Source organism: Manis pentadactyla, chromosome 12, assembly GCF_030020395.1.
Source record: "Manis pentadactyla isolate mManPen7 chromosome 12, mManPen7.hap1, whole genome shotgun sequence".
NCBI classification, from domain to species: domain Eukaryota; kingdom Metazoa; phylum Chordata; class Mammalia; order Pholidota; family Manidae; genus Manis; species Manis pentadactyla.
This window is the reverse complement of record NC_080030.1, coordinates 72,859,171-73,003,349: the sequence shown is the minus strand read 5'-3', so window position 1 is coordinate 73,003,349 and position 144,179 is coordinate 72,859,171. Positions and strand designations below refer to the sequence as shown.

General features: G+C 37.3%; 3 protein-coding genes and 1 pseudogene across 11 annotated transcripts; 3 read left to right on the top strand and 1 right to left on the bottom strand.

The window, feature by feature from the left end:
- Positions 1–34,384: 34,384 nt before the first annotated feature.
- RSPH4A (radial spoke head component 4A) lies at positions 34,385–50,489 on the top strand. 2 transcript variants are annotated; one of them, XM_036925020.2, is made up of 6 exons: positions 34,385–36,539; positions 39,968–40,202; positions 43,445–44,182; positions 45,260–45,401; positions 45,955–46,072; positions 47,818–50,489. In XM_036925020.2, exons 1-6 carry the CDS (start codon positions 35,860–35,862, stop codon positions 48,050–48,052), a joined length of 2,148 nt encoding a protein of 715 aa, XP_036780915.2. In that variant the 5' UTR covers positions 34,385–35,859; the 3' UTR covers positions 48,053–50,489. The 2 variants fall into 2 exon arrangements, with proteins under 2 accessions (XP_036780915.2, XP_036780917.2); XM_036925022.2 differs by lacking the exons at positions 45,260–45,401; positions 47,818–50,489 and having other exon boundaries at positions 45,955–47,482.
- On the bottom strand, positions 45,587–82,589 carry ZUP1 (zinc finger containing ubiquitin peptidase 1). Of its 8 annotated transcripts, none has more exons than XM_036925024.2 (11): positions 82,364–82,589; positions 80,608–81,178; positions 71,535–71,645; positions 63,015–63,136; positions 61,251–61,419; positions 56,726–56,914; positions 56,283–56,448; positions 54,822–54,973; positions 53,503–53,727; positions 50,785–50,884; positions 45,587–45,744 (listed from the first exon to the last, which is right to left on the bottom strand). In XM_036925024.2, the coding sequence occupies exons 2-10, from the start codon at positions 81,161–81,163 to the stop codon at positions 50,829–50,831; spliced, it is 1,746 nt and encodes a 581-aa protein (XP_036780919.2). In that variant the 5' UTR covers positions 81,164–81,178; positions 82,364–82,589; the 3' UTR covers positions 45,587–45,744; positions 50,785–50,828. The 8 variants fall into 8 exon arrangements, 7 of the variants coding, with proteins under 7 accessions (XP_036780919.2, XP_036780920.2, XP_036780918.2 ...); XR_005032575.2 differs by having other exon boundaries at positions 45,589–45,744; positions 53,507–53,727; XM_036925025.2 differs by lacking the exon at positions 45,587–45,744 and having other exon boundaries at positions 50,643–50,884; positions 82,329–82,589.
- Positions 71,850–74,221, top strand: LOC118932010 (eukaryotic peptide chain release factor subunit 1-like; annotated as a pseudogene).
- A 2,968-nt stretch (positions 82,590–85,557) lies between the features above and the next one.
- KPNA5 (karyopherin subunit alpha 5) lies at positions 85,558–140,179 on the top strand. The gene is given in 9 exon segments (XM_057489232.1): positions 85,558–86,228; positions 96,663–96,796; positions 98,157–98,249; positions 108,036–108,143; positions 125,013–125,091; positions 130,896–131,023; positions 133,668–133,737; positions 133,739–133,845; positions 137,242–140,179. Coding segments are annotated over 5 exon segments (561 nt in total). The 5' UTR covers positions 85,558–86,228; positions 96,663–96,796; positions 98,157–98,249; positions 108,036–108,143; positions 125,013–125,064; the 3' UTR covers positions 137,471–140,179.
- Positions 140,180–144,179: the final 4,000 nt, after the last annotated feature.

Below are 144,179 nucleotides of genomic sequence, written 5' to 3'. Positions count from 1 at the left end.
GCAGCCCTGCCTTCTTCCTAATCTTAGTGGAAAAATCTTTCAGTCTCTCACCATTAAGGATGTTGCTAACAGTAGGTATTTCATATATGGATTGTTTATGTTGAGGTAGTTTTGATCTTTTCAAACTATTCTTAGTTGTTGAATATTTTTCTCTTGAAAAGGTGTTAGATATTGTCAAATGCTTCTGCATCAATTGAGATGATCACACAGCTTATTTCCCTTTATTCTATAAATATGGTGCATTATATTGATTAATTTTCATATGTTGAACTATTTTTACATTTCAGGAGTAAATCCCACTTGATCATAGTGTATAATTTTTCTATGTGAACTCTTAACAAGCACAGATAGCATATTATTTTTCTCTTAAACTTTCCAGCACTTAGCACAGTTCTGAAACACAAAAGATAATCTAAAATTCTTTGTTCTATGAATGAATAAAGATAAGCTCTTCTTATAAAATCAAACCTTACCATTCACAGTTGCATCAAGAAGAATAAAATATCTAGGAATAAACCTAACCAAGAAAGTGAAAGACGTATACTGTGAAAACTACAAGCCACTCTTAAGAGAAATTAAAGAGAACACTAACAAATAGAAATTCAGCCAATGATCTTGGGTAGGGAGAATTGATATTGTCAAAATGGCCATCCTGCCTAAAGCAATCTATAGATTCAATCCCTATCAAAATACCGACAGCATTCTTCAATGAAATGGAACAAATCGTTCTAAAATTCACATGGAACCACAAAAGACCCCAAATAGTCAAAGCAATCCTGAGAAGGAAGAATAAAGCAGGGGGATCACGCTTCCTAACTTCAAGCTCTACCACAAAGCCACAGTAATCAAGACAATTTGGTACTGGCACAAGAACAGACTCACAGACCAGTGGAACAGAATATAGAGACCAGATATTAATCCAAATATATATGGTCAATTAATATACTACAAAGGAGCTATGTATATACAATGGGGAAATGACAGCCTCCTCAACAGCTGGTGTTGGCAAAACTGGACAGCTACATGTAGGAGAATGAAACTGGGTTATTATCTAACCCCATACACAAAAGTAAAGTCAAAATGGATTAAAGACCTGAATGTAAGTCATGAAACCGTAAAACTCTTAGAAAAAAATATAGGCAAAAATCTCTTGGACATAAACATGAGCAACTTCTTCATGAGCATATCTACCTAGGGAAGGGAAACAAAAGCAAAAATAAACAAGTGGGACTATATCAAGCTGAAAAGCTTCTGTACAGCAAAGGACACCATCAATAGAACAAAAAGGCATCCAACAATATGGGAGAATACAGATAAATGACATATCCAATAAAGGGTTGACATCCAAAATATATAAAGAGTTCACGCACCTCAACAAACAAAAAGCAAATAATCCAATTAAGAAATGGTAGAAGGGAGGGGCGGAAGATGGCGGCGTGAGTAGAGCAGCGGAAATCTCCTCCCAAAACAACATATATCTATGAAAATATAACAAAGACAACCCTTCCTAGAATAAAGACCAGAGGACACAGGACAATATCCAGACCACATCCACACATGAGAGAAACCAGCGCCTCACGAAGGGGGTAAGATACAAGCCCAGGCCCGGCGGGAGCCGAGCACCCATCCCCACAACTCACGGTGGGAGAAGAATAGGCAGAGCGGGAGGGAGACGGAGCACAGGACAGCCGAACACCCAGCCCCAGCCATCCGGGACAGAGTGCAGGGCCCTGGATACTAGGAAAACAGGACAGCAATAACAGTGAGCGGGCACCGGAGGCCGGGCGCCGGAGGACATAAGAAAAGTGAGCGACTACTTTTTTTTTTTTTTTTTCTGTTCTGTTTTGGCGAGCGCTTTTTGGAAGTCTTAAAGGGATAGGGACCACAATACCAGGGAAACAGGGCAGCAAGACCAGTGAGCAGATGCCTGAGGCTGGCGCCAGAGAATAAAGAAAAACCAGCGGCCACCTTTTTTTTTTTTTTAATTAAAAAAAACTTTTTTTTTTTATTTAAATTTTTTTTTTTTTTCCTGGTCATTGTTTTGTTTTGGTGGGTGTTTTTTGGAAATCTTAAAGGGGCAGAGCAGGACACTTAATCCAGAGGTAGGAAATCCAAGGATCTCTCGGCACCATAACCCCTGGGCTTCAGGGAGCAGGGAGGCCCCTTACGGAGATATTTAGCCTCCAGGCATCTCCCCCTAAAACGCCACTCCACCACGCTGGAGCAGAGGCCCGAACCAGGATATGCCCACAGCAACAGCGAAGATAAACTCCATAGAAGCCGGGCAGGAAGCAGAAACCCTGTCTGCGCGCAGCTGTCCAGCACAAGCCACGAGAGGTCACTGTTCTCCCAGGAGAGGAGGGCCACAAACCAACATGAAGGGAAGTTCTTCCAGCCATCAATCGTCCTAGCTCTGCAAACTATTCCTATCACCATGAAAAGGCAAAGCTACAGGCAGACAAAGATCACAGAGACAACACCAGAGAAGGAGACAGACCTAACTAATCTTCCTGACAAAGAATTCAAAATAAGAATCATAAACATGCTGACAGAGATGCAGAGAAATATGAAAGAGAAATGGGATGAAGTCCCGAGGGAGATCACAGATGCCAGAAAGGAGATTGCAGAAATAAAAAAATCTCTGGAAGGGTTTATAAGCAGAATGGATAGGATGCAAGAGGCCATTGATGGAATTGAAACCAGAGAACAGGAACGCATAGAAGCTGCAATAGAGAGAGACAAAAGGATCTCCACGAATGAAACAATATTAAGAGAACTGTGTGACCAATCTAAAAGGAGCAATATCCGTATTATAGGGGTCCCAGAAGAAGAAGAGAGAGGCAAAGAGATGGAAAGTATCTTAGAAGAAATAATTGCTGAAAACTTCCCCACACTGGGGGAGGAAGTAATCAAACAGACCACGGAAATACACAGAACCCCCAACAGAAAGGATCCAAGGAGGACAACACTAGACACATAATAATTGAAATGGCAAAGATCAAGGACAAAGAAAGAGTTTTAAAGGCAGCTAGAGAGAAAAAGGTCACCTATAAAGGAAAACCCATCAGGCTAACATCAGACTTCTCGACAGAAACCTTACAGGCCAGAAGAGAATGGCATGATATATTTAATACAATGAAACAGAAGGGCCTTGAACCAAGGATACTGTATCCAGCACGACTATCATTCAAATATGACGGTGAGATTAAACAATTCCCAGACAAACAAAAGCGGAGGGAATTTGCTACCCACAAACCACCTCTACAGGACATCTTACAGGGACTGCTCTAGATGGGAGCACTCCTAGAAAGAGCACAGCACAAAACACCCAACATATGAAGAATCGAGGAGGAGGAATAAGAAGGGAGAGAAGAAAAGAATCTCCAGACAGTGTATATAACAGCTCAATAAGTGAGCTAAGTTAGGCAGTAAGATACTAAAGAGGCTCACCTTGAACCTTTGGTAACCATGAATTTAAAGCCTGCAATGGCAATAAGTACATATCTTTCAATAGTCACCCTAAATGTGAATGGGCTGAATGCACCAATCAAAAGACATAGAGTAATAGAATGAATAGAAAAGCAAGACCCATCTATATGCTGCTTAAAAGAAACTCACCTCAAACCCAAAGACATGTACAGACTAAAAGTCAAGGGATGGAAAAACATATTTCAAGCAAACAACAGCAAGAAGAAAGCAGGGGTTGCAGTACTAATATCAGACAAAATAGACTTCAAAACAAAGAAAGTAAGAAGAGATAAAGAAGGACACTACATAATGATAAAGGGCTCAGTCAAACAAGAGGATATAACCATTCTAGATATATATGCACCCAACACAGGAGCACCAGCATATGTGAAACAAATACTAACAGAACTAAAGGGGGAAATAGACTGCAATGCATTCATTCCAGGAGACTTCAACACACCACTCACAGGAAAGGATAGATCTACTGGACAGAAAATAAGTAAGGACACGGAAGCACTGAACAACACAGTAGAGCAGATGGACCTAATAGACATCTATAGAACTCTACATCCAAAAGCAACAGGATACACATTCTTCTCAAGTGCACATGGAACATTCTCCAGAATAGACCACATACTAGGCCACAAAAAGAGCCTCAGAAAATTCCAAAAGATTGAAATCCTACCAACCAACTTTTCAGACCACAAAGGCATAAAACTAGAAATAAACTGTACAAAGAAAGCAAAGAGGCTCACAAACACATGGAGGCTTAATAACACGCTCCTAAAAAATCAATGGATCAATGACCAAATCAAAATGGAGATCCAGTAATATATGGAAACAAATGACAACAACAACACTAAGCCCCAACTTCTGTGGGACACAGCAAAAGCAGTCTTAAGAGGAAAGTATATAGCAATCCAAGCATATTTAAAAAAGGAAGAACAATCCCAAATGAATGGTCTAATGTCACAATTACCGAAATTGGAAAAAGAAGAACAAATGAGGCCTAAGGTCAGCAGAAGGAGGGACATAATAAAGATCAGAGAAGAAATAAATAAAATTGAGAAGAATAAAACAATAGCAAAAATCAATGAAACTAAGAGCTGGTTCTTCGAGAAAATCAACAAAATAAATAAGCCTCTATGCAGACTTATTAAGAAGAAAAGAGAGTCAACACAAATCAACAGTATCAGAAACGAGAAAGGAAAAATCACGACGGACCCCACAGAAATACAAAGAATTATTAGAGAATACTATGAGAACCTATATGCTAACAAGCTGGGAAACCTAGGAGAAATGGACAACTTCCTAGAAAAATACAACCTTCCAAGACTGACGCAGAAAGAAACAGAAAATCTAAACAGACCAATTACCAGCAACGAAATTGAAGCGGTAATCAAAAAACTACCAAAGAACAAAACCACCGGGCCAGATGGATTTACCTTGGAATTTTATCAAACATACAGAGAAGACATAATACCCATTCTCCTTAGAGTTTTCCAAAAAATAGAGGATGAGGGGATACTCCCAAACTCATTCTATGAAGCTAACATCACCCTAATACTAAAACCAGGCAAAGACACCAACAAAAAAGAAAACTACAGACAAAAATCCCTGATGAACGTAGATGCAAAAATACTCAACAAAATATTACCAAACCGAATTCAAAAATACATCAAAAGGATCATACAACATGACCAAGTGGGATTCATCCCAGGGATGCAAGGATGGTACGGTACAACATTCGAAAGTCCATCAACACCATCCACCACATCAACAAAAAGAAAGACAAAAACCACATGATCATCTCCATACATGCTGAAAAAGCATTTGACAAAGTTCAACATCCATTCAAGATAAAAACTCTCAGCAAAATGGGAATAGAGGGCAAGTACCTCAACATAATAAAGGCCATCTATGATAAACCCACCGCCAACATTATATTGAACAGCAAGAAGCTGAAAGCATTTCCTCTGAGATCGGGAAGTAGACAGGGATGCCCAATCTCTCCACTGTTATTTAACATATTACTGGAAGTCCTAGCCATGGCAATCAGACAAAACAAAGAAATACAAGGAATCCAGAATTGGTAAAGAAGAGGTTAAACTGTCACTATTTGCAGATGACATGATACTGTACATAAAAAACCCTAAAGACTCCACCCCAAAACTACTAGAACTGATATCGGAATGCAGCAAAGTTGCAGGATACAAAATCAACACACAGAAATCTGTGGCTTTCCTATACACTAACAATGAACCAACAGAAAGAGAAATCAGAAAAACAACTCCATTCACAATTGCATCAAAAAAAATAAAATACCTAGGAATAAACCTAACCAAGGAAGTGAAAGACTTATACTCTGAAAACTACAAGTCACTCTTAAGAGAAATTAAAGGGGACACTAACAGATGGAAACTCATCATATGCTCGTGGCTAGGAAGAATTAATATGGTCAAAATGGCCATCCTGCCCAAAGCAATATACAGATTTGATTCAATCCCTATGAAACTACCAGCAATATTCTTCAGGGAACTGGAAGAAATAATTCAAAAATTCATATGGAAACACCAAAGACCCCAAATAGCCAAAGCAATCCTGAGAAAGAAGAATAAAGTAGGGGGGATCTCACTCCCCAACTTCAAGCTCTACTATAAAGCCATAGTAATCAAGACAATTTGGTACTGGCACAAGAGCAGAGCCACAGACCAATGGAACAGACTAGAGAATCCAGACATTAACCCAGACATATATGGTCAATTAATATTTGATAAAGGAGCCATGGATATACAATGATGAAATGACAGTCTCTTCAACATATGGTGCTGGCAAAACTGGACAGCTGCATGTAGGAGAATGAAACTGGCCCATTGTCTAACCCCATATACAAAAGTAAACTCAAAATGGATCAAAGATCTGAATGTAAGTCATGAAACCATTAAACTCTTGGAAGAAAATATGGGCAAAAACCTCTTAGACATAAACATGAGTGACCTCTTCTTGAACATATCTCCCCGGGCAAGGAAAACAACAGTAAAAATGAATAAGTGGGTCTACATTAAGCTGAAAAGAATCTGTGCAGCAAAAGACACCATCAATAGAACAAAAAGGAACCCTACAGTATGGGAGAATATATTTGAAAATGACACATCCGATAAAGGCTTGACGTCCAGAATATATAAAGAGCTCATACAACTCAACAAACAAAAAACAAATAACCCAATTAAAAAATGGGCAGAGGAACTGAACAGACAGTTCTCCAAAAAAGAAATACAGATGGCCAACAGACACATGAAAAGATGCTCCACATCGCTAATTATCAGAGAAATACAAATTAAAACTACAATGAGGTATCACCTCACACCAGTAAGGATGGCTGCCATCCAAAAGACAAACAACAACAAATGTTGGCGAGGCTGTGGAGAAAGGGGAACCCTCCTACACTGCTGGTGGGAATGTAAGTTAGTTCAACCATTGTGGAAAGCAGTATGGAGGTACATCAAAATGCTCAAAACAGACCTAACATTTGACCCAGAAATTGCACTCCTAGGAAATTACCCTAAGAATGCAGCAATCAAGTATGAGAAAGATCAGTGCACCCCTATGTTTATCACAGCACTATTTCCAATAGCCAAGAATTGGAAGCAACCTTAATGTCCATCGATAGATGAATGGATAAAGAAGATGTGGTATATATACACAAAGGAATACTACTCAGCCATAAGAAAAGGGCAAATCCAACCATTTGCAGCAACATGGATGGAGCTGGAGGGTATTATCCTCAGTGAAACAAGCCAAGCAGAGAAAGAGAAATACCAAATGATTTCACTTATCTGTGGCATATAAGAAAAAAGGAAAAACTGAAGGAACTAAACAGCAGCAGAATCACAGAACTCAAGAATGGACTAACAGAGAATCAAAGCCTAATTGGGCTACCCCAAAAATGAACTAAGATACGATATGAAAAATAACTTCCAACATTAGCACTCTCTGGAAGACTCATGCCAGAAGATGATCATCAAAAAACCCCAAAAAAGATCCACGCACTGCTACAGCTGTAGATGCACTCATCCCACCAGTTCCTGGACTTGCCATGGGAATGAAGAAGGAGATATCTAAGCTGGCCTGTGCATACAGTAAAACAACAAATTTGACTGGATCTGTACTTTTGGAACTCAATCAAGAATTAGGAGAAGTGCAAATTGTAGCACTCCAAAATCTTAAAACTGCAGACTATTTACTGTTAAAAGAACATAAGGGATGGAACATTCCCCAGGAATGGGTTGTTTTAATTTGTCTGATTTCTCTCAGACTGTTCAAGTGCAGTTGGGCAATATCTACCATATCACAGATAAGTTTTCACAAATGCCTAAGGTGCCTAACTGGTTTTCTTGGTTTCACTGGAGATGGCTGGTAATTACAGGTATGCTTTGGTTATGTAACTATACTCCTATTATGTTAATGTGTGTGCACAATTTAAGTAGTAGCATAAAACCTGTACATGCTGAAGTTAATCTACAAGAAGATATGTCTAAGAAATAATCAATCTTCCCATGTTCTCTGCTGCCTGCTTCTTCTATAGCTTTTCTTCTTCCTTCCTAATTACAACCCTTAAATAGAATTCGTGCCTCATATCAAATTTACCGAGTATCATAATTCTTCCAAGTGGTAAAGATACCTCAAGACAAATACTGGGCATAGAAGCTACTGGCATAAATATGCAAAGAGGTAAAAAGCTAACCTTTTCAAACAATAAGGCTTCTCTCTCACTTACCAACTTAACATTTCCCTGTATGGCCCCGGAAGATGACTGGTTAGCCAGAGGCGGGTAAGATTCCTCAAGGGAGGAACAACCTAAGACAGGCACAGTCGCAGGGGGGTCATCAGGTGAGAAATTGGGGATCAACAGAGGTGAGGCTTAGAACCTCACCCCCCCTGTTCTGAGAGAAATCTTCTGCATCCGTGGATGTTTTATTGCCCTTGTCTAGCTTGGATTAACACATAGTCTACAGGCACACACCTGATCATCTACATTTGCTCTCTTACAACACTAAACTATGTTTTCTACCTTTATCGTGTATCTACCTACCACTTCAGCATTTTATTAAAAATAATAATAATAAAGAGAGAAATGTGGTATCCACATATAAATCAGTATAAAAATCAAATGAGTATTCATATTTGAACTAACTTTTTATAGTTCATAATGCATGAGCAAAACCGAAATTTTCTGTGATGACTGCCCTTGTACTGTTCACTATGTAACTTATTCACTATGTAAGAATTTGTTCTCCATGTAAGAACTTGTTTGTTATGCCTCAGAAGATTGGAGACTGATGAAAATTAGGCTTTGGGTGGATTAATGATTGTGCATTGAGCATTGACTCCCCTATACAGAATTTTATTGTTGTTAACAACCATTTGATCAATAAATATGAGAGATGCCCTCACAAAAAAAAAAAAAAAAAAATTACGCACTTCCAGTGGTAAAATAATAAGTAACCGGGATGTAATGAATATAGTCAAGATATTGTAACAGCTTGGTATGGTGATAGCTGGTACCTAGAATTGTCATGTATATAAATGTTGAATCACTATGTTGTACACCTGAAACTAATGTAATGTAATACTGTGTGTCAACTACCCTTCAATAAAAAATAATTATCTAAAAAATAAAAAATATATAATATAATAAAAATAAAAAATAAAAAAATAAATATATATGTATATATTAAAAAAATAAAATAAAATAAAATAAAATGTCACACACACAAAAAAAAGAAATGGGCAGAGGATCTGTACAGACACTTCTCCAAAGAATAAATTCAGATGGCCATCTGGCACATGAAAAGATGCTCCACATTGCTAATCATCAGAGAAATGTAAATTAAAACCACAATGAGATATCACCTCACACCAGTTAGGATGACCACCATTCAAAAGACAAACAACCACAAATGTTGATGAGGATGTGAAGAAAGGGGAACCCTCCTACACTGCTTGTGAGAATGTAAATTAGTTCAACCATTGTGGAAAGCAGTATGGAGGTTCCTCAAAAAATTCAAAGTAGAAATACCATTTGACCCAGGAATTCCACTTCTAGGAATTTTCTCTAAGAATGCAGGAGCCTAGTTTGAAAAAAACATATTCACCCCTTTGTTTATCACAGAACTATTTACAATAGCCAATAAATGGAAACAACCTAAGTGTCCATCAGTAGATGAATGGATAAAGAAGAGTTGGTACATATACACAATGTAATATTATTCAGCCATAAGAAAAAAACAAATCCTATCCTTTGCAACACATGGATAGAGCTAGAGTGTATTATGCTCAGTGAAATAAGCCAGGCAGAGAATGACAAGTATCAGATGATTTCACTCATCTGTGGAGTATAAGAACAAAGCAAAAACTGAAGGAACAAAACAGCAGCAGGCTCACAGAACCCAAGAATGGACTAATGGTTACCAAAGGGAAAGGGACTGGATAGGATGGGTGGGAAGGGAGGGGTAAGGGGGAAAAAGGGGCATTATGACTAGCACACATAGTGTTGGGGGGTGGCACGGAGAAGGCAGTACAACACAAAGAAAACAAGCAGTGATTCTAAAGCAACTTACTACACTGATGGACAGTGACTATAATGGGGTATGTGGTGGGGACTTGATAATTGGGGGAGTCTAGTAACCATAATGTTGCTCATGTAATTGTACATTAATGATACCAAAATAAAAATAAATACATAATTATTTTAAAAAATCAAACAGTAAAGAAGCTCTAATTAACTGACAAAGCACTCATTTTCATAGAAAGAATAAGAAAGTAGTACATTCTTGTCACATTTTATTCTTAGAATAAACCTAAGCACCTTCAGTTTTTCCAAAATGTGGTAATGATGTTGGGCTGTAATTAATGCATTACTTATAAGATGAAAAGGTTCTTATAATCACAATTCTTTCAGAATCTCAGATGCTCTGTGTTTAAAACCATCATTTTCTTGAGCACAAACTGAGTTAAAAGGATGTGGATGCTACTTTGAAACAAGCTACATTTCAGAACATGGAGTCTGATCCACAAGCAAATTGTAATAGTATTGTAAAATATCAGCTCCAAGCAAGAATATATGGACATTTCCTGAGCAAAGGTAATAACAGTAGTTAATAGAAGAAGTTTCCCTTGAGCTTAGGGGAGAGTTTCCAACATGTCTCTCCTAGTAGTCATTTGAGCCCTAAATAGAATCAAAGATCCTAACTGAAATGGCCCTGAACAGTACCCCAGAAAACCTAACATTTTTAGTACAGAGTTTGATACTTGAACCTGACTAATAAATATTAGGTTTTTTCATTCTATTTGACCCTACTCTTTAAAATTTGTTATCAAGTCTTACCTGAAGGCAATAGATATAGGTGACCAGGAGAGCTTCAATTCTTTTTTTCCTTTACTTCTCCTAAAACATTCCAGAAGTAAACTTAATACAAATCTTGTCATGTGTGGAGGTTTAGAATACTGTTATTAGCTCATATATCTGATTTCTTCACTGCAAAAAGACATTGATACCTCATTAACAACATCTGCTATGAATTTAATTGGGCAACAATATGCAATAATTTTTATTGTATTCCTGAAACATTCCAGGAGTTGTTAAAAATGAATTTTCTTCCTGATACATCTTATTTTAAAATTTTTAAATGTAATCTCTTTAATGTACATCAATCTAACATGAGATTTATACTTCTGTTTCATTCATCTTTAATTCTCTAATTTATCCATGAATAAGCATTATAATAATACACATTAATTCTTAATTACATAAAGATCTTATTGAAATTGCTCTAGATATTCCTGTTTTTTAGAAATTTTGTTTCTTTTGTCTTATTTATTACCAACTTTCACTTTTCAACGTTAATCACTACCAACATTCCCTTCTCATTCAACTTTCACATCTCAACTAGGTTAGATTATAGCAATTCTCATATCTGTGACAGCTTGCTAACTGTTCCAAATGCCAATAAAAATATTTTTACAAGAAAATCTGAAAGCTGAATATTCTAAATTACTAATCTTCAATAAAAGCTTGGCTTCGTGATGGTTACAAACTTCCATCAGGTAAGACTGCAGCAACGGATGCTCTGGATACCCTCTGTGATCTTAACTTCATCACTTCAATAACATTGGGTCTCATTTTTGTTCATTTTTGCAAATGAAGAAATACTTACTGTAAGTGTTAAGGAGGTTAAGAAGTATAGACATAATAGATGTAGTTTGCCAATGGTACCCAGAATTTAATAAAATATAAAAATTTTAATCTCTTTATATATTTTAGTCTTATTTTTCTTCTAAACAAAGAATATAATGTAATGGGAGTGGTTGGTAGAAGCCTAACAGGTAAGGGGGTGGACTATAACTATTCTCTCTGTTATTGCATTCCCAAGTGTGTTTCTTAGCTCATTCCTGTATAAAAAAAAGTGAATATCAAACCCCACAGAGAACTAACAGATATTCAGCTTGACTTGAGGCAGATATTAAAGTGGGTTGGCAGAAGCTTTTACCCTGATAATGCACTTCCTCACCTAGATGCTGTTCATATACTTATCCCACTAGGTAAGTATATGGAAGATAGGAAACATTCTTGGCTGTGGTGCAAAATGAAAGATTTGACAAAATATTCCAAAGGAAGAACTTCCCTTAAAGTTCATTTGGGGTATAAATAAGGAGTAAATCAGTGCAAAAGAATCATAAAAATCTAGTAACTGGAGAGCACATTTTAATACACATATTAATTTGTGCTTCTCATGTATATGTTAATTATAAAACTTTATTCATAAAAATATGAATACACTGTGCTTAGATTAATTGCCATGAGTCTGATGAACACTTTGAAATCTCAGAAATTAAAATGATTTGGGAGATAGTCTGCATTGGTAACCTGTGGGATAAAAAGAAAAACAGAAAGCATGCAACATGAATTATAAATGTCTTGGGAGAGCTTTCTACAATGTGTATATTTTCTTTATCTACAATTAAACTTAGGATCAAACATTAAAAATCCTCTATTTCTTGAAATTAAACTTTAATTCTTCAGTTTAAAATCAATGTAATTGATGAGATACACAAAAAACTCACATGCAAACACATGCATCTGTTTAATAATTTACCAGATCATAAAGTTTGTATTAAAGATCAAAGGATCAAAGATGGATTAATCATCTCATGACTCAACTATTTAACTATTTGGGTGAAAAAAATAGTTGCATCCAAAGTATATTTTTCACTCATTATCTATTTGTAATTCCCAAATGGAGAAATATTTTGAACCATAAATGCAATGGAATAAAATTAAAAGAAAAATTTAGTGAACTTACAACTGCAAACATCTCAAGCTACTACCATCTATAATAGTCATCGGGAAATGGAAAAAACCCAATGTCCATGTATAGTAAAATACATAATAAATTGTAACATTTCATATAAGAAAACTATACCTAAGTAAGGATGTGTAAGACCCAATGGCCTTATTCCGGTCTGCGCTTCCCCACAGTGAGGAGACGAAGGCCACAGCAGATCGATGCAACAAGCAAGAGGTTTATTGTAATTCCCGCTAGCTGGGGTCCAAGTGTCTGCCCGACACAGAGGGTTTCAACAAGGACCCCGAGCACTCAGAGCCAAGGGTTTATATAGCATTTTCAAAGCATTTAACTCATAGTAATTTTCCACAGCTATACATTATTCTTGCAAGACATACATCCTGGGGTTAGGCAAGAGCAAGATAAGACTATTCCTCAATTGTCAGGGCGGTTCCGCATGATAAGCTTGGTATGTAGGATTAACTGACCAAGGTTAGCTGACCAAGGGTCACCGCTGCCTTATTCCGGTGTTCATGATTGATTATCTTGTTTTTCTCGGCCTTACTCAGTTCCAGTTCACACACACTCAGGAAATGGCTTTTAGGCCCTTAAGATGGCTACTCTTATGCTAACCTATTTCTGTTCTTACATTTAACCTATTTCTATTCTTACAGATGCATGAATTAAAAGTACATAGAAAACTAACTGAATCTAAGAAACATAATATTCAGTGGAAAAATGTCATATACTTACTGTATGACTCATTGTATGAGATTTAAAAACAGGTAAAATTAACCTATGGTCTAAGTTAGAGAGTGATTACTGTTGGGGGAAGATGTAGTAACTAGAGTTAAGTGAGAGAATTTGTGGTGTGTTGATAATCTGTCTCTTAATCTTAGTGCTGGTTCCATAGATATGGTCACTTTGTGAATATTCCCAGAATATGCATGCACAATTTGTGGATTTTCTGGATTTTTGTCATATTTAAATAAAATGTGAGATAATTCATAAGTATAAAAACTTTCTATTAGATCAGGTAAAAAAAACTTCTTGTTTCATAGATGAAATACAATGTTAATTCATAAGTTTAAAAACTGGGAGATGCTCAGTGCTAGAGAGATTAGGGTGAAACAAATATTCTCATATATTTCCAGAAATGGAAATCAGTTCAAATCTTCTTTATAATGATTTTGAAACAGAATAAAAAATATTAAAAATACTCACAGCCTAATAATCCATAAAATAAAGATATGATAAATTAAACATGATCAAAAATAATTTTGCACTACAAAACACCTTGTTAGGAGATGAAAAGAAAAGCCACAAAACTGGGGAAAAATTTTGCAAATTGTGAGTCTGACAAAAGACTTAAATCCAGAGTATAATGTGTAAGATAAATTCTAGCCAGAATAAGCAGGCAAAGCGAGGCAACAAAAGGCCAGGTAATTTATGTAAATACCCCCGGGTGATGTTCTCGCAGCCTGGGTAGTCAAGCCAGAGAAGTCACACCCGGTTAGGGAGGTGGGGCACTTATAAGGGATTAAGAGTGGGAGGAGTGGGCAAACTATCTTAGGGGGGTGTTGAGAGGTATGATTGGCTAAAGGTGACATAATAGTCAAGTAGAAACTTTTTTCCTTCCAAGAGGTAGGAGGCTGACATCCGGGTCTTAGTTGGCACATCAGAATGGAATTCAGGGAGAGCTGTCCTCTTTCCTTATACGGCACTGACTTTGGGGTGTGGTCTGTTCTCCCCCTATGGCATCTCTCTGTTCTGTTTGCATGTCCTTGTTTTTCCTTTCTCCAGCCTAACATAATGAACTTTCTAAACTCAACAGTAAGAAAAGAAATGGTCAAATTAGAAAATGAACAAGAGACTTGAAAAACACTTTGTAACTTTGAGGTGAAAATGCTGGGCAAATACCTTTGAAACTGAAATCAGTCAAAGGGAGAAATAAAGTTTATTTCTTACAAACAGTTGTTCACTTCTTTTCCCCCATGTCTCTCACAACCAGGTTGCAGAAGAAGAGCCCCCACCCAACCTACCCAATCCAGAGAAGCCTCCCTCACCCTTTTAATTACCCATTCATATGCAGATGGACTACTCCTCTCAACCCCCTGGAAACACTTATTGTATGTAGATGCACTAAAGCCAGGTGAGAGATTCTGGAAATATTGCAATTTTACCCAGAGCCCACTCCTCCAGGAAACTCACCTTACAATCTACCCGTTCCCCATCTTCCACAATGCCCCTTGTATGAGAAAACTGAAGAACTGTAACCAGACTAATAATGTAAAATCATGATAATCCTCAAACCTGAGGATTCAGCTAAATTGAAAGTCCTGTGCAGATTAAGTCCATAACTCACCCATTCCATATGCAGTCTAAGTAGCTGAATAGGTAGGCAGTTCAGAGCAATTATCATGTGGCAGATGCAGTTAGGGGGTGGGTCCAGGCTACAGGGACTGTAGAAGAAAATAACCTTAAGGGCAATAAGATACATGTGTTAATGACACCAGAATAGGCAAATCTTGTCCATCAAGTAGGATACATGCAAGAGATTAGTCCTATGATAGGACAGTGGCAGGAATGGGATCACATCCTGGCCTAGTACACCAGACTTTCACCCCTCTCCCTGTGTGAATTACAGATGGGTCAATATATAGGGCTATGGGAGGTACATACACTGGCCATAAAGATAAATTGAAAGTTCCCTTTAGGATGCTTTAACGACCCAGACATTTTGGGTACACTACCATGAACTTTGGGGGCCACTCTACTGTTACTACAGGAATACACATGAGGCCAGCTTCCAGGCCTTTTCCCCAAGGTGCCAGAAGGGCCAACCATCGCTGGTCCATGTGTTGAAATGTCCAGGGTCACGTAACGCCATAGCACTGTCCATAAGTGAACAACCAGCCCTGTAGACTATTAGTATACAACTTCAGGCCACATTTCAACAAACCATTGTACTACTTTATTATGACTGCCCCAGTAGGATTATGTGGTACATGAGATTTCCACTTTATTCCTAATTGCTGCACCCATTCTTGTAATGCATGTCCAGGAAAGTGAGTGCCTTGATCGCTCTCAATCACCTGAAGACAGTCATAGGGTGCAGACAGATGCTCTAGGCCCCTTTTGGTGGTTTGCTAATCTGCATGACATGCAGGAAAAGCAACCAACAGTCCAGTAGCAGTGTCCACACAAATCATGGCATACCGATATCCTTCTGATATGGGTAGAGGCCCAATATAGTCTATCTGCCACTTGACAAGGAGTATCGGCCCCTTTACTATTGTCCCATGTCACTGGGGGACTCCGTGTAAGTCCCTCTTAGAAAACACAAGACACTCACTCCTTCTGGGTGCAGCTGGCTTCTTCAAAGGTCAACAGCAAGCCCCACTGATGAGCTACAGCCCACATTGTCTTTTGCCCCATGTGCAAAAAATGCTGATGTAATCATTGGGCTACATCAGAGGCAGGCTATCCTTTTAGCCAATGCACTTGAGCCACTGTGTCTGCTTCATCATTCTCTGGGGATGCCAAAGGCAAATGGCCAGTCACATAATATGCGGTAACTGTCTTAGTCTGACCAGAGGCCCATAGGTATTGCCACAACTCTTGCCCTCAGAGAGGTTGGTGATGAACCATCCAGTTGGCATGACATCATGTCAGTAGCCACTGGCTCAAGCCCTGATAGACAGCCCAGCTGTCAGTGCAGACAACCATGGCAGAAGGCTCCTGGGTGATCACAAGCCATATGATCTGTCTTCTCATTCCTACAGTGAACACTCTCCAGTAGCCCAAAGACCAAAAAATTTATAATACTGTCACAGTGGTAGAGGTAGAGAAAGCCTGGACCTTGTCTATGACTGTTTCAGGAATAACTCAGCCTGTTGGCTTTTCGTCCCCTCTCCATCCTCCATCCATATTGTCTCAGTCTTAGGATGGAAGTCCACAGCTCTCCACTTCAGGGGCTGCCCATGACTGGAGCCATCTGTATACCAAGCATCTTCAGGTATAGGGGCTTTTTCCTCCTGATAAGGACTCTCAGCTACCAATGACTCAAAATCAAATTCTTCCTGCTTTCCACTGGTATACGTCACTGGCCCCAATAAGCATTGGAGTGCTTCACTTAGGGGCTAGTAGAGAGGGTGCTGCACTGCTGTAAATATGTGCCCTATTTGAAAGTGTAGGCATCTGTGCCATGCCACACTGTGGCCTTTGGGTCCAGTCTCGCACCCACCCCACAGTGGGATAGGTGATTATTAATCTTGGTCAGAGCTGTTCCGGTGATGGGCTCTGTAGCCAGCAAGGTGTGGTACACAGCAGCCAGTTGTTTCTCTAACAAGGTGTACCAGACCTCTGCTCCTTTCAATATTTGTAACCAGAATCCAATAGTTTGGCATGTCTATTCAAGCCACTGCCAAAGGCCCCATCCACAACCATCTTTGGTTACATGAACATGTAGTTCACAGGGCCTTGATGAGTCCATTACACTCAAGGCCTGCATGGCCTTGACTGCTCACTTAGCAGCAGTAAAAGCAGCTGCACATGTCTCAACCCAGTCTCACCTGATGCCCTTTCATACCAACTGGTATAAGGGCTTCAGAATTTGTGCCAAGTATGGGATAAACACTGTCCAGTAGCCCAAAGGTCAATAAAATTTATAATACACTGGTAGGGGTAGGGAAAGCCTGGACCTTGTCTATGACTGTTTCAGGAATAACTTTAGTTTTACCCATCCAGACAACCCCCAAGAACTTTGCAGACAAACCAGGTCCCTGAACCTTGGTGCTGTTCACAGCCTGTCATTTCTCCCATAGGTGTTGCAGCAGTCTAGGAACTGCCCCTTCTAAATCTGCAAGAGAACCAGATGTGAGCATGATATCATCAATGTAGTGATACAGTGACAGCATTTGCGGATTCTTCCATGTGGCCAAGTCTTGGGCTACAAGTCTGTGACAAATGGTAGGACTGTGGAAGGATAGTGAATGTCCACTGCCAGTCTTACCACATGAAGGGAAACTGTTCCTGACTTTCCTGTGCTATGTCAATAGAGAAGAAAGCATTAGCAAGTTCCACAGCATAATGATACATCCCTAGTTCATGACTGAGGGTGTCCATAAGGGTTGATATAGTGGGGGCAGCAGCATGCAAAGGGGGTGTGACATTATGCAATTCCCTGTAATCCACAGTCATATGCCAAGAGCTGTCCAGCTTTTTCACTGGCCACACTGGGGAATTAAAAGGCCTATTAGTGGGCTTTATGATGCCCATCTTTTCCAACTCCTGTAGAGTTTCTCCAATTTCCTTGTGCCCCCCAGGCAATTTATGCTGCTTAGTATTTGTCACTCACCTAGGTACAAACAGAGCTACAGGTGAATGCTTATCATGTCCCTTTATGACTGCCTTTACCACTCACACCCTCAGTCTGAACTCACCTGCAGTGGTCTGTAACCACAGGCCCTGCAAGATATATACTGACAAAATATATTCAGGGATGGGAGAAATGTATACAATATACTCCTTTGGGGGGAAATGTCCTATCCCCAATGGGATTTGGGCTTTCTTCACTCTGATTGCCTTACCTCCATGGCCATCTATCACAGCAGGGGTCCCAGGAAAACACTCAGGGTTGCCATAAATCAGAGAACACTCAGCTCCTGTGTCCACCAGCGCCAGGACACATTGTACATTCACAGGGGACCAATGTACTCCTAATTCTACATGTGGCCTCTGGTCCCCACATGTTCCCCCAAGGTGGGGACCTTGAGATCCCCTAGTCAAACTGTGATGCCTAATTATCATCCTGTGGGGGTGAGGGCCCAGGTGGAGCCTGAGTACTGTCCCCGAGGAGGTCTTGCAAGGACAAAGGCAGGACATGGGGTTTTGCCTCCAGCTTCCATGTCCTGGACCTCAGCAGCTGGAACTGCTGCTCTGGCTTTAATTGGTGCCACAGTTCTAAGATCCTATTCAGCTGCCCATCAAGTTTTTCTTTCACTGCCCCAGCCTTTATCAAATCAATCCACATCTGGGTCCTCGAGATCTTCACAGGGCCCTTTGCACCTCTCCTTTCAGTCGTAGCCCGTACTTCCTTCTGTGCTCTTATTGTTTCAACCTCCCCCAAATCTGCCCAAGTACAAGTAGCCTCACTTATGGGTTGCCCTATGTGGGGGGCAAGAATAGTCACTAGGGACCCAAAGAGAGATGGAGGAGCTGTAAGGAGCACCAGATTTCTCATTTCTACAGTGAACACCTCCTCATCTGGGCCCTGGGGGTCCATATTACAGATGATACTTTCCATGCCAAATTCCCATAATATCTGCTAGAGCTCTGCATACATTTTCCAAGTAGTGGGTATGTATGGTAAATCACCATGATTAGGCCAAAGCACCCTGATGGCAACTGTCAGCCAATCAATAAGCACCTGATTCCCTGAGGTATAATGGGCTCTTTACAATTGCTGCTGGAGAGAAGGGTGAGTCATCAGGAAAGCCAGTCTATTCATTTCAGAACCCAACATAATACATCCATATCCCATATCCCAGAGACACAAAAGCCATGTAGGCAGAGGTTCCTATGGTTTCTGCCTATACCCGACACTCATGTCCACCAGCTCATCCTGGGTATAGGGGCAGAGCCTGGAGTGTTATACAACCTGGGGAGGGGGTGGCTCCTCCCTCTGAGGAGCCTGGGGTTGTTGCATTTTTACTTTTTTAATTACAAGTGGGTGGGCCTTTAATACAGGAGAGCCTGGTGCCTTAGGCAGTGGCCTTGGCAACAGATGGCTCTCAGCCCCACCCCTCATCCTCTCCTGACACCTCCTTTACAATCTCCAGTGTTGACCAGTGTTGAAGGCACGGCTCTTTCCACCCCCTCCCCTACAGCCTCCTGCAACATGGATTCTCTGCCTCCTTCCCAGCTGCTGCTAAGGAGTCTTCCAGGAGGGCAACCTATCTTCTCAATAACTGTCTCTCTCTTCCTCAAGGGCATCCCATAGGTCATCACCCAGCTCCTGTAAACGACACTCAAGTGTGTCTCTCTCCTGCCAAAGTCTCTCTCTCTCCTGGATAACATTTTCCACTGTCTCAAGGAAAAGAGATCCTACAATCCCAGCTGCTACACAACCACTCAGGGCCTCTAAGCAGTCTTCTATCTCATGGAGACCTAATTCTGCAGCTTCCAGTGTCTCCGCCCTTCCCCAATTCTGTGGAATGCCCCACCCGTGTAGGAGGTGCTTTACCCTAGACCAATTCCCCACTAGAGCTCCCCAACTGGAAGCCCCACAGATAGGGGGCTCATGGTGAAGTTGCATCCTCTACTGCTGCAGCCATTGGGGACTCCCCACTATCCATAGGGCATCTCCCCACTATCTTTAGCAGCAGCCCTCCCAAAGGTCTCACCCATGTAGACAGATTTTGGTTTCAGAGATCCTGCTGACTATGCCAGTTGTAACTCTGGGGGAAAAGTCCCAGGCAAATACCTTTGAAACCAAAATCAGTCAAAGGGAGAAATAAAGTTTATTTTTTAAAAGCAGTCGTCCACTTCTGCTTCCCTGTGTCTCTCTCATGACCAGGCTGCAGAAGAAGAGCCCCCCACCCAACCTGTCTGGTCCAGATAAGCCCTCGATCACCCTTGTAATTATCTATTGATATGGAGATGGACTACTCTCTCCACCCCCTGAAAACACCTCTTGTATGTAGATGTACTAAAGCCAGGTGAGAGATTCTGGAAATATTGCAATTTTTACCCACATACTTTATCAAAGAGGACAAAGGAATGGCAAAAAGCCCTAGACAAGATGTTTAATACCATTAGCCATTAAGGAAATAGAAATTAAAGCTACTATGATATACCACTACACACTTACTGGGTATATTTTTTAAATATTGTCAATAACATGCGTTGGCAAAGATGTGGAGCAAATGGATCTCTCTTACATTGCTGGTGAATATACAAAATTGTACAGCCACTTTGGAAGACAGGCAACTTCTTATAAAGTTAGACATATATTTAAAATAAGACTCAACAATCTGACTGCTGGATATTTATACTAGAGAATAAAAGCATATTTATATACAAACTTCTATATAAATGTCCATAGCATCTGTTCATCATAACCCAAAATTGGATGTATCTTAACTGTCCTTCAATAGGTGAATGGAGTTTTTAAAAAAACTATAGTATATCCATACCATGGAATTCCACTCATCAATAAAAAGGCATGAGCAAAGCATAGTAATTTGGATGGATTTCAAGGGAATCAAACTAAGTAAAGAAATCTAACTTCAAAAGGCTACATAATTTATAATTTATAGTTTCTATTTTTATGACTTTTTCAAAGTGATGAAATTACAGTGCTAGAGAATAGATCAGTGACATCCTGGTGTTAAAGTTGGAGGTGATGATGGGACAGTTTTGTACTCTGATTTTGCTGTTGGTTACATGAACCTACACACAATCAAGTTTCCCAGAACTATAATCACATCATACCCAACAAAACAAGTGTATGTAAAAACTGTGCAAATCCAAGTAATGCCTGTACTTGAGCTAAAAGTGTCTTGTTCCAATGTCAATTCCCTGCTTTTGGTAATGTATTGTGGTTATGTAAGATATCACTGGGAAAGCTTGGTGGAGGATTCTTTGTATTATTTTTGCACCTTCTTATAAATTTGATACTATTTCCAAATAAAAATTATAAAATAGGATAGCCATTAAGTGTAGAAGAGGAAGAAGAATAAAAAAGTAGTACTTACAGAATGTGTTCATAAATTGAGCAACGATCAAGTTAATATAGACTGTTACATATTTAGAAAACTATATCTGAACCTTGTGGTAACCACACACCTAAATTCTGTAATAGATACACAAAAAATTTTAAAAAGGAATCCAAGCATAACAATAAAGAAAACCATCAAATCACAAGGGTAAAAGAGAGGAAGAAAGGAACACAGAGGAACTCAAAAACAGCCAGAAAAGCAATTCATAAAATGGTAATGACATTATTCCTGGGAAAATTAAGAAGTATAAAAGCCTGCAAGATGAGGAAAACATGTTGCTTTTGTGAATTGCCAAAGAGTTTGGTGTGGCCAGAGGTCAGTGTGCACAAAGTAAAATATAGATAATGAACAGAAAAGGTAGATTTGAGGATAGGTTCCAGGAAAATTACCAATAAGATTATAGGATGAAAGGAAAGTGGTTACAGAAGTGAATAAACAAATGAGCTTGTCAGGTGATGGAAGTACTTCCTTTAAAGAGAAGGAAATACTAATATTTCCACCATCAGTTTAAAAATTATTTTCAAGTAAACAGCAGATTATGAAGAGTGTATGTGTGTATGAAGGAAGAGTAGTGTTAAAGTATTTCAAATCCAAGCAATTCCAGCAAAATTATTGATGTACAGAATTATATATGGTCTTCATAACAATTATTTCTAAGTGGTGCACATCTCACTAAATTTCTGCAAAATCTTGGACAAAGGAAGTGACTTTATCTGACTTTATTCTTTGCAGAACTATTTGTGTCCTAGCCTGTAGTTGGTTCTAGCTTAATTGTGTGTTTCTGGCCAGTAGTGGGTTCACTAATGTATGTGTTAAAGGGAAGGGTATGGGCAGCAGTGGGGAATGGGATGTGAGACGTTGGAGTTATCTGCAATAGTATTGCAAACAACCTAATTCAATTGAATCAGCTGTACTTGAATAAATAACCAGATCAAGTCCAATACAGATGCTTTAGCAATAGAGTCATTTAATTCAAGATTTTCCACAAGGAAGAAATAACCAGAGAAACTATTGTATAATAAGCTTAATGTGGAGTTATTGCAATAAAAAGGAAGTGAAAAAAAAAACTATAAAGAAATACAGTCCCTAGTATTCAAGGCCTTTGGATGATGGTAAACATAATTGGCTGATGGTTCCTGGTGTTACTTTGTTCTGACAATTCTTCCTTCCTCATAAAAAGAAGAGAACTAGAACTAAAAAGAAAAAGAAGCATTCTACGAGAGACAGATTGGACTGTATTTAAAAAAGGAATCCAAGCATAACAATAAAGAAAGCCATCAAATCACAAGCAGGTACAATCACAAAAGGGTGCTATGGAAACAGTCTTCCACTAGTTCCATATTTATATTATTTTCTCTCAGGAAACAGAGGCAGGAGAGTTTTAAAAAAAAATAGACTGTGAGTGAAGAAGTAGGACATAGGTCTTCTTTAAATAGCCAAGGCCAAAATTTATACCATCAAGTCAAATGAAAAATATGTACCTAAGATTTAATTCAAAGTTTGAAAGAAGCAAACACAAAGGAAAACATTTATTTAAAAAATTTTTTAAAGCATCTGCATTGTTTTACACATTTGTTGTAATTCTGATGCACAAATGTTGTGATTTTCTACTGCCGTGAATTAAAATTTCATTAATGTTCGAGATACATTTAATGGAAAGACTTTTCATCTTTCCTGAAAATAAAATCTGTCAAATCTCTCATTCTGTGACAAAACTATATGAATTTTTAAAAATCTCCAATTGTGTCTAGAAAGATCTTAGACAAGTACATTTATCAATGTATTACATGCACTAGAGTGAACAAAGACACACACACACATTACTGACAACAAGTCGGACACAGTTCTTTTAGTATATTTTAATTACTTCTAATGTGTTTGTTATACATGCTAAAGGGAGAGGCACTATGGTAAAACATGATTTTGTTGATTTCAGTTGTCAGTAATTGTATGTAATAAGAGGTACAAATGGGAGACAACAGAAAAGGTCAGTTACAAGTGAGTTTGGTTCAAATGAGATTTATTTTATTGAGAGTCTTCAGATCTCTGGATAATTTTACTGCATCTCTGACACTTTGAATTCAGGGAAGTGTGAGGTAGTTCCTGGGTTGGACCTACACAGCTCAGCATTTCCCTTAATGGTCCCAAGCAACAACTGGCCAAAGATCACATAACCTTAGTGAAAGCATGAACCCTAAACTATTTTAAATGACTACTGAGATAATTTCTATTTATTTTTTTAAATGAAAGATTATTTACTTACATGTAAATAAAATGAACTGCCTGCATTAGTTAAGTAAACAATATCATGGTATAAACTACTAACTATATTAACATGGTATAGACTATTCCAGTTCATAAAAGTAATATAATGAAACAGTATATTAGTGTTAAGCTATTTGAAATACATTTCTGGAATAAATTATCAAACTCCTCTGTACTCTAGTATGCCAATATTGTTTTACAGTTTATTCCCTGTTATTTATGGCTTTTTCTCTTATTTCCCAGCAGCACAACTCCCTCTGCAGACACAGGTCTTTGCAGCAGTAGGATCTCACTGTAAGTCTCTCTGAGATGAGCCCATTCAGAATAAGAAGGCCCTTCTCTGCCGGGGACCAAAAGGACCCCCCACCCACAAAATGGCGAACTCCCCGCTTCTCTTCCGGGTCCTCTGCTCCCGCCGGTGCCAGCCAAGGCCCAATCACCCCTCTACACTTTCCCGCCGGCGCCACCTAAGGTCCAATTATCTTCTGACCCACCCCTTCCTTGCTAACCTGTATAAATTGAGCCTGCAAACAATAAACTGTGCCAGCTTGATCAGACATCCTGTCTTGCTGGTCGTGCTTTGTGTCCCTTGCTTGTTTCATTTCTGCAGGTTTCTCGTTTTGGCCCTCGTTGATAGTCCCGTGGGACGGGACAACTGGCGCCCAACGTGGGGCTTGTGGATTGGCCAATGCCTTTGAGATGGGTTACAGTTGTACTACAGGGCCAACTAGGAGGCCACTGTTGGGCTGATATCACTGTAGCATCTGCTCCTGTATCAACTAATCCTTCAGAGGACTTGCCATCTAGTTGTAGGGTTAGCAATGGCCTTTCGGTGGTGATTTGTTGTACCCAATAAGCATCAGAGGAGCCAAAGGCAGCATTTAATCTGAAATTTTTATTATAACTTTATGTGTTGAATCTAACGGGAGTAGTAGGAGTTGGGCTATTCGTTTCCCTTTTGATATAGATATTGGACCCATAGGGGCAGAGGCTAGGAGAGTAATTTGTCCTGTATAATCATTGTCTATAACTCCTGGTATAATATGGAGGCCAGCTAATGCAGAGCTCCCTCGTCCTAAGATTAGACCAAAGGTGCCGGAAGGTAAGGGTCCATAAGTTTCTGTGGGGAGCAGCTGGACCCCTTGGTCAGGAATTAATATTGTGCTGGTGGCGGAACAGAGGTCCAATCCTGCACTTCCCGGGGTGGCACGGGAGAGGGAGTGGATGTCTGCGCAGGGAGAAACTGCTGCTGTTGAGCTGGGGGAACGAACCTGACAGCCCCTTGGTTCGCACTTGATGGTGGGGCCAGGGGCTGGCCCCTCTGGGAGTTTCCCTGAAATGGTTGAGGTTGAAGGGGTGTGCCTTCAACAGTTGTCTTAGAGCGGCACTCTTTAACCCAATGATAGCTGCGCCGACATCTAGGGCAAACAGTTTTTGGGGGACCCTGGGGCAGGGGAGCTCGAGGCGGGTGAAGTTTAATCTCTGCCTGACACTGGCGGGTGAAATGTCCTGGTTGATTGCAATTAAAGCAAGTTTTTTGTTTATTGCTATCTTTATTAATATTTTTTAGGGCCATCCCTATGGCCAGTCCAATTGTATGTGAAGTTCCTATCCCAGAACAGAGTTTAATATAATCAGAAAGACTCCCACAACGGTGGGGTCTTATGGTCTCTTGACAGGTCGGATTAGCATTTTCATAAGCCAGGTGTTTAACAAAGGCACTTTCTGTTTCTCCTCCCCCAACTAGTCGCTCGGCAGCATCTGTTAGACGACTAATGAAGTCGCTGTAAGGCTCGTCAGGCCCTTGGCGGATTTTTGCTAGGGAGGTAGTAGTGGAGCCTTTAGGGGGAAGGCGCCGCCAGGCTTTCAAGGCTGCGTTTTGGACCTGAGCCAAAAGACCAGGGGGAAAGGCTGCTTGGGCCTCATTTGTTTCATAAGGGCTTCACCCGAGTAATTTATCTCTCGTCCATGAGTGCGAGGTTTTACTTTCACTATTGCGCTGTGCAGTCTCACGGCAATTTTCTACAAAGTCAGTACGCCACAAGACATACTCTCCCCCGGACAAGGCAGCTCGCGCTAGAGAAAGCCAGTCATTAGGGGTCAGCCACCGATCGCTCAGGCTTTCAATTAAAGCTAGTGTGAAAGGAGCTGTGGGGCCGTAACTGGTAACAGCTGCTTTTAAATCTTTTAAGTGTTTAAGGTTTAGGCGGCGGTATTTTTGGGTTTTAGCGAGGTTTTCTTTGTTACTTTTAGGCTCTTCATTGTCTGAAGGCTCCCCCTCAGAATCCTGCTCTTGGTCTGGGGTATCTGGGTCTTGGGAGTCTGGGACGTTTTTGTCCTCACTCTCTTCTATGGCTTCTGGGGGTGTTTCTGGGCGGCGACCGCGGGTGAGCGGTCGGCCGCGGGTAACTGGAAAGGCAAGGACTGGGTCTTTTGGTTTTGCATTCTTTATGGGTTTTTTGGGGAGTGAGGGAGGTTGCGCGGGGCTCAACGATGTCAGCTCAGCCTCAAGGGCTTTGATCTCTTTAATGAGCTGAACATGCTCACGTTTTTGCAACAAAAGTTCTTTAAGGGAAGATACTTCTTTAGTTAGAGAAATTTTCGCTTGCCGGATGGGGTCAGATAAAAGGGGGGGGTGTAATAAGGAGGCTCTAGAGCAGGGATTTGAAGCATAGGGGCACATTGGGGGGGAATAGGTTTGTATGGGGGAGGCTTAAAGCGCTCATCAATGGCACCATAAAGGACTGGCGCTGTGAGACGCCAGGGGTTTTCATGTCCATGAGAATGAGCAGCTTGGTTTCTTAATGTCTCATTTTCTGGGCTTAAATGATTGTCTTGATGTCTTAAGGACGTGAGTGTGGGGTAAATGGAGGGGATTTGGGGGGAATGAGATTTGCCAGGTTTACTTTCAGGTTTATCTTGGGGATCTGGAGTATTTTGTTCAGATTGGGGCTTGGGAGTTTCCTCGAGAGAAACTGCGGGATCTTCAGGAATATCTACAGTTATTGAAGGACAAGTAGAGGGGGGTCGGGAGTTTTTTCTAAGGGCTATTTCTCCTGTTTCTATAACATTTTTGATATCAGGGTCTTGTGAATGAACTTTAAGGATATCATGAATGAGGTTCCAAAAGGAGAATGCTGAGACAGGGATCTTTTCAGGGCCAAAGGTCTGATAAAAATCTTCGAGGGCATCACCAACTCTTTCCCAGCGTTTACAACTGATAGTGCCCTCTAGGGGGAACCAAGGACAATTTTCATGTATGAAGGAAAAAAAGTGTCGAAGATCTTTTTTCTTAACCCTTACACCTCGTGTCCTGAGAGAATCCTTAACTCCGTTAAGAAATACTTCGTGGGAGTTCAGAGAATTGCCCATCGCTATGGTTACAACCTCCGCTCGGCCTAAATTTAAATCTCTCCAAGTCAGCCGCGATTACACCAATGTCCTGAGTCAGTGAAGCTACTCTCATCAGCTCAGACGAGCCCTTGCTTACGTAGGACAGCCGGCAGGTATAATCCGCCTGCTCGGACCCTCTAGGGCAGGGACTCCGTAGTCAGAGTCCCCTGGGTATGCCTTCGAGGTGAACGGCCGTTAGCCCAAAGTAAGCACAAGGTTTTCAGAGAGGGACAACCAGAGGGCAAAACAAGGGATAAATCGCGGCGAGAGACTGGAGGGAAGTGATAAAACCAATTAAATTACTACATCGAACTCACAAGAGGTATTTTGAAATGCTTGCTTGCGAATGCGTCTACTCACCTCTCACGGATCTGTATTACGGACGGGTGGGCCGCAGTGATCATCAATGCAGAGTCGGCGTCAGGCTCCTACCTGCGCGACGTCTCAAATGAGTGCCTGGCCAGGCCTACGAGTAGACGTTTCAGCAGGGCACGCGTCCCGTCGGGCCCCACGTTGGGCGCCAGTTGTCCCGTCCCGCGGGACTATCAACGAGGGCCAAAACGAGAAACCTGCAAACAATAAACTGTGCCAGCTTGATCAGACATCCTGTCTTGCTGGTCATGCTTTGTGTCCCTTGCTTGTTTCACTTCTCTGCCTCCATTCTACTCTCTTTTCTCAAACAGATCTTTCCTCACTGCTCTTCTTTTTCATGATGCAAAGGTTCAGGCTAAGCAACCCATAACTGACAGGTCTGAAACACTATTTTCAACATCTGGTTCATACCACAGGTGATCATATGTATATAACAGACTAAGTTGGAATGAAGTCAAAGTTCAACTCCGTTACAAATGACTTGCCTCTAGCTGTTGATGTTTGGGAGAATGTCTGCATACAACTCATTCCTAGCTTTAATATCAAAATTTAATATCAAAGTGTGACTTTGGGCTCAAATATACAAACCCAACTTTATACTTCTGAGATATGTCAGGGTGAAGAGACTGTACATTATGAAGTGCTATGTAAATAAAATAATAAAATTTAAATTTTAAAAGTTATAGGGAGAGTTATATTAAGTACTCATATGTTTGCATTTTGTAGTAACTTTAACCAACAAACACTGGATTTACAAAGGCAAAGCGCTCACTGCTAGGCTATCTGTGGTTAGGAGAATTTTGAAGAAATACCATTTCTTCCATACAGATATTTATATTCTAGATTGGATAATAACATAATTCCAAATATAAAAGGATGCAGTAAAAATATATATAACTGGTAAAACTTCACACTTTGAGGCCTCACTATCATCAGTCTCTCTAGTCCTGATCAATCAGCTATGACCAGGAGGGCAGATAAGAAAAACAGATGTGGCCACTGAGCAAAATCCTTTTAATATAGGCAACCATCACAAATCCTAATACAATGTCCTTTGAAATTGCAGCAGAACCTGAGTACAAAGTTTTATATAAATATGGTGTTCCTCACTTACTCATTAAACTACAGACAAAAATGTATGAGGCTAAAGAGAAGCTTTCATGGAAAGCAGATATTTCTGCAAAATGAGGCTTTGACAGAAGAAAACTAAAGGGGAAATGATGCTAACATTTCTCTGGCAGTTCTTTTCAGACTTAAAGACTTATTTTGCTTCCAAAAGTATTACGACTAGAATTATGTGTTCTGCGTGAGCCATTTAGGTTGAGATCGATGATGAAATCCACAAACCAGAGACAGGAACCATCATTAAAGAGAAATGGATTTAGGAAAAGAGGGTGGAAGTAGAAGAAAATGCTTCCATTCTAGAGCAGATCCAGATCACACGGTTAGATCTTCCAGGTCAATAATCAATGATTGGGAATTCTTGGGCTCCCAAAAGCTTCTATGCATACTAATGTTTTTGTTTGTATATTGGCCATTATCAGTTACAAAATACATTCAAAACATACCTTAGAAAAAAATACATAATTCTGATGAAAGAAATCAAAGAACTAAATAAGTGGAAACATTTGTCGAGAGACCACCTCAATAAATAAATAAATAAATAAATAAGTGGAAACAGCTATATACCATATAATTCCAACTATATGGCATTCTGGAAAAGGCAAGACCATGGAAACAGTATCAAGATTATTGGTTGTTAGGGGGTTAGAGGAGATGGAGGATTAAATAAAAGGAGCGTGGAAGGATTGTAGGGCAGGGAAACTACTCTGCATGCCACTGTAATAGTGAATACATCACCATAAATTTGTCCACACCAACAGAACGTACATCAAGAGTGAACCCTAAAGTAACCTGTGAACTCTGGGTGATAATGATGTGTGTCAGTGTAGGTTCCTCAACTGTAACAAATATACTATTCTGGAGGGATATTGATAATGGGAGAGGTTATGCACTGTGAAGGCAGGGGGTGTATGGGCTATCTCTACCTGCTGCTCAATTGTGCTGTGAGTCTAAAATCTATCTGAAAAGTTAAGTCTACTATAGAAAAAACAATTTTTGTTAACTTAAGACATTCTGACACAAAACCATTCTATATAAATTTTATGAAGAATTTATTTTCTAGTTGACTTCTGTCTAACTTTGCCCCCTGGGTGGTATTTGGCCCCATTTCAACCATTTGGCCACCTTTCTAACAGCATTCCCTCTCCCAACCTGCTCTTCTCCTTACAGAAATTTTGTGATAACTAAATATGAAGCACACAGCCTACTTCTGGTGAAGCAGTTCCCAAAATAGTACACAGAAGTTCTAATGTTTATTCACATGCCAATACCTGTATTTTAACAAAATTTGGTTGTGGAAATATATTTTCATGAAATGAACATAAATGAGGATCAATTAAGTTATTGATAGGTGAAGAGAGGCAGAAATCCTTAAAACATGTATATAAGTGATTGTTAGTTCTTCATATATTCTAACACTGCCCCATCCTATGCCCTCAACCATCCAGATTCTCTGCTCCTTTAGGCTTATGATTTCTTTGTTGTTCCAAAAGCAGTTATTGAGCAAGCTACTACCTCATTACAATTGCACATGATTCTCCTGATGTAAAACTCTAATTTTGCATCCGTTTTTATGAAGTGCTACAACTCAGTAATAGATTGTGTTAGAAAGGAGAAAAAAACATTCTCAGGCCTGAAATGTGAATCATTTTTTTCAGTAAATTTGCAAGGAAACATAGTTATCGCATTTCTGTTTGCTAAAATAATTTTGACTGATAGCTTTTCCCATATATTTGGTTATTTGTCCTTAGGATATACTGCTATGTTTGCCTTGCAGTTTCTTATTAATTTTTCACCATTATTCTCAACTATACTGCAATTCTTTTGACACATACAAACTCTATGATGTTCCTCTTCTCAATTTCTCATTTATTGAGTTTGAATTATAAGTCAGACACAGTGTTAAATGTTTTTGCATATGTATCATTTTTTATTTTCAATTTCCTAATTGTATTTATATGTTCTACTTGGTCTACTAAAACAAGTTTTCTCTCAGCTGTGATCAAATTCCCTCACATTGCAAATGCCAAACTAGTCATCTGCCTAAAACAATCTGCCTTTTTTTCATCTTTATTCTCAAACACCAGAAGGAACTATGAAGTCAAAAGTGACGAAACAAAACTTGTTAAATAATTAATTTCCACCAAGTGTGCATACAGACACACACACACACACACATAGAAGACAGTGGATTAATGCTCATTACTGGGATTGACAAAGTTCTTGTAGATTATCGTAAACCTTGGCAACTTTCATCTTTTAATATATTTTATTATCTCCCTGAAAATCAAAACCATATGTGAATTTTGAGAATTAACTCAAGCTCTTCAAGATATATTCTTTTAAATAATTCTGCTGAATATCACTTGCCAATATTTTATTTATGATTTTATATTTCTCTATTTGTAAGCATACTCTATAATTATTTTATGATTTGTCAGACTTTAAGTGACAATTATACTATATTTGTTAAAGAATTGAGGGACTTTGAATCATTTACTATGTTCTGGAGAGTTTAAATAAGAGATCATCTGATCCTCAAAAATTTGGACGACACTCTCTATCTAGATCTAGGGTATTTTGTGGATACTTTCCTGACGTGCTGGGTTGACTAGTATTCCCCAAGAGTTGATGTCCTTCCTGAACCTCAGAACACAACCTTACTTGAAAACAGGGTTATTGCAGATATAATTAGTTAACATGAGTTCATATTAGAGGGCAGGCTTTTAATTGAATATGAACTAGTGTCCTTATAAGAAGAAAAGAGATAGACACATGCACACACACACACACACACACACACACACACACACACACACACACACGAGAAGAGGAGGAGTCTCCCTCCAAGGCATCAGTGAGAGCATGGTGCTACCTACCAACATCTTCATTTCAGACTTCTAGCCTCCAGAGATATAGAGAATAATTTTTGGTCGTTTTAAGCCAACCATTTTGTGGTAATTTGTTATGGCAGCCTTAGGAAACTAATACACTTAGCAACATATATTTAATATCTTCTGTGGTTTTTGAGTAATTCCTGATCGTTTTTGTTTTATTTTATTTTTATTGGAATAAAGTGGATTCCTGATTCTTTTCTTTCATTAATTCATGTTTGGTCCTTTGTATTTTCTCAGAAAAAGTGCTAATGCCACCAATATTTTCCAGTTTATTAGCCAGGAATTGTAAAGAGTGGTCTCATTTAATCAACTCTTCAACAGTGATAGTATAATGTACTCTTTCTTGTTTGTGTTTCCCCTTTTAATTAGTCTGCCAGATTTTGCCATTCTTCTCTGCAGGAAAATAGAAAGATGAACATTTGTATTTATTTATTGATCCCACTGTTAGTCTATTTTCAAAATATTAGTTTCAGTTTTTATCTTTCTTAATGCTTTTTTTTTCCATTTTCTAGCTTCTTCAGCAAAATGATTAGTTTATTGCTTTCATGCCTGTGTTATAATAAAAACACCTACAGTTATGAATTTTCATTGAGACTACTCATCAGCTGACTTCCCTTCAAATTAGGGACAGAATAATCAGATAAAACCAGTCTTCTGCCTTCCAAAGGAGTTGTCTGCCTGGGTTTCTTGGAGACTTGTTATTAAGTAGGGTCTCAGGTTTGCAGGTTTCTGGCAGTAATCCTTTGCCATTACTTAGGAGCCCGTTGATGTAGTGGTAAGGTGCAGAGAGAGGGGAAGCATTCCAGAGCCCTAGGATTAGCTCTCGGCCTTTTTAAGTCTGTGCTCCTAGACTGGGACCTTTGCAAGTATTTCTCAGCTTCTTCTCCCTCCTCAATCTTAGGTAATACAGGAAGGCTAGAGGGGGCTAGTTTTTGGTATCTCCCCTTTAGTAAAAAGCCTAAGTCAACCTTAGTAAAATTTGGTTAGGCTCTGGTTACCTCAAGGTAACCCCTTGAGGGCAGGCCTAATTAAGAACAGAAAGGTCTGGGCACATTTCAAAATGGTTACTTTTCCCCTTCCCCTGTCAAAACAGGAGAGACTTTTACTCTCATCTTCACAGTGGGAGTTCAGTCACAGTGAGAGTCTTAGTTTTATCTGGAGGTAAAATTCACTAGTAATTAATTACAAAGACAAATTGTTAAGAATGAAAATTACAGGGTACTATGAAACATATAATAAGGGAAACTGAGATCATCTGTGGGATCAGGGAAAGTTTTCCTAAGGAAAAAACCTAAGTGAAAGAACAGGGGAAAACATTTCAAGCAGAAGCAAGTGCAATCTTTGCTGGGCAGCTGCGTCTGGGGGAGCCTCTCCCGCCACACTAGTTGAAGCACTGGGAGAAACCTCAGCCTGGGCGGACGAGGGGCTCTTGACTCTGACTGAGAAAGAATTCTCAAACAGGTCAGATGAGTGTAGGTAAGGAAGGAATTCATTAAAGCAAGAGCAGCAGGGAATGGCGGCTGCCTTGCAGGTAGCAGAGAACAGGAATGTGCAGAGGGAAAGAGGGAAAGTTCTTGGCCTAAGGCAGATTCCCTTGCCAACTCGTGAAGCCAAGGTCACCTGGCATCCTGTGTCTGCTTGGATGGACACAGCATGGGGACTAGCTCCTACCACTCCAGGATTTGAGGGGAGCATTGGAACACAGGATGGAGTGAGATTATGTTCTGAGAACTTCCCAAAAGCAAAGAAAGGAGATTTTCAGGTAGGCTACTAAGAGCAGATCGCACAGCGGCAGTTCCGTCCAGATCACCCAGGTGATGGAAACATGCAGGCCCAAATCTGAGATCTTAGCAGCCCCTTCCTACTTATTAGGAGTAAAGCAGAGACAGAGTGAAGACCCGGAAATAAAATGAAATAGCAAAGAGACAAACTGCAATAATTTGAGCAATGAGAAAGCTTTATTTGAAAGTATGCACTTAAAGAAAGGAAAGTATGGGCGTCCTCAGAGAGGAGGTACACTGAAAGCTTGGGGATTCTGTCTTTTAAGACTTTCAAGAATGGGGCAAAGGGCAGGGGGTGGGTTGTTAGGTGTAAGCTTGACATGGTCTCAAGATGCTCATCTCTGGCAAGACACCATGTCTCCTCTCCTCTATTTATCAGTCCTCCAGCTGATTCTGCTAAATAAACCCAAACACAAGGGATTTATTTATACTGTTCTTCTCCAAGATAGTGGTTACCCTCAAGCAGTGGGGACACAGCAGTTAGACTGCCTACCCTGCCTTAGGATAAGCTGTTGGATTATTATCTGATTACCAGAGAATATGTTAGGAATCTTACTTCTCAACTCTATTTTTGAAATGGAATCTTAGCCTTAAGATGGGGTCCCTCCTATTCATACTGTACTGTTTATATCTCAGCATTTTTCATCATAGGCAGGAAAAGTTAATCACGATGCTTGGCCCATGTCCCTGCCCTACCTCACAATTGTTCTGAAGTAGGAAGGAACATGGAACATATGAGTAAATGAAAGAAAAATCAGGGGGACTAGATTACAGAAAGAGAGAGGAGAGGGGCTTAAGATGAAGCTGTGAAGGTAAGTAGGCTAAAAGCTTTGATAATTATTCCAAAAACAATGAGAAGCAACTTTAGGTTTAGTAGAGTCAAAGTCTAGATAGACTTTTGGGCTGAAAATGAAGAAGGAATAATAGGTATTTTCTTAAATTGCTCCTTTTAGTTAGTTGCTCTTCTCTCCTGAAGTGGAGAGATAAGCAAATGCTGAGTTTGTTCCTTCACCCTTCCCTTCTCTTGGCCCTGCTACCCTGCTCTGCCTCTATCATATCTTGCCAGCTGCAAGGGAGGAGAGAAAAGGACCATGAAGGGGGCAATTTACTAATCTCTGCAACACTTGTATCAATCACAAAAAGTCCCCATCAGTAATTCTAGTTTATCTTTCATTTTGGTTTTGAATCTATTCCAAGGTTTCCAATCTGGGAAATCTGACTTCAAGGAGTCCTTGAACCAGTAGAAATTATGTGCAACATTTTGTGTGTGCACACCCATGTATTTTGGGGAAAGGTAAAGGCCCACAGCTTTATCAAGTTACTGAAGGGTTCTCGTAATTCCAAATTGGGAATGGGGGAGAGGTATTAAGTTTTCCCATGAAGTGAGAATTTGTGACCAATGTCTTGATAATGGGAAATCTTAACAATGAAAAAGGTAAAAATCAATTATCAATTAATGCAAAAGGGAGAGACACAAGATAATTTAACATTAAAGACTTTGTTTAATACTCCATTTATAGTCAAGGCCAGATATGGTCCCATCCTCTATACCTTCTTCATGCTAGAAGATTGAATAAAATGAATAGTTATAGTCATGATCTTAAATATTGCAAAATTATTAAATTACACTTGTATTATTGCAAAAATATTATACTATGCCAGTACAGTTTTAGGTTACTTTAAATTTCAATTATTAGAAAACAGCCCATGAACTATTTAAATAGAGTAAACTTCTGGATTGCCTTTTCCCTGAAGGTAATACTTTGCCTACTCACCTGGCAGATTCCGTAAGGGGGGGCGGGTACAAAAAATCAGGAACCCCTTGTTTATTTTCCAAAAGCCCCCTGTGTCTGGCTGGTCATTTCCTTCTGAATATGAGTCATCTCTCCTGGTCTGTGCACTGGAGTCTCATTGTCATCTGCACCTCAAGATTCCCAAGGTCTCTCTCTCAATCCCTTCCGCCTTCCGTCCCTCTGCACAACCCCCTCGACACACACACACACACACGCAAGCACACATGCACGCACAACCTCTGTAAATGCATTGTGTCCCCACTAATGCAGGACGGTCAGACCCTGAAAATCCCGCGGCAGGGTAGCAGCTCCTCTTCCTTTGTGCTCTCAGCGCCCTGCACGTTCTCAGGTTTCCAAGCAAGACTGCAGGTCGGATTGGCTGCGCTACGAAGAGGAGCAGAGGCTACACCAAATCACGAATCTAGGATTTCCATCTTATTTAGTCTCCTCCCTTAGAATCCTGGCAACAGGTTTGTGTAGTTGCTCTGAGGAACCCTTGCCTGGGGTTGCCACGGAGATAGGACGCAACTAACATACAGAAACGGCTTAGCAGACCTTAACAAAGCAACTGCCCTGTGTTGCTTCCTTCTGTATCTGCATGTCCCCTTCAGCCAGAACTTTGTTTTTTCTTGACTCCTTCCATGGAAGAGTTGACCTCTTTGAATCAAGAAAAAGAAAACCAAGAACCAGGGGAAGCAGGGCAGCTACGGGAAGAAATGACAGCAGCTTCTTTCCAAGATCCTGAGCCTGGGTTATCTGAGCCCCCAGAATCCCAGACGGGTCCAGAAACTGAACCCCAGCCCAACAGCAGCCCTCCTCAGAGTCCCCAGACTAAAGCCAGCATGCCACTGGGCGACCTCACAAGACCAGGTGCATCATCTCCGGCTTACCCTCCCCAGGAGGCCTCTTCTACTCCTTCTTCCCTGGCTCTTGCCAGACAGGACCTTGCAGCATCATGGCAGTCAGACAAGACCACTAGTGTGATTTCTGAAGCTGGGACACCTTACTCTGACCACCTGGAACAATCATCTGATAAAGGAGAATCACCTCCTCATCAGACATGCCAATCAGAGGGAAATGCCTTTCAACAGTCTCAGAAAGCCAAACATCACGTGTTTGGAGCAAAGGATGTGAGCTATACCAACGCTAAACCAAAAGAGCTGGAATTTGATATTTTTCAGGAGGAAGATTCAAACAGTAACTATGATCTGGATCAGACTGGGCCTAGGGCCTCTGAAATGGCCCCTGGCATGCTTGAGATTGCCATTCAGAATGCTAAGACTTACCTACTGAAGACCAGTAGCAAGTCCGGCTTAAATCTGTAAGTCTTGGAGGGAAAGAGAGAGAGAGAAAAGTTTGACAAGGAAAAGGGGTGTGAATATCTCTGTGTGAGAGTGTGTTTCTGTGGATGAATGGAAATATATTTGAAAAGTATTAATAAGAAAGAGTTAGTGATTTAATAAATCTTCGTATCCAGGACTCAAAATAGGCCCTTTGTGGGGATTTTTCTAGCTTCTGTAAAGACTTTGGCACACAGAAATAAAACCTAGGAATTACATAATCTTGGGTTTGAAAGAGCCCATAGAGATAGTGAAATCTAAGCATCTCTCCAAGGTGTTTAGAAAAAGTAACTGTCTACCAGTGGTAGGGAACTCATGGCTCTACTCTCAGCATGCCTCTAACCTAGTGATTGTATGGTTGGTTTTGAGTTTCCCACTCAGCCCAGTACAGGGATGACCAACTATCTCAGTTATCTTGGTACTGTCCTGATTTGAGCACTGGAAGTTCTGCATTCTGAGCAACCCCAGTCATGAGCAAACCAGGAGAACTGGTCATTGTAATCTTAAGGTCTGATGAATCTTAAAAAATAGTATTTAATGTGAAAAATCCTTCACAAAAGCTGAAATTGACAATTTAAATACTAATTCTAAATTACAGCTTTAAACTACCACTTGATTAAGCTTCAAGGATGTGATTTGCTACTCAGTGGTAGACTCTACTTAAATTCTAATATGAACTTTAGCCATAACACCCTAGGTGAAATAACAAGCATGAATGTATAAACTTTGTTAAAATTCCAAAAGAACTCATTATGAATTCTTGAGAGTTCACTAACAATTTAAAACTGAATTCAAAAACATAAAAATGTGGAAATTTCCTTTAGTGAATTATTTTCCAATGGACGTTACTTAAATATCTAAATTTTATTTCCAAATGCTAAGTCTCTGAAGATAATAAATGAGTATCTTCTATAACATTCACTATCATCTTCTAAGTACTTTAGATATACTGCAGTTAAACTGCTTAACAAGGGATAACTTCAACTCCATCTCTTACATGCAGATCTTATTTGATGGCCATGAAAAGTATTTCTTTTGCTGTAATTAAAACAATTTTTGATTAAAATATAGGATCTGATATTGGTTTTTAATCGTTGAATAAAAAGCCCACAGAAAAGAATTACTTCTTTTTCTGCCATTCTATTAAGACAATTAGTCCTCCCAAATTGAAAAAGCTGTAATTATGAATTAAAATTTAATAAACATATCTCATAATTTGACACAAAGGCATTTTCAGGAGTGCACTTCTTAAAAAACATTGATAAAATATCTTGCCTGAAGAACTTTTAAAAAAGCACATGGTATTAAAACCTGAAAAATAAAATGAAAATTTGTACTTAAAGTCCTTGATTTGATGGCATACATGGCCCCTGTTGGAGCAAACCAAAAACTCCAGTTAAAACCCCCAGGGACTGCCTAGCAAGCAACAAACAATATTTTTAGTCTGGAGACTTCCCCATGACTTTCAGTACTGAGCTAATATTAAGGAAGCTTGACAAAGCTCTAACAAACTCCTAGTCATAACATTTCTGTTCATTTACAAGAACATCAGTACCTGGGGAAAGAATGATATATTCTTCATATATAATATTTTTAAATTGCCCTTCACATAAAATGTACATATTTTTCTTTGACGTTCCTAAGATCCATTAGATAAATACAGATATTAAAGAAAAAATAATAGTAGCTATGATCAATTAACAAAGGCAATTATGAGCATCTATTTGGTTTCACTATAACAAGGGAGGAGATATGTTAAAACAACAACAAACAAAAACAAAAACCTAATCTGGGCCATGTGAAAACCTAATGCAGTTGCTGAATGGGAAAGATATAATGTACATGATCACACAGCTGCCTATCAGTGATTGCAGAAAGGCCCACTCTAAACTGAAGAAGAAGAGTTAAAAAAAATGACTTGAGTGGGTAAGGAAGAGGATGAAGTAGGTTTTAAATTATTTTTGAGACAAATTACATATATAGGACACACAAGCAAAGGCTCTCAGGTAGAACTTAGCAAAGCAACCACATGAAAGTCATTTTTAGTAAGATTTACTGCACTGGGGCAGAAGTTCCTATTGAACTAATTATTATGAATGAAATTGGAGATACAGTGCTTATCTAACAGAGAACAATGTTCTACGAGCTTCCACATTGGACAGAAGTGTTTCTATTTAAGAGCACTTTGACAGGTATTTTCGGCTCTTAAAGTACCATAAATTTACATTGTAATTCTGGTATTTGAAAAAGCACACCCTAGCAGTTATGTATAAAATGTAATGAATTAATGAAAGGTTAGAGACAATTTCCTTAATTTGGTTATGAAATAAAAAGCTAGTGTAACAGAGGAAAACTGGATTAAATCCCTGGGTTTAAAATTTAACACTAACATTAACTTGAATATGAATTAGGTACCCCCAAAACCTTGTAATAATTAACAGGTAACAGTTTCTTTTTGTTCTATTTTCTGAGTCTCAGGGTCAGAAATAATGCAGAAAGCTGATTTTGTAGAACCTAAGACATCCTGTCCCAGGATACTGAGGAGGAACCAATAAGAAAAAAAAGCAATTGAATCAGCACAAAAGTGTCTGCTCAGATCCTTGCAAATTCTACTTTGTGTCTGTGGTCAGGAACACAACAGCTTCTCTCCCATAATTTCCCCTTTAAAAGCCCTGCTTGTACTTCAAGGGGATGGTGGTTCTTTAAGGCATGAGCCTGCCACTTCTTCATCTGCTAGCAGATTAATAAACCATTCCTTTCCTTATGTCAAAACTTTGTCATTAAGTTTTGTAATTTGATTTCGGTGACAAGGACGTTTTTGGTAACACTAGGGCAGTGTTTTTAATAGAATAGAACAAAAATATTAGGGGGCATCTCATTTTAATAAAGGTGAGTGATATTTGATGACACTTTTCTTTCAGTTGTGTTGGGCAGGGGCTGCTATATGAAATGGGTTTCTCATAGGTCTGAAAAAACACTGAAGTAAATCACTGGCCTAGGAAATTGAAGAGCCAAAGGTTTTAGCAATCAAGTTGGATTTGGTGAAGGTAGGGGAAAGCGGATAGAAAAGTGTTAGGGTAAAAATATGAAAAGGTTAATCACTCAAATATATAACTAAGAGATTTCAGTCTCAAATAAAATGTGAATGTGTACCTGATATAGAATATGTCTCTTAGTATAATATGTTTTTCTTAAATAAGTCAAATGTTCATATCATACTGGAAGCATTTCCTAATGAAAATTTTAGGGCAGGTGCTTCATGGTAATGGTAGTTACTCTGTTTATCACTTAAAATTTCTGAAGGCTGCAAGTTGCTGTAGTTTCATAAAAAATCAACTAAGTCTAAATGAAATGCTCCTTCAAATGTTTTTTACAATAGCATTACCTGAAATTTTCTCTTTTTGGGTAGATATGATCATCTTTCTAATATGCTGACCAAGATCTTAGATGAGCGTCCTGAAAATGCTGTGGACATCATTGAAAATATTAGCCAAGATGTGAAGATGACACATTTTAGTAAAAAATTAGATACACTTCAAAATGAGAACGAGATGCTTCCAACATATGAAATAGCAGAGAAGCAAAAGGCTCTTTTTCTCCAGGGAAACTTGGAAGGAACTGACCAAGAACTGGAAGATGAAATAGTAAGTCACTGTTGTGGCTTGAGTAACTCGATCTTAGGTTTATTTGAGATGAATAGGGTATGGTTTTAAATTCTATCAACTGTCTTTTATAGCTTCCTAAATAGTATTTGCAACCTCATTCCACTCATCTCCTTATTCAGAGTTTTGTTTTTCCACATTGTGTATTAGTAGTTCACAGTCTTGTTTGCTGTTTGTGGAGTCGAGCTCCTTGCTCAATAGTACCCCCGTTTCCTATATGCCTGCATGCTTATAATTTATACTATTGAGTAATTCATACATCTACTGAGCTTCCATGTTCTGTTACCACTAGACTATTTAAAAATCTGCCTATATATTTTCAAATCTGATGTTTGGAGTAAGATATTTTCAGAGAAGGGTAGAGAATTCAGTCAGGGAAAAGACAGGTACAGTAGGGATCTAGATAATAGGTATGGCTTGCCTCTGGGGCTTGGCAACCTTGGTGGGGATACCCACCTGACACAGTGGGAACAGTGGGACTCAGAAGGATGTGAAGGAACTGACATCAGCTGTTTTTTTTTCTGAAAATATTTTATTCCAAGCATTTGATTATATACCAACATACAATGAAGAAGGGTCTGGGGGTAATCAGCATGTGGGAATCGAGCAGATAGGCAGACATACTCATGGAAGAGTATCAAAGGTCAGAAGTCACCAAAGAAAGGTTAGACTCCAGGATAAAAATAGGACATTGAGCCATGTGTAAGCGCATCATTACAAGGTAGGCATCTGTGTCCTAAAATTAGGGTGTGGGGTAAGAACACAAATAAGGTGTTTTAATCTTGCAACCTGAGGCCCTTGACTAAATTCCATAAATTCTTCCTAAGAGTAGGATTGGTTTTAGAGCCAGGAAGAGCTGAAGCATTAGATAAAGGTTAAAAGCTCTACCTCAAAGAATAGAAAGATGGAAGAACAGGAAGACAGGTAGGTCTTGAAGCAGTGAAATATGAAGTTTGGGACACATGTTTAGAGTAGTCATGTTTCTGTTCCTGTCTTGACCACAACAGAATTCCTGTTCTTAGTTTTCTGCATTCATTTATTCATTCACTCATTAACTCATAAACATTGTGACTATCTACTCCAAACCAGATACTGAGATAGACTCATGTCAAAGACTTTTCTGACTCTAAGTTATGCACAGTGTAGTGAAAGAGGCAAAAAAGCCTATAAAGCTCTCTGATAACTACAATAATAGAGATAGTCTCATATGGTAGAAAACACAGGAACTTTGTAGTTAAATTGAAAAAAACAATCCTAGCTCAATTACTTGCTTACTCTGTGACTATGAGTGACTAAACCTTTCCCAAGCCTCAGGGATCATCACATGGCGACAACTTAGAGTAGAGGTACCGTATATAAAGGGTCTGGCACATGCTGAGAACCTAATGAATAGCAGGAATTATTATTATATTGTTTTGGCAAGTTATGAAACAGAACGGAGCAACTAGGCTATTGGGAATTGGGCAAGGCTTTGTAATGGAGATGGTATTCCGTTTGGGTCACGAAGGATAAGTAAAAATTCACCAGATGAAGACTATAAGGAATAAAATCCTCAGCAAAAAGGAACCAGAAAAAGTTGGGAGGCGTTATTTAATGTTTAGGGAAGTGAAGTACGGGCTGGAGGGAGGGAGTGATGGAAAGGAAACAAACAAGGTGCTTAGTGCCACACTGCTCTTTGCACATGGATAAGAAATTTCTTTCTTGCATACAATGGGAGGTCAACAGTAGCTTTTAATATAGAATAGCATGGTCTGGCTTTTGATTTAGAAAGATAACTCTGGTAGTAATGTGGAGGAGAAAGAAGAAAGGTTAGAATAGAGGCAAGGAGGAGACCATTAGAATCCTGTGATAGGAGGTGAAGTCATGGTAGAGAAAAGTATGGTAGGAATTAATTAAAGGGGAGGCGATAATACTAACACCTTTTCAGCTCGTGGAATCAACAGGACTCCAAGTAAGAAAGTCAAGAGAGTCAGAGCAAGCAAGGATGACTGACTTTTCTAGTTCAGGAAACTGAATGAAAGATGTCACTGAGAAAGATAGGGTATACAGAAAAAAGAGAAGACTTTGACAGAAAAATGAATTCATTAACTTGAGGTATTTTAAACTTTTCACATATGCAATTTCTGATAGCTGGTTAGAAATACAAGTGTGAACATGGGAGAAAAGTCAGAGTAAAAGGGGTGGATTTTAAACAATCACATATCACTTGATGAGTGTGACAAGTCTTCCAAAACATAAAGTCCTGAGTGATTAGGTAACTGAAATTTTGAGGACAGCAATATTTATGGATCAGTTAAGAAAAAGGAACCAATTAGAGACAAAGAAGAAATAGCTACAGAGGGCAGAGTGGAATTTCCAATAGATGCCTAGGAGTCTCACAATCTGCCATCAAAACAATGAGGACTGAAAAAACATATTATTCTTATTTTGACACAAAGATCACACTGTAAATAAGAGATTATTTGTAACAGTAGCAAAGTGCTCTCAATTCTCCAACTTAAAAGTCTAAAATTGGTCTACTGCAAGTCATCCCTACCTCAGCTAAGGTAATTTTCTACTTTCTCACAAATGTTTTTCTAGAATCTACTTGAGACTTGCTTTTTCCTTTTTCTGTATTTCTCTTATAGTATTACTTCTGATTTCCTTATTTTAAATCCAAAATGATTTATTATAAGTAGGGACAAACATCTGACTAAATTGTTTTTAAATGTACTATGTACTTATTATCCTTTCATTTATACTGTATCTTACATACATATTACTCTAAAGTCTCATATTGTTATTTACCATATATTACAATATGTAGATAATATTTAGAAAAAAATGTAATATATAGATGAACATATATACAGGTTTTTTCCCCTAAATATACATGTGTAGGTAGGCTATACTGTATTTTATTATTTCAGGATAGTAAAGGTGTCACTTAAGTATTTTTTATAAAAACAGGGTGTTGAATTTTTATTATTCATAGTGATTACTAAATTATCTTTGCCTAAGGTACACACATATAACAAGATAACTATTATTTTGATAAGTATACAACATAATACTAGAGCTACAGTTATAAGCCATGAGAGAAGAATTGAAATTCAGGAATTATCAGTTTGTCTTGAAAGAAATGTCAAAAAAGTGATAAAGTAGAATATTAAGATGTTCAAAAAGAAAAAGGGAAGCAAGCAGTTCTCTTACACAGAAAATATTAACCATATTTCTATTCCCAGGCAGAAAACTCTCTTTCAAATGTAATGGAGTCAGCTTTTTATTTTGAACAAGCTGGAGTTGGTTTGGGTACAGATGAGACTTACCGCATATTTCTTGCCCTCAAACAGCTTACTGACACCCACCCAATCCAAAGATGCCATTTCTGGGGCAAAATCTTGGGTCTGGAAATGAATTATATTGTGGCTGAAGTAGAATTTCGTGAGGGAGAAGACGAAGAGGACATGGAAGAGGAAGATATAACTGAAGAGAGGGACAATGGAGATAGTGAAGCTGATGAAGATGAAGATGAATTACCAAGGGCCTTTTATAAGGCCCCACAGGCTATACCAAAAGAAGAAAGTAGAACTGGTACCAACAAATATGTCTATTTTGTTTGCAATGAACCAGGAAGACCATGGGTGAAGTTACCATCGGTTACACCTGCACAAATTGTTACTGCAAGAAAAATCAAGAAGTTTTTCACTGGGCGATTGGATACTCCCATCATAAGCTACCCACCTTTCCCAGGAAATGAGAGCAATTACTTACGAGCACAAATTGCCAGAATTTCAGCAGGGACCCACGTCAGCCCTCTAGGATTCTATCAGTTTAATGAAGAGGAAGGAGAGGAGGAAGAAGAAGTAGAAGGCAGGCGAGATAACTTTGAAGAAAACCCGGATTTCGAAGGCATTAGAGTGATTGATCTAGTGGAATCCCTATCCAACTGGGTTCATCATGTACAATATATTCTCCCTCAGGTATGTGCTCTCCGATTCTCAATCTATCAGCCAGCTAGCAAGTATTTATTAAATTCTCTCTACAATGTAAATATATAAACAAAGGCCTTCAGATTTTAGAGAAAGAGACTGTTACAAAAACCAAGTGAAAATACAGTGTTAATATAACTGCCAAGTAGTATAGACCTGGAATCTTTATATTTTTATTTCCAAATGGACATAGAATATTTCTATTGAGTATTTGAAAAGTCATATAAGGATTTAGATTTATGCATGTAATGAAATTATTTTTTATATATTAAATACAGATGACTAGATTTTGAGAAGTTATTTTATTCTATTTCTATAATGGGGATTTTTGCCAAGAAAAAATAAAAGGTTTTAACAAAAAACAAAACAAGCAGTGCTATATAGCAGTTACAGTACACCTATTTTGCCAGGTGCTCTGAATAGCATTTTATATGTATCATCTCATTTTAATTCTCACAACTGTATGAAAGACTAGTATTATACTTGTTTTAAGATGAGGGAATTGTGGCAGAAAGTTTAGACAATGTGACAAAGGGAATATAGCTAATAAGCAACAGGGTCAGATGTGAACAAGCTGAATAGATCCAGAGTCCATCTTCTATTATGCTGCCTCATTTGCAGGTAGAAAATCTTCATTAGACTTTGATCCACATAAGAGAGTCATATACCTCTAGATAAGAGTTAATTAAATGAGAAATTACAATCCCAAACTTCCATATCTATTATCACATTAAAATTTTTGTCAATAATAGTACTCTACCACTGTCATATAAATATTTATTACAAATTAGTAAAATGCAGTATTACCTTTTTCACTAAGGTGCTGCCAATTTTAAAACATAAACTTTCTGTAACTTAAAAGAAGTTGGCAAATTTCTAAAATAAATAGTACTATCTTTTGCTTGAAATAACTTAGATCAAAATAGTACTTGGTATGGTGAACAAATATTTATTGATTAAATTCCCACACAGTAGACCTTCATGCAGCTAAATGCTTCAATCCAAAAGAATATTCTAATATTTTAAGGTCCTCACTAGACTACTAAATCTTGCAATATCCAATCCTAGGGTCGCTCTAATTGGTTCAATCCCATACAAAAAAGTGAGGAGGAGGAGGAGGAAGATGAAGAAAAAGAAGAAAAAGAAGAACCTGACTACACAGAACAGGAAGTGGGGCCTCCTCTTCTGACACCAATTTCTGAAGATTTAGGTAATTCTATATACTATATACTATGTATTTTATACATATGTACATATACTATGTATATAAATAACATATATCTAAATATACTATATACTACAGATATTTTTTATATATGCTATATGGTATATATATATGGGAGCTGGAAACCGCTAAAAAATGGATAGGAATTAAGGTTTCATCCCCTTTCCCCTTTATGTGTTTTGGGATAGCAGGAGGTAAAGAATCTAGCTGGCTACAACATCATCTTTTTTTGACAGGGGTTGGAGTGAGGCAGGGGTGCAATGTAAGTCGACTGTAGCTCTTACTGGAAATGCTGACAGTTATCTTGTGCTCATTCTTGTCTTGAGTTCTGTAGACCATAAACATGTCTCTGTTACATAAATGGATACACACACACACAAATATTAAAATTTCATTGTTCCACAATGTTCACAAAGTACCCACCTGACTTTGTTAGACTGTGTCTTTGTCAAATCTATGTTAACATTGATAAAAATAGCTTCTTTGTTACACAGTTGACTATTTGGGGTTTTTTAAATTTCTCTTTGGTTTATTACAGAGTTCCAAAATACACCACCGTGGACAACACGGCTATCCTCAAATCTCACTCCTCAATATGCTATTGCAGTCCTTAGATCCAACCTTTGGCCTGGAGCATACGCCTTTTCCAATGGCAAGTAAGTATCTGACAACTTACAAAGCCATTATTGTGATTATTTAAGTTCTGGAAATAGTAAGCTATCATTGGAATGTTAAGTTACAGTCCAGGTTTTTTTTTCTTTTTTTTCTTCTCCAAAGTGTAATACAAACCTGCATTCCTAAATCAGAGAAACCTGTAATCTGTTAGCTGTTCAAGGCAGCCAATCACAGTGATTTGGGGGGAAGAGTCCCCAGGCCAGGATGGGGTAGGGCAAAGGGTGTGGGGCACTCCACCCAAAGTGGAGGCGGGGGGTGACACCCTGGAGGTCTAGGCTATGAGCTAGATGCCAGGCTCGGCACTTCTATCTTCCCTGTGAGCTTTAACCGCAGCTCTGGGAAGGGAAATGCTCCATGTCAAAAATTAGGAAATTGGGTCTGGATGAAGTGAGAGCAGGAGACTGGCAGCAGATAATAAAGCCCTGACTCTATAGTGGGTAAGTAAAGTGCCACTTCTCAGGAGGAACTTTATCCTGTTGCCATGATACCATTTCCCAGAGAGAGTGAACCACTGCAATCTGTTGAGCTACTTTCTCACTGGCTTCTGTTTCTGGGGCTAAGCCTGGTGCTAGCAATGCTCAACAGAGGGAGTTTACCACTGTTTTAACTTACTTTGGCATGTCCAGTGTGTATACTGTTAAGACTTTTTCAAATAACATCTGTATTTCACCATAAAGCATGAAATTTAGTATAATTCAAACTCTGCCCTTTTATTAGATTATCCAATTAATAAAAGTAAAATGTGTTTTTTATGCTTGAGTATTTGATTTATTCATTTTCCAAATAGATTAATAGAGGTAATTCTAAGCCATATTTGGTTTAAACCTCACATGATTCTTATTGGACATATTGATAAAAAATGATTAAAAATATGTATTATTCAGGCTACCACTGTCAACAGAATTAGGACCAAGAAGATACTGTCCTTTTATCCCTCACCCAAAACATACACTTCAGTTTGTCTTATCCTTCCATTTCTTACCTAATAACCCAATGTCAGAAACTCAGCTGAAGTGGAGAGAGCTGAGCTGCCAAATGTCAGAGCTGCTATTAAAGAAACAAGCCAATAATGAGAGCACTAAGCCTTTGATCACTCACTGTGAGGGTATAAGGAGAAAGCTGACTCCCCTGTCCCACTTTCTCCCATGGAATGGCACACTAATGGAGGTTAGGTGGACAGTGCAGCTTTTGGGGTTTACCTCATGAGGAAGTCCCTGTGCATCGGACCCCTGTAGTTTTACGGACCTGGGGCCACAGGGAATGAGAGGAGGGCTAGAAGTGGAGAAGTACGAAGTATTGAGTCAGAGTGGGGAGAACTATCACTAAGGTTCCTCTCTCCCCCATTAATCCCAAAAGGAGGTCTCGGCAGAGGCACCTGAAGAAGATCTCTGCTGAAGGTAAGATTTAGGAATAAAGCACGTAGATTAGGAATGAAATATATGAAGAGCATAACATGCCAGAGGGGCCAGAGTCCTTGTCCTCACCTCCCCTTAGAAACTGTACTTCACTGGCTCTAGGCCTAGTCTGGCATGGACAGGGCAGTTCTCGCGTGAGGCCTTTGTAACAGCCTATGATCTGGCCTGAAATAATCCCAAGTCCGAATCCTTTCCCAACCAAACGTTTGCTGGGCTGGCAAAGTTTTAATTCTTTTAATTCTAACTCTAAAGATCAACTTTTCTTGTTGAAAAATTATGTAATAGTCATCAACATCATTTTAACTTTATAGCAAGTTTGAAAATTTCTACATAGGCTGGGGTCATAAATATAGCCCAGAGAGCTATACACCCCCAGTTCTACCACCAGTTTACCAAGAATACCCCAGTGGAGCGGATGTTACAGAAATGGATGATCCTACTGTGGAGGAAGAACAGGCTTTCAAAGCTGCACAAGCAGCAGCTCTACTTCCAGCTGAGGAAAATGAAATAATCGAGGAAGAGGAAGATGAGGATGATTATGACTGAGAATAAAATTAGGACTGATGTGAGACTAATACATAACTAATGTAGGACCAATTTTACATGTTATATGTAATTTACATAATTATATAATCATGTGCAAAATATTCCTTGAAAATATCAAATTTGGAATTTCATATGTGTAGCTAATATGTGCTTATAGAAAGATGCTTAATGGACTTTCCAGAGGCTAAATGACATGTTCTTACACCACAGTTCTGATGGCTACAATTCATGGAATATTTTGGTACTGTCAATTGATACCAAGACCAAAAATATTGCTAATCACCGAATTAAAGCATGTGTTCTTAACCAGTGTGTGATACTGTGTGCAAATACTATGCATATTTGTGTTATTTTCACTTTTTGTTCTAGTTGCTGGGGGGAGAGTTTATGACTCTACCACCTGCTCAGACTGTGGGAACACTCAAATTTTTAACCTACTACATCTTAAATAACTTCCCCAATACCTTGTCATTCATCCTATAGAAACTGGTTTGACCTGACTGGATGAAAATTTGTAGACTGCTAGCTGGGATATCCAAAGACTTCAGACTGTTATTTTCTACCACTGCTTCTCTAAAACTGGTTATTATTTTCTTTCAATAAACACCTATTTTAAGTCCTCTATGTACCAGGCACCCTGAGAGTACCATTATAAACTAGACATTGTTTCTGAAATCTTAGAATTTACATTCAAAGTGGGGAATATTAAAAGGGTAATAGAAAACTAAAATAGATTGCAACTTAGCAGGTACTATGATACAAACATTCCAGGGTACCATAGAACAGTGCTTCACACTATGGAAAAGGACCAATTAAAAACAAATTCTAGTCTACTGCTATTATTTTTATAATATAAAGTAAAAATGTCACAGCAATTATAATTTCTGTATCTCATCACAGATAGGCAGTTCGCAGATCACTAATTTACACTTCGAGAAGCACTGCTATCAAACTCTTAGAAGGTGCATTTAACCCAGACTTGAGCAGTGCCAGAAGCACTTCTAGAAGGTGGAAAACTAAGTGGAGAAGGGTGCTAAGCACCACCTTCCATTTTGGCAAAGGACTTCAGGCTCAAAGTTGTGAAACTTTTGAGTGGTGAGAAATGAACCTGGTAGGGCCCAAATTGTGTGGAATGTCTAGAATTTATCCATAAGCAATGAAGAGGGCTCAACTAGGAAATCACAACTACTTTAGAGTATTTTGGCTTCAGTGTGGAAGATGAACTGACAGAGGATCTAGGTAAGGAGACCAGTTTGTAGATTATCACATTATCTAGGTAAGAGAGAATGATGACATGAAGAGAGGAAAATTACACGGCAGATATAAGTAAAACCTGGTTATGGTATGAATTACAGAATAACAGCAAGGATGGGATTTTATAATTGGCATTATTATTCATTCTCAGAGTAGAACTTTAAGTATTTGATGGAGTAGCTAATGTTTATAAAACTTCAAATACGTTCTTTACATTTTTTCATGGACTAGATACTTGTTGCTTTTTGTTGTTGCCATTTAATATCCATTTCCTCACCTACTCTGATATCCTTTTGTGAAACTGCCTCCATCCAATGGCATACAGTCTCATGCCAATCAGATACACCCTTTATAGAATCTGAATTTTGAGCAGGGACATTCTACCTTGGCTCCTAACCTGACTGTCATGCTATAAATTAGACCATATTCCAGCCTCTTGAGTTGCCTTGGTTCCAGCATAGTTCTCTAGTTACCTGTAGATTCTGTGAATTTCTGATAATATTTCAGTGAGTTCCCTTCTGCTCAAATTGGCCAAAGAAGGATTCTTGCTTACAACCTTACATGACACATCTAACATGAATCTGACAGTTTCTTCCCTAAAGGACACATTAAAACACAAGACTCTGAATTACATAAATTATGTAAGAGAAAGTAAATGTTTAACAAAAGCAAATCCATCACTAGTTATGCCTGTTAAATATTAAGGTTAGTCTATGAAGTAAGAAAGGAATTTCATTATACAGCTGACTCATGAACAATACTAGCGTACCAACCCCCTGCACAATCAAAACTCCACATATAACTTTTGACTCCCCAAAAACATAATTACTAGTAGCCTGTTGACTGGAAGTCACACAGATAACATAAACAACACGTATTTTGTGTATTAAATACTGTAGTCATATAATAAATAAAAGCTAGAGAAAAGAAAATGTTTTTTCAAATTGTCACAAATCTCCAAAAAATTTTCCAATATTTGTTGGAAAAAAACATTTTTGTATAAATGGACTTGTGCAGTTTAAACCCATGTCATTAAAGGATCAACTCTATGTTTTACAACAGAAAAAAAACAGAATACTATAATGGTAAGAGCCTGGAAGTAAGACAGCCTAGGTTCACACACTGGATTATGATAATTTTCTTGGGCAAATTACTAATCTCCCAGAGCTTCAGCTTCCTGACAGAGCTAATAATAGTACTGTCTCATAGAACTATTTTGAAGATTAATTAATACATGAAAAATACTAATACCTAACAGAAGAACCCAGTAATACTACATGACTATAATATAAAACCATTTCTGAAACATGAGTAAGAAAGGAATTAACAAAACTCATTATGCAAATAAGGAATTTTATTGAAATAATTACTAAAAAATGAAGTACTAAACATACAATTTAGATATTTTAGGAATTAAATAATAAATTGAGTATTTAGAGAATTCACAAATTCATAAATTGTATTATGGAGTTTAATACCTGAATTTGGAAAATAAAGTAAGATTCCACAATAACTGAAATGCTTAATTCTTCAAGGAATCTTCTCGGCTGTAAAGACTTGAGATGCTTGTCTCCTGGCCTTGAAAAAGAATTTTTTTAAATTGTTAATTTTAAGCAACAAGTCAAATAATAAGAATATATATATATTATATTCTAATAAAAAAATAAAACCTGGCAATTTTTCCAAGACAATAAAAATTCCTTAAGGAAACATCAAACTTAGATAATTAGGACTAAACATTTTCAAAGCCAGGCCATAAAAAAATTAAAGTTTTCTTTATCAGATAAAGACAAAAAAGAAAGAAGTAAAAAGAAAACAGCACTTTGTTATGGAATGAGTTAAAAGTAAAAAGGCTGGCTTTAAGTCAGAGAGAACAAGGAAAAACAGAGGAGAGAGAGAGAAAGAGACAGGGCTCTGAACAGATAACCTGTAAGAAAATTATCTCTTCTATTACCACCTTAAAAATGTCACTTTAAAAAACATTTAAACATCTGTGCTATTTTCTCAATTTGAGTTACAAACCAAGGCATATTATATCAAGCTATGATAAAACAAAGTTAAATCAAGAGTACAAAAATTACACAGTGTAAAACAAAGAATGCAGTGAAGTAATTTAACCACAGCATACCAAAATGTGAAAAGGATTGAGGGGAACATGGCTATTAACTAGATATGTATTTATTATTTAACTGAATTTCATTAGGAAGTGTTTTCTAAAATAAATCATTTCACTTAAGTGCTCCTACATCTAGAATAGTTTGGAAGTAGTAGAAACTCAAAACATACTTAGAGCAGAAATGTCTTATGATAATTATAAGACAGTTGCTAGGATGAAAAAAATTTCTTTGAAAACTAGTCTCCTTTAACAACAGCTGTATGATTAAAATGCAGTTAATTTAAGTGCAAATATGAAGAACAAAACATAAAATTAAGTTATAAATATATACATTTTGGAATACTTTCAAATACCAAATTTATTCTGAAATTCCTACAATTAAAACTGTTTTCACTAAGAAGGGAGAAGACATTTAAAAAATGAATTATAATAAGAAAGATGAAATAAAGCTGAACTTATTATTTTGTTCTTATTTAAACCTGCAGATTTCTGTCTGGTGATACACAGATCAAGCAGTACATCAGTATTTGCTGAATTGCTATAATATGCAATGCACCATAATTACTGTAAGAAGATATATTTTTTAAAAAGTCTTAAAAGTAACATGCAAAACCAATGTTATGTTAACTGGTAAGATTTTTCATTTTTCAAAATATAATATCCTATCTTTTCAATAATAAAAGTGAAACTGTTCATGCAAAAGCTTAGCAAACATGAAACTATAAAATTTTATATCCTCACAGAAGAAACATAGATCAGAGCTTTCAATGCAAATTGTCTGTTGGAATCTGGACTGTTACTTAGTAGTTGTGTGACTTGAGGAATAATACAACTTCTTTGAGCCTAGACATACTAATCTGTAAAATGGACTTATAATAGTGCCTACCTTTACAGAATGGATGTGTAGGTTAAATTAGTTAATATATACAAAGTGCTTAGGATAGTGCCTGAGACAAAGTAAGCATTATACAAGGTTTACTTTTATTAATATTACAATTATAGTCATATATATTATACTCAGTATTATTCCTTCTTTATATGGCACTGTTCTACACTGTCAGCCAAGTTCCAAGACACAGCTATTCTCCATGACTCCAAACAGAAAAAGGTCTTAGTTTCTAAAACCAGAAACAGCTAATTCATATAGACTCCATGATAATATTTAACATCCTCCATATGCTCTCAAAAGTTATCTGTACATTGATGAACAAGCATCTTGGTATTTTATAATATTAAAATTAACCTCTAACTTTAACCAGCCAAATTGATGTTAGGGTGAAACAAACTAATGCCATTTTGGTATTTAAGTCATTGCAAAGAAACCTTTAATGTATTGCAATTAAATTGAAAAATCTCTCTTAAGCAGTCCTTGCCTTTATATACCAAGTTGTGAAGCTATAAAGATTACTTCTCTCATTGCAAACAATTTTTGTCCTTTCCCCCATGATCCTGTGATTCTCCATAAATGTTCTTCTTTGGTCCTTTCTCTAACTTTAGAAGGAAACAAATCAATGAGAAGTACTCTACTAGGGAATTTTTTTTCTTTGAGATTCTGGGCACTATGCCACCATACAGCTTCAGTTTAGAACGTGTGAAGGTTTTCAATTCCTAGAATTTTTTCTATAATATACCACTCACCACTCAACTGCAAGAGATGAAAAGCCAACTGTAACTGAAGTTAAATTCTAAAACCATATATAACTAGGAACCAGGTACATAAATGAGGACCTCAAGAATCATATTCAATAATAAGACAAATATGAGTTAAGTCTCCTTGGATTAAGTTACAGGTTTTCTTACCATATATGTTACCATTTTTCACCACTCACCTGACATTAAAAATTAAATTATGTATTATAAAATTAAGTATTTTTATGAAGCTCTGAATAAAGTATTTGAAAGTCATTAGACACCATTTGAAATTTAAAGATGTCCAGTCCAGAAATTTAAATGCCATAAAAACAAAATATCTTTGTGATATAGAATGGCTGTCAAGAAATACAAAAGGATATCACTGAATTTTTAACTAAAAAATTTTAACTCTTAAATTCACTTTGGTCAAGCTTTATATAATAGATACTTACAACTTTCTCCTCTGAAGAAAGAACACCCTCTACTGCCACTATCTGGTATTGCTTATGTTTTAAATTTCCCACGAACTTCCGAAGTTGCTTTATACTGCTAGCCTCCATGTCTTGCTTTAATAGTTTCTGCATTTCTCGAGAAGGACATCCGGGATCAAATATTAGTAAACATAATGTTCGGTTTTTTCTCTCTTCAATTCCAACAACTGTTCGACTATGACCTAACAAAAATAAAATAACAGCTATAATGTGTGTGTGTGTGTGTGTGTGTGTGTGTGTCATATCTATAGCTATACAAATAAGTTATTACATAGATATACCCACAATAAACCAATAAACTTTCTTTCTGTATATAGTGTTTGTGCACATGTGTTTAGAATATAAATATAGTCATTCCCTCTGACATGTAAGTATCTGAATTCTCACTCACAAAACACAATAGTTTTAGTTCTACTTCTTAACCCTCAGTTTTCTTTTTCAATTTTAGTTTCTAAAAGCTTCACATAAAAATTCTACATCTACTATGCCATATATTTTACTAATTTTTCTTTCCCTAATGCCTTGATCCTTCTTATTTAAATTATCTCAAATGAAAGGATTTGAAATTTACCTACCACAAAATAAAAATTCTTATGGTTCCAAAAGATAAACAAAAGTAAATTTTTATATAATAGAATTTCAGTGGAAGGCTTAACTTTTATAGCTGGTATTCCTAAACAATGAAATTCATAACATTTACTTCTCCTTATTCCTGTCAATCCAAATCATCTATTCAATATAAGCACTCATTTGCCAAGCACTCTTCCAAGCAGTTAGTGATACAAACAAAACAAGCAAACAAAACAAACATTCCTGCCTTGATGGAGCTTATATTATAATAGGAAGAAGTACTCTATAAACAAGGTAAGTAAATGAAGTATATATTATGTTAGATAAAGAAAAATAAAGCAGGGACAAGAGACCGACAATGCCAGGGGTGGAGGATTAAGGTAACAAGATGAAATTTTAAATAAGGTGGTCAGGGAAGACCTCACTGAAGTGACATATAGGTAAAGACCTGAAAAAAGTAGGGATGAACAATAAACAAAGTGAGAACCAGGCAGACATGAAGATGCCAGGGATATCATACTTCATTACCCAGGAATATATTTTAATGACAATGTAGCTCTGAAAATCAGACAGACTAATGTCACAATTCTCCCCTCCTCCCCATTATCAGAATCTTAACCTATTGCAAAGCAAAAGTCAATTAGTTGCCTTATAAAGGTACTGTCTTATAAATTAATTACACTTATTATCTTTGACTTATACCAACCTTGGTGTTGAAGATAGATAGGAGGTTTAGAGGTACAGACTACTTTTGGACTCCCTTCCATCTCTGAAGAGTAATAGTTCAATATCCATTCAAATAAGCGGGGGTGTGTACCCAAAGGACCAGTTGACTTATGAAAATCAACAATATGGCACCTATAAAAAGTTGACAAAATGGATTTAGAGATATTTTTAAAACTATTTTCACCAATGGAGTTATCAGATACAAAAATTTCTAAGTTTAGAATTTTATATCATTACTTTCCTAAAAAGAAAATAAATACAAATTTTGTTATTTATCTCAAAAACTGTCTTTTTATGAGGAAATAACTGTTTAAATAGGTCAGGGGGAATTATTGGTGAGACTGTGGGTATCTTGATATAGGTAGGTTATGATTACATGAGTGTATACACATGTCAAAATTCATTGAACAATATACTACAATTTGTGTATCTTACTGTATGTACCTCAATAAAATAATTTTTTAAGATAAAAATACCTTCATAATAAGGTTGACTACTGATCTAAAGGTCATGAACATTTTCTGACATATTAAAATCTCCATGAATAGTAAATCAGAAGTATACTTTATTTTTAAAAGTCATCTATATTTTAAAAGCTGAGATACAGATTTAGAAAAGTCTGTAACACAGTGATCAATTAGAAGCCAACTTCTAACTTTAATTTCTTTAACAGCCATTTGCATGTATCAAAAACATCCTGAATGTTCTTCCTGTCAGCTCTCACAAATTCCAACAATAGACAAGAAAAGAATACCTGTAAAGATCATAGAAAAACCCATATATACCCCCAAGTTACATCTATCTCCTATTTGACCATACGATTATAGCTATGGAGCAGATCTACAAGACAAATAATCCAGACTGGAGCAAAGAGGACAGGCGGCTTCAAGGAAGTGTCCAAGAATGAGTGCCTCAGATTATGTTATAGACGGAGTGTTTAGAAAAACTTAAGACCATTATGCAAATAGTTACAGGTAAAAGGAAAGGGATTTCATAACTCAAGGAAAATGTTAAAAAGCTTTCCAGAAAGGAAATAAAATCAGTGATGAATGGTATTTTCATAGTCATGATGTAAACTCTGACTTTAACTTAATAAAAACTGAGAGCTAACCATATTAAAAGGATGAAAAGTGAGAAGGTTAAGAGATAGAAGGAAATATATCCCCTTACATATTGCAACAATGTCTAAAACAATAAACCAAGTAAAAGCCATGGAAACATATTATTCAGAAACAATGGAAGTGACAGCTCCCTCTGAGAAACAGAACCTGAGACCAGAGAGGAGCATGAGATAAGGAATGAGCTGCTAATTTTCATTACAAGCCTTTCAGTGCTATTTAAATTTTATTTTTTAACTAACTCTTTCATAAAAACACCACCAACAACAACAAAAGCCTCCCAGATGTGACAATAACAATAACTTGGATTTTCAGGTACATACTTTACCCTTAGGGAGGTCAGAAGTGTATATACTTCACATGCTCCAATCCAGGCCTTTGTTCCCTGTAACCTGTTATTAAGTTGAGAGGCACCCTGAGGATCAAAGCCTTCCTTCCATGCATCTTCAATCATAGATTGAATTTTTGGAATGCAAGGTACTGACATACCTAAAATTATACAAGCAAATACGTTACATGAGAGTAACTAAATATCACTGAACAGTGTATCATATTCTCTACAGGAATATACAACAGTTTTTTTAGAGTTATTCCTGACATCTATTGTATCCCCTTTCTCTCTCCAACAGGAATACAGGTTTTTAATGTAAATATCCACTAAAATACTTCCGCATTAAAGCTATTAATTGTACCTACTATATATTAATTTACTGCATATCATATGTATTTATCAGATGACAAGTTCAAAGTATTGTATTTCACATACCTTTCAAGCAATCAACATAAGCATCATTTTGTAGTAATGATGAAAGCAGCATTTGGAAATTTCTGTAACCACAACCCCAACCTTTGTCACCGTAAGATGAATGAAAGTGATCCACCACTGTAGAAAGCCACACATGCCTCACATCTGTGGTAGCATTCTGGTAATACCTATAAAGTGCTTCAATAATTCCTAAAGTTGAAAAGAGGGTTATGGGATTTAGAAGGATTAGTTATTATCTTTCTATAGGTGTCTCAAAACATTTTTAATACCTATCTCTCTCTCAAGTGCCATATCCAATTTCTACCAATTTCATCTTCTTTTTCTTTTTACTGATACACCCTCAGCTCTTGTGCTCCTTGTTATTACTATGCAAGTTTCCTACCACTAGCATACTATCATTACACTGAATTGACACTGTTTCTATCTTTCATCTGCAGGGACATAAAAGTACACTGTTGAATGACTGTTCTTCTTGACTGTCTGCTTTATTATACACACTGCTGGACATCGCTGTCTCTGAAGCTCAATCCTAACAAATTTGCTCCTAATTTTAAAACTTCAGTAGTTTCCTATCACTTATAAAATAGTTTTAATGCAAGACATATGAAGCCCAAAGAAGCTAGCCTCTAACTTACCTTTACTTCAAACCACTCTTCTTACTATAATTTGCCTGTGGCCTAACTGAACATATTAAACATGATTTTCCCCATGGAGTTTTCATTCCATTACCATATTTGCTAAGCATTTTTATATATCTAGTACTATGCTAATCACTGAGGATACAAAAGACCAGTATGACAATATTCCTTGAAATCTCACAGGCCTGGACTATATAGTAAGTGCTATAACATAGATAAACAAGGTGTTAGCACAGGGTACATCAACTCTGTCCTTTTCCTCCTTGTAGTATACTCCCCTTGTTTTGAAATCCTACAGATACTCCAAGGATCAAATGCTCCTGTCTTTATAATCGTTTTCCTGATTCTAAAGCCATAAACAAAAGGCCTTTCTTTAAACACTCACTACATTTACTTGTTGTGCCTCCTAGGTCCTAGCTATACCCTGTCATGGAAGATGACTACAGTTGGGTGCACTTTACTTATTTTACAGACTCTGCAAAGCTTATGGGCAGGAATGTCTTATCTGGATAGCCTATAATTTCTCATACAGCAAGTGGCACCAAAAAGACAATCACTAAATGCTTTTCACTTGAATGAAGCGTATCTATAGGAAAATGGGGTTTGGTCTTTAAGAAGTTAGTAAGAGTCAATAAATCAAAATGATTAAATGAATCAAGAGCTGTAGCTGTGCCTATCACCATGAAGGACAGAAATAAAGATCGATCATTACAACTATTTCAAAGGAACTTAGAAAGATAAGACTTACAATCAAGAAAAAGAACAATTAAAATGCTACGTAACTGAGTACTAAATGTTGTAACATGGGATGGATAATCTAGAAATTCAGATAAAATAAATGTGGAATTCAGTATCATAAACTTTGATGAAGAAATCAAGACTTGAGAGAGACCTTTAAAAATGAGATGGGAAACCCCCAAGAAAAACAGAGAAGAAAGTAATGTACATTCTAATATACTTTGGCATAGTTAGTAATAAGATTATAGTGCCTCACTGTCTAGGTGACAGTGTCCTAGCACCCACATCATGTAACTGCTTTAAGGAAAAATTTCCTCAAAAGAAAGCTTTTTATTCCTTAGTACCTAAATCTCTTTATATTTTCCAAGATGAATCTATCTTTTGTTAAATTATATTCTATTGTTAACATTACAACAAAAAAGGTCTTTAAATCACACACTGCTTCAATTAACATTTGCAGAATTAATAAAAAATAAAAATCTTTGCCACGAATCATTCACTTATAAATTTTAAAGCAGTATTTATTAAAAAGACATCGTGTATTATAGGGCAGTGTTCTTTAATCTTTTAGATATATTTATTTTAAATTATATATACATACTGTATTCTGTAGTAACTCTGAAACATATGCACAAATAGAAATTGAAGGATGACATAAATTAACAACAAAAAGAGTTCTAATTATTTTCTTTCTGTATACCTTAATGAGTCACATTACACATCTGTTGGGATATACTATGCCACATAGAAAACTTTTTACATACAGACTCTTGAAAAAGTATAAACACAGACTTCATAAAGAAACCTATGGATATGTGAAAATATATGACATATGGATACACATAAATAGGGAAAGTACAGTCACTAAATGGTACCAAGATAAATAAGCAATAAGAACTTGTAAGTATTGTTACAAAAAAGGGGAAAAAATTAGATTCATACTTTTCTCTTTCTCCCCCCCACCTCTCTCACACACACACACACACACACACACACAAATATCAAGTGGATAAAAGTCAAAATATAAGAAGCAAAAGCAAAAATAAATATTAAAAGAAAATATAAAGGAATATGTTCATGATCTCAAAAATAGGGGAGCTTCTTAAAGACTTAGGATACAAATAAAGAAAAAGATTGAGAAATTTGATTATTATATTCAAATTTAAAACTGTCTAATCAAAGACACAGAAAATTTAAAGGCAAATTATAGACCTGAAGAAGATATTTGCATCTTGAATAATCAACAAAGAATTAGAGTTATGAATACCTAAAGAACGCCCACAAACCAAGAAAAGAGAGAGAACCCAGTAGAATATGGACAAAGGAAAGCAACAGATTGTTTACTGAAGAAACTAACTCAGGAGTAATCAGGGAAATGCAAATTAAGGCCTGTATCATCTTATGTCCTATTAAATGGAAAAGATTAGAAAGTGGCACCATACAAAGTGTGAGTGAGAATACTGATGCAGTAGATTATGACCATTTTGGAAAACAATTCCGCAATAACCTTAACAAAGTTAAAGATGTATTGCCCTTTAACCTAGCATTTCCAGTTCTGGATGCAATACTAGAGAAACTCTTAAAGGAGACCTGTTTATAATCTGTAGGAGTAAAAAATAGAAACAACTAAATGTCTGTTAACATGCAAATAGGTAAATAAGTTGTTTATAATTCATATAAGGAAATACTGTAAGAATCAACATATTCAAGCAAACCAAACTAGAGCATATGTATTGTATACCAATTTGAATACACAGTTGAACTTTCAACAACATGGATTCGAACTGTGCAGATCCACTTATATGCAAACGTTTCAATTAATACTGTACAGTACTGTTAATGTACTTTCTCTTCCTTAAGAACTTTCTTAGCAACATTTTCTTTAACAAAATATACTGTAAGAATACAGTATACACTATATATAACATACAAATTATGTGTTAATCGATTGTTTATGTTATTGGTAAGGCCTCTGGTCAGCAGTAGGCTATTAGTAGTTCAGTTTCTGGAGAGCCAAAAGTCATATGTGAATTTTCACCTGTGTTGGGGAATCAACACCCCTAATGTCTGCATTGTTCAAGGGTCAACTGTAGTTTAAATACATAAAATATTATGTACTGTTTATGGAAACCTATATATATGACAAAAGTAGTAAAACATATATAAGGTTGATAAATACCAAATTCAGGATAATGATTCCTACTGTGGAGGAGGAGCAATTAGAATCAGAAAGGTATATAAAAGGGCTTTAAAATACATATGAAAGGTTCTAAAGCTTTAAGATTCAAAAAAGTTGGGTTGTAGGAACAAAGCTATTTCCGTATAAATTTTTTTTACTACCCTGATGGATTAAAACATAATTTCAATAATATCATGGAAAAAGCACAGTCTTTGCAGCATGGCAGACCTGACTGTGAATAATGGGCTATGCAGCTTTACCTTGAGAAAGTAATTTAACCTAAGTCACAACTGCCTCATCCAGAAAAATGGAACTACCTAAGAGAATGTTTGTTTAACAATAGTTAAATGATTCAATACATATAAAGGCCTTAACGTCTAAAACTGTACTGAATAATATGGTAGCGACCATCTTCATGTGGCTATTGCGTACTTGAAATACGGCTTGTCCAAATTGAGATGCTCTGTAAAGTATAAAATACACATTAGATTTTGAAGAATGTACCCAGATTGCAAAGTAAGTCATTAATAGTTTTTAATATTGATTATACCTTGAAATATTATTATGAACATACTGGGCTTAATATATTAAGGTTAATTTTACCTGAATTAATTAAAATTAATTTCCTTCTTTTTCTAATGTGACTGCTAGGAATTTAAATTATGCATTTGGCTCACTTACATTTTTATTAGACAGCATTCATCTAGAACACAGTAAGAACTCAATTAAAACTTTCCTAAAGGTTCATTTTCAAGTACCAAGTAAATTAAAATAACTTAAAAGTGAATTATTTACTGTAAAAACAGAAGTTCAGAAGTACAACCCATTTAAAAAAATCATTTGAAAACAGTGTCACCTAAAATTATCTAAACTATGAATTATGGAAAAGTCAGCAAAATCCAAGTAGTTCTAATTATAGCTTCAGTGATGTAGAATATCAAAAACATGATTTTGATATCTAAATACTCACCAGAAGTTTTTGTCTTTCCATCATCAATACCAATAGCTAGTGATTCCATCATATCAGCCTTTCTTCTGTGAAATTCAGATGGATGCATTCTTCCCCTATTTACTTCTATCTCCATATTTCGTAGCTGCTGTTGTTTATACCCTCCAGAATTATCTAAACCATATTGTCTCTATTGAACATAAACATGAATGACTTAATTTTATATTCCTTACCTCAGTGAGAATGTAAACTTAACACAACTTTACTTGGAAACTTACTTTGAAATATTCTGGCTTATAGACTTGAATACAAATCAACTTTTAAGATTTTTTAAGAAAAATCACACAAAAATAACTTTGTTAATAATACTCTTTTTCTCTATAAAAAACCACAGTGGCAAGAGACCTGCTTTCCTTGGAGTAGTGAAAGTAGAGATTCCTACCTTCCCACTAAAAATACTGTGAATGGCAGATGAGTTCTGGACATCCTACTGATTTTTTCAAGAAAACTTGTTGGTACTTGTTATTTAGTTTCCAAGTTAGCCTACAAAGGCCTACTTAATCCATAATTCATTTAGGTAACCATTCTACATAGTAAATGAACTACGTTTTTGCACACGGGACAGAATATCTCAACTCATATGTATAAGACAGCCTCTAGGGAAAAGGTTTCTCAGATCTAAACAATGAAACTGCAAAGTTACATAACAAAATCTCTTAAATACTGGAAACTTTTTGTATGGATAATGTTCAAGATTACATAAAGCAAAGAAGACTTAGGAAAAAACTAACTTTTTCTCTTCTGAATCCTGGTGGGAAATATTTTGCAAATACGAAAATCACCAATGAGAAAAATAGCCTAAGTTAGATAATCCAAAGGGAGAATTAAATATTCTCACACATGGCTACCTAGGAAAAAATCTGAGAAAAAAAAGTCAGAAGTCAAGTAAGTCAGAAAATTATGGTATGTACAATGCATATTAATATATTAAAGGCTTTGGTGAGTCCTGAAGTATACAAACCTGTTTAATGGAACACTTTCAAACCTATTTGATCATAAACCCTTTCTATCATATATTATTATACTAGCACATAGAAGGACATTTAAAAACTCTGAGCATTATTAGTATGGATGACAATATGGGCCACAATAAATTCGTACTGAAAAAGTAGAAAAACTTATTAAAATTTTAAATGCACTAAAATATAACAGATGCTCCCAGTTTAGTTCAACAAATACCCACTTAAGATAGGTAAGCCTCAAACATCATCAAACAGTATTTTCCATTACAAATGGTTCTTTCTAAATTCCAGAATTGCAATCACTGAAATAACTTAAGACTCAGACAGAAGACATTAATTCTAAGTTTCGCTATTAAGTATCTATATAAGCACTCAAATTCTGAGTCTTGGTTTCCTAATTTGCCCAAACAATTTAACACAGATTTGAATCCAGGCTTTACCACATAATATTGCCAGATCCTGAGCAAGTTAAGCTAATTATACACTCTTTGTCTCCATTTCTTCATCTGTTAAAAAATAAAAGTCTAAAATAACTTCTTCATGGACTAGTAGTGAAGATTTTGAGATGTTATTTACTAAGTACTTGCCCCGGTACATGATCACAATAAGTACTTATAAATGTTGACTACTTTGAACTATAAAATATATATGTAAAACAACATTTTGCATAATAACAAGAACAAAAATAATAGGCTAAAAGTCTTGACAGCATATTTGAGAAATAACCCTACCAAACTATTATAATTATTTTTAATCTTTGTACCTGAAGCTTCTGAAATTCTTCCATTTCTTGTCTTGATTCTTCAGATCTCCTCTTTCTGTCTTCTTCTTGTTGAAGCTGGTGAGCCAATTCTAGATCTCTAGAACACTGGACTCTATCCATGCCTATTAGATATTTTTAATGTGTAGAATAAAATAATTACTGAAATCAAAGCTTACTTATATGTTAATTAAATGAGCATAGATATTGAGAAGTGACTATGGTTATCATGGGGGAGGGAGTGGGTGAAACAGGTGAAGGGGATAAAGAGGCACAAAATCTCAATCGTAATATAAATTAGTCACAGGAATGAAAGCAAAGCATAGAGAATATAGTCAATAGTTCTGTAACATCATTCTATATTGATATATAGCAACTACACTACTTGGGGTGAGTAGTCAATAATATATATCATTGTTAAATCACTATGTTGTATACTTGAAACCAATGCAATATTGTATATCAACTATACTACATAAAAAAATGAAATAAATGCTATGATTTTGCTATTTGTTCATGACTCCAATGTCGTGGAAACACTTAAGTGCAAACCTAGCAGAACTTTAAGGGCTTCTTTAAGAGTACAACCCCCATTTAAATCATTGATATTCACTGAGCGTTTATGTTTAGGCTGTGACAAGTATTTTTCATTAATTTTATCTAATTTGATCTTCCTAACAATCTTGGGAAATTAGGTATTATTATCTACTAAAGAAATCAGAACTTAAGAGAAATTAAGTAACAACCTTTCATTGGTGTTCCTTATTATCACAAATAAGGCAGACTAGTTTTTAAAAGAAATTTGTGTGAAGGGTGGGCCAATAACATTAAAATATATGTTTGCAAAGTACAGGTATTAGATCATAACTTAATTACAGGCTGACCCAAAACAAATAGCACAACTTTGCAACATCTTGCCCTATTTCCTCTCTATGCAGTGTCCAGCAGATCCATTAATGCGTGGCTCTGGCCAGCATCTTGTCTTCTTAACTTCCCAATTTGATGGTTTAATTATGTATTTGAAGATTCTTGCTTTCCTTGCAAATCTCTCAGCCTCTGCTACATAGTCCTATTTGGTCCCCACTTCTGCTGTTGGAAAATGCAATAATTCACAATTGATTTTTACTTCTGAGGCCACCTACAGTGATTCACTCAGAAGATATCTTTCTTTCATATCCATAGTACGTTTACAGAATACTCTATGGACCCATACAAAGCCTATCATAAACAAAGAATTATCAGACATTCAGCTCCAGAGGATTTTTCTTCCATAGCAGTTACTATAGAACCACCAGACAGTAAGTGACCATTCCATGTTTGTTCCAGTAATTCTCACTGTGGGATTAGGCTTAATGAGCAAGTACTTTGGTTCCTGGAAATCCCTGACTGGTATTAGGATTATTGATACTGGACACTAAAGACCCCTGCATTAACAGGAGGTATCAATGTACCTGAAGAAACTTAAATCCAGTAGAACGCAATTGGTTTCTCTTAGTGTCTATTTTGTATCTTGTTTCAGTGGGATGGTGAAACTCATGTAGGCAATAATGATTACTTAATGCCATTATTAAAAAGATAGGGGACAGAGGAAAGGTTTTATAGAGTCACCTATAAAACTTGTAAGTGGTAATAAAAGAAGCTGGGCAAGCAGCTGGAAATGTACTTGAAAAATTTTTAAGTCACCCAGCTCACAGTCTTTTTTAAAGTTGTATGTGCCATACAGCAGCCTCTTAGCTCATCAATTTTTGCTGACCAGATATTAAATTCAGTTATTTGTAGCTGCTGAAAGAATGGCCTTAACTTACAAATCGAACAGATTTTTTAATTGCATAGTATTTCATAGTCTTCTATAAAATTATGCTATGGTGCAAAACCCTGGATGCACACCCCTATTTTACCTGTTCAACAGAACAGTTTTACAACTTTTCTGTGCAACAACTTCTAAACAAAGATGAAGCTAGATTAGAATTCTTTAAAGGGTTTTAAGAGACAGATTTATTTTTAACCAGTATGCTTTTCTCTATATTACTATTCTAACAATTAAATATGTGTCTAGAAAGCAGAAATTAAATCTAACATTCTTATTTTTAAACATACAAACAGACTGAGGGGAAGATGGCAGTGTGAGTAGTTCAGAGGAAATCTCCTCCCCAGAACATATATATTTATGAAAATACAATAAATACAACTATTCCTAAAAGAGACACCAGTGGATGCAGTACAACAGCCAGGATACATCTACATCTGTGAGAACTCAACATCACATGAAGGGGGTAAGATACAAGCCGCGGCCAGGCGGGACCTGAACGCTCCCCCACACCAGAACCCAGCAGGAAGAAAGGAGTTGGAACGGGGAGGGAGTGAAAGCCCAGGACTGCTAAACAACCAGCTCTAGAAATCCGCACCCAGAGCGCAGACACAAGGTGCATGGGGTGCTGGATATTAGAGAAATGGAAAAGCAAAACCAGTGGGCAGGTCCCCGCAACCGGCGCCCCCGAGACAAAAGAAAAGCGAGTGCTTTCTGCAAGTCTTAAAGAGACAGGGACCCCACAGCTGGAAATCGTCCCGGCACACTTAGCTAGCAGCTGGGAATCCCGGGGAACCTTAGGCGCCCTAAACCCCGGGGAGGCAGTGCAGCTCTGAAGCCCCTCACGGCACTAAGCAGCCTGCCAGTCGTTCCTCCAAATGGTGTGGACCCCGACACACCAGCCTAGTAAAGGTAGAGTGGCAGGGCGTACCGGGGGCAGCAGCGCCGGAAGGGACCGGGAGCAGATCGCATGCACCAACGGCACCAGGGGGGACCAGGAGAGGCTTGTGCGAGCCCGCAGCGGCGGCGACTGAAATTCCCAGGTGCGGCTTGCGTGCACCGGCGGCAGTGGAGCCAGAGAAGCCCAGTAGAGGCCCGTGTAAGAGAGTCCCGCGCGCCCCTGCAGCACAGCCAGAGGGAGCAGGAGCGCTCCCAGCAGCTGACCGGAATCCCAACCCAATGCACACCCGCCTGGGCCAGACCCAAAGGCCGCTGCTGGGACACAGCTGCCCAGCAGGTGTGCCGCTATCACGGAGAAGCACACCTGGGGTGCCTGCCACTCCCTGCAGGGCTCCACGCAGCTCTGATGGAGACCCCGCCCACAGCAGCTTAGGGGACTAACCCGGTGGCTGCTCCAGGAGTGCGGGTAACCGACACAAGCAGTGAAGAAGGGCAAGGCATCCAGCAAGCAGGAAAGGACTTTCTTCTCCCAGCTGACACACCCACAACCTGCCTACAGCCACCACTATCACCATGAAAAGGCAAAAAAATTTAGCCCAGTCCCAGATAGTTCAGACAACACCTGAGAGAGGATCTGCAGAGACAGAACTAACCAGTCTCCCTGAAAAAGATTTCAAAATAAAAATCAAAAACATGCTGACAGAGCTGCAGAGAAATATACAAGAGCTAAGGGATGACGTCCGGAGGGAGATTACAGAAGTGAAACAAACTCCAGAAGGATTTATAAGCAGAATGGATAAGATGCAAGAAGCCACTGATGGACTAAAAACCAGAAAATAGAAACGCACAGAAGCTGACGCAGAGAGAGATAAAAGGATCTCCAGGAATGAAACAATACTAAGAGAACTGGGTGACCAATCCAACAGAAACAATATCGGCATTATAGGGGTACCAGAAGAAGAAGAGAGAGAAAAAGGGATAGAAAGTGTCTTTGAAGAAATAATTGCTGAGAACATCCCCAAACTGAGGGAGGAAATAGTTGCTCAGACTACGGAGGCACACAGATCTCCCGAGAGACGGGACCCAAAGAGGACAACACAAAGACACATAATAATAAAAATGGTAAATATCAAGGACAAGGTCAGAGTATTAAAGGCAGCCAGAGAGAGAAAAAAGGTCACCTACAAAGGAAAACCCATCAGGCTATCATCAGACTTCTCAACAGAAACCTTACAGGCCAGAAGAGAATGGCATGATATATTTAATGCAATGAAACAGGAGGGCCTTGAACCAAGGATACTGTATCCAGCACGATTATCATTTAAATATGAAGGAGGGATTAAACAATTCCCAGACAAGCAAAAGTTGAGGGAATTTGCCTCCCACAAACCACCTCTACAGGGCATCTTACAGGGACTGCTCTAGATGGGAGCACTCCTAAAAAGAGCACAGAACAAAACAACCAACATATGAAGAATGGAGGAGGAGGAATAAGAAGGGAGAGAAATAATCATTAGACTGTGTTTATAACAGCCCAATAAGCGAGTTAAGTTAGACAGTAAGGTAGTAAAGAAGCTAACCTTGAACCTTTGGTAACCACGAATCTAAAGCCTGCAATAGCAATAAGTACATATCTTTCAATAATCACCCTAAATGTAAATGGACTGAATGCACCAATCAAAAGACACAGAGTAACAGAATGGATAAAAAAGCAAGACCCATCCATATGCTGCTTACAAGAGACTCACCTCAAACCCAAAGACATGCACAGATTAAAAGGCAAGGGATGGAGAAAGATATTTCATGCAAACAACAGAGAGCAAAAAGCAGGTGTTGCAATACTAGTATCAGAAAAAATGGACCTCAAAATAAAGAAAGTAACAAGAGATAAAGAAGGACATTACATAATGATAAAGGACTCAGTCCAACAAGAGGATATAACCATTATAAGCATATATGCACACAATACAGGAACACCAATATATGTGAAACAAATACTAACAGAATTAAAGGAGGAAATACAATGCAATGCATTCATTTTGGGAGACTTTAACACACCACTCACTCCAAAGGGACAGATCCACCAGACAGAAAATAAGTAAGGACACAGAGGCACTGAACAACACACTAGAACAGATGGACCTAATAGACATCTACAGAACTCTACATCCAAAAGCAACAGGATACACATTCTTCTCAAGTGCACATGGAACAGTCGCCAGAATAGACCACACACTAGGCCACAAAAAGAGCCTCAGTAAATTCCAAAAGATTGAAATCCTACCAACCAACTTTTCAGACCACAAAGGTATAAAACTAGAAAGAAATTGTACAAAGAAAGCAAAAACGATCACAAACACATGGAGGATTAACAACATGCTCCTAAATAATCAATGGATCAACGACCAAATTAAAATGGAGATCCAGCAATATATGGAAACAAATGACAACAACACAAAGCCCCAACTTCTGTGGGATGCAGCAAAAGCAGTCTTAAGAGGAAAGTATATAGCAATCCAGGCATATTTAAAGAAGGGAGAACAATCCCAAATGAATAGTCTAAAGTCACAATTATAGAAATAGGAAAAAGAAGAACAAATGAGGCCTAAGGTCAGCAGACGGAGGGACATAATAAAGAGCAGAGAAGAAATAAATAAAATTGAGAAGAATAAAACAACAGAAAAAAATCAATGAAACCAAGAGCTGGTTCTTCGAGAAAATGAACAAAATAGATAAGCCTCAAGCCAGACTTACTAAGAGAAAAAGAGAGTCAACATACATCAACAGAATCAGAAACGAGAAAAGAAAAAATCACAATGGACCCCACAGAAATACAAAGAATTATTAGAGAATACTATGAAAACCTATATCTAACAAGCTGAGAAACCTAGGAGAAATGGACAACTTCCTAGAAAAATACAACCTTCCAAGACTGACCCAGAAAGAAACAGAAAATCTAAACAGACCAATTACCAGCAACGAAATTGAATCAGTAATCAAAAAACTACCCAAGAACAAAATCCCCGGGCCAGATGGATTTACCTTGGAATTTTATCAGACATACAGAGAAGACATAATACCCATTCTCCTTAAAGTTTTCCAAAAAATTGAAGAGGAGGGAATACTCCCAAACTCATTCTATGAAGCGAACATTACCCTAATACCAAAACCAGGCAAAGACTCCACCAAAATAGACTACTACAGACCAATGCCCCTGATGAATGTAGATGCAAAAATACTCAACAAAATATTAGCAAACCGAATTCAAAAATACATCAAGAGGATCATACACCATGACCAAGTGTGATTCATCCCAGGGTTGCAAGGATGGTACAACATTCGAAAATCCATCAACATCATCCACCACATCAACAAAAAGGACAAAAACCACATGATCATCTCCATAGATGCTGAAAAAGCATTCGACAAAATTCAACATCCATTCATGATAAAAACTCTCAAGAAAATGGGCACAGAGGGCAAGTACATCAACATAATAAAGGCCATATATGATAAACCCAAAGCTAACATCATACTGAATAGCGAGAGGCTGAAAGCTATTCCTCTGAGATTGGGAAAAAGACAGGGATGCCCACTCTCCCCACTGTTATACAACATAGTACTGGAGGTCCTAGCCATGGCAATCAGACAAAACAAAGAAATACAAGAAATCCAGATTAGTAAAGAAGTCAAACTGTCACTATTTGCAGATGACATGATATTGTACATTAAAAACCCTAAAGACTCCACTGCAAAACTACTAGAACTAATATCGGAATTCAGCAAAGTTGCAGGATAGAAAATTAACACACAGAAATCTGTAGCTTTCCTATACACTAACAATGAACTAATAGAAAGAGAAATCAGGAAAACAATTCCATTCACAATAGCATCAAAACGAATAAAATACCTAGGAATAAACCTAACCAAAGAAGTGAAAGACCTATACCCTGAAAACTACAAGACACTCTTAAGAGAAATTAAAGAGGTCACTAACAAATGGAAACCCATCCCATGCTCCTGGCTAGGAAGAATTAATATCATCAAAATGGCCATCCTGCCCAAAGCAATATACAGATTCGATGCAATCTCTATCAAATTAACAACAGCATTCTTCAATGGACTGGAACAAATAGTTCAAAAATTCATATGGAACCGCCAAAGACCCTGAATAGCCAAAGCAATCCTGAGAAGGAAGAATAAAGTGGGGGGGATCTCGCTCCCCAACTTCAAGCTCTACTACAAAGCCACAGTAATCAAGACAATTTGGTACTGGCACAAGAACAGAGCCACAGACCAGTGGAACAGAATAGAGACTCCAGACATTAACCCAAACATATATGGCCAATTAATATACGATAAAGGAGCCATGGACATACAATGGGGAAATGACAGTCTCTTCAACAGATGGTGCTGGCAAAACTGGACAGCTACATGTAAGAGAATGAAACTGAATCACTGTCTAACCCCATACACAAAAGTAAATTTGAAATGGATCAAAGACCTGAATGTAAGTCATGAAACCATAAAACTCTTAGAAAAAAACATAGGCAAAAATCTCATGGACATAAACATGAGTGACTTCTTCATGAACATATCTCCCCAGGCAAGGGAAACAAAGGCAAAAATGAACAAGTGGGACTAAAAAGCTTTGTACAGCAAAGGACACCATCAATAGAACAAAAAGGTACCCTACAGTATGGGAGAATATATTCATAAATGACAGATCCGATAAGGGGTTGACATCCAAATTATATAAAGAGCTCACACACCTCAACAAACAAAAAGCAAATAATCCAATTAAAAAATGGGGAGAGGAGCTTAATAGACAGTTCTCTAAAGAAATCCAGATGGCCAACAGGCACATGGAAAGATGCTCCACATCACTAATCATCAGAGAAATGCAAATTAAAACCACCTCACACCAATAAGATATCACCTCACACCAGCAAGGATCACCATCATCGAAAAGACAAACAACAAATGTTGGCAAGGTTGTGGAGAAAGGGGAACCCTCCTGCACTGCTGGTGGGAATGTAAATTAGTTCAACCATTGTGGAAAGCAGTATGGAGGTTCCTCAGAATGCTCAAAATAGAAATGCCATTTGACCCAGGAATTCCACTTCTAGGAATTTACTCTAAGAATGCAGCACTCCAGTTTGAAAAAGACAGATGCACCCCTATGTTTATCTCTGCACTATCTACAATAGCCAAGATATGGAAGCAACCTAAATGTCCATCAGTAGATGAATGGATAAAGAAGATGTGGTACATATACACAATGGAATATTACTCAGCCATAAGAAAAAAACAGATCCTACCATTCGCAACAACATGGATGGAGCTAGAGGGTATTATGCTCAGTGAAATAAGCCAGGCGGAGAAAGACAAGTACCAAATGATTTCACTCATATGTGGAGTGTAAGAACAAAGGAAAACTGAAGGAACAAAACAGCAGCAGAATCACAGAACCCAAGAATGGACTAACAGTTACCAAAGGGAAAAGGACCGGGGAGGATGGGTGGGAAGGAAGGGATAAGGGCGGGGAAAAAGAAAGAGGGTATTACAATTAGCATGTATAGTGCGTGGGGGGCACGGGGAGGGCTGTGCAACACAGAGAAGACAAGTAGTGATTTTACAGCATCTTACTACACAGATGGACAGTGACTGTGAAGGGGTATGTGGTGGGGACTTGGTGAAGTGGGGAGCCTAGTAAACATAATTTTCTTCTTGTAATTGTAGATTAACGATATCAAAATAAAAAAAAAGAATAAACCACACAATGACTAAAAAAAAAAGAAAACATACAAACATACCTTGTCCAAAGCTGCTTTCTTCCAAATGCAAGTCAACATGTTCCTGGAGAATATGGTAATTTGTACAGATGAGCCCACACATAGGGCAGTCATATAGTGGTTGATCACAGTCTATGTTAGAAATATAATTCCATTAGTTTTACTTTTAAAACTTAGATTTTTTCACCCCAAGATAAAGATTGTCTACTAACCACTAACCTTATTAAATAAATTAAAGTTCTTTGTACTTAGATTTAAAGCTATTTTTCTACTTGTAGGGTCAGGATGAAAGACTGAGCAATAAGCACAAACCTCTTGCCACTACAATAAAAGAAAATGTTAATAATCGTATTCAAATCTGTAGTCAAAACAAGGAAAATAAAAATGGTAAGTAGGGGCCAGTTTAGATATGGACTTCAGGAGTTAAAGATCAGCACCTTCCAAACTAAGTGGTTAGGTGCAGATTTCAAACATTTAGCAAAAAGTTGAGAATTACAATCATACTGTCCAGTTGGGTGCAGGAGGTAGAAAATCTGCATCCATCAACTAGCCCTGCAGGCACATCAGTGCAGCCTGCCTAGGGCAGAAGAAGTGGTACCTCTGCAAGACCAAGTCCTGGCCAACACTGGTTACAAAGAAGGACCCAGATGTGCAGAATGAAAGCACTGAGCAATCTACACATACATAAGGCCTGGTTTGGAAGTAGAGTAACTATGTTGAGAAAGTAGCCAAGACTGCTGTGCAGCTGCTTATTTTCCCAACAAACTGAATGTAACTGATCTCATTTTAGCTAAGTCAACCAACTTTAAAACTGTGAGCAAATCTGGTATGTCTGATCAGTGGTTGTAATCAAATTATTTAAATTAGTTGATATATCCAGTGGTGATGAAAATGGAAACCAAGCTAATGAGTTATCTACTGCTGTCCTCTCTAAGGTGAAATTCACTTAAAAGAAGAAATAATTCAACAACGTTTTCATGAAATCAGCCAGGACACAGACAAGTACTATCTTGGAGGTGAAGACACACTAAAGGCTCTAGGAATGAAAGCTGTAGAGGATTATTAATAGTTCGTGAAAATCTGGATATAATGAAATATGCTCTTCATTACCAAGAAGAGAAGAAAATTTCCTAACTTCAGGACAAAAGAAAAATAAATCTCATTTCACAGACAGGACAGGAATATCAGCTAATTGAGAACATACCCTGGCTGGAATGCTTTGTTAACAACTATAAAAAATATAGTGCTACACTGAAAATTGGCACAGATAAATCATAAGGATCCCAGTTTGTGAAAGGATTTGGCAGAATTAGAGGTATCTTGCAATACCAAGCACACTTCCAGGGAATGGAATACCAATGAGGAGACAATGAAGTCTTGGACCTTGAGGACTACTAGGTAATTGACATAGGTCCTGCAAAATGTGCCTCACCCTCCAACACCCAACCCAAGGAGTAAACGCATGGTAGAATCCAAAGAGAACCTGCCATACATTGGACCATTTCCAGAATTTAATTCGTGAACATCAGGTAGTGAAAAGAAAACCCAAACAAAACCAGTTCCAACCCTACCTTTTGGTTTGTCATGGTGTCAGCATCCCAGCCTATAACTAAGTCCCTAAATGCCACTTCAGAGTAATGTTAGAAAGTAACCTAGTTTTTGCTTTTATTTGATGATAATGAAATTGGTTGCTCTTATATTTTTATGGAATACAAATACAAGCCTTCTACATACAAGCAAAAATATTCTGCTAAAGTAATATAAGTGACGTCATAAAATAAAAAAAAGAAAAATGCTAGGCATAAAAAAAAGCCACTTGGGCTCATTAGCAGATTAGACGTGGCTAAGGAAAGAATCTCTGGGCTTGAGCTGAAGGATGACAAGAGGAAATGTAAAGAGGAAAAAGACTAAAAAAAATAGAAGAAGAAAATATACAAAAACTGTGGGAAAGCTGTGACATACATGTAATGGGAATACCAGGAGAAAGAAAGAAAGGAACAAAAGTAGTATTTGAAGCTATAATGACTGCAAATTTCCCCAAATTAATGTTTAGGAATCTGAGAAAACACCAAATAGCATAAATGCCAAAAAACTACAAAGAATGTCATATTCAAACTGCAGAAAATCAAAGGTAAAAAATATTGAAGGAAGAGGAAAGAAACACTTCATGTACAGAGGAGCAAAGATAAGAATTACATCCAACTTCTTGGGAACCATGTAAGTAGTAAGAGAAGGGAGTGAGTATTGAAAGTTTCCAGAGGGCAAAAGACCCCACCAACCTAGAATTCTGAATTCTGTAGTCTTCAAAAGTGAAGGTGAAATAAAAAAAAAATTTCAAACAAAAAAATGAGATTTATTGCCAGTACACCTGCCTTGCAAGAAATATTTAAGGAAGTTCTTTGGAGAGAAGGAAAATGATATCGGTCAGAAACAATAATTTAAAAATATACATGCAGATAGTCCCTGGTCCAGGTGGTGGAGCTTAATTCTCCTTCCTTAATAGGCCTAATAACTTGCTTCTAACAAATATGAAAAGTGAAAGTTAGCAACTCTAGAGTGGAGAAAACTGTAAGGCACCATTTTAACCAAGTTATCAACCAGGTTATACAACCAGGTTATGGAAAGCAATTTATTCATAGTAAATATACAGAAAGACATAGAGAAGACATAAAGCAAGATCAACTTCAGTATCAGTGGGCCATGGCCAGTGGTTCTCTCCTAGCAGCTGATGCACACATCTCTTATTCCTTAATAAAGGATTTCATCCCCTTCCTGCAAGAGAGACAGACCAGTAAGGTTATGTAGGTGACTTAAGACACATTCGCTAAAGCAGAACAAAGGAGTACAAATTATTGTCTGAAACGTAAAGAAATTTCCACATGAGGGGAGCGTTCCAGGCCTATTCTTACACAGCCAAGTGAGAGTCAAAAGACTGCAATGCATGAACTGTCTTTTCCAAGAGCGAGAAAATTAAATAATATAAAATACTCAATTAAAACCATCAAAAGAAGAAAAAGAGAGAGACAACAACAAAAAGGAATGAAGAATAAGGACAATAAATAGAAATAGTGACAGATATAATAGATACTAATCCAACTATAAGAATAATCCAACTATAAGAATAATCACTTCATTCTATATAAGTGAATTAAATATATAAGAGGAATTGGATTCTATATAAGAAGAATCCAACTATAAGAATAATCACTTTAAACATGAGTGATCTAAATGCATCCATTAAAGATTTCAGAGTAGGTCAAAAAACAAGACCTGCCTATATGCTATCTGTAAGAAACCCACTTTAAATATAAGTACACATACAGATTAAAAGTACAAGTACGGAGAAAGATGTATGTCCACACTAAGTTTTTAAAAAGCATGAGTAGCTATATTATTTGAGAAGGAGCAGAATTCAGAACAAGAAATGTTATCAGGGATAAAATGTAACATTATGTAATGATAAACAATTCAATACTCCAAGAAGACATAACAATCTTTAATGTGTTATGTGCCTAACCACAGGGTGTCAAAATACATGATGCAAAAACTGACTGAATTACAAGGAGAAACAGTTAAGTCTGCTATTATGCAGTTAGAAAATTTTTAACACTTCTCAGTCAGAAATGGACAGATCCAGCAGGCAGAAAAAAGTGAGGATTTAGTTGAACTAACAGTGTCATCAATCAGCTCGATATAATCAACACCCTTACAGAACTACATCCAACAATAATATACGTTCTGCTCAAGTTTACATAAAACATTCACCAAAACAGACTAATTATATTTGAGGCCATTGAGCCTTAAGAAATTAAAGGAATATAAATTAAACATCTGCTCTCAGACCACACAGAAATTAAACTAGAAATCAAACAGGAAGATTGCTGGAAAATCCCAAAACACTTAGAGATTCACCAATTGCCTAAATTAAATGCCTCGATTGAACATTAAAATGCCTAAATAACAATGCATCAAAGAAATCTCTGGGGAAATTAAAAAACATATTGAACTAAATGAAGATTAAAATACAACTTAAAATTTGTGAATTTCAGTGAAAGCACTGTTTAGAAATTTGTAACATTGAATGCACGTATTAGGAGAAAAGAAAGATCAATCTGCTAAGCTTCCATTTCATGAAACTAGAAAAAGAACAAATTAAATTCAAGGTAAACAAAAGAATAGAAATAATAAAAATCAGAGCATAAATCAATGAAACATTAACAGAGAAAAACCAATGAAACCAAAACTGCTTCTATGAAAAGAACAATAAAATCAGTAAACCTCTAGCCAAGCTAAGAAAAAAAAGGGAACACAGATTGCTAATTATCAGAAATAAAAGAGGGGCCATCCCTACACAGTCTATAGACATTAAAAGGAAATAAAAAAACATTATGAACAATTATGCCCCAAAATTTGATAACCTAAATGAAATGGACCAATTCCTCAAAGACATAATCAGGAAAATTAAGACCAAAAAATGAAACACATAAGAATAAATCTACTTAAGAATAAATCTGACAATATATATACATGAGAAAAAATATAAAATTCTGATGAAAGAAATCAAAGAACTATAGAAATGGCTATTTCTTGTTCACTTACAAAGACTAGATATTGCTAATGTGTCCCTTCTTTCCAACTTGATCTACAGATTTAAAGCACCCCCAGTAAAAATCTCCATCAAGTTTTCTGTATAGTAACAAACTGATTCTAAGGTTTATATGGAGAGGCAAAAAATTCAGAAGAGCCAATGCAATACTGAAGAAGAACTAAGTCTGAGGACTGATGCTACCTGACTTAAAGACTTTTATTATAAAGCTACAGTATCAAAGACAACATGATACTGGAAAAAGAACAGATAAATAGATCAATGGAACAATACAGAGAACCCAGAAATTGACCAACACAAATACAGTCAACCAATCTTGAACAAAGAAGGAAAGGCAGAACAATGGAGCAAAGATAGTCTTTTCAACAAATACTGCTAGAACATTTGGACATCAACATGCAAAGAAAATGAATCTAGACACAGATCTTACAACATTCACAAAAATTAACTGAAAAGTGAATTATAGACCTAAATGTAAAATACAAAACTATAAAATTTCTAGACAATAACATCAGAGAAAATTTAGATGACCTTGGGTATGGTGATGACATTTAAGATACAATACTAAAGGTATAATCAATGTATGAAAAAACTGACAAAGTAGACTTCATTAAAATAAAAAACTGCTCTGCAAAAGACAATGTCAATAGAACAAGAAGACAACACAGAATGCGAGAAAATATTTGCAGAAGACATTTGATAAAAATGTGTTATCCAAAATACACAAAGAACTCTTAAAAATTAACAAGAAAACCACACTAGATTAAAAGTAAACCAATGACCTTCATAGACACTTCAACAAAGAAGACATACATATGGCATAGGCATATGAAAAGATTTCATCTTATGTCATTAGGAGGTTGCAAATTTTAAAAAAAGATGCCACTAGAAACATATTAGAGTGGCCAAAATCTGGAACACTGACAACACTAAATGCTGCCAAGGATATGTAACAACAGGAACTCTCATTCATTGCTGGTGGGAATGCAAAATGGCACAGATGCTTTGTAAGACTTCAGCAGTTCTTATAAAACTAAACACACTTCCTCATACAATCCAGTAACCACGTTCCTTGGTATTTGCCCAAATGAACTGAAAACCTGTCCAAATAAAAACCTGCACATGGATGTATTCATAACTGCCAAAACTTACAAACAACTAAGACGTCCTTCAGTAGATGAATGGATAAACTGTAGTGTATCCAGAAAATGGACTATTTTTGTGACTAAAAAGAAAAGAGCTATCAAGTTATGAAAAGACAAGGAAGAACCATAAACACATATTACTGAGTAAAAGACAACAATTTGAAAAGTCAAATTTACTATATGATTCCAAGTATACGACATTCTGGAAAAGGCAAAACTATGAAGACAGTAAAAGGACCAGTGGCTGTCAGGGGTTGGGAACTGAGGGGCGAACAGGTGGAGCACAGAAGACTTTTAGGGCAATGAAACTATTCTGTATTAACAACTACAGATTCTGTATAACATTTGTCAAACCTACAGAATATACACCACCAAGAGTGAATCCTAATGTAAACTATGGACATTGAGTGATATGTCAATGTACGTTCATCACCTGAAATGAATTTTCTACTTGGTATAGATGCTGATAGCGGAGGAGGTAGTAAATACAGCTGACAGTTGAACAACGCCCAGGGAGTTAGGGGCACAGTCAAAAATCCATATATAACTTTTCATTCCCCAAAAACTTAACTACTTACAGCCTCCTGTATATAAAATGGGTCAATTAACTTCAGATGCAACAGCCAGTAGAAGAGTAGAAAAGAAATTGGAAAATTGTAGAGTCCAACAGAGAAAAAAAAGCAAACAGAGGAATTAGCTCTCTACCAGTCCCTGCCAGGATGGATACCTGCAGGTGGATCAGGCCCTGGATGGGACGGTGCACTTCAAAGGGGCAAAGGTTTCCCAGCTCCTTTCTCTGAGTTGCCCAACCCAGGCCTTGGCTCCACTGCTCCTCTCAGATCCTTTTCCTCTGGTCCTGGTAACAGCCTGACTTTGAACTCCCCCTGGTTTCAACATCCCTTGTCATGGATTTGGGGAATCTTAGCTCTTTGTGATGGGGAGAGGTGCGAGGTTCTAGAGAGGGGCAGTCCCCACAGTCCTTTAACCCTGCAAAACCCAACCCCACACTCAGATGCCAAGTATCCCATAAGCAGCACTGAAGCTCCAGATCCATGACTTCTCCAGCACAGAGCCAGAGGCCCAAAACATGCAGCTACAGATTCAGGGTCACAGTGAACCTGGCCACACCATCTCGAGGCCAGGTGACAAGAAAGTGCAAATTTCCAGGTCCCAAGGCCTCCAGGTAGAGCTGACCTGCCTGAAATGGTCTCCAGGAGCAGAGAATCTGCACCCTGAACACAGACGCCAAATCCTCCAAGCCCTGCACTGTGGTGGCTCTGTGATCTGCTCATCGCCATGTCACACTTGGAGCAGCTTTGTGTTCGCTGGGCCTTCTCAGAGTACTTGGAAGGAAGCCCTAGTGGGGACATTTATCTGAATTTTCTCTGGTCATTTTGAAGACAGTTTTCCCAGGAAAAAGCATGGTGCATCTATGCCATCAGCTGGGACTTCTCTTTTCCCTTTCTTTATAGAAGAACAAACATTTCTTAATCCTCTATAAAGAAAAACACCAGTTGACTTCAGTTGAATATAAAATACAGACTTTAAAATACGTAAGTAAAGACCTTTCCCCAAGGCAGCTGATTTAGCTTAGTTGATTAGAGAGTGGTTGCTAACAACACCAAGGTTGTAGGTTTGATCCCGGTATGGCTGATGCATACAACATTTTCCTTTTCCGTTTTAGCACACACAACACCCTTAGAATCTGCTGCCTTAAATCCAATTGCAGATATTATGTATTTATTGGGAAAAAAAATCCACATAAAAGTGGACCTGCACAGTTCAAACTGAGTTGTTCAAGAGTCAACTGTATATGGGGACAGTGGGTACACAGGACTCTCTATACTTCTGCTCAATTTTGCTGTGAACCTGAAACCGCTCTAAAAAGTGTTAATTAAAAAAAAATGAATCTAGACAGTCTTCTTACATCTTTTATAAAAATTAACTCATATGAATTATAGATTTAAATAAAATTCAAAACCTATAAAACTTCTAGAAAGTAACATAGGAAAGGTGACCTTGGAACAACAACCAAAAAAAAAGTACACACTTCCAATTGTAAAATAAATAAGTAACCGGGATGTAATGTATAGCATAAGGAATATAGTCAAAATATTGTAACAACTTGGTATGGTGATAGCTGGTACCTAGAATTATCATGTATATAAATGTTGAATCACTGTGTTGTACACCTGAAACTAATGTAATGTAATACTGTGTGTCAACTACCCTTCAATAAAAAATAATTATCTAAAAAAAAAAAAAAAAAAAAGAAAGGTGACCTTGGGTCTGAGATGAGTTTTTAGAGATAACACCAAAGGCACAATACACAAAAGAAGAAATCAAATAAGATGCAATTCATTAAAAGTAAAAACTTCTGCTCTGTGAATGGCATGTTTAGAAAATGAAAAGATAAGCCCCAGATGGAGAAAATATATGCAAAACACATACCTGATAAAGAACTTATACCTAAGTTATTTATTCAAATTATTCTTCAAACTCAACAGTAACAAAAAGATGTCTAAATTCTAAATGTACAACAAAAGAACTTCCAAACACATGAAACAAAACCTGATAGAGATGAAAGAAAAAATAATTTATAATTTGGGACCTCACCAACCCCTTCCATAACTGGTAGAACTGCTAGACAGAAATTGCAAGGTTATAGAAGATCTGAATGAAACAAAACAATCTAACAGACAAATATGGAACACTCGACCATAGCAGAATACACTTTTTCCAAGCATCCATTGAACATGTACCATGCTAGACCATACACCATATCTTGGGCCATAAACAAGTTTCAACAAATTTAAAAAAAACTGAAATCATACAGTGTGTTCTCTGATCATAATAGAATCAAACTAGAACTCAATAACAGGAAATTATAGAGTCCAGATGCCATTGGGTTGGTGGTAAATAAAATATGCCCTCTGGAAACTGGACTCTTTCTCCTCAAAAAAGGTTCTAAAACTACTCTCAATGTAACTGAAACATTTAATATTAGCATCAAAATTCTTTTCCATTATTATTTTTATACTGCAGAAATGGAAAATGAACAATGTTATACATATAAACTGAATTTAAAAACACATTTGTTATATCTTCCTATGTTGACAGATAGTATCTGCACTAGTTGGAGTGAGAATTTAATAATATGGGTAACTGTTGAACCACTGTATTCAATACCTAAAACCAATGTAAGATTGTATATTTATACCTCAATATCAAAAAAAAAACTTTAAAAAACCCACATTTGTTGTAATCTGAATTACAAACCAACTTTTACAACACAACATATTAAACTGAGACTACTGTTATTTATATAAAATGAACTCTTTACCTTCTGATGGAGTGTCTAAAATATTGGCATGCTTAGTTTTCACATGAGTTTCCATTTCTTGACTACAGTCTTCTATTTTTCCACAGAATGGACATTCAGGACTATACATTGTTTCATAAACTGATCCTTTTATTTTGGATAGGTCGCACTGTTTTTTCTGACATTTCAGGAATTTTGTAGATACAGTTAAGTTCTCTGAATAAAAGGCTTTATGTTTTAAAATACTATCCTTAGGCTGACTTTGAGCTGAAATTTTTGGATGATTAGTCGCACCAGCTGAATGAATACTGGAATTAACTTCCATTCTACACTGGGGGGTGTTGTCCTTCCTGTTATTTGACATTGCATACTGTATTGAGTTGATCCTCTCAAAGTTTCTTTCTAGTTTATTTTGCTCAAAGTGAGCAGTTTCAATATGGTAACACATTTCATCATAGTTCACACTTGACAACTTGCAAAATGGACATATAACTTCATTTTCCATATGAACGATTAGGTGAGCCTTCATGTCTGGTTCTGAGGTTACTGTTTCACCACAAATATCACAGGAAAGCATGATACATTCGGGTAGCTAGAAAAGAACATAACACAGTTTATGTTTGAAAGTGAGAGGAACATGGTGTGGGGGGGATCATGGGGAAGACAGTGTAGCACAGAGAAGGCAAACAGTGATTCTGTGGCATCTTACTATACTGATGGGCAGTGACTGCAATGGGGTATGGGGGGAGCATGATAATATGGGTGAATGCAGTAACCACATTTTTTTTCATGTGAAACCTTCATAAGAGTGTATATCAATGATACCTTAATAAAAAAAAAAGAAAGTGAGAGAAGAAAAAGGAAGTATATTTTATAAAATGACTTGAACAAATATATTTGTTATTTTAAACCAGATTTACATGAAGAAATTTTCAATGTACTTACTGCACTGAGTGGGTGGGCAGAAAAGGGTTAGTCAAGATGTGAACCCATTCACGCTCTGGAGGCTGTACTCTCAACCCAAAGAGTAAGAGCAGAGTGAAAACAGTACAAAAGAGCAGATTCCAGGGTCAAGAGAGCTGGATAGCCTCAATTTTCATATTTTAGGTAAGACATCTCACCTCTTTGAGGTTCAGTCTGTATAATGAGTTGTGCTACATCAGCAGTCACTTTTGGTTTCATAGACTTTAGTAGTGGCTACCAACAAAAAGGTGATTTTGCTAATGAATTATTTTTAAAGAGCAATCACAGCCACAATCTTCTTACTACAGACCGTCGTTCAGCTAAGAACTATTTTTTTTAAAAAAAGGAAAAGGGAAATAAGTAAACTGTTCCTAGCATTTAAATAAATTTAGCTGTATAAGAACTCTATACGTTGTCCTTATTTCTCTTTCCCTTTAGAGAAGTGAAAATATTCTCTAATTTTAGAAGGAAATCCTCCAACCCCCAGTGGACAAAGCGTCACACGCAGAGCTTTTTCTTTCCCCGATGCTGGGACACGGTTAAACACACAAGATTACGCTCAGACTCCCGGACACTTTGATGGGAACAGATGGGTAAGAAATGTGAGGCCGGTACCAGAGGTGCCAGGGTGCGTACGCCCGTGAAGGGCTGGAGTGCTGCATGGCCGTCGGCCCAGATGTCGCGACAGCGCCTTAGCCAGGGCACCGAACAAGTGGGGACACCAACGGGGTCAAGGCTTTGGGTCTGGGGAATGAAGACTAGGACCCTCAGTTCCTAACCGCTCGGAGAGCCGCGGCGGCCACAAGCCTCTAACCTTGGCTTCCTCTTCGGGTCCCGCCGTTGACGCTAGCTGATTTGCCGACAGAGGAGCGCGCGTGTGGCGTTGATTACCTTTCCCCGCCTGAAGAAGTGAGGCAGGCCCTGTGTATGTCGAGATTCACGGTTAACCACGAAAAGCACCAGCGATTCCACAGAGCTCCAGCCTCCAGCCTCACATTCAAAAAAGACCTTTCCCTCCGTCCCCACGGAAGGGAAGGACTCCCAGCATGCCCTGCTCCAGATGCGTTTGGGTCGTAGCGCATTCTGGGAGTCGTAGTCTTTCAGATATCCTTTCCTCGGGTTTCCCACCTCTAGTTTACTAGGAGACACTCTAGGCTCTAGGGACTTTTTGAATTCTCTGGACTAAGGTATTACATAAGTCCACAATAACACCTTTTAACAAGGGGTTTATATGCTGTTTGGGTGATACATATAATGATGCTAACTATGCTCCACAGATGGATGGAAGATAACTAAGGTTCGTGCCTCAAGGCTACAAAATCACACCATACCTTGTTTTTATGATTCAGACCTTATTTCATTTAACAAATATTTAATGAGTGTCTATTAGAAAGGCATGGTGCTTGGAACTGGGGCTGCAGCAGTAATCAAAACACAAAAAATTCAGGCCACATTTAAAGCTTACATTCTTGTGAGTCTGAGAGAAAATGAACAAGTAAATAAACTGTTAGCCTTAAAAATAAAATTGTTAGTTATTTTATCAGCAAAAACAAGTTTATTTAGGAATAGCAGGGAATTGCAATTCAGGACATGCCAGTTATGGTAACAAACATCTTCCAGTGCAACAAACAAAGGGAGAGGAACAGCTTTTTTGGAAGTTGGAAAGAAGTTGGAAGTTTTGAACCTGAAAGCCCACTGGGAAAAAGCAAGTCTTCAGGGGTTTTCACTGGCTGTGTTGCAGAGGTAGTCAACTTCTTGTAGGAGATGTAATGTATATCTTTCCCTCGTGGGCCTGTTAGTAATGATTCCATCTTACTGAAAATTCTTCTGTTGGGGTCTGTAATTGATAATTCTTACTGTGATTGACATGAAAATCAGTAGGACTCTCCCTTCTAGTTTCCCAGTCCACTTTAATGAGGTTTCCCTTTATTATTTTTCACAAAACTGATATAAGTGCTATGAAGGAAATAAAACTGAGTTGTTTATAGAGAGGACTATTGTAGTTAGAAAAAGTCTCTCTGAGGAGGTTAATGTGCTGTTGAACAAACCTTGCACCAACAAAGAAAAGTACTCCAAGTAGAGAAAATAATTTTAAAAAGTCTCTAAGGCTGGAGCAAAAAGAACATAATGTTCTAGAAGGAAGAATGGTTATATTATGAGGTAAAAGTTGTAGACAGGAGCCAAATCGTACAGAACCTTGTAGAAAACTATAGAAATAATTAAATAGAAGAGTGGCATGATTTGAAGATGCACAGTATATTGGGAGTTGAGTAGTTAAACATGGCAGATTGAACACATACCTTTATATTCCCTGCCTCTCAAAATCTACTAAAATAACAGAATAAAAATAATAACAAACACTAATAAGATTTTAACAAAATTTGAAAGCTAGAAAAGGATGGATAAGTAGTAACTAACTTACTAAGAAGAGAAGTCAACAAAAAAGCAAGTCAGTTCATACATCAGAACTCTGGAAATGTTCAGAAATTAAAGACCAGGTACATTTGAAAAAGATTTTAAATTTGGGCATGAAAAGAGGAACATTTTGCTGAAAGTCTGAATGAGGAATAGTTAGAGCCCTACCTCCAGATTTCCCCCACAGCCAGGTTACCCAGTGACTCAGCTTTCCCTCCAAGAAAGAAGGCTACAGATTTTATTGAAGAAAATGAACCAGAAAGGCTATGAAGTCAGAAATATACAGCTAAGGGTCAGGGCCAAGGTGTTGGACTGAAAATGGGGAATATGTGAAAGCTAAACATTGAATTATGAAGTCCCCTAAGCAATTTTCTCCCATCACATTCTGATGTCTGACTTGTGCCTCAAAGTCAGGAGGTGGAAAAATTCTCCAGGGAAAACCATTGGTTCAAGATAAAAGATCTACAGATAATGATTTTTAGAAAGTTCTCCAATAAAACAGTCAAGATCCCATTTCATTCTGTAAGGAAGTCAAAAATTATCTGTAAAGAAGACACACTGATACCCAAGCTTCTAATTGGTTTCTTTAGTGTCTCTTAAATATGAATAGAAACTCAAGGATCACCAGGCATTGGAGTAGAACCTATGGCAGGAAAGATGAAAACCAAAATGATAAAAAAGGAAAAAAATAAACGAAGAAACAGAGACAACCAATGAAGTAGAAAAAAAAAATACTTCAAGGACATTACTTGGACTGAAAATGGGGAATAAGTGAAAGCTAAAACAAAGTTAATATCTTCAGAAAGTCAAAACATATTTAATGCCCGAAATCAAAAATAGGTAATAGCTCTTGGGATTAAAAAATATAATTAAAATATGCATATTTATCAATAGAGAGCTTGAAGATAACCCAAGAAATTTCTCGGAAAAGAGAACAAAGTGTGCAAGAGATGAAAAACAGGTGCTCTTCAATGCAGAAATCATGTGTTATCTTGTATATTCTGTGCCTAGCATTTCATCTGGCAAACAGTCTGTTCTCAATAGTTTGTTGAATTCCAGAGTGGATTACAAGGCTATTACTTGTGTTATAATAATTCAGAGTATTTTATCTGGGGTTACTCTTTTCACATATCGGTGACTGCCTTTTTGTCCAAAATCCATAGATGTTACAGAATCCAACTTTTAAATAAATGGCAAATTGAAAAGCTTGAAACAAGTGAGCAGAGCATATAAGAAGTGAATGAAGCTGAAGAGGAAAGGGCCTCAGTAAAAGTTCCATGAGTTTGAGATTTTTATGAGTTGTGCTCCAATATCTATAAAACAGTGCCTGGCACAAATTAGGCCCTCCATCACTACGCTGTAGAATGAATAAATGAATAATAAACAAACGGACAAACGAACGAATGAATGAAAGCTCACACAGAGGGCTAGGGCTGCTGGACGCATGTGTGTCACAGCCGACCGCCCCACTAAAATCTCAGAATAGATGCAGGCGCCAGCTCCTCTTTCGGTGGGTGGAGCTGGGGCGTATGTTTCTCTCCGCCCGCCTGCTGGTTGGTGCAGCCGCTGCCGCCACCGCGTGCACGGGCTTCTGGGAGCCGACCTTCGGGTTCTCGGGGAAGGGGCGCCGGTGGCCGCCATCTTTAGCTGCGAACCTCATCGCTGTTTTTTTAACGCTAGGGGTGGAGTGGTGACCCCAGCTGTTACCCGCAGCCCGGGACTGGAAAGTCAGGGCATCAGATAGTGCCACATTAATAGGTAGTGAGAGTGACACAGGTCAGGTTGGGCGAGCTTCGGGTTTGATCCCCTTGGGAGCTACCAATTCCTGCGACTACTGTTTTTAATTACCCCTTTCCTTGCGAGACGTTCAGGACCTGACCACGCCAGGGCTTTTCTCGGGTTCCCCTGAGGGAGACAGCGGGGACCGGGGCGTGGCAGCCGGACCTCCCTGGCGGACGCGAAAGCGCGGAGTCCAGCACCTCTGATCGGCATTCGGGTCCTTCTAAGGAGCTTCTGGCAGCCCAGATCATACTCTCGCCATTTCTCAGTAGTTCCTCGTACGGTACATGGTCTTGTCAAACGCTGCCACGCACTCTTGGGACTCAGCGTGTGTGTGCGTGTTGGGCAGCGTATTAGCGGTTCCACAGTGTCCAGAATGAGGCAGGTTTGGTCCTGGGGGCCTGCATGACTGACCCTCTACCGCCGCCAGCTATCCTCTTCCACCCGGAGGCAGGTGCCTCGAAGGGCTCAGTCCTGACGCGCGGGTAAGCGTGGGTTAGAGGCTTCTCTAATAATCTATCAGTTCCATCCCAAAATGAAAATCTAGTAGCATTTGCTCGGTAATGCATAAGCGGTGAAACTGGATAGCCTCAAAAGAATATGGCATTGTTATTTACTCTTGGGCTTCTAAAAGACATTTAAAAAATGCTGAGATGATGTCTCTTAATTGTAACAGTCTATACATATTTTGTAGGAAAATGACTGTTGATAAACAAGCAACAGCTCTGTTCATTAGATCTTTTAAGTACAGCTTTTTTGGTTGTAAGGGCTCTAGTTGGCACACTTTACTTTTGTACCAATCTTGTAATTTTACTAATAGGCACTCTAACCCTTAGTGTGGCAAAGGATGAGAGGAGACATAATAGGAGTTTCTTGGGTGTTGGAGCTGTTCTGTATCTTGCTTTTAATGGTTATATGCCTGTGCATCTGTCAAATCTGTCAAATTCATTGAACTGTATACCAAATGAGAGATTTTTTTTTTACTGTATGTAAATTAAAAACTAATGAATTCCTTTTTTTTCATCTCAAAAACAAGCAGGCAAGCAAACAAACCACCATATTGGTTCTCCGTCTGTATTCTCTGTTTTGGTTTATTTTGACATCATACTGAAATAGTTCAAGCTAAAAACCATGAAGTCAACCTCAACCCCCGTTTCTTGCTTACTACGTACTTTTTATATTCATTTGGTCTCTAGTTCTTATGAGTCAGTTTCCAAAATGTTTCTGTAGTCAACCAAATCTATATTTCTAATGCAGCTACTAATTTAATTCAGGTCTTCATGTCATCAAGTTTTGAAGCAGCGTTCTCTTAAATTTCTTTAATCCTTTTCCTCAGATAAGTACAAATTCCCAGCTAGACTGCAGGAACCCTGTATGTTCTTACCCACCTTTCTAGCTTTATATTCTGCCCCTTTTCCCATGTTCTCTTGTTCAAGTACACTCAGTGTCTTACTGCTCCATGTTTATTCCACGCTTCTTGAAGAACTCTGCCTTTGCATATATTCCCTCTGCTTGAAATGCTTGTTCCTTCTCTTTTTTCCTTTTCATCTACTTCCCTGCCAAATTCTTGCTCAGCCTTTAAGACGGGATAACTAAAGACTTTCAGAGCTCCCTAAGGCACAGTTAATTGCTATGTCTTCTGTGCTCTTGCAGGATTTAATGCATGTGTTTTAGCAGACTTCATTACTTACAATATAATACCAGTTCATTAGTCTGTCTCTTCTGTATAGGGATGGCAACCTCTCATTTTGTATTTCCTTCATAAATGCTTGTTGATTATAACATTGTCTCCGGTTGAGTGTGTCCTCAGAATTTATCAGAATAACGTTCTAGATAACCACTAATTATCTCTCATAGTAAGCTCAAGTTGAAACCCTGCTTTGGACTTTTTTTTTTAATATGTAAATCCAGGATCAGTTGTAATATCAGTAATTTAGTATTCGTTTCAGATAATATCAAAATACTAATATACAATATCAGTGTAATGCTATTGAAATTGTTTATAATTCTTTTTCTAAAAGTAATACCTGGATATATTTCATACAAAATTTCATATTTGTAAATATACAATATTTGAAATACATGATAAAATGTTTATTAGATGTTAATGTTTTTAAATATATTTGTAGTAAAACTATTTAAAAATATAGTATGCAAATATTACAGTATTTAAAAATAACTAATTATACCATGGTACTGAAAAATGGTATTCAAGTCATGACTCTAGCTGTTACCCATATGTCCTTAGTCCTTAAAGCAGTGCCTTAAGTAAATGAAAGAAGCTAAATCCCAATAAATATTTGAGGTATGCTTATTGAAGCCTAATACCATAGACAACTGAAAATAAAGCACTTCATTGGTGGCTATTTCTTGGTCTTGCCAGATTCTGCAATTTAATAGTTTTTTTGCCCATCTATTTCATGATTGTTTCCTGGCTGACAGTGATTTTAAGTTGCATCCCACTCCAGAAAGGTTAAAAATACCAGGGATGGGAGTGCATCTTAGAATCAGTGAAATTAGGGTAATTACTTTGTGTTTAGACCAAAATCTGTTATTTGTTACATAGTTTAGTCTAGAAATATTGGTTGTTTTGCTCCAATTTTGATATGAGAGTGAGGGAATATTTTTTTTTTTAATAATTATTTTTTATTGAAGGGTGGTTGATGCACAGTATTACATTACATTAGTTTCAAGTGTACAACACAGTGATAAAACATTTATATACATAATTCTAGGTTCCAGCTATCACCCTACCAAGCTGTTACAATATCTTGACTATATTCCTTATGTTATACATTACATCCCGGTTACTTATTTATTTTACCATTGGAAGTCTGTCCTTTTTTTTCTTTTTTTTCTTTTTTTTTTTGTGAGGGCATCTCTCATGTTTATTGATCAAATGGTTGTTAACAACAATAAAATTCTGTATAGGGGAGTCAATGCTCAATGCACAATCATTAATCCACCCCAAGCCTAATTTTCGTCAGTCTCCAATCTTCTGAGGCATAACAAACGAGTTCTTACATGTAGAACAAATTCTTATATAATGAATAAGTTACATAGTGAACAGTACAAGGGCAGTCATCACAGAAACTTTAGGTTTTGCTCATGCATTATGAACTATAAACAGTTCAAATATGAATACTCATTTGGTTTTTATACTTGATTTATATGTGGATACCACATTACTCTCTTTATTATTATTATTTTTAATAAAATGCTGAAGTGGTAGGTAGATACAAGATAAAGGTAGAAAACATAGTTTAGTGTTATAAGAGAGCAAATGTAGATGATCAGGTGTGTGCATGTAGACTATGTGTTAATCCAAGCTAGACAAGGGCAATAAAACATCCACGTATGCAGAAGATTTCTCTCAGAACAGGGGGGGTGAGGTTCTAAGCCTCACCTCTGTTGATCCCCAATTTCTCACCTGATGGCCCCCCTGCGACTGTGCCTGTCTTAGGTTGTTCCTCCCTTGAGGAATCTTACCCGTCTCTGGCTAACCAGTCATCTTCCGGGGCCATACAGGGAAATGTGAAGTTGGTAAGTGAGAGGGAAGCCTTATTGTTTGAAAAGGTTAGCTTTTTACTTCTTTGCATATTTATGCCCTGTGGCTTCTATGCCCAGCATTTGTCTTGAGGTATCTTTACACTTGGAAGAATTATGATACTTGGTAAATTTGATATGAGGCATGAATTCTATTTAAGGGTTGTAATTAGGAAGGAAGAAGAAAAGCTATAGAAGTAGCAGGTGGAAGAAAACATGGGAAGATTGATTATTTCTTTGACATATCTTCTTGTAGAGTAACTTCAGCATGTATAGGTTTTAAGCTACTACTTAAATTGCGCACACCCATTAACATAATAGGAGTATAGTTACATAACCAAAGCATATCTGTAATTACCAGCCATCTCCAGTGAAACCAAGAAAACCAGTTAGGCACCTTAGGCATTTGTGAAAACTTACCTATTATATGGTGGATATTGTGCAACTGAACTTGAACAGTCTGAGAGAAATCAGACAAATTAAAACAACCCATTCCTGGGGAATGTTCACATCCCTTATGTTCTTTTAACAGTAAATAGTCTGTAGTTGTAAGATTTTGGAGCGCTACAATTTGCACTTCTCCTAATTCTTGGTTGAGTTCCAACAGTATAGATCCAGTCAAATTTGTTGTTTTACTGTATGCACAGGCCAGCTTAGATATCTCCTTCTTCATTCCCATGGCAAGTCCAGGAACTGGTGGGATGAGTGCATCTACAGCTGTAGCAGTGCGTGGATCTTTGTTGGGGTTTTTTGATGGTCATCTTCTGGCATGAGTCTTCCAGAGAGTGCTGATGTTGGAAGTTCTCTTTCATATCGTATCTTAGTTCATTTTCGGGGTACCCAATTAGGCTTTGATCTTCTGTATGGACACAAACAGACCCTTTGCCTACACTTTTATATGCCCTTTTATACACTTGTGTAGAACTCATTGGAGGTTACCACACAGGAACTGCCCTTTTGTTTTGTTTTGTTTTGTTTTGTTTTGCTTTGTTTTTGGTACCACTAATCTACACTTAAATGACGAATATTATGTTTACTAGGCTCTCCCCTATACCAGGTCTCCCCTATAAACCCCTTTACAGTCACTGTCCATCAGCATAGCAAAATGTTGTAGAATCACTACTTGCCTTCTCTGTGTTGTACAGCCCTCCCTTTTCTCCTACCCGCCCATGCATGTTAATCTTAATACCCCCCTACTTCTTCCCCCCCTTATCCCTCCCTACCCACCCATCCTCCCCAGTCCCTTTCCCTTTGGTACCTGTTAGTCCATTCTTGAGTTCTGTGATTCTGCTGCTGTTTTGTTCCTTCAGTTTTTCCTTTGTTCTTATATTCCACAGATAAGTGAAATCATTTGGTATTTCTCTTTCTCCGCTTGGCTTGTTTCACTGAGCATAATACCCTCCAGCTCCATCCATGTTGCTGCAAATGATTGGATTTGCCCTTTTCTTATGGCTGAGTAGTATTCCATTGTGTATATGTACCACATCTTCTTTATCCATTCATCTATTGATGGACATTTAGGTTGCTTCCAATTCTTGGCTATTGTAAATAGTGCTGCGATAAACATAGGGGTGCATCTGTCTTTCTCAAACTTGATTGCTGCGTTCTTAGGGTAAATTCCTAGGAGTGGAATTCCTGGGTCAAATGCTAAGTCTGTTTTGAGCATTTTGATGTACCTCCATACTGCTTTCCACAATGGTTGAACTAACTTACTTTCCCACCAGCAGTGTAGGAGGGTTCCCCTTTCTCCACAGCCTCGCCAACATTTGTTGTTGTTTGTCTTTTGGATGGCAGCCATCCTTACTGGTGTGAGGTGATACCTCATTGTAGTTTTAATTTGCATTTCTCTGATAATTAGCGATGTGGAGCATCTTTTCATGTGTCTGTTGGCCATCTGTATTACTTTTTTGGAGAACTGTCTGTTCAGTTCCTCTGCCCATTTTTTAATTGGGTTATTTGTTTTTTGTTTGTTGAGGCATGTGAGCTCTTTATATATTCTGGATGTCAAGCCTTTATCGGATGTGTCATTTTCAAATATATTCTCCCATACTGTAGGGTTCCTTTTTGTTCTATTGATGGTGTCTTTTGCTGTACAGAAGCTTTTCAGCTTAATATAGTCCCACTTACTCATTTTTGCTGTTGTTTTCCTTTCCCGGGGAGATATGTTCAAGAAGATGTCACTCATGTTTATGTCTAAGAGGTTTTTGCCTATGTTTTCTTCCAAGAGTTTAATGGTTTCATGGCTTACATTCAGGTCTTTGATCCATTTTGAGTTTACTTTTGTATATGGGGTTAGACAATGGTCCAGTTTCATTCTCCTACATGTAGCTGTCCAGTTTTGCCAGCACAATCTGTTGAAGAGACTGTCATTTCGCCATTGTATGTCCATGGCTCCTTTATCAAATATTAATTGACCATATATGTCTGGGTTAATGTCTGGATTCTCTAGTCTGTTCCATTGGTCTGTGGCTCTGCTCTTGTGCCAGTACCAAATTGTCTTGATTACTATGGCTTTATAGTAGAGCTTGAAGTTGGGGAGTGAGATCCCCCCTACTTTATTCTTCTTTCTCAGGATTGCTTTGGCTATTCGGGGTCTTTGTTGTTTCCATATGAATTTTTGAATTATTTGTTCCAGTTCATTGAAGAATGTTGCTGGTAGTTTCATAGGGATTGCATCAAATCTGTATATTGCTTTGGGCAGGATGGCCATTTTGACGATATTAATTCTTCCTAGCCACGAGCATGGGATGAGTTTCCATCTGTTAGTGTCCCCTTTAATTTCTCTTAAGAGTGACTTGTGTTTTCAGAGTATAAGTCTTTCACTTCTTTGGTTAGGTTTATTCCTAGGTATTTTATTTTTTATGATGCAATTGTGAATGGAGTTATTTTCCTGATTTCTCTTTCTGTTGGTTCATTGTTAGTATATAGGAAAGCCACAGATTTCTGTGTGTTGATTTTGTATCCTGCAACTTTGCTGTATTCCGATATCAGTTCTAGTAGTTTTGGGGTGGAGTCTTTAGGGTTTTTTATGTACAGTGTCATGTCATCTGCAAATAGTGACAGTTTAACTTCTTCTATACCAATCTGGATTCCTTGTATTTCTTTCTTTTGTCTGATTGCCGTGGCTAGGACCTCCAGTACTATGTTAAATAACAGTGGAGAGAGTGGGCATCCCTGTCTAGTTCCCGATCTCAGAGGAAATGCTTTCAGCTTCTCGCTGTTCAATATAATGTTGGCTGTCGGATTATCATAGATGGCCTTTATTATGTTGAGGTACTTGCCCTCTATTCCCATTTTCTGAGAGTTTTTAACATGAATGGATGTTGAACTTTGTCAAATGCTTTTTCAGCATCTATGGAGATGATCATGTGGTTTTTGTCTTTCTTTTTGTTGATGTGGTGGATGATGTTGATGTACTTTCGAATGTTGTACCATCCTTGCATCCCTGGGATGAATCCCACTTGGTCATGGTGTATGATCCTTTTGATATGTTTTTGAATTCGGTTTGCTAATATTTTGTTGAGTATTTTTGCATCTACGTTCATCAGGGATATTGGTCTGTAGTTTTCTTTTTTGGTGGGGTCTTTGCCTGGTTTTGGTATTAGGGTGATGTTCGCTTCATAGAATGAGTTTGGGAGTATCCCCTCCTCCTCTATTTTTTGGAAAACTCTAAGGAGAATGGGTATTATGTCTTCTCTGTATGTCTGATAAAATTCCGAGGTAAATCCATCTGGCCCGGTGGTTTTGTTCTTTGGTAGTTTTTTGATTACCGCTTCAATTTCATTGCTGGTAATTGGCCTGATTAGATTTTCTGTTTCTTCCTGGGTCAATCTTGGAAGGTTGTATTTTTCTAGGAAGTTGTCCATTTCTCCTAGGTTTCCCAGCTTGTTAGCATATAGGTTTTCATAGTATTCTCCAATAATTCTTTGCATTTCCATGGGGTCCGTCGTGATTTTTCCTTTCTCGTTTCTGATACTGTTGATTTGTATTGACTCTCTTTTCTTCTTAATAAGTCTGGCTAGAGTCTTATCTATTTTGTTTATTTTCTCGAAGAACCAGCTCTTGGTTTCATTGATTTTTGCTATTGTTTTATTCTTCTCAAGTTTATTTATTTCTTCTCTGATCTTTATTATGTCCCTCCTTCTGCTGACCTTAGGCCTCATCTGTTCTTCTTTTTCCAATTTTGATAATTGTGACATTAGACCATTCATTTGGGATTGCTCTTCCTTTTTTAAATATGCTTGGATTGCTATATATTTTCCTCTTAAGACTGCTTTTGCTGTGTCCCACAGAAGTTGGGGCTTAGTGTTGTTGTCATTTGTTTCCATGTATTGCTGGATCTCCATTTTGATTTGGTTATTGATCCATTGATTATTTACGAGCGTGTTGTTTAGCCTCCATGTGTTTGTGAGCCTCTTTGCTTTCTTTGTACAGTTTATTTCTAGTTTTATGCCTTTGTGGTCTGAAAACTTGGTTGGTAGGATTTCAATCTTTTGGAATTTTCTGAGGCTCTTTTTGTGGCCTAGTATGTGGTCTATTCTGGAGAATGTTCCATGTGCACTTGAGAAGAATGTATATCCCGCTGCTTTTGGATGTAGAGTTCTATAGATGTCTATTAGGTCCATCTGCTCTACTGTGTTGTTCAGTGCTTCCGTGTCCTTACTTATTTTCTGCCCAGTGGATCTATCCTTTGGGGTGAGTGGTGTGTTGAAGTCTCCTAGAATGAATGCATTGCAGTCTATATCCCCCTTTAGTTCTGTTAGTATTTGTTTCACATATGCTGGTGCTCCTGTGTTGGGTGCATATATATTTAGAATGGTTATATCCTCTTGTTTGACTGAGCCCTTTATCATTATGTAGTGTCCTTCTTTATCTCTTGTTACTTTCTTTGTTTTGAAGTCTATTTTGTCTGATATTAGTACTGCAACCCCTGCTTTCTTCTCACTGTTGTTTGCTTGAAATATGTTTTTCCATCCCTTGACTTTTAGTCTGTACATGTCTTTGGGTTTGAGGTGAGTTTCTTGTAAGCAGCATATAGATGGGTCTTGCTTTTTTATCCATTCTGTTACTCTGTGTCTTTTGATTGGTGCGTTCAACCCAATAACATTTAGGGTGACTATTGAAAGATATGTACTTATTGCCATTGCAGGCTTTAAATTCATGGTTACCAAAGGTTCAAGGTTAGCCTCTTTAGTATCTTACTGCCTAACTTAGCTCGCTTATTGAGCTGTTATATACACTGTCTGGAGATTCTTTTCTTCTCTCCCTTCTTGTTCCTCCTCCTCGATTCTTCATATGTTGGGTGTTTTGTGCTGTGCTCTTTCTAGGAGTGCTCCCATCTAGAGCAGTCCCTGTAAGATGTTCTGTAGAGGTGGTTTGTGGGAAGCAAATTCCCTCAGCTTTTGTTTGTCTGGGAATTGTTTAATCCCACCGTCATATTTGAATGATAGTCGTGCTGGATACAGTATCCTTGGTTCAAGGCTCTTCTGTTTCATTGTATTAAATATATCATGCCATTCTCTTCTGGCCTGTAGGGTTTCTGTTGAGAAATCTGACGTTAGCCTGATGGGTTTCCCTTTATAGGTGACCTTTTTCTCTCTAGCTGCCTTTAACACTCTTTCCTTGTCCTTGATCTTTGCCATTTTAATTATTATGTGTCTTGGTGTTGTCCTTCTTGGATCCTTTCTGTTGGGGGTTCTGTGTATTTCTGTGGTCTGTTCGATTATTTCCTCCCCCAGTGTGGGGAAATTTTCAGCAATTATTTCTTCTAAGATACTTTCCATCTCTTTTCCTCTCTCTTCTTCTTCTGGGACCCCTATAATACAGATATTGTTCATTTTGGATTGGTCACACAGTTCTCTTAATATTGTTTCATTCCTGGAGATCCTTTTGTCTCTCTCTATGTCAGCTTCTATGCGTTCCTGTTCTCTGATTTCAATTCCGTCAATGGCCTCTTGCATCCTATCCATTCTGCTTATAAACCCTTACAGAGTTGGTTTCATTTCTGCGATCTCCTTTCTGGCATCTGTGATCTCCTTCCGGACTTCATCCCATTTCTCTTGCGTATTTCTCTGCATCTCTGTCAGCATGTTTATGATTCTTATTTTGAATTCTTTGTCAGGAAGACTGGTTAGGTCTGTCTCCTTCTCTGGTGTTGTCTCTGTGATCTTTGTCTGCCTGTAGCTTTGCCTTTTCATGGTGATAGGAATAGTCTGCAGAGCTGGGACGAGTGACGGCTGGAAGGACTTCCTTTGTTGTTGGTTTGTGGCCCTCCTCTCCTGGGAGAACAGCGACCTCTAGTGGCTTGTGCTGGACAGCTGCGCGCAGACAGGGCTTCTGCTTCCTGCCCGGCTGCTATGGAGTTAATCTCCGCTGTTGCTGTGGGTGTGGCCTGGCTCGGGCAGCTACTCCAAGATGGTGGAGTCGCGTTGGAGCAGGAGCTGCTGGGAGGCTATTTATCTCCGTAAGGGGCCTCCCTGCTCCCTGCAGCCCAGGGGTTAGGGTGCCCAGAGATCCCCGGATTCCCTACCTCTGGATTAAGTGACCCGCCCTGCCCCTTTAAGACTTCCTAAAAGCACCCGCCAAAACAAAACAACCACCAAAAAAAAAAAATAATAAAAAGAAAAAAATTTTTAAATCAAAAAAAAAAAAAAGTTTTTAATTAAAAAAAAAAAGGTGGTCGCTCATTTTTCTTTATTCTCCGGTGCCAGCCTCAGGCCTCTGCTCACCGGTCTTTCTGCCCTGTTTCCCTAGGATTGGGGTCCCTATCCCTTTAAGACTTACAAAAAGCGCTCGCCAAAACAAAACAGCAAAAAAGCAAAAAAAACATGGTCCCACGCTTTTCTTATGTCCTCTGGCGCCCAGCCTCCAGTGCCCACTCACTGTTCTTGCTGCCCTGTTTTTCCAGTATCGAGCGCCCTGCACTCTGGCCCGGATGGCTGGGGCTGGGTGCTCGGCAGTCCTGGGCTCCGTCTCCCTCCCGCTCTGCCTGCTCTTCTCCCGCCGGCAGCTTGGGGGAGGGGCGCTCGGGTCCCGCAGGGCCGGGGCTTGTATCTTACCCCCTTCGGGAGGCGCTGGGTTCTCTCAGGTGCGGATGTGGTCTGGATATTGCCCTGTGTCCTCTGGTCTTTATTCTAAGAAGGGTTGTCTTTGTTATATTTTCATAGATATATGTTGTTTTGGGAGGAGATTTCCACTGCTCTACTCACGCCGCCATCTTCCGCCCCTCCCGGGAATATATTTTTTGTACATTTTTTTTCAGAATGGGTTTTGTTGGCCTATTTAATCAGTGAGCCTGAATTTAGTTTCCCTAGAGTAAATATCTCATGTTTTGAGAATTATCATTATCTGTTTTCTTCTTTCCTAACCTAAAGATGCCATGGTTAGTCCAGGGAAAGGTAACTATAGAATGAAAATGAAAAGTTGTAAGAATAAAGCCCTAAATCTCCAAGGGATGCATAGACAAAAAGAAGAAATACAACTTCAAAAACAGAAAAGGGAAGAACAGGTAGGTATTTAAAATATTTAATTGTTTTACATGAAAACATCATTTATACATATTTCAGAAGTATTATTATTGCTAACTTTTAGATAATTTTAAATGAAAAATGTTTTAAGAAATTAAATATAGAATTATTATAATATTAACAAATTCAGGAATCAAAATCCTTTGCTATTTTTAACCAGTAACAGGAATGACTTTTCTGTTTTATTGACAAGCTTTATATGTTAATCATATTTCTGTCTCCTTGCTAAGAATTTTTTACTTTTCAGCCTATTTAGATCACTTCTATTTGTCATTGTAAAATTTGCTCCCCAAAATACACTAATTATAATGATTTGTTATTTGTGGTTTTCATAGCTCTTGCCCCTAAGTTAATTGTAGTCATTTTCCTATATTACTCATACTGTAACTCTGTAAAGTCTCCTCACCCAGATCTCTTAACCCTCTGTTTGAACTGTCTATACATGACATAAGGAGCAAAAAAATCATTTCAGAGAGTGCATCTCGACATTTTTCATACCAATATATACTTAAACTTAGAAGTATTTATAAATGATTAGAGGGTGTGGTCCTCACATAAATTAAAACTGATATGTGAGAAGGATTAGCAATGAAGAAAGTTGAGAAAGGCCTATATGATTATGATTTGTCATCTCTCTATAGTACCTAGTGCAATCCCTACTATTTTAGGTACTCAAAAAAAGTATGTTGAATGATTAAGTAGAAAGGGAACTGTGTACAGATTGAAGAAGAACAGTATTTATTTAGCTATCAAAGAAGATATATATACCATATTGTTTTCCTGAATTTTGATTTAGGAGGTACACTTATAAATCTCCCTCAGTGAGCTCACCATGTCTCTTACCTCCTCATTTTCTCATTATTTTTATCCACTCTGGAATTTATAAGCATAGGGCCATCTTTCCTGACAGTTCTCTATTCCTTGTTAATCTGATGTACTAAGTCTTAATACACCACATTATCACTCTCATGTAACAAATTTCTTAAGATTTCCTTGGAAAAATTCTTAGATATCTCATAATCTACTATGAGCATATTTCTTTTTCAGATGCTCTAACATGTAAATGTGTATTGTGCTTAAGGGATGGGCCATTGATAAAAGACTTAAAATTAAGAATGACCCAAATCAGTCTGCAGGATAAGAACTAACCTAGTCCAGAAAGTTTAACTTCTCATAGATAATTTAGGTCTTCATGGTGTAATGATTGGGAGATATTAAAATTTTTACAACTTTAAACAATAAAGTTATTTGTTTTGTTAACTTAAATGAAAAACATAATTTTATGGGAACTCAGTGTTTTGTGGATAGTTCAGTGTATGAATTGATCTCTCTTTATTACAGTTGTTAAAATGCAGAAATGTCCAGAGGTGATTAATCTATGCTGGAAAGTCCTACCTAGGATCCAGATATCAGTTCCACTGTACCATTCCAGAGGTAGGCATTACAAAAATGTGTTTTGAATTATACTTATTTCAGAGATAGGCTACAGCAAATATTATTTGTGCAAAATATATAAATGATAAATTAATTTTCTGTGTTTTAGGAAGAAGTTATTACCACAGATACGGTTCAGATAATTTTTTAATAATGCTATTCTACAACTAGGTTAATAACAGCAGCACAAAAATTTAGAAAGCTGATTTCTAAAAATGAGTTATTTTTAGTATGCTTGTTTAATATTACAAGAATCTGTAGTAGTTCTATTAGATACCTTTTAAGGCACTTTTCTTTGCCAGTTGGTCTTAATTTTTCTTTAAGATATATTTTTAAATGACATGTATTTTTTAAACATTGTATTGTAAAAATGATACTTGTTAATTTTAGAATATTTGCAAATACAAGAGAATTTAAAGAAGCAAATATAAACTGCCAAGAAACAGATGCAAACTTTTTGATTCTTATAGAAATACTTTTCAGACATGATTTTTTTAAATGGCAGCCTACCATCCAGTATAAATGTAAAATAGTGAATCAGATGTTTAGTTTTTTTCCTGATTTTTGGTGGGAATTCAAAAACAAGCTACATAAATACTGTATAACCTAAAATTTCCTTAGTATAAATTCATAAAAGTGAAATCATAGGTTAAAGGAATAAAGAGTATAAATAAATTTATACTCCCATCTTCAGTTTATACAAGTATTCATTTCATTATATTCTTACCAATGCAATTACCTTTAAAAAGAAAAAAATGCTTATGTAATAGTTCATTGTTTGACATTTTTTGAGTACATCAGTTAAATAATTTTCTTTATTATTCATCTTTGTAATTCATAATTTGCCTATCATAATTCATATTGCATTTATAAAAACTGCTTCTAAATAAAAATTTAACCCTTAGTCTGTCTTGTGTTTCATATGTAGAATTTATAGAATTTATAGATTAGTATATTATACTGAGTGATATATTTGAACTAAAAAGTTTTTTGAAAATGCCCTTGTCTAGCTGCCTTCTCTTAGAATTTAGTAGCATTAGGAATAAAAGAAATCTTGTGTTCAGGTCATTTTGGATTGTAAGTCTTTTACATTTGCTTTCTTATTGTAGTTCTTGTTCATAAATACATTAAACTTTGGTTTTCCATTCTTTATCTTCAAAGAGAAAGGGTTAGCAATATTAGAAATAGGAAATCCTTGCACCATCAAGAATGACTTCCTCTTCCTTCCCGTGTTCCGCAGTTTCTGTTTTTGTAATTGGGATTATTTTTTAAATCAGATTAATATCTTAAAATTCTTTTTACATTATCATATTCTCTTTCAAGATTTCTTTTTGACATAAGCATTATATTGTAACCAATTAACAAAGTTCACATAGATTTAGTTCTGTTTCAGAATGTTAGTTTTCTGCTAGTGTTTTTATACCACAACTTCCCTGTTACTAAATTATTTTCATAAGATTTTATCCTCATTTGCCCTAATTTCTCAAAGTATTCTGTTTCTTTTAAACTAGTATTTTTTTTTTACAGTGTGAGTGATTTTCTGTTTCTTTGTAGTGAGATTATGCTTGCCCAGGGTGGGCATATAACAGGTTAAAGATGTTTTCTCTTACTGATTGATGTGTGTTCCTGCCAAAACTGTCAGGTTTAGAAAAATATTAGATTTCCTGTAATTTTACTTGATACATAACTGTAGGAAACATGGGAAAACAGCTTGAACTAGAAATCGAGCTATAACTAGAACTTCTCTGATTTAAGTCACGATAGTGATCTTCTGCTAGAATCTCTTCCTTCCTTCCCTCTCATGTCCACTCTTGCAGATGTAAATCACAAGTTGTGCTTTTCTTTAATCCCAGTTTTGAAATATCTCCACAGTTTTTTTGTTGTAGGTGACTTATGCTTGATTTTCAGTGCTAAAGCAGATATTTCTCCATTTTACTTACGTTTACATTGTCATATTGACTAAAAGTCTCCTCTTTAATAATTCATCATCTTTATAAGATAATACAGGCTATTATTCTATCAATTAATATAATAGCAATGTAAAGTTAATAGTCATGATACCTGTTAGATTAGCTGATGATCCAAGTACACTTGTATTGCTATCTTTTAAAGTAATTCCTCAGGAAGAGATCATATTTGGATTCTTAAATTATGTATATATCATATCTATATATTTATCTACATGTCTGGATGTAGCTGACACTCTATACCCACTTCTCACCATCCTCTAACTATAAAACTCTGCTTACTGTTTTAAAATAATAATTCTACAAAAACAAAGGTACATAATAGTTCTTAATATGATAAAATTTAAATGTTGCTAAAGCAGGAAATCTTTAATACATAAATATATAGTATGTTTAGAATGTCAGATTTTTATGTTTGACTTTGAAATGTTCAAGGAACAAGTCATAAGAAATTTTTCTTTAAAAATTAGAATTTACCTAAAATGACTTAACTATTGGTTTCTTTTTCAAATACTTCAGGTTTTTTTTTTAAGAAATTACCCTAGTAATGGGGTATGTGGTGGGGATTTGATAATGGGGGGAATCTAGTAACCACAGTGTTGCTCATGTAATTGTATATTAATAATAACAAAATAAAAAAAGAAATTACCCTATAATGTAAGGTTCTTTACAGAAATGACATAAAATTATTTGAAAGATAGGTCTCTTTATCCATCTTGGTTCTCATTCACTAAGAGGAATTTTATTTAGGCTAAATGCCAGTGGCAAGTAGTAAAAAAAGAAAAACTAATTGAGAAGATGGTTGAAAAGAAAAATTTATTATCATTTCTGTGTCATTCTCTCCAAACTGAGGAATTGAATAGGAAGAATCAATTTTTAAATACTAGTTTGTAAAAGATGTTTTATTCTTTTAGAGACAGTAGTTTTCTGTGGATAGAAGTGATCTCTCAGCATAGTCATTCAACTAACATTTAGTACCTAGTATGTTCAGGCCACTGAACCACTTGCTGTAATCTCATTTACTTTGGCATTATCCAAAGCTAATGTTCCATAGTATTTGAGAACTATAAAAGAAAATATGATTTGAATACCAGAGTTACTTTTGAAGTTCATGTTGTTAAAAGCATCTCCTAAATTTTCAATTTGAGATTTTTTGGGGGCTGATTATATGGTTTGTAGACTACCTGAGCACTTTGTTTCTCTTTTTACCTTTGTTCTTTGTCTCTAGGTCATTTTTATTATTTGTTAATATCTCAAATGAAATAGTAAGCATTCGTTTAATTCCTTTATATGTCCTATGGAGTTTTTAATCATTACTAAAACTAAATTAAAAAATTTAACTTTAATGAAGAACAAACAGTACCCAGCTATGTAATGCTAGTTATAAACGTAATTTCAGAAAAGGAGTGGGCTTAGAAAGTTTGAAAATTTGAAAGTTTCATTTAAAATTTGAGAAAGCTAGTAAAAAGGAAGTTATGTCAAGTAAGCTACCTGATACTCTCACTTTAGTTGGACAAAAGGAAAAAGTTACCAACTTATAAAAAATTATGGATTGTCAGTTGTTCATGTTGAAAGTCACATTTAGTTAATGCTTAAGTAAGTGTAAAATTCCTCTTAATGTATGTTTTTATCAATTCTGTTTGAATAAGTTTTGTTTTATTCTAACTCATTTATCAATAAATGTTAAACTTTTACTATTATATAGAGTTTATATACTAACACAGCTTTGTTTTAATTTAATTTATAATATAGCAAATTTGGACAAGAAGAGATTTATACTTTCTTATAATAAACCACATTAATACAGATAAAAAAGAACAGCATACAGTGCCCCTTGGCCAACTATGATCCTTAGGTCAAATTTGGCCTGATTTATGTTTTAGTGAATTAAGTTGTTTTGGAACAGTCACACCCATTTGTTTGCTTAATGTCTGGTTGCTTTCATGCCACATCAGCAGAGTTGAGTATCTGTGACAGAGAAAAGCCTGCAAAGCCTAAAATATTTACTAAAAAAGTTTGTCAACCCCTGCTATAGAAAATCAGTGTACTATTTTATTTCTAAATGAGCTATGGTTTTTGATTCTTTATAGAAAAACTTATAGAATAGATTTTTTTGTGTGTGGTAAAATAGGGATAAAATAAAATTTACCATTTTAATCATTTTAAAGTATACAATTCAGTATCATTAAGTATAGTTGCTGTGTTTTGCAACCATCACTACTAGTTCCAGAACTTATCACCCCAAACAGAAACCCCAATACCCATTAGGCCATTACATCTCATTTCCCTATTGCCCAGCCCTTGGAAACCAGTAATTTGCTTTCTGTCTCTATGGATTTCTCTGTTCTGGGACATTTCATTTAAATGGAATCATACAATATGTAACCTTCTCTGTCTAGCTTCTTTCACTTAGCATATTATTCAAGGTTCAGCCATATTGTAGCATGCATCTCCACTTCTGTCTTTTCATAGCTGAATAATGCTCCATGGTTTGTACATTAATTCATTATGTGATGGTCATTTGAGTTTTTTCCACCTTTTAAGTACTGTAAATACTACTCCTATGAACACTCTTGTTCAAGTTTTTGTTATGAATAACAGTTTTCAATTCTTTTTAGGTATATACCTATGAGTGGAATTGCTGGGTCACATGGTGACTCTATATTTATCTTTTTAGGAACCATCAAACTGTTTTCTATAGCAGCTGCACCATTTTACATTCCCACCAGCAATGTAGGAGGGTTTCAGTTTCTCTACATTCTAACCAACACTTGTTAATATCTGTTATTTTGATTTCAGACATCCTAGTGAGTGTTAGGTGGTATCTCCTTTTACTTTGATTTGCATTTCCTAATGACATTAGACATCTTTTTATGTTTGTTGGCCATTTATATTATCTTTGGAGAAATGTCTATTAAGTCTCTTGCATATTTTTAAATTCAGTTGTTTGTCTTTTTGTTGTTGAGATCTAAGTTCTTTGTATATTTTGGACAGATTCTTATAAAATATGTGATTTACATACTTTTGCATTCTCTGTGTGTCTTCACTTTCTTGATAGTGTCTGCTGATTTGCCAAAAATTGTTAATTTAATGAAATACAATTTATATTTTTCTTTTGTTGCTTGTGCTTTTGGTGTCATATGTAAGAAATCATTGCCAAATCTGAGGTCATGAATATTCACCCTTATGTTTTCTTCCTAGTTTTAAGAGTTTTAAAGTTAGAGTTCTTAGAGTCTTATCACTTTAGCTCTCATGTTAGCATTTTTGATCCATTTTGAGTTAATTTTCTTATATCATGTGAGGTACATGTGGACATCTACTTGTAACAGCATGATTTTTTGAAATGACTGTTCTTTCCCAATTCAATCATCTTGACACTTTTGTTGGAAGTAGTTGACCATACATGTGTGGTTTATTTCTAGATTCTCAGTTCTGTTCCATTGATCTAAACATAGATCCTTATACTAGTACTATACTGTTTTGATTACATAGCTTTGTAATAAGTTTTGAAATCAAGAGGTATGAGTTCTTTAATTTCCTTTTCGTTCTTTCTTCAAGGTTTTAGCTATTCAGGGCCCCTTGCAATTCCATATGAATTTCAGGATTAGCTTAGCCATTTCTGCAAAAAGACTGTTGGCATTTTGATAGAGGTTGCATTGAAACTGTAGATCACCTTGGGCAGTATTGCTGTCTTAGTATTAAGCCTTCCATCCATCAACATGACATATCTTTTAATATAGGTCTTCATTAATTTCTTCAACAATATTTTATAGTTTGCAGTATACCTCATTGTACCTCCTTGATTAAATGTGTCCTATTTTAGATAAAATTGTTTCCTGGATTTCTTTTTTGACTTTTTCATTGGTAGTGTATAGAAATAAAATTGATTTTCATGTGTTGATCTTGTATCCTGCACCTTTTTTGAATTCATTTATTAGCACTAATTTTTTTTGTGGATATTTTTGCATTTTAATATATAAGGTCATGTCATCTGTGAATAATGATAGTTTCTCTTTTTGCTTTCTAATTTGGATGCCTTTTATTTCTTCTACCTAATTGATCTGGCTAGAGCTTCTGGTACAATGCTGCATAAAAGTGGCAGAAACAGATGTTTGTTTCTGTTTATGGGGTAAAACCTTCCACTTCACTTCACCATTGAGATGTTAGCTGTGGGTCTTACATAAATGCTCCTTACTATGTTCAAGTAGTTTCCTTATATTCCTAGTTTGATAAGTGTTTTTGTCATGAAAGTGTGTTGTATTCTGTTAAATGCTTTTTATACATCACTTGACGTGATCACATGTTTTTTCCCATTCATCCTATTAGTGTGATATCTTATTTGTATACTGAACCATTTTTGCATCCTGGGATAAATCCTATTAGTTCATGGTATATAATCTTTTTATATGCTACTGGATTCAGTTTCCTGGAATTTTTCTGAAGATATTTGCATGTGCATTCATTAGTAATATTTATCTGTATTTGTGATGTCTGTGGCTTAGGATATCAGGGTAATGCTGGCTCATAAAAAAAGTTAGGAAATGTTCTCTTCTATTTCCTAGAAGATTTTGAAAAGGATTTAATTCTTCTTTAATGTTTGGTAGACTTGACCAATGAAGCCATCTCATGCAGAGCTTTTTTGTTGGAGTGTTTTTGATTACTGATTCAATAGCTTTACTTGTTAGAGGTCTATTTAGATTTTGTATTTCTTCTTGAATCAGGTAGTTTATGTGTCTCTAAGAAATTCTTCATTTCTTCTGGGTCATCCAGTTTGTTGACTTACAACTGTTCATATAGTATTCTCTTGTAATTACTTTTATTTCTAAAAGATCAGTTGTCATATCCCCACTTTTACTTCTAATTTGACTCATCCTTTATCAGTCTAGGTAAAGGTGTGTTAATTTGTTGATTTTTTTCAAAGAATCAACTTGTGATTTAGTTCATTTTCTGTAGTGTTTTTCTATTCTCTGTTTCATTTATCTTTGCTCTTTATTATTTCCTTTTAGTTTTGAGTTTAGTTTGCTCTAATTTTTATGGTTTCTTAAGATAGAGGTTTAAGTTACTGACTTGAGATCTTTCTTATGTAGGTGTTTAGAACTATAAATTTTCCTCTGAGCATTGCTTCCACTGCATCCCACAAGTTTTAGTACATTGTGTTTCATTATTTCAAAGTAATTTCCTTATATTTTTTCAACACCTTGGTTGTTTGAGTATGTTAATTAATTTCCACACACTTGTGAATTTTCTAGTTTTCTATTAGTGATTTTTAGTTTAATTCTGCTGAAGTCAGAGAAGATATTTTGTGTGATTTCAATCTTTTAGAATATATCAGATTTGCTTTGTGCTCTAACATAGCATGTATTGTGGAGAATGTTCCATGTGCACTTAGGAAGAATATCCTGCTGTTATCAAGTGAGTGTTGTATAGTGTCTTTTCTATTTAGTTGATTTATAGTTTTGCTGAAAACCTCTTTTTTACTGATCTTCTGTTTAGGTGTTCTATCTATTATTTAAAACAGTGTATTGATTTATGTACAACTGTCTGTCTACAACTATATATAATGTCTACTTCTCCCTTCAATTGTGTCAGTTTTTGCTTGTATATTTTGCTGTGCTTTTACAAGTTTATAAGTGTGTGTCTTCATGATGGATTGACTTTTCAATCAATATATAATGGTCTTTGTCTCTTAAAACAATTTTTAACTTAAAACCTGTTTGTCTGATATTAGTACAGCTATCCTAGCTCTCTGGGCTGTTATTTGCATGGAATATTTTTTTTTCATCCTTTTACTTTCAACCTATTATGGCTTTCAATCTAAAGCCTTTCATTATGGATGCTTGTGGATTATTGTTCCTTTTTTTTTTTTTTTTTTTGTAGATAATTATTTTTTTATTGAAGGGTAGTTGACACACGGTATTACATTACATTAGCTTCAGGTGTTATTGTTCCTTTTTAATGCATTGTGCCAGTAACTGTCTTTTAGCTTGAGAGTTTAATCCATTTACACTAATATAAATACTAAAGAAGGACTTCTGCCATTTTGTTGTTTTCTATGTCTTCATTTTTTGTTACTCAATTCCTTCCTCTTGTCTTCTTTTGTGGTTAATTGACTTATTTTTGTAATATGCCCTATGGGTTTTCTTCTCATTTACTTTTCTGTATGTGTTTTCGTTTTCTTAATAGTTAACCTAGGAAGTACAAGTAACATCTTAAACTTACAAAAAAATTTGTTAGATTAATACTAATTTAGCCTCAATATTATATACAAAAATTCTGCTTCTGTGCATCTCTGTCCTACCCCATTTTCAGTTTTTTTATAATTGTCACAAATGTCATTATACTTCATAGATTTATAGTTACTGCTTTATGTGTTTGCCTTATAAATCATGAAGCTAAAAAGAAATTACAAACCAAAAGTACAATAACACTGGTTTTTATATTCACCTATGTAGTTATTCTTAACAGTATTGTTTATTTCTTGATATGGTTTTGAGTTATTTATTGTCCTTTCACTTCAGCCTAAAGGGCTCCTTTAGTTCAATCTTGTAAAGCAGGTCTTCTGGTGGTGAATTTCCTCAGCTTTTATTGTTCTGGAAATCTTTTACTTTCTCCATCATTTTTTTGAAGGATTGTTTTGCTGAAATTTTTTTCCTACAGCACCTAAGCTATATCCTCTTTTCTTTCTGTCCTCTGGTTTTTGATAAGAAATCAGTTGATGATCCCAATGAGAGAGTTCCCAGTTAGGCAAAACAAAGGGAAGGCCCTTGAATCAGTCTTTCAGGGAGCACTCAGGTCAAAACAGACAAACAATTCCTTGGAAGCAAAGTTTCCTTAACTCTTCTGTAACCAGGAACTCACCATGTGAACTCTAGCTTTTGTCTGTAAGGCTGCGGCCAGATTAGGGAGGGAGTTGGGGCAGGGGTAAGTTATACTCCCAGGGGTAAGCTCTCCTATCACATTTCAGTGCTTTCCCAGTTAAAAGTTTTCTTGGTTACTGTAAACTTTGGACTATCTTTGATAGTTCTGATAAGTTGATTCTGAAGAGTTTGCTAGTATTTTTTTTTTCCAGGGGAGGGAAAGGCCCCCAGACTTCCCTTCACCATTTTTGCTGATGTCATACCCAAATATGGACTTTTTAAACCTAGATTCTTTATATTTCTAACAGGCTGCAGATTCGGAATACTAAGACAATCTATTAGAAACAGCATCTCTGTTCAGCAACTGATGTCCACTCAGTTTGTAAGTCCAGGTAAAGGAAATCCTGGGGCAAAATACCTCTAAAAACCAAAATCAGTCAAAGGGAGAGATAAAGTTTAAAACCTGTTTATTGCTCACAAACTGCAGTCCCAGGCCATCTTCTCTGCCCCATCAGCCACCACACCCGCCCTCCCCTCACCTCTCAGGTACAGATAAGCCCTCTGTTACCCAGGTAATCACCCATTGATATGGAGATGAACTTCTCCACCCCTGAGGAAAGATGCAATTGCACTAAAGCCATACTTCTTTTCACCTCTGAATGCCTATTGATATGCAGATATACTAAAACCAGGTGAGATATTCTGGAAATGTTTCAATTTTACCCACAAGTTTGACCCTAAATTCCTTGCCTCCCGAATTTGTATGATGTATTCTTTTCATGGTTAAAAATATTAATACTCTTTTTAAAGTATATAGAAATAAGTTTCCCATGATACCCTTTATTTTGAACATGTTTTATATTTTGTAAGAATCCTGTTGAAAATATTTATGTTATGATAGAGACTAGCTAAAGAGGAAAATAAATATAAAGTGACAGTTCCTTTTTTCTTTTTCTTGGCAGGTTATTAACAAATTCAAATGGACTTACTGTAAGATAAATTCCAACTGAAATAAGCAGGTGAAGAGAGGCACCAAAGGGCCAGGCAGTTTATTTGAGCGCAATTCCCAGGTGAGGTTTCCCGGTCTGGCTATCACAGGCCGGGGAAGTCGTGCCCAGGAGGGGAGGCAGGGAGTTTTTAAGAGAACAGGGAAGGAGGGGGAAGTGGGCCACGTAGGGGTATGTGGTGAATTTTTTATTGGCTCAGGTCGGGTGATGGACAGCCAGAGGTCTCCTCCTTCCGGCTGGAGGTGGTCTGCATCCGGGGTTTGTCGGCACATCATGGGACTAGAATACATGAAGAGCTGTTTGTTCCTTTCCCATACGGCACAGAGCTGCTTGGTGCTGTCTCTGCTCTGCCTGCATTGTCCTTGCCCTTCTCCCTCTAGTGCCTCCAGCCTTACATTCCAGCCTTTTGCTCATAATGGGCGATGACTCGATCTGGCTAGTTCTGGCTGACAAGGGGCATTGTGGGGGGGTGCAGTTTAAGGCTGGTTGACAGCTGGAGGAGGCTCAGTTGGGAGGGGCGAGTACTTGTGCAGCAACAGTTGATTGACCTTTATGTGTGATATTTCTGCCATGCACTGTTGAAGGAACTTGAAAACACATGAGGCAATTAAGAGTAAACCACAAACTATTATGAAGGGGCCCAGCAGAGGCATTAGCCAGGCCATCAAGGGGTACTGAAGCCACCCATAAGGGCTGCCTTCAGGTACTCATGTTTTGTGGAGGTCTTTTTTGTAGTTCTTGTAGTTTTTTGTTCTACGACCCCAGACTCATTGATATAGTAGCAGCATTCTTCCTGCAAGAAAATACAGGTTCCACCCTTTTCTGGAGTAAGCAGATCTAGAGCCCGCCTATTTTGAAGGGTGACTTGGGCAAGGGAAGTAAGATGCCACTGGAGGGAAATAAGAGAGGTTGAGGTTTCTCCCAGGGTCAGGCTCACTCTATCATCAAATGCTGCCAGTTGACTTGCGAGACTTTGAGAGCTGACTAGGCTATGGCCTAACGCTCCTGCCCCTGTGGCGGCCATGGCTACTGCAGTGACCCGACTTACTCCTACTAGTACGGGTAGGAAGACAGCCCTCTTTTGCCTAGCTCCCGGATACACAGACCATCCATCTAGCGCCTGCTTTACCTCAGGTTTGTTGTATAACTTCAACTGGGGAACTAGTATCCTGGAAAAGCAGGGCTCTACCGTGGTGCTGCTGATACACTGGGTAAGGGTATTGTTGCACCAGAAAAACCCACTTTCTTGAAGGGAGATTGGAGTGTCTATGGTTACCCGTTGTCAGCATTGGCTTCCCATTGACAATTCTGAGATGGTGGAACGCTGGGTCAGGTAGCAGGTGAGTGGGGACGATAGTTCCTCGTGCCGTTTTCTGGTGGCCCCGGACTTATGTCGAGCTGCAGGTTTAAGGATTATTTTCCACATCGTTACCTCGCATAAAGGGAGGCCGCAGTCTTTTTCAGAGTTTACTGGTTGAGCCTGGACAAAACTAATGGGAACTGCCGCCACCCGGGGGGTGTTGGAGGGAGGTGCAGAGGAAACAATCAGACACATTGCTGAGGATATGTGAAGCATTAAGAAACAGCACTGTTTCTCCAATGACTCCAACTCAGGAAACAAGTGCTCCTGCTGGTCGTAGGGAGTGGGGGTAGGGGTCCAACTGAATATTCTGTTTTATTGCCTGTTCTGTTTGTAGAATATTACTTGATACCTGTGCCTGGGTATTTAGAACCTCTGTGAGAGTGGGATTCACAGTGGTCCATTCTCTCTTAATATATACTGTGCCCTGTGGGGAGGCTTGGTAACTATCATATAGCTTGCCTTGTACTCCTTTTTCCCAGCGTGAATCCCATGGGTCACTAATGGTAATGTAGAGCTTATCTTGTATTCTGAAGAACATGTTGTCAGAGACTCCTCTTGCTGTTTTTTCTACCGCATCAACTCTACATGTGTCTAATTCAGGATGATATCCCCCATACATGTCGGACTGAAAAATACATTTATGAGAGATCTGGTCATACAGAAAGCACAGCATAGGGTTGGAGAAAGTGTCTAAGATGTCTGTGTGTACTGGTATCTGAATCAGTGCCTGACAACCTACACGTGGGCAACTTTGGGTGCCTACTTCTCGATTGATTCCCCGAAGAGTTAGTTGGAGCTTAAACTTCCATGCAGAATAACTCTGCCTGGAGACTACTGGGCTATTTATCTGGCTGGTTGCACTTGACACAACTAACCCGCAGCATAAGAGGACCCACCTCACAAGACACCCAATCATCATGTCTGGGTGCCCGTTTGAGCCTAGAAAGGTGATACCAAGAGGAATGCCTGTGTAGTTTAACTGCTGAGGGCATAGTGAGGATTACTGTATAAGGCCCTGTCCAGCAGGGTTGGAGAGATTTTGGCTGGAGTTCTCTTAGGAGTACCTCGTCTTCTGTCTGAATGATCACTACTTCTCTTGGGTTGTTGGATGACATAGATTGGGGTAGGAGCTGGTCTGCGTGTTCCCTAAGAAGGTGTCTCAACAGTGTAAGGAAGGTAGGAGGCCAAAGGAGGAGAGGTAGTGGCCAGGCCTGTGTTTAGTAAGAAGGGCCTGCCATACATCAGCTCAAATGCGATTAGTCTAGCCGGTCCCCGGGGAGCAGCATGCAGCCAAGCAAGAGCGATGGGGAGAAGATCGGGCCACGCGAGCTTTATCTCTAGAGACAGCTTAGTTAGTTGATCTTTTAGGAGACCGTTAGCCCTTTCGACCTTACCTGACGATTGGGGGTGGTAGGGTATATGGAGGTTCCAGGTGATGTTGAGAGCCTCGGCTGTTAGCTGTGTGACCCAAGAGATGAAAGCAGGCCTGTTGTCTGACTGTAGTGAGGCAGGCAGGCCAAAGCGGGGAATGATATGCACTACCAATGTCTGTGCCACTCACGAAGCTGTTTCCTGGCTGGTGGGGAAGGCTTCAATCCACCCTGAAAAGGTGTCAGCCAGAACTAGTAAATACTGGAGCTTTTTATGCTTAGGCATGTGGGTGAAATCGACCTGCCAGTCCTGTCCGGGGATTGTTCCTCTCATCTGGTGGAGGGCCATCTGGGTCTTCAGAGCACCTTGAGATGAGACGCAATGACAAGTAGTGCAGGTCTGGTGCACCTGATCTATTGCCTTGCGGAGATCATAAGGGGCAAATATGGGGGAGAGAAATCAGTGCATGGCCTCTGGCCCAATGTGTAGAAACTGATGAATTTTGGATATGATATCTCTGCCTTGGGCTTGGGGGAGGGCAATTTATCCCCCAAGGTATATCCATCCCTGGTCTCCCAATGTCCCCTCTTGATGTAGAAGCAGTTGCCATTCATCATCGGGGTATTGGGGCAGTAGAGGGGGGGAAAGAAACAGCACAGAGGGTTGGCTAGACCCAGATGTTAACTGTCAGGCCGTGGCGTCTGCCAATGCATTACCTCTGATTACTGGATCATTTCCAGTCTGATGTCCCTTACAATGCACAATGGCCACCTCTTTGTGGACCTGTAGGGCCTGTAGCAGGCGGCTAATAGCCCTGCCGTTGATGATTGGGGTTCCCTTGGTGGTAAGGAAGCCTCTTCCCTTCCAAATCGCAGCATGAGTGTGGGTAATTAGGAAGGCATATTTAGAGTCAGTATAAATTGTGACCCTCTTCCCAGCTGTCAGCTGTAACACCCGGGTAAGAGCCACTAATTCTGCTTTCTGGGAGGTGGTCCCAGATGGGAGTAGGTTTGCTTCTATCACTTGCGACAGAGTCACCAATGCATAGGCTGCTCTTCGCACCCCATCACTCCCCTTCACCGAGCTTCCATCTATGAAAAAGGTCAAGTCACAGTTTTTGAGGGACATGTCTTGTAGGCCCTCTCTAGGTTTTCTAAGAGCTTCTACAATCTCTACACAGGAATGAGGTGGGCTGATCCACCTGATCGCTGACGGGAAGCAAGGAGGCTATGTTAAGGGGTGGAGAGACTTGTAGGGTTACCTGTGAATGTTCAATAAACAGAAGGTGGAATTCCTGTACCCTTGAAGGACACAAGGAGGCCAGGGATTTATGACTCAAAAGATCTTGTAACCGGTGTGTGGAATACACAGTAATGGGCTGTTGGAGAGTTAATTTCAGGGCTTCTCGGGCCAGACTTCCCGCAGCTGCCAGGTCTCGGAGGCAAGGCTGCCACCCTCTGGTGGTGGTATGCAACTGTTTGGAGAGAAAGGCAACGGGATGGCACCCCAGCCCCACTGGCTGTACCAGCACTCCAGTGGCCACTCCTGCCCTCTCTGCTGTATATAGGGTAAAGGGCTTAGTTAAGTTTGGGAGCATTGACGGGGGAGATGAGAGCAATGCATCCCGTAATTGATTGAAAGCAGAAGCTACCTTGGTGGGTGAAGTTAGTGGCCCAGTAGGAGTCTCTGTGGCAGCCGCATAGAGCGGTCTGGCCAGAATGGCAAAATGGCCAGAATAGGCACCCAGTGTCTGGAAAACCCCACCAATCCTAGAAAGGATACTATCTCGGCTCCTGAAGTAGATGGCAGGAGAGCTTTAACCGCAGCCACTCTGTCCACCATTAGGGCTTTAGTGGTGGGAGTTAAGAGTCAGCCCAAGGTATGTAACCTGGGGTAGAGACAGCTGTGCTTTAGCAGGGGATACCCTGTATCCCATGTCTGCCAGGAAATTAAGAAGGGATGTGGTGTCCAGAACTGAGGCTTCTTTTGAGGGGCTGCAAAGTAAAAGATCATCCACGTATTGGAGGAGAGTACTCTTGCCCATTGAATGTTGCAAGAGTTCCTCCACCAGGGCCTGTCCAAAATGACGGGGACTATCTCTAAAACCTTGAGGTAGAACTGTCCAGGTCAATTGTCTAGATTGACAGGTGTCAGGGTCTTCCCACATGAAGGCAAATAGCGGCTGCGAGTCTGAGTGGAGAAGTATAGTGAAAAAGGCATCTTTAAGGTCCAGTACAGTAAAATGAGAGGTACCGGAAGGGACTCGAGACAGAAGAGTATATTGGTTAGGCACCACTGGGTGTAAGGGAATAACAGCCTCATTAATTATTCAGAGGTCCTGAACAAGGCAATACGCTCCAGAAGGCTTTTTTACTGGCAAGATGGGAGTATTGCATGGAGAGTTAGCCAGCACTAAAAGCCCCTGTGAGAGCAGACAATTAACAATAGACTGTAGTCCCCTTCCGTGAGCCTGTGAAATAGGAAATTGAGGCTAAGAAGGGAAGTGGGATGGGTCTTTAAGGTGTATTAAAACTGGGGTGTGGTGGGTTGCCACCACAGGGGTGGAGAGGTCCCACACGACTGAATTGACAGCATTCCAGGGAGTTGGGCAACTCAGGTTGCTGTCATCCAATCCTCCTTCACTGACTAAAGCAATGAGGGAACCTAAGCATTCAAAAGGTGGGAGGGAAATAGAGGCTCCTAACTTATAGAGCAAATCTTGTCCTAACAGAGCGGTAGGACAGGAAGGCATGACTAGAAAGGAATGGGTAAACGGGATGCCTTGGAAAGTGCAGGCCACCAGGCCCATCTCTAAAGGCTTGGAGAGGGTTCCCATGACCCCAACTATGGAGACCTTGGCAGGGTTTAAAGGCCTTTTAAAGGAGGGGAGAACAGAGTAGGTAGCCCCTGTGTCCACCAAGAAGGAGATGGGCTTACCCACTACCCACAGCTTGGCCCTGGGCTCGGCGAGAGTGATCAGGGTGTCCAAGTCCAGGCGTCTTCAATCTTCAAGGATGCCCAGCAGGTCTGAAGGGTAGTCCTTTGAGGGTGTCCATCCCCTGCAGGGCTCTGCCACCGGAGGAGGACCACCCCCTAGTGGACAGTCTACTTTCCAATTACCTCAATTACCACAGCTGGGGCATGGTCTGGTTGGTCTGCATGGTTGGTTGGGGCACTTCCGTGCCCAGTGCCCTTCTTTGCCACACCAAAACCAAGGGCCCGGAGGTTTGAGTCGATCTTCACGGACACCCCAACAATCTCCATAAGCCGGCCACAGAGCAGCTGTTATGGCACGAGTCTGTTCTGCCATTTGGGCAGCTGACCTCCTCTCGCTCTCATCCTCTCGGGCCTGAAAAGACTTTAAATGCCATATCTACCAGGTCTCCTAGAGGGATCTAAGGACCATCCTCAGCCTTTTTAAGCTTGCGCCTGATATTGGGAGCTGACTGAATTATAAAATGCATGGCCAGGAGAGAGGAACCTAATGCTAAGGCCGGGTCAATCTTAGTAAAATCCCCTAGGGTTTCCTTGAGGCACTTGAAGAATTCTGATGGGTTTTCATCAAGTTTCTGGGTAATTTCTCTAAGCTTATCATAATTGATAGCCTTTTGGGCAGTTGAGTTCATACCTGCCAATAAGTAGTGAACCATGTGATCCTGGCATGCTTCACCCTTGGGAGAATTATAATCCCACAGGGGTTCTTGTAGAGGAATAGCTTCTCTGCCCATAGGTTCCCACTTATCTGTGCCATGGGCCTCATTGGCACAGTGCTGTGCTGCCGCTGTGACACGGTCATATTCCTCTGGGGTTAGAGTGGATTGGAAGACTACATGTACATCGTGCCAAGTGAGCTTGTAAGTTTGAGTGAGATATTTTGACTGTTTAGCAAACATTACGGGGTTGGAGGAAAAGGACCCCAATCACTGTTCTACTTGGGACAAGTCTGCCAGGGAAAAGGGAACATGAACCTGCACTACCCCTTCAGCTCCAGCCACCTCCCTCAGAGGAGCCATCACATGAGCCTGAGACCACTGTGACTTAGAGCGGGTTACAGGAGGGCTAGACCATTTGGGCGCCAGCTGTGGTGAGTTAGACGGTGGCAGATTTGAAGGAGGGGACAGAGGAGACGACCTTGGTAGTGGGGGATACAACCTGGGAATCGATGCGGAACTTGAAGGCAGGGGACTAGGATGTGGGGGAGTTTTATCTGTTTTTTCCGAAGTGGAGTCAGCACCTGTGCAGCAAGATGGCGGCGCAACTGGAAGAGAAGGGGAACAAGGTGGAGGAGAAACCAGAAGAGAAGGGGAACAAGATGGTGGAGAGACCGGAAGAGAAGGGGAATAAGATGGAGGAGAGACTGGAAGAGAAGCGGAACAAGATGGAGGAGAGACAGGAAGAGAACTGGAACAAGGTGGAGGATATGAACATTGAGGAAGGGAGCTGGCCCCCGCGGTAGGCCTGGAGGAGCGGGAAGGGGGGTAGCTGAGACCTTCTGCCAAGTCTGTCAGAAGAGCCTCCCAGTAATAGGAGTGGTAGAGATCGGCGGTCCTTGACGGAGGCCTGGGCTAACAAAATTTGGGAAGGATTACACTTAACACACAAATCTGGGCGGGTGCACAGAGTCCAAAAAGCCTGCACATGGGAGATTTCACCCCACTTTCTGCTCTGGTGGCAATAATTAGTTAAGTTGGTGAGGAGGCCAAAATCGAAAGTTCCCTCAAGGGGCCAGTGAGATTGGTTGTCCAAGGGATACTGAGGCCCGGCCTGAGAGCAAAGGAAGACTAGCTTCCATTTGCGAACTTCCCGGGACAAATATAGAGTAGCCAGATTAGATAGAAATGAGACACCGCAATGGGGTCTGAGCCTCCTCCTTTGAGGGCTGGTTCCCCATGTCTGCATCACTCCCCAACTAATCCCGCTGAGAGGAGCACCCAGCGTCCCAAGCGCGCCAAGTCAGGGGAGACATCCTGGGAGCCCGGGTGAGGGACGTCTCCCACACCGCAGGGCCAGGGGCAGGTATCCTGGATGCCCAGGGGCTGGATGCCCCAACCTGGATGTAGCTACGATTTTGGACGGACCAGGTGAAACAGGAAGGGAAACAGACCAGGGGAAACTGAGGGACTCACCGGAAAATAGTCCACGCAGTGGAAAGCAGACTGAGGTCCCAGGTCAGGGAAGGAGGGGGCAGGGCCACCGGTGGCCGGTCAGGGCCCCGTGCTCACAGTCCTTCCTGGGTTTTGGCACCAAATGTAAGATAAATTCCAACTGAAATAAGCAGGCGAAGAGAGGCAACAAAGGACCAGGAAGTTTATTTGAGCACAGTTCCCAGGTGAAGTTTCCCGGTCTGGCTATCACAGGCTGGAGAAGTCATGCCCAGGAAGGGAGGCAGGGAGTTTTTAAGAGAACAGGGGAGGGGGAAGTGGGCCGTGCTAGGGGTATGTGGGGAATTTTTTATTTGCTCAGGGTCGGGTGATGGACAGCCAGAGGTCTCCTCCTTCCGGCTGGAGTGGGTCTGCATCCGGGGTTTGTCGGCACATCATGGGACTGGAATCCAGGAAAAGCTGTTCGTTCCTTCCCCATACAGCACAACGCTACTTGGTACTGTCTCTGCTCTGCCTGCATTGTTCTCGCCCTTCTCCCTCTAGTGCCTCCAGCCTTACACTTACAACAACCAAAAATGCTTTTTGGGCCTTCTCAAATTTATGTAGAGGGAAAAACCCTCCTCCAGACTCTATTTTAAGTCTCCTTATCTTATCTTTTTAAAGATTGAAGGGAATATATTCTTTCCTTAGTAAGAGAATTGTTTTCTTTATTGACTAGAGAATATCTGCACATATACAAAATCAAGAGATATGCAGTGAGAAGTTTCCCTTCTATTGGTAACTCCACTGCATGAATGACTCTCCTTGGATGCAACCACTGTCATTGGAAGTTTATGTATCTTAGTGTTTTAGTTATCTTCTTTTCTTCTTCTTTTCATTTATTGAAGCTTTCAAAAGATTAATGTTTTTCTAATGCATGATCAAAACCGAAAGTTTCTGTGATGACTGCCCTTGCACTGTTCACCATGTAAGAACTTACTCACTATGTAAGAATTTGTTCACCATGTAAGAACTTGTTCGTTATGCTTCAGAAGATTGGAGACTGTTGAGAATTAGGGTTGAGGTTGATTAATGATTGTGCATTGAGTCCCCTATACAGAATTTTATTGTTGTTAACAACCATTTGATCAATGAATATGAGAGATGATCTCTCAAAAAAAAGAAAAAAGATTAATGTTTTTCATCCAGATCTACTATTAGTTGTAGAATTGCAGAAGTAACTCATTCAGAGTGACTTGTGCTTTCCCATTGTACTTTTTATCTGTTAGAGCATCTTATTCCCCATCTACTAATATTCTGCTGCCAAAAGAATAGATTATTAATAAATTCTCAATCTAATTCTATTGTCTTACCAGTAAGATGTTAGAAAGAAAGACGGTGGGTAAATTTTGGGGATACCATTCTACTGCTTTTGAATTCAGTATCTTTGTGAATCCAAGGGTAAGAATGACTACAATACTAAGAGAAACTCAAAATCTGGTAAAGATGTAATGGTAAAGTTTCTGGGGGCAAAAAACTAAATGGCGAATTCAAAAAAAATGCATGAGTTGGTATGCTTTCTCATTAATACTTACCATTCCAGTTTTCAGAGTTTATGATTTAGCCACGCTTCATCTGAAATGCAATCATGACTTTAAAATCTGTACCATAATCTGTTGATCTTTTACCAGACCCAGAGCATGTTATGGGTTCAAACATAGTTCATAAAATTCTTTTACAACCTTACATGGCTATTCTGTTCTATGTTTATTGATAAGTACATAATATGACTACAAAACTGGCTTTAAAGCATTGAAAAGTATGCTAAAAATAAAAGGGAAAACAATTATTATTTCAACTAGAAATTTTTATTAATAGATATGTATCTTAAAGAAAAGACTTTGAGTAAGCTATACTTCACAGCTCTTCAAGGCAACAAGTTATGAAATAATATTGTAGCAGATTATTTTTTAAAGGATTTTGTATTTTTCAGTTTAATATTAGAAGGAGAAGAAATGAGTATTTGGACTAGGTATAATACAAAGGAAAGAATATTTATGAGGTGAACTAGTACCCTTCAAATGGTCTTTTCTAAAAAAAGTGTTATTTGTGAAAACTGATAATTTGGCGACAATTGTTACATAACTGGAAGGAAAGAAAATGTTCATATTTTGTCTGAGGAGATAATAAGGTCAATGCCTCTGATGATGGTGAAACCTTTACCTGTTATTTATATATTTAGACTTGCATATGTAGAATTGGCTTGCTAATTGTAGTCATGATTTTAACAGTCATGTTAATTTTTCTATTTTGCCTCTTAAAATTATATACAATACCTGTGTAATTGAGTTTTTACTAAGTGGACTTTGGTTTATACATTGCTTTGCTTTTCAAATTTCTTACTTACAATACATTCCTTTTGAGAGTTTGATTTCTTTGTTTCCCTTTTAAAATTGAAGGCAAGGCATGCATCCATATGTATGTATATTGAAGTGATAATAGTTATAGAGATAAAATTAAGAGGCATGTTTGATTTTTTCCTGCTTACTAACTATTGGACTCTTTTTTTACATTTTGAAATCTTTCTGTCCTAATTATCTACTACAAGTGCTTAAGAGTTCTTTAGCCATAAGTAAGCAGTAAAGAAGTGTTTTTTTTAATTTTATAACAATTAGTTTATAGAAATAAATAATTTTTAAAAGATTTTCTTATAGGTGATACTACCTTTGAAATTTATGTAGTATGTTTTTTTATGAAGACTTTGCATGTTTGAAAAGATACTGATATTATTTATAAGAACTATAATTTATAAAACTGATCATCTAAACCACCTTTTTCCAAGCTTTTTAAAAAGTTATTATGTTTATGAAACATTTCATGGAACATTAAGGACTTTTAAGAAGTTACATGGATCTTGAGAAGTCATGTAGTTATCTGAATTTCAGACCAATCCACATTTTTAGTATTGGCTGATAGATTGTGTAACAGCTGGCAGGAAAATAGTTTATCAGTTAGGAGATTCTCCTTCTACCTCTACTTCCTTCCTTCCCTTTCATCCAAACTCTTAGCTTGTGACCTGCTTTTAATTTCACTGAGAAAATTGAAGCACACAGAAGAGAACATCCATAGATCACCATCACATTTGCCATCCTGTCACCATCTTACTTTTTATACTGTGCTTGTCATTGTTTGTTATTTTTCCCCTGCTCCTTTGTAACGTTAATCCATCTGCTTATATACTAATAGCTTTCTGTCTTCCCTATTCATGGTCATCATTCTGCAATTCTCTTCTCTCCAATATTCCTTTTCTTCTCTCCTCATCATTCTCTTTACTATAAAAATAGGCTGTTATTTCTCCCATGTTAAATCTTTACTTGGTCCCAGGGACCTTAGTTTTCCTGTTAAGTACTACCCCATTTCTTTGCTCCCTGTTACAGCAGAATTCCTCATTTATCTATTCTTATTTTATCTACTTTCTCTCCTTGCATTTGTTCTTGAATCCAATCTAGTCACTATGTCCCCTCAGTCACTGCATTAAACTGCTTTCATCAAAGGCACAAATGTCTCCACATTGTGAATCCAGGGGTCAGTGTTTAGACTTCATCTTACATGACTTGCTAAGAACAGAGGTTATTTCTCAGTCTTCATGTTACCCGATCTATTGTCTGCATATGACAAAATTGACCGTTCCTCCTCCTATATACAGCCATTATCTGTGGAGAGAAACTCAGGGATAATCTAGGTTGCTCATTTAAAAAAAAAAAAAGTAAGGCCCAACTGTCAGTGCAGACAGCTGTTGGGGAGGGCTCCTAGCTGATCACAAGCCACACTGGTCACAACTCTGGAAAGGAGCAGAGGTACAGTATACCTTAATAGAGAAAGAGTTGGCTGCCATGTACCATACCTTGCTGGCTATAGAGCCCATCACCGGAATGGCCCCAATAAAGGTAATAACCACCTATCCCATTGCAGGATGGGTACAAGACTGGACTGGAAAGCTGCGGAGTGGCATAGCACAGGCGCCTACACTGGTCAGGTGGGGTGCATATCTACAGCAGCATAGCGCCCTCTCTTCTAGCCCTTTGAGTAAAGAACTCCAGTGCTTGTTGGGGCCAATGACATATACCAGTGAAGGGCAGGATAATTTGCTTTAGAGCCATTAGTAACACAGAGCCCTTATCAGGAGGGAAGAGCCCCTATACCTGAAGATGCATGGTATACAGATGGCTCCAGCCACGGACAGCCCCTGAAAATGGAGGGCTATAGCTTTCCATCCTAAGACTGAGACAATATGGATGGAAGATGGTGAGGGGAAGAGCAGTCAATGGACAGAGTAGCAGGCAGTGTGGCTTGTGATCAGCCAGGAGCTGGTTGTCTGCACTGACAGTTGGGCTGTCCAATGCGGCTTGACTCTGTGGCTACAAACATGGTACCATGCCAGCTGGTTGGTTGGTCACCAACCCTTTGGGGTTCAGGAATTGTGGCAAGACTTACGGGCCTCTGGTCAGGCTTAAACAGTTATAGCATATCATGTGACAGGTCATTTGCCACTGACATCCCCAGGAAATGATGAAGCAGATGAATTGGGCCAGATATGTTGGCCAGAAGGAAAGCCTGCCTCTGATGTGGCCAAATGGTTGTATCATTTGTTGTATGCTGGGTAGAAGACAATGTGAACTATAGCCCGTCGGTGAGGCCTGCCTTTGACCTTTGAAGAAGTCGGCAGAGCCCATCAAGAGTGCACCATATGCTCTTAAAGGGATTTACACCAAGTCCCACAGCAACATGGGACAATAGCTAAATGGCCAATACCCCTCATCTGGTGGCAGATAGACTATATTGGGTCCATGCCCATGTCGGAAGGGTACCAATATGTCGTGACTTGTGTGGGCACAGCTACTGGACTTCTGGTTGCTTTTCCTGTGCATTGTGCAGACCCGCAGACAACCAAAAGAGGCTTGGAGCATCTCTTTACAGCCTACAGCTGAGCACAGTAATTTGAGAGTGATCAAGGCACCCACTTCACTGGACATGCACTATAAGAATGGGTGCAATGATTCTGGATAAAATGGAAGTTCCTATGGCCAGGATCCTCACCTGACCCTAAATTACTTGATGATGTAATTGGCCTGCTGCTAGGCTAATGCTTCCACACCCATTGGCAATGAGCTGTTGTTAAATGAGTCACTATATAAAGAGCTCTGCACTGTGCTCTGGGCAGAGGCAGAGATGGAGGTGGATTATGAACCTGCAGACTGCTGGGTGCAGACGTGATCCTAGTGCTTGACCTACTACCATGAGAATAAAGCCAGGCTGAAACCCTCAGGCAAGACAGTTGGCATAGTTTGCATGATCATAGCAATAGTGATCATGGCAATAAAAAGAGCCAACATTTAAGTATTTACTATATGCCAGGCACTGTTCTAAGATGACACGTGCATTCTTACTAATTTAATAGTACCATATTATTATTGTTTTGTAACTGAAGAGACTGGGCTTTAAAATGTTAAGTACTGTGACGATGATCACATATCTAGTAAGTAGTGTTTGAACCTAGGTCTGTCTGAGACAGGAAGGATCATAAAGCTTATCTAATTCAGCCTCTGGTTCACGTATTTGGAAACTGAGTCTCAAGAAGAAGTATCAGCCTCTGGTTCACGTATTTGGAAACTGAGTCTCAAGAAGAAGTAAAGTGACTTGCTAAACTCACAACTAATTAGTTGTAGTATTAATGCTAGAGGGATTAAAAATCTCTATTTTCATGTGTTTGTGTGTTTTTTTTTATTTTAAGATTTAGGATTTCAAAACATTAAAATTTATTAGTCCATTTAAAAATTCTTCAGATTTCTTTTTATTTTCTACACCTTTGCTTCTCAGATGATTATTAGATTTATTTCCAGTAATGTACATGTAATAAGTGAGGTTCATTTAAGTTGGATCATTCTATTATCATTATATTAACCTCTTAACTGAAACATTTTTATTTCAGTTTTGATATGCCTTTTTTGGGTGTGTGTTTGTCTATGGTCTAGCCATAGACAGGATCCCAAATACATACTTCCTTACTTAAAAGAACTTCAAGTTACCACATATCTTATTCAGTATAAGAGTAATAGGAATCATATTCAGTTTCATGTTTACATATTTGATCATAATTGTAAAACAATAAATCATTTTCTCTGGTATTTTTACAGCATTATATCTTTGTTTTAAAATGAGTTTCTGTATTTTCCTAAAGAAACTTGGTTTTACATAGAGAAAAATGTTAAATACTGACTCCTTCTTCCCTTCGGGTTTTACCTTGCTTAAATGTCCTGTCACGATTCTTGTTTAGCAGTGACCCAGCTATATTATATGTGTGTGGTTGCTTTCTCTCTCTCTGGTGGACCCAATGATAAAAATCAAATAGGCATGACCCAGGAATTCCACTCCTAGGAATTTACTCTAAGAATGCAGGAGCCCAGTTTAAAAAAGATATATGTACCCCTATGTTTATCACAGCACTATTTACAATAGCCAAGAAATGGAAGCAACCTAAGTGTCCATCAGTAGATGAATGGATAAAGAAGATGTGATACATTTACACAATGGAGTATTATTCAGCCATAAGAAGAAGAAAAATCCTACCATTTGCAACAACATGGATGGAACTAGAGGGTATTATGCTCAGTGAAATAAGCCAGGCAGAGAAAGACAAGTGCCAAATGATTTCACTCATCTGTGGAGTATAACAACAAAGCAAAAACTGAAGCAACACAACAGCAGCAGACTCACAGAACCCAAGAATCAACTAATAGTTACCAAAGGGAAAGGGACTGGGGAGGGTGGGTGGGAAGGGAGGGAGGGATAAGGGTAATAAGGGGCATTGTGATTAGCACACTTAATGAAGGGGGGTGCACGGGAAAGCAGTATACCTCACAGAAGACAAGTAGTGACTATAGCATCTTACTATGCTGATGGACAGTGACTATAATGGGGTATGTGGTGGGGACCTGATAATGGGGGGAATCTAGTAACCACAATGTTGCTCATGTAATTGTATATTAATGATACAAAATAAAAGAGACACCCTCCAAAAAAAAAAAACCAAATAGGCATTGATTTTGGAGTCAGTCAAAGACTGGTAGAACTTTTGATGTAACTATAATACATGCTTAATAACTATGATTATGTATTAAATTTAGCAATTAGAATAATGGCCTCATAAACATCTCAAGAGTCACTATATTCATGAAGGATTGAAAAGCTGCCAAACCCACTTTGCAGAATAGTTCTAATATTGAAAAGTTGACCCTTAAAATTATATCTTATATCCTCTACTTGGGACTAATTTTGTTAATAAATTTCATTAGTTTTAATCTCTGAATGAAAGGGAGTTAACAAGTATTTATAGAATGCCTGTTACCTTCTAGAGTATTATAGAAAATAATGATGTATAGAACAGTTTCTGCTCTCTCAGAACCAATAACCTAGTTAATTGTTCATTATAATAATGTCCATGTAGTTAAAATCATTAAGTATTTCACTTGTATTAAGAATAATATATTTCTTTTGCTGGGCAATTACTGTTATCTTCTTTTAAAAGACAGATTTTCTTTTCAAAGAAGTTAAAAACTTGTAAGAAAACTTGCTTTAAAAAGATACTGTAATTTTTTCATCGTTTTCTTTAAAAATTTTACTATCTTCCTTCCTTCTTTTGTCAAAAACTGTTAGGTAGGCCCAAACAAGTTAAGTGGCATAAAGAAGAGAGGTCCAATAAGGGATTTGGCCCCAACATGAAGAACATTCATGCAAGGAGGGTAGGCAGGCAGGTCTAATGGGGGATTCATGGCCCATGCTTGAAAATGACACCCAGTCAAGATGGGTGCAATGGGGCTTGGAGCCAACACACTATGAAATAGCAGCTTAACTAGATCAAAAGATTGCTCATGTGTAGGGTGATTATGATAGTAGAAGCCAGTTTCTTATTCTCAGAGAATGGAGATACAATATGGAAATAAGGAAAGCCAGAAAAATCTTGGGGTATTAGGTTAGAATTGGAGGTACTGAAGTGAGCTCATAATATAAAGAGACAGAAGTAGAAATAACTATATATATAATGTGTGTGTGTGTGTGTGTGTGTGTGTGTGTGTGTGTGTGTGTGTGTGTGTGTCCTCTTTAAGGTCCTGGGACCAGTTGATACATTGTGCTAAGAAGCTGAGCACAGTGAATGCCCAAATCTTGGTTTTTAAACATTACCCTCCACTAACAAGAACCAGGGTTCTTAGAGAAATGGCTAATTGCAGTGCTTGGACTGAGAAAAAAATAAGATGAACTCAGAAAATAATGAATGCTCCAAGAATAGAGGAATGTCAGAAGGATACAAAAGCCCACTTAAAGGGACTCCTACTATTCAAACCTGGGATGATTTGAGCTTTGAGATAAATGATAGCAGTGTATAGTAATTCATTGAATAAAATAGGAATCCATGAGTCCACACTAAAATAAATAGATCAATAGATAGAAAAGGTATATAGTTGGAATGGTAGTATTAAAAAATCATTAGCACTGATTAATAGTTCAGACAATAAGTACCAAGAATAAAAACTAGTAGTGAAAGTGAGTTTAGAAATGGGATTTTATATAGTAGGCACAAAATATTAATTATAAAGGAGAAAACAGTAATGTTGAAGTAAAGAAATCTGGCAGACACCCCCATCTTAGGTGGCCAGAGTTCAGCATCAGAACAAAACAAATACTGTATGTTGTCTAATACTATGTAATAAAAAGACTGTAGCATTTGTAATATCCCAGCCAGAAGTATATAACTTGGGTATTAATCATGAGGGAACATTGGACAAAACCAGATAATTGGCTTGTAGTCATCAAAAATGTCAAGATCAAGAAAATCAAGGAAAAAGCAACTGTTCTGAATTGAAAGATACCAGAGAGTCATGACAACTGGATGCAATACGTGATCTGATTTAGATTCTTTGTTACAGAGATTTTACTGGGATGACTAGTGAAACTTGAGCAGGATCTTTGGGTAAAGAGTATTATGGGAATATTGTTACTATTTTTGCAAAATTTCTGTAAATTTTAAATTCCTATAGTAAGTTCGTGTTTTTTTACTTTTAGGCACTGTGATTATAAAGTTGTATCATCTGCATTAAGAGCAGTTGGTAATATTATGACTGATGGTGATATCCAAACACAGGTGAGTTCAGACTTCATTATGATACATTGCTGACATAATGGACTTTAAGAAGTTTATCATGTTTCATACCACTTGATTACATAATTAATCAAGACTTTATTACTGTAATTACACAGGCATCTGTAATGTGACTGTAAGCATATTCTTGATAATGTCATCAGCCTCAAATATTTATCTGTGAAAGCACTATCCTAGACCTATATTGATGTAAACAAGTATAAGATAGGAGTTTGGCTCTTGAGGGATTTACAGGTCAGTTTAGGAGAAAATATAAAAACAAAGCAAATTTACCCAAGTAAATGCTTGCTGAAAGCTGATTGATCAGTAAATGCTATAAAAGCTTAAGAAAGAGGTCGGTGTGCTGAAAATCTTTGTAGGTTCCATAAAGGAGTTGGAACCTAAAGCTAGATCCTAAAAATGGAGAACTTAAGCAAACTAGAAGAGATTTATGTGACAATAGATACAGACATGTGAGGTATGTTGAAGAGGCATTAAACTTGACTAGAAAATGTTAGTGTGATTGTGATTGATTATAAATAGGTTAGAAGTCATGTTGAAAATGGGAGGACTTTTTAATAGTAGATTGAAGAGTGGAAGGAAAGATAGCAAGGGAACATCCCCTGGATTACTACCTGTGTGTTTGCACATGCACACATTATCTGTCTTTCTCTGTCTCTTGGAGGATGGTAAGATACCAAAAAAGGAGTGATGTCAAAATTGACTTCAGATGAGGTAGTCTTTCTTGAAGATAAGAACTCAAATTCTGTAACATAATAGATTCTTATTTGCCACCATAAAGTAAATTTTTTATTCTAATCTATATATTTTATTTCAGTTTTAATCTTTTAAAATCCCATTTAGATATTTAGTTATTAAACAGTTGATCCTAGTTGATAGTTACTAATTCAAAATAGCTCTTAAATAAAAATGCTCTTCTACACACACTGCTCCCAGCTGAACTGCTTCATAAATTATTCAAGTAACTTAATGTAAATCATTGTATTTTGAAAATAATATAATTAATTTTGCCATGGAACAAAGAATGGAAAGGGACAAGGCAGAATATACTCCTTTACAAAAGAATAGTGGAACAGTAAAAATTTTAAACAAATAGACATTGTCTACATTGAAGTTCCTTAACAATTACAGAACTGTATATACTGATTTTTTTTCATCCATTCATTTGGCAAAACTAGAGGGTTGGATCCTGACCAGTCACTAAATCTCTCTTCAAATAGTTACATCATTTGAAGTCTTGAGTGTATTTGTAAACTTGAAAGACATATCTCTGAGTGTCCTGCTTTGTTGCATTTTAGTGGGTTGAATACAGAGCACTTTACACCAACATTAGCAAGTTTTGGCAAAGTGGGAGCGAGGGAAAACAGCAAGTACCTAAGTTTTACTTTGAGAGGTATTTCTTTTTTCTTAATTTGTTTTCAGAATGGTTTTAGTATTTCTGAATAATTCATTAGCATATTTTTATATAGTTTTTTTGCTATAAAGTTTTGTTCCCATTTCTAACTTTTGTTTTAGGTAATTTTGAATTGCTCTGCATTACCCCTGTCTCTTACACTTCTCAGTAGCCCAAACGAATCAGTCAGAAGAGAACCCTGCTGGACTGTTTCTAACATTACCGCTGGAAATAGGGCTCAGAGTCAGGTAAATACCCTTCAGAAATGAGAAAACAGGAAGATCTCAGAAGTCAGTGTGGACATAAATCAGCATTTTATTTTATTTATTTATTTTTTGAATTAATCTTTTTTATTTAGCAGATGATTGATATATACAAGTCACTCTTTGTGGAGGGGTATGGTAGAGGACTTTGGAGTCTTTTTTTTTTTTTTTGTAGATAATTATTTTTTATTGAAGGGTAGTTGACACACAGTATTACATTAGTTTCAGGTGTACAACACAGTGATTCAACATTTATATACATGATAATTCTAGGTACCAGCTATCACCATACCAAGCAGTTACAATATTTTGACTATATTCCTTATGCTATACATTACATCCCGGTTACTTATTTATTTTACAATTGGAAGTGTGTACTTTTTTTTTTTTTTTTGTGAGGGCATCATCTCTCATATTTATTGGTAAAATGGTTGTTAACAACAATAAAATTCTGTATAGGGGAGTCAATGCTCAATGCACAATCATTACTCCACCCCAAGCCTAATTTTCATCAGTCTCCAATCTTCTGAAAAATAATTAACAAGTTCTTACATGGAAAACAAATTCTTACATAGTGAATAAGTTACATGGTGAACAGTACAAGGGCAGTCATCACAGAAACTTTCGGTTTTGCTCATGCATTATGAACTATAAACAGTCAGTTCAAATATGAATACTCATTTGATTTTTATACTTAATTTATATGTGGATACCACATTTCTCTCTTTATTATTATTATTTTTAATAAAATGCTGAAGTGGTAGGTAGATACAAGATAAAGGTAGAAAACATAGTTTAGTGTTTTAAGAGAGCAAATGTAGATGATCAGGTGTGTGCCTGTAGACTATGTGCTAATCCAAGCTAGACAAGGGCAATAAAACATCCACGTATGCAGAAGATTTCTCTCAGAACAGGGGGGTGAGGTTCTAAGCCTCACCTCTGTTGATCCCCAATTTCTCACCTGATGGCTCCCCTGCGACTGTGCCTGTCTTAGGTTGTTCCTCCCTTGAGGAATCTTACCCGTCTCTGGCTAACCAGTCATCTTCCGGGGCCATACAGGGAAATGTTAAGTTGGTAAGTGAGAGAGAAGCCTTATTGTTTGAAAAGGTTAGCTTTTTACCTCTTTGCATATTTATGCCCTGTGGCTTCTATGCCCAGCATTTGTCTTGAGGTATCTTTACCACTTGGAAGAATTATGATACTCAGTAAATTTGATATGAGGCACGAATTCTATTTAAGGGTTGTAATTAGGAAGGAAGAAGAAAAGCTATAGAAGTAGCAGGTGGAAGAAAACATGGGAAGATTGATTATTTCTTTGACATATCTTCTTGTAGAATAACTTCAGCATGTATAGGTTTTAAACTACTAATTAAATTGCGCACACACATTAACATAATAGGAGTATAGTTACATAACCAAAGCATACCTGTAATTACCAGCCATCTTCAGTGAAACCAAGAAAACCAGTTAGGCACCTTAGGCATTTGTGAAAACTTATCTATGATATGGTGGATATTGTCCAACTGAACTTGAACAGTCTGAGAGAAATCAGACAAATTAAAAGAACCCATTCCTGGGGATTGTTAACATCCCATATGTTCTTTTACCAGTAAATAGTCTGTATTTGTAAGATTTTGGAGCGCTACAATTTGCACTTCTCCTAATTCTTGATTGAGTTCCAACAGTATAGATTCAGTCAAATTTGTTGTTTTACTGTATGCACAGGCCAGCTTAGATATCTCCTTCTTCATTCCCATGGCAAGTCCAGGAACTGGTGGGATGAGTGCATCTACAGCTGTAGCAGTGCGTGGATCTTTGTTGGGGTTTTTTGATGGGCATCTTCTGGCATGAGTCTTCCAGAGAGTGCTGATGTTGGAAGTTCTTTTTCATATCGTATCTTAGTTCATTTTCGGGGTAGCCCAATTAGGCTTTGATCCTCTGTTAGTCCATTCTTGAGTTCTGTGATTCTGCTGCTGTTTTGTTCCTTCAGTTTTTCCTTTGTTCTTATATTCCACAGATAAGTGAAATCATTTGGTATTTCTCTTTCTCCGCTTGGCTTGTTTCACTGAGCATAATACCCTCCAGCTCCATCCATGTTGCTGCAAATGGTTGGATTTGCCCTTTTCTTATGGCTGAGTAGTATTCCATTGTGTATATGTACCACATCTTCTTTATCCATTCATCTATCGATGGACATTTAGGTTGCTTCCAATTCTTGGCTATTGTAAATAGTGCTGCGATAAACATAGGGGTGCATTGGTCTTTCTCAAACTTGATTGCTGCATTCTTAGGGTAAATTCCTAGGAGTGCAATTCCTGGGTCAAATGGTAAGTCTGTTTTGAGCATTTTGATGTACCTCCACACTGCTTTCCACAGTGGTTGAACTATTTTACATTCCCACCAGCAGTGTAGGAGGGTTCCCCTTTCTCCACAGCCTCGCCAGCATTTGTAGTTGTTTGTCTTTTGGATGGCAGCCATCCTTACTGGTGTGAGGTGATACCTCATTGTAGTTTTAATTTGCATTTCTCTGATAATTAGGGATGTGGAGCATCTTTTCATGTTTCTGTTGGCCATCTGTATTTCTTTTTTGGAGAACTGTCTGTTCAGTTCCCCTGCTCATTTTTTAATTGGGTTATTTGTTTTTTGTTTGTTGAGGTGTGTGAGCTCTTTATATATTCTGGACTTCAAGCCTTTATCAGATGTATCATTTTCAAATATATTCTCCCATACTGTAAGGTTCCTTTTTGTTCTATTGATGGTGTCTTTTGCTGTACAGAAGCTTTTCAGCTTAATATAGTCCCACTTGTTCATTTTTGCTGTTGTTTTCCTTGCCCGGGGAGATATGTTCAAGAAGAGGTCACTCATGTTTATGTCTAAGAGGTTTTTGCCTATGCTTTCTTCCAAGAGTTTAATGGTTTCATGACTTACATTCGGGTCTTTGATCCATTTTGAGTTTACTTTTGTATATGGGGTTAGACAATGGTCCAGTTTCATTCTCCTACATGTAGCTGTCCAGTTTTGCCAGCACAATCTGTTGAAGAGACTGTCATTTCGCCATTGTATGTCCATGGCTCCTTTATCAAATATTAATTGACCATATATGTCTGGGTTAATGTCTGGATTCTCTAGTCTGTTCCATTGGTCTGTGGCTCTGTTCTTGTGCCAGTACCAAATTGTCTTGATTACTATGGCTTTACAGTAGAGCTTGAAGTTGGGGAGTGAGATCCCCCCTACTTTATTCTTCTTTCTCAGGATTGCTTTGGCTATTCGGGGTCTTTGGAGTTTCCATATGAATTTTTGAATTATTTGTTCCAGTTCATTGAAGAATGTTGCTGGTAATTTCATAGGGATTGCATCAAATCTGTATATTGCTTTGGGCAGGATGGCCATTTTGACGATATTAATTCTTCCTAGCCACGAGCATGGGATGAGTTTCCATCTGTTAGTGTCCCCTTTTAATTTCTCTTAAGAGTGACTTGTAGTTTTCAGAGTATAAGTCTTTCGCTTCTTTGGTTAGGTTTATTCCTAGGTATTTTATTTTTTTTGATGCAATTGTGAATGGAGTTGTTTTCCTGATAAATCAGTATTTTATCAGTGATTTTTTTTTTAGTGAGTTACTAAAAAAGATCTTTAAAAGACTCTTGAGAAGAATTATAAAGAATATGGCCTTTCCTCCTCTAAAATAATATTTACTTATAGTACTCTAGTGAGGAATAACAATTACATATATATAATTGCCCAGTACAGTGCCTGAAAAATATGATTATTAGTCTTTAAAAGAGATCAATTTCATTAGTTTTAAATTAGGCAATAATCCTCCTCTGAAAGCTTTTAAATAATGATTTATTAGGGTCCTGTCCAGCTCCTTGAATAAATAATTTCTTATCCATTTTGATCAACCATCTGCCTTGTGCTCTATTATTTTTTAAATGTATATTCCTTTAATATATTCTCCAGTCTTAAAAGAAAAGTATGTGAAAATTTGTTGAAAGACTAGAAATAAAATATTTCCAAAGGCATTTCCAAAAAGGCTGATATTTTAACGCCATTGGATTTCAAGATTTCTCTATTTACTAATAGTTTTTAAATAATATTTCCACTGTTTATGCTGTATCATTTTTCTTCCTCAGGCTGCTACAGATGCAAATATTTTTCCTCTTTTGACTGAGATTCTGCAGAAAGCAGAGTTTCACACAATAAAAAAATCAGCTTTGGCTGTAACTTATGTGGCATACAGAGGCACTCCAGAACAAATAAGGTGTGATACATATTTTTTTAATTGCTTTTTAAATGTAAATGAAACAAAATTTGAAATAATACTTACTTTTTATTAGCTGATGAAACTAGAACATTATTTTTAAGTCAGTTTAATAAGCATATCTAATGTGAAATGATAGTTTATTGTATCACTTATTCATTCATAGTGGTTTATTTTTTTCATTTAAAGTATGATTAGCATCATTGTCCTTGGCAGACTATTTATGAAAATCAGGATTTTTAAAAATCTGAAAAAGAATGATTGACATTAATTTGCAAAATATGCTACCGTGGGCACTAAATACTCTTTAGACCATTAAAACCACATTCATGGAATTTTATTATATAGATAGCTCATCAATTTGAATATCCACTCATTTAAAATAAAATTTGAGTAGACTTGCATGTGTATAGTAATGTTCTTCAAAATGGTTGTTAGGCCTTACCTGTGGATGGTATCTTTTATTCTTCTATACTAATTTTTCTGTTTTTTTCTTTATGATAGCTTTTTGACTCCGAGCCTTTTATTGTTTATTTACTTATTTATTTCACTAACAACATAAATAATAGGTACATGGGCTTTGAAGTTAGTCTGCTTTCAGATTGCACTCCCTCAGTGAAAATTGTGTTACCTTGACAAAATTATTCAACCTCTCCAATCCTTAGTTTCTTCATTTTCTAAATGGACTCAAAAATGGATAATACCTTATGGTAGTGTCTTGACAATTGCAATTCATACATTTAAAGTGTTTAATGTGGTTTCTAAACATTACATACTCTACTAAGATTGTCTGCTATTATCATTATTTGTAATCATTATTTTTATTACCATTACTGATTCCTAAGTCTCTTTTCCCCCATGGCAAAGCCACTTTGCACTTATGTAAAAGCCTGGCTTCCTCTAAAATCTTACTGTTGTGCAGATTCCTCCATGAAACTCAGAACGTTTTTGGTTTCTTGAAGTGACTGGGAAGTATTTTCAAATGAGTGTTTGATACACTTCTCAATTTATAAAGTAAGTTAGACTATGATGCTATTGTACCAGCCACTTAGAAGATACCTTTCAGTTTTACTATTATCTTGGTCTGTCAGATTCATATCTCTATATGTTGATAATATCTGTCTCTGCGTTTTATTTTCCACTATGTCTCTTTGCTTTAATCAATATTTCCATTTCATTTTTGTCATGAATACAAGCAGTAATAAGATCTTTCCTTTATTTTAACTAATTTTTTTTTAAGGCTAATGTTATTTTTATTTGCTTTGGGTCCCAAAGCTTATTTGTTCACCTGCAAATAGTTGTGTTTTTTCAAATTATTTTCTTCATATGTTTACTCCATATATTATTGCTTAAATTTATTAGTATGAGTCAAATATCCAAACTGAGATCATTATATTTCTAACCATTTTCACTATTTCATTAATTCTGCATATATGGGAAGATGTCTTGATCTCAGATTAGTGTCAGCATGCACACCAGTAATATTTGTTGAATATCTAATGTCTACCAGTTCTTGACAGCCTGCTAAGACATTTCAGTTATTGAGCAAGAGCAGTGTATCAGCTACTTTCATGCTTTTTCTCTCCTTTACCTTCATAACTATTTGAGATAGTTATTCATGTAATAAGTTGGTCAATTATAGTACAGTAGTACATGGCAAGTAAGTGCTCCAGTGAAAGTATATACTTTAAAAAAAAAAGGTATGGAAACTAACTTTTATTGAATGCCTACTGTGTCTCACAGCAGCCCTCTGAGCTTGGTGCTATTATTGTCCCCATTTTAGAATGGGAAAGCTGAGGCACAGAGCACTTACCCAGTCATACAACTAATAAGGAATGGAATTGGGACATTGAGCATGCATTCTGGCTTCAGAACATGTGTTTTATTTCAATGGGTAATACAGACTTTTTGCCAAGTGAACAAAGCAGTTACCTTATATTATAGAGAATGGAAAAAGAACTAACAACAACTAGAAAAGGACAAGGCATTAAGAAATAAATGGAGTAAATTTTGTGAAAATTATTTATTAAAAGTATTCACAACATGGCCTGTTTTTCTCCTAGAAGCCTTCTATGCTTCTGAAACACAAGGTATTTCAAAATACTATCTATGTGTTTATGGGAATTTTCCTGAAGTTTGATTTAGGTGTCCCTTCTTCCTCTCCAGCTCTACCTAACTCCATACAATCCCCATGTGTATGCACAGTCTCACCTTTAAAAAGAAAAAGAAAAACATTTTTGTAATATTTGCAATACCATTTATTGCTAATTATGCTAAATTATAAGAGTAAAGATAATTTTCAGGTTCCTACTATGTAAGTGAAAATTTAAATGTTTTTAATGTTTGAGTTTGTATAGGAATAATTGTTTATATAACATTTCACTGAAGAATATTTTCAGGTCATCAATATAAATAATATGTAAGTCTTTTCTGTGGCATCTTACTACACTGATGGACAGTAACTGCAATGGGGTATGGGGGAACTCGATAATATGGGTGAATGTAGTAACCACATTGTTTTTCATGTGAAACCTTCATAAGAGTGTATATCAATAATATATTAATTAAAAATTGTAAAAACAAATACAATATAAGTCTTTTCTAAAAATTTTTTACCACTTTTCTCATTTTAATTATTTTGAAGGTATTTGGTAGCCTTAGGTTGCATTGAACTACTTTGTAACCTGTTGACTGTTATGAATTCAAAAATAGTCCCAAGTGGCTTTAAATAGACTAGAAAATATTTTACATCTTGGAGAACAAGAATTTAAGCAGAATGGAAAAAGCATTAATCCATACTGTGCTGTCATTGAAGAAGTATGGTAAGCAGTTAAAAATTTATGATTACAGTTAATTCTTTTTTTAAATTGATAGAATTGACATGTAACATTAGATTGGTTTCAGGTGTACACCATGATTTAATATTTGTATATACTTCAAAATGATCACAGTAAGTCTAGTTAACCTCTGTCACCATACATAGTTACAAAAATGTTTTTCTTGTGATGAGAATTTTTAAGGTTTATTCTTAGCAAACATACAAATAAACACTTTCAAATGTACAATACATTATTAACTAGAGTCCCCCATGCTGTACATTACATCCCTGTCATATTTATTTAAAACTAAAAGTTCATACCTTTTGACCTGCTTTACCCATTTCACCTACCTCTGGCAACCATCAGTCTATATTCATGTTTGTTTTTTGGGTTTTTAAAATGTGTTCCATGTGTAAGTGAGATGGTATAGTATTTGTCTTTGACTTTACTTCTTTTAGCATAATGCCTTTGAGGGCCATCCAGTATGTCACAAATGGCAAGATACATCCCTTTTTATGGCTGAATAATATTCCATTCTCTATGTATATATATAGCACATTTTTCTTCTACTGACATATTGTTGATATACAGTCTTATATTGGTTTCAAATATACAACACAATGGTACAAGTTACCCATATTACTAAATCCTCACCCCCACTAGTGTGGTTACGATCTGTCAACATAGAAAAATGTTACAGAAGCATTGATTGTATTTTCCATGTTATCCTACCATCCCCCTGACCAACTTATACTATGATTGAGAATTTTTTCACCCCTTTATCTCCCTTACCCACCCCACCTACCTACCCCAAGCTCTCTCCCATGGTAACCTGTAGTCAATTCTCAGAGTTATGAGTCTACTGCTGTTTTGTTCATTCTGTTTTGTTTTATATTCCACACATAAGTGAAATCATATGGTATTTGTCCTTCACCTGAATTATTTCACTGAGCATAATAATACCCTCTAGATCCATCCATGTTGTTGCAAATAGCAGGATTTCTTTTTAATGGCTAAATAATATTCCATTGTGCATATGTACCACTTCTTTATCAATTTATCTGTTTATGGACACTTAGGTTGCTTTTGTAAATAATGCAGCAAATAAACATAGCAGTGCATATCTATTCAAATCAGTGATTTCATTTTCTTTGGGTAAATTCCTAGGAGTGGAATTACTGGGTCAAATGTTATTTTATTTTTAGTTTATTTGAGGAAACTCCTTATTGCTTCCCACAGCAGTTGTACCAATTTACATTTCCACCAATAGTGTAGGAGGGTTCCTATTTCTCTACATCCTCACCAACACTTGTTATTTCTTTTGTATAGTGGCCATTCTAACTAGTGTGAGATCATATCTCATTGTGGTTTTGATTTGCATTTCCCTGATGATTAGCAATGTGGAGCATGTTTTCATGTGTCTGTTGGCTATCTGTATTTCTTCTTTGAAAAAATGTCTGTTCAGGTCCTCCACACAGTTTTTAATTTTAATTGGATTATTTGTTTTTTGGGTGTTGAGTAAGTTCTTCATATGTTCTTCAAATATTTTGGATGTTAACCTCTTATCAGATAAGTTTTTTATGAATATTTTCTCCCTTTGCTTTTTTGTCCATTGCTTTTTTGTTCTACTGATGGTGTCCTTTACTATACAGAGCTTTTTAGTTTGATGTAGTCCCACTTGTACATTTTTTTTGTTTCTCTTGCCTGAGGAGTTGTGTCCAGGATAAAATTGCTCATGTTCATTTATGTTCACAAGATTTTTGCCTGTTTACTTCTAAGAGTTTTACAGTTTCATGACTTATATTCAGGTCTTTGATCCATTTCAAGTTTACTTTTGTGTATGGAGTCAGACAGTGATCTAGTTTCATTCTCTTGCATGGAGCTGTCCAGTTTTCCCAACACCAGTTATTGAAGAGGCTGTCTTTTCCTCATTGTGTATTCATGGCTCCTTTATCAGATATTAATTGACTATATATGCATGGGTTTATATCTGGGCTCTCTCTTTTCCATTGATCTGTGGATCTGTTCTTATGCCAGTAGCATAGTGTTTTGATTATCATAGCTTTGTAGTATAGCTTGAAGTCAGGGAGTGTAATTCCCCCAGACTTTGTTCTTTCTCAGGATTGCTTTGGCTCTTTGGGGTCTTCTGTGGTTCTATGTGAATTTTAGAACTATTTGTTCTAGTTCATTGGAAAATGCTGGTATATCACATTTTCTTTTCCCATTTACCCATTGATGGGCATTTAGGTTGCTTCCATGTCTTGGCTATTGTAAATAATGCTGCAATGAACATGGGGGTGCATATATCTTTTTGAGTTACTGATTTTTATTTTCTTCAGATAAATACCCAGAAGCAGAAAAGCTGAGTCATAGGGTAATTCTGTTTTTAATATTTTGAGGAATCTCTATAGTGTTTTCCATAGTGGCTGAACCAGTTTACATTCCTACCAATAATGCACAAAGTTTCCCTTTTCCCCACACCGTCACCAACAATTGTTATCTCTTATGTTTTTAATAATAGCCATTCCAACAGGTGTGAAGTTATATCTCTTTATGGTTTTGATTTGTATTTCCCTGATGATTAGTGATATTGAACACCTTTTCAAGTATCTGTTGGACATCTGTATGTCTCCTTTGGGAAATGTCTGTTGAGATCCTCTGCCCACTTTGTTTTTGGGAGGGCATCTCTCATATTTATTGATCATATGGTTGTTAACAACAATAAAATTCTGTACAGGGGACTCAATGCACAATCATTAATCAACCCCAAGCCTAATACTCAACAGTCTCCAATCTTCTGAAGCATAACGAACAAGTTCTTACATGGTGAACAAGTTCTTACATAGTGAATAAGTTCTTACATGGTGAACAGTGCAAGGGCAGTCACATCACAGAAACTTTCGGTTTTGATCACGCATCATGAACTATAAACAATCAAGCGAGATATGATTATTCATTTGATTGTTATACTTGATTTATATGTGAATCCCACATTTCTCCCTTATTATTATTATTATTTTTTTTAATAAAATGCTGAAGTCCTCTGCCCACTTTTTAATCTGATTGTTTGATTTTTTTGCTATTGAGTTGTATGAGTCCTTTATACATTTTGGATATCAACCCCTCATCAGAGAAATTATTTGCAAATATTTTCTCCCATTCTGTAGATTGCATTTTCATTTTGTTGTTGGTTTCTTTGCTGTGCAGAAACTGTGTAGTTTGATACAGTACCACTTGTTTATTTTTGCCTTTGTTGCCTTTGCTTTTGGTGTTAAACCTAAAAAATCATCCCCACGACCAATGTCAAGGAGCTTACTGCCTGTTTTCTAGGTGTTCTATAGTTTCAGCTGGTACATTCATGCTGTTGATTGGTTATTTTGACTTAAATATCTTTTGAAACTTGAGTAACAATTTTGTTTATGTATATATGCTTTGTATAATAGGTCTGGATAAAATTAAATTTCTTCAAAGCCATGAAAGTCAGGAAATTTACAAAAAGGCTTTTGATCTGATTGAACATTGCTTTGGTGTAAAAGAAGACCCCAGCATTGTCCCTCAGGTGGATGAAACCCAACAACAGTTGATATGTCAGCAATAGGAAGCACCAGTGGAAGAGTTTAAACTTTAACTTGGTTGGGGGGAAAATTAATGGCTAAAAAGTTTAGCATCTCTTCTTTGTTGCAGGGTCAGTAGGAATGTTTTGTATGTTTTTATGTAGAACAGAAAAGAAACAAGTTGATGCACTTTTAAAAAGCAAAACAAAAGTTTTCATTCAGATGTAACCTTTCGTTGTAGTTTTCTTTATATTTTGGTGTGCCTGTATTTGTCTTTATTGTATTATCTATTTTTTGTGCCTATTTGTGAATAATACATTATGAAATTATTCAATAATTTAAGCTTTAAAAGGAGGACTTTGGTAAAATGTTACACAAGAGTTCTGAACTTTTTCTAGCATTCTTAAAAACTGCACATTAGCAGTACAGCTATTGATAATTACATTTTGGCAGTATGCATGGCAGAGGCTGACATGCCCAGTCTCTACTTAATCTACCTCTATCTTGAAGCAAAAACAAAACCAAAACTGTCAGAAACATGAAATAATGTAAAAGCTAAATTAGAATGTGAAAATATCTATTATCTTAAATTATAAGTCAGTGTGCTGTAGGTTATATGTTGTAAAACAAAACAAAAATTTACAACAGAAATCCTGTAAACTTTATTTATAAAACAGAAGAAATATTGTACAGATTATTAAAATGCAGCAGTTGTGAAAAGAGTAGCTGTTCATGTTGTACACATTAAAATAATCACATGTTTAAATATTAGTGTTTTTAACATAAAAATGCTATTATATCAGTATATTTTGTATTTTGACCAAGTATGCTACCATTTCTTAAATAATGCTTTATCATTTTTTCACTCTTCATTTTAAAAAGCATCATGATGAGGATGCCATCATGAGGCTGGTGCCTGATAGCAAAAATAACACTGTAATTCTTTCTCTGATTTTTGAGGACAGTAATTGAAAAGTTTCTATTTCTTATAATGAATTTAGGTACTTGAATGGCAAAATTATCCTGAAGAAATCACCTTGTTATATGTTAAATTTTATTAAATGCACTTAATGTTTGGACACCAATGGCTGATACTAATGAAAATTTCCAAGAATTCTTTAATATGGTTGAAATCTGTAATGGGATTTTTTTTTTTTTGGTAATACTCAGAGGATACTGCTGCTTGTTATGAATCAGTTTGTATTTGTATCAGTTTGATCAATATAATGTATGTATTTTATGTAATAACAGAAACCTCTTCCAACTTTTTATATAAGTTTCAGTAGGAAATTACATATATATATTTATTTATAGGTTACATATACATGTGTTGTCTGTGTGTTACTCTCACAGTACTAGGTAGAGTTTTCTAAGCAGATATGGTACTGTTGAACTCAGTATTGCCATTTTATGCAGCCTATTTACATTTTCAATTATATACCTAATGTATTTATTTAAAAATTGGTTTACAACTTTTTTAAGATAGGAACTAAAGCATTTTTGATATGATTAATAGTCTATTCTGTAAAGTAAATGTTCATTTATGATAGCATGATGTTTCTGCAGGAAATCAGAGGCATTGTTACAAGAAGATAATGTATGTAGAACTTTTAAATAGTATGACACTTTGTAAATTATATTCATGAAACTAAGCTTTTGGCAAGACTCTTAAAACCTACAGCTATAAAATCAGGTTTAAATGGTCCATAGTGCTGGCTACATCTGCTAAACCCCTTTTATATTGTTAAGTTGAGGATTGTTATCTATGCCCTTTTTATTGTAGTGTTAAGTTAAAAAGTTTAATATAAAAAGTTTTCTTTTGCATTGTGTATATTCAAAAGAACAGAGTTGTTATATTAAAGATTACCAATATGATGGTGTATTTATCAGATAAACACATTTTTTGGTGCAGATGACTCTTAACTATCAGGTGACAGGGTATTCCACTCTTTCCATTCTACTGGACTTGATAATGCAGCATAATTCATAAATAACCAGCTGTGCCTTTTATTTTGAGGACTCTGAAGTCACATTAATAAATCTCTTAGCCAAGCCTTTCAAACAAAATAGTTTTCAGGGAAGGAAAAATAATGTGTATGTGTGTGCATATTTACATTTATTTAATTAAATTTGGTGGGTTTTTTTGGTCTGAATTTGAATTTTTACCCGTTAATCTATACAATTATGTTTGTTTTATATTTGTAAGTACTTGACTCATTGGTCTGGTTTTTGTTTTTGTTTTTTTACTGTACGTTTTATTTTGAAAGGTGTTTCTAGAACTTAATTTTTAGTGTTAATTTGTTCACCAGAAAAAAAAAGAAAGAAAAAGCAAAAAATCTTCTGGCACAGAAATTACATGTCATTTGGTAACTGTAAAACCTGTTTGCAGCAAAAGTTGATTCGTTGGATAAGGTACTAAAAGAAGCATTTTATCTCTGCCTTCATTTTTTCTTAGGGAGCATTATGGAAAAAGTATAATACAAAGTCTTGGTAGATTTTTGTTTTAAATTCAGTCTACTGGCTGCTTTATGAAACTGTGAAATCAAAGTAATTGTTGCTAACCTTTATTCATTTTTGTCATAGCATTACTGTTTTTTGAAATGTGACATATTAGTAGCCAGTATGATAGGGCTCTAAAAGGATAATGTGTCTTTAAATTCTGACGGGAGTGGGATGAGGGATGATATTCTTGCCCAAGTAAAGAAACCAATATTTAAGCAGTGCACAATATTAAGAAATGTTGCTGCACTATATTAAAAATAATAAAATACTATTTTACCAATGCATTTATATAAATGTGTGTTTCATTTGTTCCTTCTTAGAATTGTGTATCCCACAGAGCAAAACAGATGCCTTCATTGATTAAAAGTCTGTCCACTCTCTAAAACTAGTAAGATTTTTCATTGTAGCACACTGATAAAGAGGTGTGTTGCTTTTATTTTAGAACTTACATATTCCACTGTAATGTCTAATTTATCTTTGTATCTCAAGCCTTGGCAATTAGTGGACATGCACGTGTTTTAATTAAGATTATTTTCTTTCCTTTTCTGTTATTTTAATGTAATATGACACATTTATTTAAGGAGTAGAGTTTTAAAACTAATAAATAGGAATCAGAGGGAATGTCTGACTTTCTTAAATGTACTGGGATACCAGGTCACACAATAGCCAAGTGTAGGCACCCCCTGGCCTAGTGTTTCTGTTTTTGTCATTTTCTTCTACTGCCATGTTTTTTTGCTTTGGCTGGTTTCGTTTCCTTCAGTATTTGAAACTATGATTACATACTAGTAAAAGTAATTTTAGGATAGCTTGCTCCCAGTAAGGCAGCCTGCAGTTTTATTGGCAAATACTATTTGAAAAAGTCTGAAAATACAATTTATACATCAAACAATGTAAATATGCAGCAGAGTTGCCTTCCAAGGAATCCCTTAGTATACCCTTTAATAATGTGTTTGCTAAATTTTATATACATTCTTTAATTTTCTTTCTTTTAATACCTGAACAGTTGACTAGCTAAGTTCAATGAGCACATGATTCTCCACTTCTGTCACATCAAATGACTTTTTATGTATGTTTCAGTAGTTGAAGTTTTAGGAGACATATACATTCATAGTGCTTTAACATTTAAATTTTTCACTCTGTTAGGAATTTAAAATTTCAAATAATTGCACTGGCAAGCTCTGCTGTACAGCCCCATCAGAACTAAAATGTTGATTGGGGCAACCCACCAATAGGTAATTTGGAATGCTCAGTAGTTAATGCACAAACATTTTAATTTGGAAACAGTAGGCAGTTTAGGAAATTCAATGTCTAATGCTCAGAAGTGCCTGTTGTTTAAAAATAGAATGTTTTAAATCTGTTGAAAACTTTTTGAGGGATCCCTCCTGTTGCCTTTCAGTTATGGTTAACATGTTTTTTAAAGCCATTATCTAAACATGGCAAAATTTAATACACTTTTTAGAGTTTCAATATGACTCAATATTTTCTGAACATTCCATATTTTAAATTGTTTTATTTAAAGTTTTCCAAATTGTTGCTATGGTATAGAAATGTAATTGATTTTATATATTAATCACATCTAACAACTTTGTAGATTGATTAATTCCAATTTGTAGATGATGTGGGGTTTTCTTAGAACACTATTAACTGAATAATGTCATTCACTTCAAATCTTTATTTCTTTTTCTTGTCTTACTGCATTAGGTAGGATCTCCTACAACATTGATTAGAAATAGTAATAGCTTTAAGCTCCAAATGCACCCTTCGTCAACCTAGTTTGTGATATTGGTACTGTGGACCCTGTAAACATTTCTCTTTTGCCAGGTGGCATGGTAAGCTTTGTCAGTAGAAGGCATTAGAGGGACACTGATGAAAGAAGATGATTCTCATTCTATTCTAGTGTGCTTTTCTCCCTTTTTGCTCCTGTGATGCTCAGTCAGTAAAGAAGACTTACTGGGGCTCACCGCTAGTATAGTTTCAGTGGTTCCCCTGCAGGGAGCTTCATGGTAAGTTTCAGAGGCATCTCCAATCAGTTCCCAGCAAGTTCACTGGCACTTCCATGGGCATACTCCGTCATTACATTTTTTTTCATTGTTTGCTTTAGGACTTAAAATAGCGTTTTGAAGTTCATCTGCTTTGAAGCATATCACATATAAACTGCACTTTCCTTTTCAGCACTTGAAATGTTGCTAGTGCCATGGAGAAACAGCTTTTAATTTTAGTTTATTTTAAGTTAAAGTTAAAAATTGGTAACTTATTCAGTTATTAGAAAACCAAAGTATATTTGGAACAACTTGGATATGGGAATCTTTATTTTTCCATAAATTTTATGAAGCCTAAAATAGACCAAGTATTTCCTATCAAAAGTTAGCCTTTGAGTCAAGATATAAAATCCACATTTGGTTTCAAAGATTTCAAAAGCTTTACTTTTTAATATGGCTGTTAGAAAATTGTAAATTACATATGTGGCATTATTTTGCTATTTGGCAACTCTGGTATAAGAAACAATATGGTGTACTTCCATTTTCTCCCTCTCTGCCTTCGTGCTGCTGTTATCATATATTTTACTTCTAAGTTTGTTATAAACTCAATATATATTTTTAAATTTTGCCTTAAATAGTCAATTACTTTTAAAAGGTTTAAAAATTTTTAATTTTAGATATTTACCTACACTGTTATCTTTTCTAGTGCTGTTCGATTCTTTGTGTAGGTCTAGATTTCTCTGGTGCCATTTTCCTTCTGCATGAAGAACTTCAATACTTTTTTATTGTAAGTTTGCTGATAATAAATTCTGTCAGCTTTTTTATGCCTGAATAAGTCTTTATTTCACCTTGATATTTTGAAAGTAATTATATGGGGTATAGATTTCAAATACACTTTGTTTTTATAAGGTACTGCTACATTGTCTTGTGACTTGTATTGTTTCTGACAAGAATTTTGCTATCATTCTTACCTTTGTGCCTTTGGATGAAATGTTAATTTTTTTCTTCATTGATTTTAAGCAGTTTGATTATGATGTGCCTTGGTGTGCCTTTTTTCACGTTTCTTGTGTAGTTTGCTGCACTTTTTGGACTTGTGAGTTTATAGTTTTCATCAAATTTGGAAACCTTTCAACCATAATTTTTCAAATACTTTTTCAATCTGATTCAATTTATATCAGGGCCACTCAAAATATAGCTTACTGACACTGTTCATTTCTTTTCCTCTGTTTCATTTTGGATAGTTTTTCTTGCTTTGCCTCAAGTTTACTAATATCTTCCACTGTGTATAGTCTGCTCTTATTCCATTAGTGGATTTTTCTTATTAGATCTTGGATATTTTACCTCTAGTACTGTTTGGGTCTGCTCTACATCTTCCATATTTCTTCATGTCTTGCTCAAGCTTTTCACTACTGTTTTGAACACAGTAAGTATAATTACAGATATTTTATTGCCTTTATCTACTTCTAATTCTGTTATCTAATTCTAAATCTTGGTTTGTTTCTTTTTATTGATTTTTCTCATTATGACTTGTATTTTCTATTTGCATGCTTTTAAGTGTCTGATAATTTTGTATTGGATAACAGGCATTATGAATTTTACTTTTTTAGCTACTAAAATAGAATATCCTATATATATTTCTGGGCTTTGTTACAGGACACAAGTTATGTGGACAAAATCTGACCCTTTATAGGCTTAAACTTTTTAAGGCAGGCACAGAACAGCCTATATTATTACTACTAAGGCAATACCATTATGAGTACTCTGCTACTCTCAAAAACAAGGGTTTCCACTTTAGCTGGTGGACTCAAACTATTCTTGGCCATGTATGAGCTCCAAAAATTGTTTCTCCTTGTTCTTTCAGATGGTTCTTTCTATGGCCTTGGGTAGTGGTCACATGTGGTCACTGATATTCAGCTGCAGATCTGAAGCTTTCTGTGCCTCTGTCACCTTGGTGCTCTACCCTGTCAAATCTGGTTGTCTTACCTTTCCTGGCTTCCCATCTCTTCTTTCCTCAACTCAGAAAGACTTCTAGGCTTCACCTGGGTTCCCCCTTTATGCCCTGTAGCCTTTAAATTCTCTAGGCAGTAAAGTAAGCAATCATAGGGCCCAACTAATTTATTGCTTCTGTTTCACAAATTACTGTCCTTCATTCTCTGATGTCCAATATCTAGAAACTGTCATTTCATATTTTTGTCTGATTTTTTAGTTGTTTCAGGTAGGAGAGTAAATCTTGTCCCTATTCCTCCATTTTGGCCAGAATGAAAGATGGCATACTAATTCATAATGTTCTTTTTAAAATCCC

What these genes read in the sequence shown, in the direction of transcription:
- ZUP1 (XM_036925024.2), bottom strand. Translation starts at nt 81,163, where the DNA reads ATGCTTTCCTGTGATATTTGTGGTGAAACAGTAACCTCAGAACCAGAC. An exon ending in TTTAGACACTCCATCAGAAG is followed by an intron (nt 71,646 to 80,607) that starts GTAAAGAGTTCA and finishes TTTCTAACATAG; the next exon opens with ACTGTGATCAACCACTATAT. An exon ending in CTGACCTCCCTAAGGGTAAA is followed by an intron (nt 54,974 to 56,282) that starts GTATGTACCTGA and finishes AACTTTTTATAG; the next exon opens with GTGCCATATTGTTGATTTTC.
- RSPH4A (XM_036925020.2), top strand. Translation starts at nt 35,860, where the DNA reads ATGGAAGAGTTGACCTCTTTGAATCAAGAAAAAGAAAACCAAGAACCA. An exon ending in AGCAAGTCCGGCTTAAATCT is followed by an intron (nt 36,540 to 39,967) that starts GTAAGTCTTGGA and finishes CTTTTTGGGTAG; the next exon opens with ATATGATCATCTTTCTAATA. An exon ending in ACCAATTTCTGAAGATTTAG is followed by an intron (nt 45,402 to 45,954) that starts GTAATTCTATAT and finishes GGTTTATTACAG; the next exon opens with AGTTCCAAAATACACCACCG.